The sequence below is a fragment of the Nicotiana sylvestris genome, chromosome 2, assembly GCF_000393655.2.
Source record: "Nicotiana sylvestris chromosome 2, ASM39365v2, whole genome shotgun sequence".
NCBI classification, from domain to species: Eukaryota; Viridiplantae; Streptophyta; class Magnoliopsida; order Solanales; family Solanaceae; genus Nicotiana; species Nicotiana sylvestris.
The window spans coordinates 64,696,883-64,841,061 of record NC_091058.1 but is presented as its reverse complement, the minus strand read 5'-3'; the positions used below and the strand labels follow the sequence as shown (position 1 = coordinate 64,841,061).

The window sequence follows — 144,179 nt, the reverse complement described above, 5'->3', positions numbered from 1 at the left end:
GGGACTGCATGAGATAAAGGATGGAGCCATCAACGTGAAAGCCTTTGACGGTTCCCAGAGGTCCACTATTGGGGAAATTAGGATGTGTTTGCAAATGGGGCCAACTTGGTTCGATGTCGATTACAAAGTGATAGACGTGCCGGCATATTACAATCTACCGTTGGGACGGCCATGGATCCATGCCGCTGGGGCTGTAGCATCAACACTACATCAGGCAGTAAAGTTTGAATGGAACCACCAGGAAGTGATCATTCACGGTGACGGTAGCAACCCCATATACAGTCGCCAAACCATTCCATCAATCGAAGGGAGAAAGAAGCTAGGTGGAGAGACTTACCATCACATTGAACGAGTGAATACTGTTGACAAAGATAAATGGTGGGATAACAAGATCGAGAGTATACTGGATTGGTATGGGTATAAACATGGCAAAGAGCTCGGCAAGAATTTCCAAGGAATCACTAAGCCTATAAAACTCAAGAAACATGGCACCACTTTCGGTTTGGGATATGAGTACACCTGGGAGGAATTCAACAGCTGGTCGCCACCATGGAGTGGTCCTTACTATCCGCTGGAGCAGCCTATACCACATTTGGAGCGGACTTTCCAACTGGCTGATATTATTTATGGGCTAGAGGAAGAGGAAGCATTGGCAGCGGTGAAGAATTTGTTCTTAGAAGACGTGATATGGACTGTTGTGTCATTCTCGAGGAGGAGGGGGAGGAAGGACCTTCTATACAAGCCGTAAGCAGAGGGGCCCTCCTCAATAACTAGACCATCAGGACAACCAGAGCCCGACGAGCCTCGGGGTAGCAAGGCTAAAACAAGCATTGTTTTGATTTACTAAAAGATTGTTATTTTTTCTCTCGCATGTTTTTAATTCCCACAATAAGATCTTCAATGTTCAAAACAATTATGCAATTTATCAAAGCATTCTGACTTTTCTTATGAATCAATACTTATTACTATTGTTTTATCTCATTACTTTACTTATACAACATTACTATTACTTATCTTGATAAACCAATGACTGTGTCATGCAATGAGACAACGCAACAAACAGACACAGATTTAGAGAAAGATGAAATACCAGAAGAGGTTGTTAAGGAAGTTGAGAATTTTGAGAACAGGCCTAAGTCCAATCTGGCAAGACCAAGATTGTTAACCTGGGAGATGCAGAGAACGTCAAAGAAACAAGAATCAGTGTCCACTTATTGCCAGCAGAAAAGAAGGAATACACAGAATTTCAAAGGGAATATGAAGACATATTCGCTTGATCATATAATGACATGACTGGTCTGAGTACATCTATTGTGGCTCATAAACTGCCAACCGATACAACATGTCCGCTGATAAAGCAAAAGCTCAAAAAGTTTAAGCATGACATGAGTCTGAAAATCAAGGAAGAAGTCACTAAGCAAGTCAAAGCCAGGGTTCTCAGGGTAGTAGAATACCTAACATGGTTAGCCAACATTGTGCCAATACCAAAGAAGGATGGAAAGGTCAGAGTCTGTGTCGACTACCGGGATCTCAATCGGGCCAGTCCGAAAGACAACTTCCCCTTGCCAAACATACACATCTTGATCGATAATTTCGCCAAGCATGAATTGCAGTCATTTGTGGATTGTTTTGTTGGGTATCATCAGATCTGGATGGATGAAGAAGATGCTGAAAAAACAGCCTTCATTACGCCGCATTGTTACAAGATGATGACGTTCGGCCTGAAGAATGCAGGGGCCACCTACATGAGGGCCATGACTACCATTTTCCATGATATGATACACAAGGAGATAGAGGTATACATAGATGATGTTATTATCAAGTCCAAGAAAGCCACTAAACACATGGAAGATTTGAGGAAGTTCTTCAATAGATTACGGAGGTACAACCTGAAACTGAATCCCACAAAGTATGCATTTGGGGTTCGTGCCGGAAAACTACTTGGGTTTATTGTGAGTCGCCAGGAAATAGAACTATATCCATCAAAGGTCAAAGCTATTCAAGAATTGCCACCGCCAAACTGGCAAGATAGCCAAGTGGAAAATCCTGTTGAGTGAATTCGGCATTGTCTACGTGACTTAGAAAGCAATCAAGGGTCAGGCATTGGCAGATCACCTTGCTGAAAATCCCGTAGATGGAGAATATGAACCCCTGAAAACATATTTTCCTGATGAAAAGGTGTCATTCATAGGAAAAGACATTGCGGAATCCTATGATGGTTGGAGATTATTTTTTGATGGAGCAGCAAATTTCAAAGGAGTTGGCATAGGAGCAGTCCTGGTATCAGAAACCGATCAGTATTATTTGGTGTCTGCCAAACTCAGGTTCCTGTGCACCAACAATATGGACGAGTATGAAGCCTGCATCTTAGGGATCAAAATGGCTATTGACATGAACATTCCTAGTGATCGGAGATTCAGACCTACTTATACATCAGGTCCGAGAAGAATGGGCAACCAAGAACTCCAAGATACTCCCGTATCGGCATTATGTATAGGAATTGAGAAAGAAGTTCATAAAGACAGAATTCCAACATGTTCCCAGGGTCCAGAATGAATTCGCCGATGCATTGGCTACCCTATCATCCATGATACAACATTCAGACAAGAACTTCATTGATCCTATTCCGGTAAAGATCCATGATCATCCAGCTTATTGTGCTCATGTTGAGGAAGAAGCAGACGGAAAACCTTGGTTTCATGATATTAAGGAATATTTGACAAAAGGAGAATACCCAGAACTTGCAAATCCTACTCAGAAATGCACCCTTCGGAGGTTGTCCAACAATTTCTTTCACAACGGAGGGATCTTGTATAGGAGGACTCCTGATTTGGGGTTACTAAGGTATGTCGATGCAAAGGAAGCATCCAGGCTACTAGAGGAAATTCATGCAGGGACCTGCGGTCCTATATGAATGGCTTCGTCGTAGCAAAGATGATACTCTGAGCTGGTTACTTTTGGATGACTATGGAAATGGACTACATCCAGTATGTCTGGTAATGCCACCGCTGCCAAATACATGCAGACATGATAAAGGTACCTCCAAATGAGCTTAATGCAACGAGCTCACCATGGCCCTTCGCCGCTTGGGGAATGAATGTTATCGGACCAATCAAACCTGCCGCTTCCAACAAGCACATGTTTATCCTAGTAGCAATTGACTATTTTACCAAATGGGTTGAGGCAGCATCTTACAGAGCAGTAACTAAGAAAGTCATGGCAGACTTTGTTTGCGACCACATCGTTTGTCGACTCGGGATTCCAGAGTCAATCATCACTGATAATAGTTCCAACCTCAATAGTGACTTGATGAAAGCCATGTGTGAAACCTTCAAAATCAGACACAAGAATTCTACAGCCGTCAGACCTCAAATGAACGGAGTAGTAGAAGCCGCCAATAAGAATATCAAGAAGATATTAAGGAAAATGATAGAGAAGCATAAACAATACATTTGCTTTACTGGGATATCGCACCACAGTCCGCACATCAACTAGGGCAACCCCCTATATGCTGGTTATAGTACAGAGACAGTCATTCCCGCCGAAGTGGAAATTCCCTCCCTAAGGATCATACAGGAAGCTGAGCTCGATGATGCAGAGTGGGTGAAGAGTCGTTACGAGCAACTAGCTCTTATAGATGGAAAGAGAATGAATGTAGTTTGCCATGGTCAACTTTATCAAAACAGAATATCCAGAGCCTTCAACAAAAGAGTCAAGCTGAGATAGTTCACACCGGGGCAACTAGTTTAAAGAAAAAATTTCTGCATCAAGATGAAGCCAAGGGGAAATTCTCTCCCAACTGGCAGGGTCCATACATGGTTCATCGGGTTCTGACAGAAGGAGCCCTCATACTCGCAAAAATGGACGGAGAAGTCTGGCTGAAGTCGATCAATTCAGATGTAGTCAAGTGTTACTATGTGTAATCTTTATGCTTTCCTCATATGATGTAATTTGAACTATGCCTGACCCGATTCCCTTTTAAGAGGGGATATGTAGGCAGCCCCATGGGTTCGGTCACAATTCAATAAAACTTTTATTTCCCTCGCAATTGGAAACTGGGGCATAATTTTGAGGAGGGCCCTCAAAATTCCGAAGTTAATTTTAGCCAATCATCGCTAGCAGCAGTCGAAAATATCAATCCATTAAACTGGGGTAGAATTTTGAGGAGGACCCTCAAAATTCCATAACAAGAAGAGTTGCAATGTCTTGAACCACGTCGCAGTCGTTGGTTCATCTAAATAAAACTATTCTTAATTATGTATTTATGTATTCCTTTACTAAATCATGCATGTTTATTGCCAAAATTGTCTTGTTTAGCAACGCTACCCCAATGATACGTGCAGTATCACCAGATCAAAGCCAAGCAGGTCAAGCAGAGCCAGTGGGGATACGGACTAACCTCCCCCCCTTTACAAAACTGACGATTTTTCTTTGGATGCAGGCACTTGAGTTGCAAAATCATCAAATATACTATACACTTATGAGACTCACATTGCTCAGAAATGTAACTCTTAGAGCCGTTGCACTTACTCACAGCTGCTATCCGCACGCAGTGTCCCCCACAGATACAGTATCCTTAGCAGTCGCAATATCACCATCCGCTATCAGCTAAGAAAATTCTATTATCATTTGTCCTTTTACTTCTTGCATAAGGCTATCATTCTGCCTTTCGAGGTTAAGCTCTACCTCCATCTACATTTTTGCATTGCATAAGGCTACCATTATGCCTTCCAAGGTTAAGCTCTACCTCCATCCGTATTTCTTGCATTGTATAAGGCTACCATTCTGCCTTCCAAGACTAAGCTCTGTCTCCATCTACATTCTTACATTGCATAAGGCTACCATTCTGCCTTCCGAGACTAAGCTCTATCTCCATATGCATTCTTGCATTGCATAAGGCTACCATTCTGCCTTTCGAGGTTAAGCTTTACTTCCATCTGCATTTCTTGCATTGCATAAGGCTACCATTCTGCCTTCTGAGGTTAAGCTCTACCTCCATCTGCATTTCTGCATTGCATAAGGCTACCATTCTGCCTTCCGAGGTTAAGCTCTACCTCCATTTGCATTGGCTGAAAGATCGCCACCTTATTTACATCCACATCGGCTGAAAGATCGCCACTTTATTTAATTTGCATCAGCTAAAAGATCGCCACCTTATTTACATTTGCATTGGCTGAAAGATCGCCACCTTATTTACGTTTGCATCGGCTGAAAGATCGCCACCTTATTTACATGTGCACGGCTGAAAGATCGCCACCTTATTTACATTTGCATTGGCTGAAAGATCGCTACCTACTATATTGCATAGGATGAAAGATCGCCAGACACTACATCTCATGGGCTAAAAGATCGCTAAATTATCCGAAGGCATCATTGTTCGGAGGCACAATTCTCATAGCCCGAGAACACCATTTCATGGCCTGAGGACCCCTTTTATCTTTTGCATATCATTATTTAAAGGCATCATAGTTCGGAGGCATCATTCTCATAGCCCGAGAGCATCATTTCATGGCCTGCGAATCCTTTATTATACGCATCATGGCCCAGGACGTCATGGTCTAAGGACGTCATCCTAACCGTCCAAAGATAACTTTCATGGTCCAATGGGAATTTGCATCATGTTTAAATTTACGCACAATATATGTTTGTATCTCTTACTTGCAGGTAAACCAGCGAGCAATGGCCGTCTCATCAGGAGCGATCCCGCTCCAGTTCTTGTAGCCCTGTCAGGTTTCAAACCATTCACCCCAACCTGAGTATTGCGTCCGTTCTTGAAAAGTCTCCATCGGCAATTCCGCCGACGGATACCGAACTACATACGGCCTGATTCCTGTAAAATCAGGGATATGTAGGTAGATCAAAAACCAAAATATGGCCTAAGTCTCCTCGAAACATTTCGTTCGGTCAAAATTGGCCATCATATCTTTACCCGACAACTCTTTTATCCTTCCCGGGTAAAGAAGATCAGTTGTTGATACCTAATTTTTCCCTGTATATTTTTAATATGCAATATACTCTCAAAACAGCATGTATGTGCATATATAAGTACGTACCAAGGTTTTCTTATTTTTCTCTTAATTTTTAAAGATTTTTAAATCAATTTATTGCCCTATTTTATCAAGAAAAACCCAGTAATTATCCCCAAAATTATCATTTTGGGTGATTCATTTATTGGATTCTCATATTTATACTAAAATATAGTAGCATAATATTTTCATATTTTTACAAATTTATTTAGTATTTTTAAAGCTAAATTGCATATAATTGCAATATTGGCCTCTTTCAAGATTTAATTGTAATTATATTTATAAAATCGACTCCATTATTTTTAATTTGATAATTATGTACTATTAATCATTTTAGTACCTTTAATTTATTTTCAAAAATTATTTTACTATTTTTTATAAAATAAATAAAGGAAAAAATGGCTATTTAAATGTTAGCCCATTCGCATTTCAATTTTAGCCAGATTTGACAGCCCAATTAAACCCAATTTCAAATCCAATTACCCAGCCCAAATCCTAAATCTACCCGACCCACCACCCTTTAAAATAACCCGCCCGGATTCCCCTTCAATCTAGGCCGTTGATCAAAATGATCAACGGCCACCCTTAAGCCCTTCCTTTTTTAAACCGACCTAACCCCTAAACCTAATCATTTCCCTTCTGTACCCGCCCTTGAATCCCCCCTTTCTCTTAGTTCTCTCTCAAGTTCCCCTCAAACCCTAGCCGTCTCCCTCTACTTCCACCCTAAAATCGCCGGAATCCATGGCTTCCAAGGCCATTGAAGTCCTATACCGGCCTCTTATAACTCTTACATGCCTGGTTACTATAGTTTCAAGGCCTGACCCTGAAGAATCTTGGCCCAGACTTTGTTCGATTCGAGTTCTATGGCCGTCTGCGACTTTGCTCCGGCCAGCCATGGCTATTCGAGCCTGATCTCAACTTCTCCTACTTAGATCAATGACTTTCCAAGCCTTTTTTACCATCAGGGTTCTTCTAAAACCCTAACTTTTGAGGTTCTTCTGATTTTTTTAGATCTGTTCTAGATCCGTGTTTTCCCTAAACTTTCAAACGTTTTCTCAAAGTTTCTTTCAAAACTCTACTTTCAAAACCTTTATCTTTTCCGATTTAGGGTTTTGGCAAGATATTTAGAAGTCTCTCTAATCTTTAGCATGTTCTACTATGTTTCTTGTGTTACTCTTCTACTATGTTTCTTATGTTGATTCTTCTACTGTGTTTCTTTATGTTAAAGTCTAAGTTCTTTCTTAGGGTTTCTGATTTTATTTTCTTTGTTGATATTTTTGCTTGATTCTCTTGTCTTTCACCTCTATACTCGATTGATGGAAAAAACCCTAAGATTTGGGGTTCATTCGAGTTCTGATATTATTTGCTATATGATTTGTTTGTTCCTCATCTCCGAACTTGTTTGGTTTCAAAACTCTAATTGCTTTGGACCTATTTGAGTTTCTGAAGTTGTTTCATCTGTTGCTCGACTAAATTTCAAAATCTTTTATTTCTTTATATGCTTCTGAATCCCTACTAAACTCTTCTAAGGTTTTTCTACTGGACCCTCTGCGTGCTATTTGATACTCTCTCCCTTCTCCATTACTGAGTTACTGAAACTGACCTATGTGACTATCATGTTCCTATAGTCCACTACTTACTGATTTTGCAATTGCATGACACTTTTCTTTGTCCTAAATTCAGCCTTGCATGCCTAATACTTGTGTGCTCTTTATATATGCTGATCTTTCCCTCTAAAATGACTTTCAATTTTTGACTGATTTCAGACCTCCTTGTGTAAGTCTGATTGATTCTTTCCTTGTTTTACTAATTTCCCTGTTTCTTGGTTTGATTTGAAAACTTTCCTTAGCCTTTCTGACTTGGTTTATTCATGAACCAGTAATTTTGAATCTCTGACTCCTTAATTTACTATGTACTGATTGATTCTTACCTTATTTGTTTAACCGTGTATTTCAAAGATCCTTCCCTTAATTAAAATCCTATGTATTTACTCCTAATTGTCTACTTTGCACAAGATTCTTATTTGATCTCTTTCCTTAAATGATTTATGTTCATTACTGTTTAAGTTTGAACTCCTTAATTAAAGGAAGTTCTTGTACTGATTGATTTTAATTGGTACATGGTTATTTTCTTGCCTTATTCTCTGCATGTTTTCAAACTATAAATACCATGCTCTTTCATTGACACAAACACTCTTAGTTTTCTGAACTCACACTCACATTCAAAAAGCACTCTCTCTTGTTACTTGTACTGTGGCCTGTTTTCTTTTAAGTACTGCTGCTGTTGTATTTCGCTCCTTTGAAACTGGTATGTCCTAATTAAGGATTTCAGCAACCACAACAATCTGTTTATTTAATACCTTCACTTGCATGTCTGTCTATTGCTTATGTTTAGTTCGGAATTTACTTTAGCATGCTGTAATTTCCTTCCTATTATGAATCCAAAACCCCCTACCCTAATGTGTTTGATGTTAATGGTTTGTTTGAGGCATGACAGTATTAAGTATTATTGTCTATGGCTCAAACTTGATCCCCCTAGAATCATAACCTCCATGTCACTATCATATGTTGTGTATTCTTGTTGATTTGCAAGCATAACATCACTCTCTATTGTTGTGCATGCCCAGAATTAGCTAAATGTCTAAGCACATGGACTCTTTGCAATTTCCCTATTCCCCTAAACCCTTTTTGTGTACTTGTTTGTAGTTGTTTCCCTCTCCTACACCCCTTTAGAACTCTGTTCCTCACTTGCACTCTCTCTTAGACTTTAAGTTTCCCCCCCCCCCTCTTGTGAGCCTTGCCTTGGGACCCCTTGAGCTCCCTCTGAACTTGGACACTTGAGGGCTGGCCCTTCCACACTGCACTTATCCCCATTTTGATAATGCAATTTGGGTGTGAGCATTGGCCAGAGTCCCATTGAGGCTCTTAGGGAACTTTGACACACTCAGATTGGAGAAATGCTTTGGATCAATGGTCTTTGAGTTGGGTCTATCATGTAACTCAGAGAGGAAGTCAGAATCAGGCTTCCTCTAGTTGTACTTTTTTTACTTTTCCTGATGTAATTTTATTTATTCTGGTTTGTAATAATTTGTAATAAGCATTTGGGGCTGGTTAGTGAAAAAGGATGGGTAACTATGTATGCAAAGGGTAGAAATCATAACTATAGGACTACTATATTCCTGCATATTCAACCTCATATAGAAACCATGTCTATAGGATTCTGCATATTCAAACTTCACTTAGAAAGCATGTCTATAGGATTCTGCATATTTAACTTCACTTAGAAATCATGTCTATAGGATTCTGCATATTTAACTTCACTTAGAAATCATGTTCCAGCATTTTGCATATTCAAACTTCACTTAAAAATCATCTTTATAAAGCTTCTACATTTCGATGCTACGTCTACAAGGTCTTAAAATCAGTAACGCCTAGAAAACATGCCTATAGGAGTTTCTAATAAAAAATCTGATTCGCCTCACTTAGTGTTAGTTATAAAACTAGTAGTAATGGTTGCTATCGTTTGCAGAACTTGTAATCAATTCGTTTAAATTTTGACTCTCTCTTTCAATAATCTGAGTCTCTCACTTAGCAAGTTTAATGAGTATGCATTCAAACAGTTCATTTCGAGCCTTACTGTTTCATTGCTTTCTGAATCCAGTAGATACCATGCTTATAGGATCCTTGTCCAACACTTAGGAAAGCCCTAGGGTAATAAATATAAACTGAATCTGCTTCTGTTAATAATTACAACCAGCAGGCAGGCCTGATTTGGACTTCTTATCTGAGTTATGTGAAAACCTGAAACTGTCTCAACAATCTCCTCTCACTCATCTTTAATACCTTTTAAATTAGACCTAAAACAGTATGTGTAAGTCATGCTAATTACGTGTTTCTTTATTTAAGGAGGTATATCTGAGCCTCTGCTTGTTATATGCTTTCCTTAATTTGCAATACGTGTTTTATATGTCGTCTTAGAGTTTTTTCCTTTGAAACTACAAATAAGCCTAATATCCCTCCCTTTTAGGATTAGTAGTCTTAAATGCCTCTGGGACTGATAGGATTGGGACTGGTAATAGCATGCAATAAGTAAATGAGACCCATCCGAACTTTAAATACCTTAACGGGGTGAGAAGGGTAGATATGGATATGATGACCACACGATAATGTCACGTATAGCCCCTCATTGAGGAGTGATTATCGGGCATTGTGTGGGGTGATCCATATTGTTAATAAACCTAGGACCCCCTTTCCCTTATTTCTTTATTTCTTTTATCATTTCAACTCCTTCTTTAAAAAATTAGCTTTCTTTGCTCTTCCAAACATTGTTTGTTTGCAAGCCATTATATGAAAACCCCTCTTATTTGAGCCTTATTTGTCTACATGTTAATTGCACCCCAAATTCACAATAATTGTCTGGCCGGGTACCACACTAGTGGATTCTGAGGGGTGCCTAACACCTTCCCCTTGGAATAATTTCAAGCCCTTACCCTACTCTCTGGTTATTCAAAATCAAACTCTTTTGGTGTCCTAATGCACCCTAATCATTAGGTAGCGACTCTTTAAACGCAAACCCAATTCCCAAAAGGAATGAGTTGTCCCTCCAAATGTCATAAACCCAATTTCGCTCTAGAAAAAGGGGTGCAACACACTCCACTCGGCCTTCATCCTCATTGACATCAAGATTCAACAATATGGCCTCTAGAGGGTCCTCCACATTGATCATTGCACTGGTATCATCAACTATCACTGCTGTGACAAGGTCCACAAAAGAGCACACCTCGGGACCGTTGGGCTACTTCATTGACTCGCACACATGAAAGACCACTTTTTTATCACTCACCCGGAAGGTGAGTTCTCTTGCTTCCACATCAACTAAGGCCTTTCCAGTAGCAAGGAAAGGTCTCCCCAATATGATTGGAACTTCGTAATCCACCTCACAATCCAAGATCACAAAATTAGCTGGCAAGATAAATTTGTCCACCCGGACAAGCACATCATCAATAATATCTAACGGTCTCTTCATCGTTTTATCCACCATTTGCAATCTCATGGAAGTCAGCCTCGGTTTCCCAATACACAAAGTCTTGAAAATTGGGTAAAGCATCAAATTGATACTTGCCCCCAAATCACATAGAGCCTTGGCAAAGTCGGCACTCCCAAAGGTGCAAGGAATGGTGAAAGCACCGGGATCTTCAAGCTTCGGTGCAATTGAATGCACTATTGCACTAACTTGGTGGGTCATCTTTATAGTTTCACAATCCATGGATTGTTTCTTTGTCACTCAGTCCTTCATAAATTTAGCATAGCCCGGTATTTGTTCAAGAGCCTCCACCAAAGGCACATTAATGGATAGACTCTTCATCATGTCAATGAACTTTTTAAACTGATTCTCATTTTTCTGCTTCATGAGCCTTTGAGGATAAGGTGGAGGTGGCCTTGGCAAAGGAGCATTGGCTTTAGGCACAACTGGCTTCGGCATGTCTATTACGTGTTCCCTAGACGGGTTCACGCTATTTTGAGTTTCCACCTCGGCATCTTGAATATCAATCTTTACTTCTTCATTCATATTCTCATCAATCACATTTTCAACCACCAACGAAACTGCATCTTCTTGCAACTCAACATCATCACCCAAAATTTACTTTTTTTTGGAGGCATGCACATCACCGCCTCTTCCACTTCTTGTAGTTACCGCCATAACATGATTGTTTCCACCCTTCGGGTTTACTGCCGTATCACTTGGTAGAGCCCTTTTAGGGCGAGTATTCAAGGACTGTGAGATTTGGCCTAACTGAACCTCCAAATTTCTAATTGAAGTATTGTGGGAAGACAACTGAGCATCAGAATCCGCATTCTTCTTCATCATCTGTTCGAACATCATTTCAATTCTCCCCATATCATTGTTAGAAGAACTAGGACCTTGGGATGGAAATGGGGGCAGATTGTTCGGTTGTTGGTACATTGGGGGCCATTGAAAGCCTTGCCCCCGGTTTCCTTGATTGATATTGTTCCACCCACCTTGATTGTTGTTACCACCCCAGTTGTTGTTGTTATTACCATTCCAATTACTCTGATTGTTCTGATTGCCCCAATTACTATTGCCTTGTTGTTGTTGATTGCCCCAATTACCTTGGGGTCTCCATTGTTGTTGGCTGGAAGAATTGCCCATTTGGCCTTGATAATTGTTCACGTATTGTACCTCTTCATTCTGCCCATCATAACTATCATCTTGGAATCCACCACAATCATTGTCAAATTGCTCTGAATTCCCTTGGTTCTGTTGACCTCTCTGTCTTCTTTTGTTGACTAGCATGTTGACACCCTCCATAGCATTCACTTGGTGAGGATTTTGAACTTGTTGCAACTGTGCCTTTGCTAGTTGGTTCATTGTAGTTGTCAACGCAGCTATAGCCTGCCCATGATCATGTAACTCCTTGTGCAAATGAGTGACCGTGGGGTCATCCTGGGGCACATTGGCTCTACTTTTCCAAGCAGAAGAAGTGTCAGCCATCTCATCAAGAATGTCACAAGCCTCATCATAAGACAACTTCATGAAGTTGCCCCCAGCAAGTTGGTTCACTATGCACTGGTTTGTTATGTTAATGCCCTGGTAGAAAGTCAATTGGATCATTGCCTCAGTCATATCATTGTTGGGGCATTCCTTTACCATTGTTCTTTAGTGCTCTCAAATCTCATGCAATGGTTCAGTGGGCTCTTGCTTGAAAGCCAAGATCTCATCTCTCAATGCTGTCATATGCCTCGGTGAGAAAAATTTTGCAATGAACTTGTCCGCCAACTCATCCCAGGTAGTGATGGAATGGTTGGGAAGTCGCTCGAGCCAATCCAATACTTTCCCTCTAAGTGAGAATGGGAAAAGTCTCAACGAAAGTGCATCCTCAGACACATTAGTTTGCTTGCTCCCCCAACAGGTATCCACAAAACCCTTGAGATGTTTGTAAGCATTCTGATTGACAGCGCTCGTCAAATACCTTCACTGCTCCAGCAATGTCAGCATCACATTGGTAATTTAAAAATTGCCCACCCGGATTCGGGGTATGACAATTGCACTTGCATAACCTTGGTTGGGAAGCATTCGAGGAGCCACTCTTGGAGGTGGCGAGGGAGGGTCTGGAATATTATCATTGGCCTGGCGGCCTCTCCTTTGTCCTTGAGGCACAATAGGGACCTCATCATCAACATTGTCATCTACCTCCTCCCCCAACGGAAGATCTCCAAGAGGTGCGTTGTTTAAGTTTGTTGTCATTTTGTACCTGAAGTTGTGACACACACAAATTAGTAACATAGAAGGAAAGAAGAACAATACACAAAACTATTTAGATAGATAGCCAAAACCGTTAGCTCCCTGGTAACAGCGCCAAGAAGTGATCGAGGCCAATCCTGTACTACTATGAAGTAGCAAGAGAGGTTGAAGTAGCTTTTACCCGAGAAGGTCGGGATCGATTTCCACAGGGAGCTAGATATTGGAGTTGAGTTTCTATCTAAATTGGTGTTGTGTAATTGTTCCTAATTGCACTTCTAAACATTGTTGGTTTTGATTTTACTTTTAATTTTATGCTACTACGATGCTAAATTAAGCTAAGTAAAGCTAAGATTAAACTATTGAGAGTTGTTCAAATAGATAAAAGGCACTAGGGTAGTGACTTTCTCCTAGGTGGCTAATTGACGGATTCTTGAGTTTAAGGCTAGATTGTCACATTTGGGGAGTATGATATAACCATTGCACGATTCTACTCACTCTATACCTCTCGGTAGTTTGAGTGATTTTGCCCGAATTGACTTTCTCAAGACCAATTGGGTATGACAATTTGTGCAAGCAAATGAGGTTCAAGTCAGATATTACTATCTCTAGATTTAACCCTTTAATTGGGGCTATCAATCTCTTGAGTACACCCCAATTCCTTGTTGGACCAATTTCATGGACTTAGGCTCTCTTTCTCAAGAAGAGCCAAAGTCTACTAGGCATAAACTAGTGTTTGCAACCACTAATTCAACATTAAAACCGTAAATTAGCCCAAATATCAAACATACATAGACAATCAAGCATCAAAACACAAGACCCATCAATTATCCACACTAGGGTTGAGCCACAACCCTAGATAATGGGTCTAGCTACTCATGATTATAGAAGAAAACAAAGAAATAATTGAAGAAAATCCCATAATAATTAATTACTAGATAAAACTTGAAGATTCAATGATGAAACTAAGCTGAAATTACTCAAAATGGTAAAAGAGAAGTGTTCATGAGCGCAGCTCTATCCCAAAATCTATCTGATGACCTAAAAATGGGGAAAAAAATTATTTATACTAGGCTAAAAATTCTGGACAAAAATACCCCTGCGGGGATAGTACGGACCGCACAAAATCGAGTGTGGCCACACTAAGGCTCTTGGCTGAGATAATGTGCTTTCTGAAGTTGGCCACCGCGGACCGCACAAAATGTACCGCGGCCGCGGTGGCTTCTATTGTGGTATGCACAAAATGGACCGCGGACCACATTGGGCATAATCCTCCAATTGGCAACTCTCTGATCTTGGGCTCTGCGGGCAGTGAAATCAATGCAATCCACACAAAATCCTTTGCGGCCGCATTGCTTGGTTGCCTGAAATGCCTGCTCTCTGAACTTCGTCTTTGCGGACCGCACAAAATGGTGTGTGGTCGCATTGGCTCTATTTGACTGAGCTTGGCCTTGGTCTTGGTACTTGTGCATGTTTCACTCCTTTTTGAGCTAGTTTTTAACAAATTGTCACCTTGTTGATCAAACCCTGCAATCAAGTACAACATGTGAGCCTTTGGGACTATTTTGTACACATTTCTAATCAAAACTTAAGCAAGAAGGAGAGTAAAATGCATCATAATCCCTAGTTATTAAGTCACCGGCCCATGAGCATATTGTAGAGGCTGCAGGACCATCTGGGCATGTTCGGGTCACCCGGTTCACAGCTTTAGAGCAGGAGATGGCTGGATTGCGTACCTCTATCGCTGACTTAGGTACACGGATTGATGTGGTGGCTGCCCAGCAGGTAAAATCGGAGAAGAAAATATTGGGTTGGCTAAGAGCTCTAGGTCGTGCATGCAATCTGAACCCTGCTACGGTCTCCGATCAAGAGTGATCACTTATGGAAGTTCCTTTACCTCACTGTTCTTTATTGTATATGCCATGAGGATATGTCTTCCTTTTAAGTGTGGGGTGGGGGATACTTCAATGTATGTGCGTATATGTAACAACTTGACTGTTTGATGTTTTCTTTGTTTTTCTTGATTATTTTCGGTAGTTTTGAGTAATAGTCAAATTAGGTAAGTTGACTTGTCCCGATGATGGATCTCTTTCGATGGGGTTCTTAAGGGTCTAAGTCGACGTGAAAATCTGGAAAAAGAATATTAAAAAAAAACAAAAATATGTTGGACTCTTCCTGATAACAAACTTTCTAGACAGTTTTCTTGAGGGAAGTAAGTCTAAAGAAAATACCAAAAAGATTTTTTTTTATTTTAGGTAGTGTAGTAACTCCCCCTTGATTTTTCTTTGGGCCATGGTTCTTTTCCAAGGGTTTTGCTTGAACCGGGTGTAGTTAGTTTTTATTTATTTTGTTTCTAATTTTTAGTTAGTACTGATGGGTTATGAGCTAAAACAGAAAGAGAAGCCCTTGACGTTGATACGCCTGAACACAGTAGACACTAGAGTGTAACGCTTAGCCTCAGTGGTTGATTCTTGTTAGAGTGCCTTAAATTGTATGTTTGTAACTGACTTGAGTACTCAAACAAGAGTGTCTTGATAAGCCAATCTGGAGTGAGTCATGTGCCATGTGTGTGTGAGTTGTACTGTATTCTATGCTCTGCATTTGATGCCTAAAACTTGCCCCGTGTGTTTGCAAAGCGAAATAGCGGCTTTATTCAGTCTTAAAAGTGATATAGGTATTTCTTTGTTACGCCAGATATATAAAGTAGACCCACCTAAATGCGATACATCGTAGTTAACCTTGTTGAGCCTATAAGCCTGTTTCTTTGGCAACCACATTACAATCCTTATCCAGTTATTTGAATGGCCAATCTGTTTGAACCCTTTTACCTCCCATGAGCACTTGAATGGTTAAGAAATATGCAAAAGTAAAGTGTGGGGGTGGTGGTTTGGTTTTTGAATGGAACCGATAAAATAGAGAAAAAGGTACAGTATTTGAAAAAGTAAAAGAATAAGCCCCACTTAAAAAGAAAAAAAAGAGAATGAGTAAATGTAGTACTTGATAAGTGATGATTTGATACAATTGCACCTAATGGAGTTTGGGGTATTATAAATAGAAGTGCGGTGAAATGTTTGGCCTGACATGAGTATGGTTTTGGAATGTGAATGGTATTGTATTAAAAGTGCTTAGGGAGGTTAGTCACTATATCCAAATATATCCTACATGTCCCTTAGCCTACATTACAACCAAATGAAGACCTACTTGATCTTAGACTGAATGGGCTCGATTAGTAGAGTAGTACACTACGAGCAAGCTTATGGTGCATATGTGTAGCATGTGAATGTTCTTTTTTAGAGTGAGCGAAGTTTGTCTATCTAAGTTCCTAATTGTTCTTAATATTATTATTTGTGGAACTACTCTCTTGTATGAGGTGAGGGCATGTGATTCAAGAAGGAAAGGTAAGTCTTGACCTTTGTATAGAGTAATTTGAGTAAGTATGAATATTTCATGGCACGTGAGAGTCAACTCTTGAGGCCAAGATTGTACACTACTAGACGTAACTTTGATGATTTGTTCTTGGTGTGACACGTTAGGGAAAAAGCTTAGTGAAGGAACCTTTATAGAGTGTGGTGGATTGCTCGAGGACTAGCAATGATTTAAGTGTTGGGATGTTGATAATAGGCTAGATTCATGTAGTTTAGCGACTGTTTATGCCCCAACTTGACTATGCTTCATTGTTCTAGGCTTGTTAAATGACGATAAATTGGCTCTAATTGTGAATTTCATGTTTTGCAGCAGCGAGTTGCGCTTATGAGGATTTAGGACAGTATTTGGAGCTTAATTAAAGCAAGGGAAGCCCTTCGGAGCTGAGTACATGTGAAAGAAGAGAGAAAAGAAGAGATAAAGTGTTGTACCAGCTAAGCGCGGCCATTAGCACGACCGCGCTATCCCAGGAAATCGAGGCAGAATACTATGCTATATGCGCGGCCATTAGCGCGGGCACGAGCATGGCCACGCTAGTCCAGTTCGGAGCATATAATTTCAGGGGTAAACTTGGAAGTTCGGGGGTAATTCTACTTAACCTATAAGAGATCCAGCTCGCCCAAAGGGATATTATTAAGGTTTTTACAGCTTAGTTGAAGGCAAGAAGAGGCAAGGAGGATAATTCGACATCGAGTTCTACCTTTCTTCCTTTTGTATTTATCAATTATGATGAATTTTACTATTGATAGTATGAATATGATTATGAGTAGCTAATTATTTAGTCTAGGGTTTTGATGGAACATGTTGAAGGATGAACTTCGTGTTATGTTAATATAGTTTGCTCAGTTTAATCTCTATTTTTTAAACTACGTTCTTGTTGTAGTTAATTGATAGGATGAGAGAGAGTGCATATTTAGGTAATTGTTGAACAACACCACTCCCAAAGTATATGAGGAATCAATAACCGAGGGTTTAAAGGTGGGATTAGAGATAACGAAACCTTGGGTGCGATCTAAAGTGAGTTGTAATAAAAGTCAGCTAGCGTAACTCGGGAGAGTGCGTCTAGTAAATTATCGTAATTACTAGGGAGAGATTTACGGTAGTAGTAAGAGTGCTCATGATCGATAGAGACGATTAGGCAATTCTATGTGAAACAATAACAGGAAGGGATTCCATCAATAGGAAAAATTACAAACTTAGATCCTTCTCTTATTTGTTTACAACCCAGTCATAGTTAGCTTTTAGTTTACTTACTTTCATTCAGTTATAGTTAGTAAAAATATCACCAATTGTTATTCAAAATATCTGGAAAGTTGATTACGAAGAATTCAGTGAGTCTGACAAAAATAATTGGTAGGTTAATTCCCTGTGAGATTCGACTCTGGGCTAAATACCCGGATTATATTTATAACGGCCGTTTGTCCTTTTTATAAGGCATAGTTGGGCGAGATCAGATACCTCAAGGATCAACAACGTCAGTGAGCTAAACATTTTGCCTCAGAAGTATTATGAATGATAATTGTAGATGTATAATGAAACATCATATGATTTAGGACATAAAAGAAAAATAAGCTATCAATATTAAAAGTCATACCATTTAAGGAATGCTATATAAACACAACAATCACATAGCTGGTATATATATAACAAAATTCAATTAAATATCTTCAACAATATATTGGATGAATTAAAAGATATGTGAGAACGAACATAGGCAAATAATTGTAATATTTTTTTTCTAGAAGGCTCTATTCAATTGACCTACAAAAAAAAAACACAGAAAAAAAAAAAAATATATATATATATATATCATTACTCTCGTGAAGCCAAAGACAGAACTCATGGACCACTCACAATACTAAGAAGCTTTCGGAATAGTGGAAGAAAAATCTAAATTTGTCAATGCAAAAGCATTTCTAGCTTTCTTGAATATCATCCTCTTCTACTCATCCTTTCTCTTTAATTTTTTTAAAAAAAGTTAAATTGTTTCCTCTACTCAAAGTAGTCATTTTAGTCTGTTATGTTCTTTTTATTTTTATTTTTACTTAATAGAATTTGAGTGAATTATTTAAAATATCATTTTACTATTTTCTTTTTAAATTTTTAATTAATAGAATTTGAGTTAAAATAATAGATCGAACTTAATCGAATTTATTTTGATTTAATGATAGTTTGGTTCATAAAAATTTTTTTGTAAAATAACTTAATTAATCCAAAACGGGTTGAACAGGTGAATGCAACCCTATTTGATCTTTGGCGCTATTGATAGGTTTGTAATAAACAAAGTGATATTTCGCGCTCTTCAAATCTTAAATTAGACTCACTTTTTTGGTTAGAGGTGGATCCAAAGAATTTTGGTACAACTGTAAGGAGAATAAGCACTAATAGGGTACTTAGCACTAGTTAGCAACTAAGGTCTCGTTTGGTACGATGGATAAGGGATAATTAGTCTCGGGATTAAATATGAGATGAATTTATCCACATTTGATTGGGATAAAATCATGGTATAACTAATCTCGGAATTAGTTATCCTGGAATTGTAGTGTTTTTTTATCCCTATGGGAGGGTGGGATAACTAATCCCGAAATAATTAATCATGGGATAATTTGTTTCTCAACCAGACGACCCCTAAGCATCTAGGATAACACTATTTACATCTAATTTTGACAAAATCACAGGCATCCTCACTTGTAGTTGTAGAAGACATTGATGAAAATTAAATGAGCCATTTCAAACACACTGTACTGTCTTCACATTCTTGTGCATTGATCTAATTACAGTTGTAACTTGTTCAATCTGATCTTCACTCGAACAAGAGGAAAGGAGTACTTTTGCTGTTCCACCATCTGGATAGCAACCTTCATCGATCATTTCCTCGAATATTTCTAAGCATCTTTGGTACTGTTTCTTTTTAGAGTATGCTCCAAGTCTGGAAGTCCAAGTAACCACATCTGGCTTCAAGTTCTTAGCAGCAAGCGAATGGAAAATCTCTTCCATTTTTGCGATAAATCCTGATCGTCCATATGCATTGATCAAGATATTGTAGGTGCTGATATCGGCTACATAAGGTCCAGCTTCGATGACAGTCAAGAGTTCTTCCATTTTTGCAAACTGGCCAAGACGACCATACAAGTTAAGCATGTTGTTAAGAAGATAAGTATCTAGTTTCACCCCTTCTTTCTGCATCTGCTTTACGATTTCTTCACATTTTGAGACGTTACTGTTTCTTGAGTAAGCCGATATGAGTAACATGTAAGATTTCATTGTAGGAGTTATTCCCAGCCGCTTCATCTCATCAAATACGGTTTGTGCATCTAATAGTATATATTTTTCAGAAGAATGAAAAGATAGCGTCAGTCAGCAACAAAAGCAACTTTCATAAGATGCATATAGATCCAACAAGACTAAGGGCACTAAACTTGTTATCTACAGAAACAGATTGAGAACTTTTCTTTTCACTTGGCACCAATTTCATTTTTCATGTAGAAAACTTCTCTTTTTCTTTTACACCATTTTATTTTACCTCATTCCAAGATGTTACATGAATATGCGTTTAACATTGCAATTATTACGTTTTGCAGAAGAGCTTAGACTAAATGCGAGAAACACCTCTTTAAAATAGAGAAAGGATACCTTCATGAAGACCAGCTCTTCCATAGGCATCCACCATAATATTATATGAAGCTCTGTCTGGTTCACAGCCCATATGCTGCATGAGAGAAAAGATCTCCGCAGCACCTTGAGGATAGCCTGCACGACTGTTAGACTAAAACATCAATTCAGTTCCTCTGGATAAGCAAATATTTAAGAGAAGAACTGGTGGAAGGGGAACCATAACTCTGCATACAGAAGAACGTACATGTTTGAAAAAAGCAAGTGTTCTTGTTAATATTCAGCTAAATGAAACCCCTTGCTAGAAATTAGAGGACAATCCTTATTTTACCTGTTGATGTTTCAATTAATCAACACTAAGACCGAGCATTCTGAAGGGAGTCTTGACTGAGTACTATAGTGTAGGCCATTGCAAGCCCGGCTCTTCTATTATTGCCTAAAGCTTATACTGGAAATGGAAGATGGGCTTGATGTGATTATTTTAAAATTATTTCAGTCAAAAAGGGTCCAACAGTGAAAACATTAGTGGTGTTCACCTGTAAGCTTCCATCAAGGCATTATAGGTGTAAACGTCAGGCTCAAACCCAGCTTCTTGTAGCTCTTCGAAGACCTCTTCTGCTTTTTCACACAGACCACCCCTTGCAAATGCATTCACAAGAGCTGTATAGGTGCAGATGTTAGGCTTACATTTCTGAGTTTTCATCTCATTGAACACCTTTAGAGCCATGTAGGACTTATTCTCCTGCATAGTATGAAGAAGTCATTCATTCAATTGAGACACGAGGACAGAAAGATAGAGCAACATAAGCTGAGAACTATTTAATTAGCAAATGAACTAGAGCTGCAGAACTGGTATATAAATCAAAATATTCAGCTTGATTTCCACCAGGAAATTTTTTCAAGTACCAGAAGAAAAAAGGGTCAAATGTTTTAGTGTTTTACCTTCCCATATAAGTTGATCAGCATTGTATAAGTATCGGTAGATGGTTGGCAGCTTTCTCGCTTCATCCTATCGAAGATCACCAATGCTTTTTGTGAATTCCGTCCCTTCATTAACCCATCAATATAAGCATTATATACAAGAGCACCTGCAGATGGCTGAAAGATCATATTATGATGAGTCTTAAAATTACTTGGACTGCATGTAAGGCCGATCAAAATAACTTTTTTTTAATAATCTGTTTCCCTTTATGAGGGCGGTTGTGTGAAGCTTTCTTTCTTTACCTAAGAGATGCCAGAGGAAATTACAAGTTGAGCTAAAAAGAATAACTACAGTGACCATCAATCAAGTGATTGGGAATATAATTGTTCATATCTTTTAGCTTTCTTGTGCAATTTGTATGTATACAACTTATACATGTTATACTGATATTCTTCCAGAGCAATAGGCTTGTTGTTTTTGTACAGTACATAGTTTGCACCCAATTGGTGCTGCTTTTGAGGAACTCATAAAAGTCCGATAAAAAAAAATAAAAAAAAATAAAAAAACAAGGAGGATGAGTTGTCATTTGAAGAAAGAGGAAGTAGCTATAAGTTTTCACTAGCATAGTATTGTGATTATGATGCCATTTGATTCTGTAGTATGTACAATAGCAATTAGAAAACCAAGAAAACATACTTGGAGGTAGCCCATTCTTCCGCATCTCGGAGAAGACAGCTTCAGCCTTCTCTAGCATCCCACATTTGGAATAAGATTTCAGAAGAAGTGCATAAGTATCTTCAGTCGGGACACATCGAGCTTCAAGAAGTGCCAGATAAGTAGATTCGGCCTTCTTAACAAGTGAACTTTGCCCATAAGCTTCTATAAGCAAATTATAGCAAATCACGTCAGCCTGAAAGGAACTCCTACACAGTATCCACTCACACACCTGCAAAGTTATTTCTGGTGTTAGTAAATTTTTAGTCATTTAAATTAGGCTCCATCTCGTAGGCTTGACTAGAAATGATGAGGAGGCTATTTAGAACCAGGTTAGACTTAGATTGTATTGTATCTTGCCAAGTCTAAAGTAACTTCCTAGAAAAGAATGACCTGCCTACAGATATACATGCTTTTCCGCTTAATTGTTCAAACACGAGGTGTCTCGAAATTCTATGGAAGATATTTATACAAGATACATAATAGAAAAAGGATTATAAACAATGTCAATATGTGATTCTACTGTCTCTCAGCGTCAGATTGAAAAAGGATTATTAGCAATGTGATTCTACTGTCTTTCAGCGTCAGATTGCCTTGCACATTTTAGTAGGGGTGTTACGCCTAAAGTGTAATGGAAAATTCAAAGAACAGAGAAAATGCCAAGGATGAGAAATGTCACTTAATGATTCCATTACTCTTTTATTAATCAGCATATGTCGAAAATAATTCACTTCATGGAAAATTAATTCAAAATTTTTGGCTCTCAAGTGAAACTTGGAGTTGTTCATAAAAAGAACTATCAGACACATCACATATCAACAGCTTTGCTCAGAATCCAAACACCCCTTCTTGAAAAGATACATGGACACACGGATAATTGAACGAAGCCAAAATATGAATAAATGGAGCAACAGACACAAGATGATCTTTACCAGTATGATCAGATCCCATTGTTTGTTGATCCGAAGTTGAACTGCTACATTTATGATATCATCCCAAGTGTCATTGGTTGGACGTAGAGTATCCAAGGAAGACCAAATCCTCTCTGGATCTGTTTCCTTCTTTACAAAAGTTAGAATCTGCTGAGCAATTGGGCTTAGCACTGGGAAAATACCATCAACAAAACCAGATCCATATTTCCATCCTCTACCCCTTAAAGAACCACCTGCACAATAGTCATGAATTTGGCATCGGAGGAAGAAACACAGATATGAAACTACTGCCATTATACATCAACCTACATCTTTTCCTTGAAACTTTTTTGTGATCAAAGTGTCTAAATCTGCCACGTCTATCAATGAAAATGCTATCTTGCTTCCACTTCTCAATGGGGACATTACTGGAGTCCATTGCTTTCCATCTGAATCCACCTTTACTGATTCTTGGTTCAAAAAGGATATGATTTAATGGACATCTGGAGACCAACCTACAATAGCTCAGATGATGAAAAACTACTTAGTATCCTACACTCCTGATGCATCACTACCAAGACACAATCCAATTAACATTTCCTAAACATGTGGCTATAGTACTTGAAGCAAAACTAACCACACATTTTTTAGGTGTCTTTTTGACAAGCAAAAAAGATCTGACTACTAATAGAATAGGCATGATTCGTGAAGAAATAATCTGGTCAAATAGGCCATTGAGAGGTCTTACTGAATATGAAAAAGGAAAGAAAATGGCTACAAGTATCCGTGTTGATGGAGGTAGCAGGTACCCAGTGGAATAGTCCAGGTACATACAAGCTGGTCCGGACTCCACCGACATAAAAAATAATTTTTTGTCTTGCTGCAAGATGGAAATTCTTGTAGTCGGGCAGAGTGAGAGAGAAGAGTTTCTGCCCTTTTCAACACTAAAGTTGCATTATAAGAGTTCATTTCACAAACACATACAGCACATGAAGTAAAAATAGAACAGGCAAATGATTACAACCATTATTTCTCTAACTTGACTACTAAAAGGGTAGCACGGTGTGCTAAGTTACTGCTACGCAGCAGCGTGGTCTGGGGAAGGGCGGGACCCCAGGGCCTATTGTATGCAGCCTGCATTTTAAGGCTATTTCCACGGCTGGATTACGTCAAGACTTTCCTTCTCTAGCTTGACTACTCGAGCTAATTTCTTTTTTTTCAAATGTAAATTTATTTTAAAATAATATCAATCAAGATAAGAGAGCTGATACACTTAAGATGTAATCCCAAGCTGCCTTACCTTATCTTTTTGATTTTATTTTTTTAGTTGAAATCACATCTTTATTACCAAATGGAGCACATGCACTCATCCAGAATATCTAACATCTGTCTAGTGCAGAGCTCAAGAAACTATCAAAGAATGAAAGACAAACAAAGTACAGCTCAAAATTCAAGAAAAGATAATTTGCCTACGTAAGTGGAAGATTGAATGCAGAAGTATGAAATGCGCCACAAGAGATTAGCAGGGAGAATAGAAGTTAGAAGAGTTACATGAATGCATATGAAGATAAAGCTCTGTGTTTTCAGTTCTTCTGTAAAACCAGCACTCTGTTTTTGGTATACTAGAAGATAATTGGGTACCTCGTAAAATATCTACAGTTCTACGCATGCAGACAAATATATCTTGATTCTTGGCCAACCATCATCTTAAACGGTTCCCCAATGCCACCCATAAAGAATACACATAGGTAAAATAAATTAATGGCCTATATACTCCTATCTCACCAAGTCTAGTAAAAGTGTACTCGGGTGAAATTGAATAGTGGAAGTGTGCATAAATTAGCCGGAATACCACCATATATCATAGGAATAGGTAAAAAGCGTGTTATAACACAAAACCTTAAATATCAGCGACAAGTCGACAACTCTCTTTAATTACTTGTGCAGTACAAGTTGTGCTTAAACGGTTCATAAAGTCGACCACAACACAACGCTCTACTAGACTAGTGAGGGTTAGCCGGGGCTAAGCCCCGCCCAATAGCTATTTAGGGTTGTGTTAATATTTTTTATGGAAAAGGTCCAAAAATATTCTTGAACTATTCGAAATAGCTCAAAAATATTCTTCGTTTGTTTTTTGTGCCAAAAATATCGCTTTCGTCTATGTTTTGGCCCAAAAATGCCCCTAAACCGTTAGTTTTGCCATTGAAGCTGACATGGCAGTCCAACTATGTTAGAATTGCTTACGTGATCGTCCAGCTAAGCAATCCATATGTGAAAATTATTTTTTCGGAAATTTAATTATTTTTCAGAATTTTTTAATAAAATACAAAATCAACATTTATTCTGAAAAGTAAAAATTTCGAAAAAAAATATTTATTTTGGAATTTTTTAATTAAAATACAAAATCAACACTTATTCCGAAAAAAAAAGTAAAAAATTTACGAAAAAATTATTCTTGATTCGGGTTTATGATTTGATTAGAAAACTCCATTGCTCTCTTTTTGAATTTATGATTATAGATATCGAGAATTCATATAACCGACCCCAACTTGTTTGGGATTAAGAAACCAGTGTCTTTGTTGTTGTACAAATAAAGTTTTAATTTTTTTTCTTGTAAACGTTGTGTGTTAATTTTTTTTTGGAGCTAAAGAATGGGGTTGAAATTATACAGGGATAATGTTCCAAGACATAACTACGCTATTACTGGATTCAAACGCGTTCAAAGACATAACTCCGAAATTCACAAATTAATCATAAATTCACAGAAGAGAACAATGGAGTTTTTTAATCAAATCATAAACCCCAATCAAGAATAATTTTTCGTAATTTTTTTACTTTTTTCGGAATAAGTGTTGATTTAAAAATTCCAAAATAAATATTTTTTCGATTTTTTTTTTTACTTTTTTCAGAATAAATGTTGATTTTATATTTTATTAAAAAAATCTGGAAAAATAAAATTGTCCGAAAAAATAATTTTCACATATGGATTGCTTAGGTGGACGACCACGTAAGCAATTCTAACCCAGTTGGACTGTCATGTCAGTTTCAATGGCAAAACTAACGGTCTAGGGGCATTTTTGGGCCAAAACATAGACGGCAGGGATATTTTTGGCACCAAAAACAAATGGAGGATATTTTTGAGCTATTTCGAATAGTTCAAGGATATTTTTGGACCTTTTCCGTATTTTTTAAAGAGAAATTTTCATAAAGCACTATCTTTTAGTAGTAATTAGTCATCTATAGATATCATTTGCTATATTACGGATTATAAATACCTTTTGTGTGGCTATAAGATGCATTTGATATATTTAAGATGTTGTATTCATGAATACAGTAGCAAAAATAAGCGCGAATCAGGGAAGTCCAGCTAATTAGTTGTTGTATTCAAGTGTATTCATGGGGTGAAACATGGGATTATAGCTGGACAGATTATTGTATTTGACTGTATTCACGGCGTGAAATAGGCCTAGGGGTGTGCATTCGATTTATCGATTCGATTTTGACCCTTACCGATAATTACTTATCGATTATCGATTTGTACATATGCTTATCACTATCGTTTCAATAAGGTTTCGATTTTTTCGATTAATCGATTTTTGGGGCTTATCGATTCGGTTATCGATTACACCAATAAGAAAATTTGCGAGATTCCACGGAAAGTATATTGTTATAAACATGCATAACTAATATGGACAAAAAGAAGGTAAAATAAGACGAACACCGTTTATAACATAAAAATTATGTCAACAAGCACATGCAACGAAACTAAAGTAAGGGATCAAATGTATGCCACCAACACTCCAACGGTATAAAAAAATAAAAATACATCATCATGGCTAATTCTATTTTCCATTAATTTGAACTTCATTCCCTTGAGCTTTAAATATGATCATTCCTTAAATGTGGTAGATGAAATAATAGGGTTAGGGACTTAGGGTAAAGAAAAATGTATTATAGAATAAGGGTAAAAAAAAATTTTAGTATATCACCGATAACCGAAGAGGACAAAATCGAAATCGATAATTCGATAACTCGATAAGGAAAATTTCGAAATCGAAATCAATAAACCGATAACAAATAATCGATTCGATTTATCGATAAACCGATTCGAATGCATAACCCTAAAATAGGGGATTATACTGTTTTTAAAACGAAAAGTAAATCAATTAACATAATAGACTCCTAATATAACTCAACAAACTCAATTATAACACAAAAATTTTATATTTTCAGTTATAAAAAAGATTCTCAACCGAAAAATACCCCAAAAACATAGCAATCTTCAGAGAAATTATATAATACATCTAAATATATAAATTATATTAATTAAGAAAAACATATGAATACATTCATTGCATATAGCGAGACAGTGAATACAATGAAATACATAGAATACAACGGGATACATTGAAATACAATGGGGGAAAAAAGACAGTGAATACAATGAAATACGTGGAATACAACGAGATACATTGAATTACAATGAAAAAAATACAATGAAATACATGAAAATACATTGAAATATATTAACAGAAAATCAAGTTGCTCAGCCCCAAACTCCGTCGTCTTTGTTCAAGAACAAACCCTAATTTCTGGTGAATCCACCATAGCAACGTTTGAAGGTACAACACGCAACACCTTTGAGATTTGAAGGTACAACAGGCGACACCTTTTTTCATTACCTGCTACCCAAAAGATTCAATATCGGTCGTCCACTTTCCGTTGTTCCGTCACCGCTGCTCCATCGGCCACTGTATCCAAAGCCTCCGCTAAGGTGAAATCTGTCAAATTTCAAATGTTGGTTAACTCCCTTTCCCAAATCAGTTAGTTTTGGTTAGGGATTTGATTTGCTTTTAAATCACAATTCAATATTTGGTACAAGAATTGATCGGAATGAAAAGAAAATAGTGTGGGTGAGAGGAATTTTGAGATTGAGCATCGTGCTTCAAGGAATGAGGGAAGAGAATGAGATGTATCAAAGTAGAGAGAGAAACAAAATAGTGTAACTGAATAGCGTATTTAGTGGCTTAGAGCTAGGAGGTAACAAAAAAATTAAATATTTTGCCATAAACCTTAAAAGGTATCTATAGAATATAATTTTTTTTAAATGGTATTATTTAAAATATATAAGGTGTTAACCTTTGCTATAGGAGGTAAAAATTCTTTTTTTAAATGTCACTCACTTTTAAATTTAAATTCGCCTTGTTGGTTTTGCATAAAAAAATAGTTAAGGCACAGTTATATGTAATATATTACAAAAGAGGTTTGGAACTTGGAAGTTAACTGATTTATTAGCAACACATTTTTTTTGGCAATCCGCTAGGCAAGCGCCCAGGGCTAGTTTTTTATTAATAAAAAATAAAAGAAAATACAACAATTAAGAAAAGTACAAATAAGGTGGACAATAGCATCGGTTTTGTTACCCATATGCCTTGGCTATATAATCACTCCTCTGCGCCTCACATTGCCTTATGACGGCAGCTTCATGTAGAGGATTCATGGTGTAGCTGCCGGCAAAGTCTCACGATGGCATATAATCTCATAGCCGTGTTGGTATTTTCCCAAAGACCAGGACCAAGGCAACACAAACCGGGCTAAACCTTACCTTACTAATCCTATTGGGGCCAAGAAAAAGCCTCACCTACTAGTACGCATGTAAAAAATAAGAACTGGAGAGTACCAAATATTCAATGATTATCACAGAGTTTATAACATACTCTGTGATGATATTACAAATGAGAATACTAATAAAGTGGTATAATAGAATGAAGTACCAATTTGGTTCCTGTCCCTTCTTTTCCAAACATGTAAAATCTTCAATTTGTAATTCTTTGTTGTTTTCCTCAACCGTGTTCAAAAAGTATTCAAAAATCATCATTTCTTTTTTGAACGGTTGGACCTCGTTGAGGTTGTTGGGGCAGCCTTCTTTTGTTTGAAAACTCTCATTGGAGGTCGCCTAACATTTAAAAAATCACTGACCTTGTCGTCCCAATTATTTTTTCTTGTATGTGCCTTCTTTATTTTTCCACTATGCATAGGTGATAGGTCACCTTTTCTTGATGCCTCTGCCCGGCATTGTTGCAAAATTGCATCTTCTTCTCCTTCCTCATACATATCTATTCCCACATTCACTGGATGCGGTCGATTGTCGTGGAGGTCAAGTGTTATCAATTCATTTCCTTCTTGTGTATTTGCTAAGGCTGTAGTGTTTTGAAGTTGTTGTATGGCTTGCATGTTATTCCTGTACTTAGTCACATTTCCAGTGCTTGCAGCTTGCATTGGACTTATGTAGTTTAGGAGTTTAGGTCTTACCAAGCGTCAAGTAACTCTCTATCCTCCAAAGAAATAAGTGTTGTCTGCTGCAAAGCATCATGTTGTTGTGCAGAATTTGGAGACATTACTGCAGCCCCTGCGATACTTTGATTTTGCTGCTGCTGTCGGAGTGGACTGCTTGCAAGCTGCACTTGCTGTCCATGCGCAAAATTTATTTGCTGCTGCCCAGAAACATAGCATGGAGGACATTAGTAGGTGTAAAATTGTATTTTACAGCCGTTGTATTATTATTTCCAGTAACTACTGCTTTGTGCATCGACGAAATTTCGATCTCCTTCAAAACTGCTGCATTACTAAGCTTTTGTTGCTGTCCGACAAGTACAAAAACAGCAGCATTAGGACTCAAACCTTTCTTGATTTGCACTCTTTGATAATAGCTTGAAACTTGATCCCTGTGCACCTCCACTGCCCCTTCATTTGAAGTATATGAACAATGATCTGCTTCCTCCTCAGAAACACTCAGGTTGTCAAAATTAGTGTCTTCCTCGTGTTCACGTTGATCAGCCCATGTTTTGCGAGTAAGGAAAAATTCACTCGTCACATCTTGTTGTTCTTTGGAATCAAGCATTTTATTTGCATAGTTTGATTGAGATATTGCAGCCATACTTTTCTCTACCTATTGGTTATTTCCAGTAGATAAAAGTTGCTGCCCAGAATTGCCATCTCTCTCACCAAACGATTCCATTGACTGGGATGGAATGTCATGAACGGTGGTATTCAATGTAACCAATGGAGCATGGATCTTTGGAGTTGTGTTTATGAACATCGCTGCCTGAGCATCCTTTACCATCTTGGCCAGATCTGGATTGGATATCTTTAAAGTTGGTGAGGCTGCATTAGGTACTGCCCCTGCCTTTTGCTCGTCAACAGGAACAAGAGCAAGATCCGGACTGCTGTTGCTTTCCACTGCCTAGTGAATTGGACAGCCTAATTGTTGAAACTAAATCATGATCAACCTGTTGTATGTTCATCTCAACATCCCCCAATGTAGGTTCATTTAGCAAAACATCAAAAGAGTTAGAACACCTGAGGTTGTTTGCGTCTATAACCTGATTTGTGAGACCTGGAGAATTCTTTTTGTTAGGTGACATGTTTGATCGATTTACTACTGTGAAGTCACCACCCTTAGATTGTTGCACCCCTTTAGCACCTGACGTAAAAGCATCAGTTACTTGTGTACGAGCAGCAGCAGATTTCACTGTAGACGTGAGTACCTGCATAGAAGCTTCAACTGTCTCAGTTCCCTTCTTCATTGCACCTGTTATCTGCTGGTTATTAGTCGTCTCCTGTCCACAATTAATGAGCCCAGCACCTTCCTTAAAACCTGTTGCAGCTGCACTTCCCAAAACAACATCTTCAAGTTCCTGCTCCTCATTTTGCACTGCAGTAGCTATTAACTCAGCTGGTTTTTCAGTTAGATCAACTTGTGCAGCATTAGCTTTAATAACCCCAGCAGTACATCGATTACCAGTAGCATTCAATGCAACTTTAGCCTCCAATTGTGAACCTACAGAAACTGGTTGTTTTACAGCATTGTCAACTTGTCCTACTACTGCTGCTGCTGCATTATTCTTGGCAAAAATTGCTCGAACAGCTGCAGCTAAAGCACTGTCATCCATCAGACCATGTTCAAAAGCTGAACCCTTAGAACTTCCAGCTAAATCTCGATCAACCACAGTATTTTTTGCAGCTTTCAAGTCCTGAGCAACTCTAGTAAGGGCTTCAGCAACTGGGACAATTGCACTAGAAACAGGATTAAGCCCTGCATCATCAGAATCAACATTATCTCGATGTGTTGCTGCTATATGCCCTGCTGCATTAATTGCTTCTTTTGCTTATTCATGAGCCTTTTGATGTGTTCTGTCTTTTCCCACATCAACCAAGCTCCCTGACGATTTAGATAGCTGTAATGCATTTAAGAAATCCTTGGCATCCCCTTTCAATTTTTCAACCTTGCTCATCTCCTCAGCCAAGGCCAAAACTTCAGCAGACATTATACGTTCAGTAGCAATAGTCGTCTCAATCAAGTTTTCTTCCTGTTGCATATCATAATTCGACCTATTCCTTGTCATCAATGAACGACAATCTTCACCAACATGTCCTTGTCGTTTGCACACATTACAATATGATGGAAGATTGTCAAACACAAACTCCTGTAAATGCTCAATAACCTTACCAGATTTCTCATCAATGAATTGTAACATAATATTCTTGGGATGCTTATCAAAGAGATCAATAATTACCTTGACCCTCGCTGTGCTAGGTCTTGTCCTAGTTTGTGTGGCTTTATCTATAGCAATAGGTTTTTCCACGGCTGATGCAATTGATAGTAAAAACTTCTTTGCAAAAAGGTTCGTCGGCAAATCTGGAAACGACACCCATGCCACTGTTTTGATGTCTCCGCCTTAGGATCGTAATCTTGAGTCCATGGGAATGTACGATATTGATGTTGTTGACCTTTGTATTGTAGATAACCAACCTATTTTGAGACAATCGCTACAAAATCCTCATAAGCATCACATCGAATCAACAGTTGCCTAACTGCGAGCAAGCCAATCAAGCATCGACCCTTAATCCCAATTTGTGCTGGAATTATTTTACGAAGTTCCAATAATTCTGGTGCACCATATGACAGCTTCATCACCACAGCTTGGTTGAGACCTTCTTCGACTGCATATTCCTCCAATTCCTTAACAGAAAATTGTATCATAAGTTGTCCATGAACATTTTGGACAGGTTTAAGGATCGTTTTAGTTACTGCCTGCAATTTTGCCGAGAATAGTGAAGCATAAGAATTTGTTTTAGAGCTGGGATCCATCTCTCCCACAGCATGAAGCTGGGGAGAGGCCTGCACATCCATGACTGAAGCTAACTCACCATTTCTGTACAAGAAAATAGAAGAAGCAGCGCTGAAATTCTGGAAAAACTTGGCGCTACAGTGACTCTCGATCTAAAATCAAGATTTGTTACAGATGGCTATGGATTTGAGGATGAAACCAACTGGGGATTGTTCGCAAAGAGAAGGGGGTTCTTTTGAGACCAATCTTGCGAACTTACCTTGCCGGACACCGGAGTTATGGGCCGTGAATAGTGACAACGGTACTATTCACAGAAAATCCTAGAGAGATGTTAGTGTCCCCCAATTATAGTGGACTTTTCTTACCTCACTAGTTGTACCTTCCCAACCTTCCTTTTTTTTTTTAGCAACACATTTGAGTAGCGGTAGGAACAAAATAAAAATATCGGGAAAGCATGCTAACGAAACGTTTTGATTGATTTTTCAAATAAAATATGGAAAAGGTCCAAATACCTCTTGAACTTTACGATAAGGTCTACAAATAACCCTAGTTAAAAGTTTGGCCCATTACCCACATTGTTATTACACTCTTGGCTCGGATACCCTTTTAATTCTAAATGGCTGTCACATTGGATAAGTTATCCACTCATAATTTGACATGTGGAATTTTAATTTACACCCAAATATTATAATTCACACCCAACCGGATCTAATTAACCTACTCATTACCCGTGACCCGACCCGTAAATTGGAAACCCCTTTCTTAAAAACACCCAAATTTTACTTCACTTATCAACTAGGGATAGCTCGAGTAATACAGTTGTAGTCTAGGAGGTAGTTGAGTCTTACGTTACTTTGTGTCATTGTGAGCCTAGTCCGGTAGGGTTTTGACTAAGATAGCTAGGGGTAATGTCGTTTCTTACTATTTTCTATTTTCGACGCAGGTTCCACTTACTAGTCATCGTTTTTGCTTTGCATTTTTTTTTCTATATTTTATGTTCCTATTTTTCCTATGATCTCCGTGATGAATCTAATATTCTCTTCTTTTGTTTTTTATTATCTTGAGCCGAGTGTCTTTTGGAAACAGCCTCTCAACCCCTTCGAGGTAGGGGTAAGGTCTACGTACACACTACCCTCCCCAGACCCCACTTGTAGGATTCTACTGGGCTGTTGTTATTGTTGTTGCTGTTGTTGTTGTTGTTGTTGTTGTTGTTGTTGTTGTTGTTGTTGTTGTTATCAACTAGGGATAACTCTTCGTTGATAAGTGAAGTAAAATTCGGGTGTTTTTAAGAAAGGAGTTTTTAATTTACGGGTCGGGTCACGAGTAATGGGTAGGTTAATTAGATCCGGTTGGGTGTGAATTAAAATATTTGGGTGTAAATTAAAATTCCACATGTCAAATTATGAGTGGATAACTTATTTACTGTGGCAGCCGTTTAGAATTAAGGGGGTATCCGAGCCAAGAGTATAACGGCAAGGTGGTTAATGGGCTAAACTTTTAACAAGGGTTATTTGTAAACCTTATCGTAAAGTTCATGGGGTATTTGGACCTTTTCCGAATAAAATAAGTTATCTGTTATCTCTAAATTGTATAGTTAATATGGCAGTTATGCTTTATGCACAAGAACGCTTATGCTCAAGCTTGTTGTTTGACAAATAAAAGTACTGTATTATCATATCTAATCCATGTTTACTAATCTTAATTTTTTACTCCATTTTGCTAAGAAACTAATGAAGTTCCTTACATATAGAGAGAAAATTTAACAAAATGACAAATTATTTTATTACTTCAAAATAATGTTTATACATGTTTATCCAAATTAAACATACAAAATATATTGAAAAATATGAAGAATTAACTTGTCCAACTGAAAATTTCGTTGTTCCTTCCTAAAATGCATGTTAGGAAATTACATTTATTTTTAGTTTGCGCAGTTTAATTGGAACTTTACTTTACAAAATTCACATCACAAGAACTTTTTTAAACACTAATAAATCTTCAATAACCGAATAAACATTGCCTAACCTTTTTTTTGAGAAAGAACAAGTTCAAGTAAATTATTAGCATGTTTGGCCAAGCTTCTAAAATCAGTTATTTTGAGAAGTGTTTTTTTTCTCAAAAGTACTTTTCAAAAAGTATTTTTGGTGATAAGCAGTTTGTGTTTGACTAATTAATTTGAAAAATACTTTTGAGCAGTAATTAGTGTTAGGCCAAGCTTTTAAAAACTGCTTCTACGTATATTTTTCTCAAAAGTGATTTTCCGAAAAAGTGATTTTGGAGAGAAGCTACTTTTTTCTGTTTGTGGTTTTTCTCAAAAAACACTTTTTCCCTTTTAAAAGCTTGGCCAAACACTTCATTTTTTGGGAAAAAATACTTTTAGCAAAAAAAATACTTTTGACCCAAAAAATAAGCTTGGCCAAACAAGCTATATATCTGTTCAAAAAGAATTTTTTCACAGAATAATTAACGAAATTATTTTTTAATATTTAATCAGCCCCAAATTCAAAAATTGGGTTGCCCAATAAATATTAAGCAAGCAAAGAGCAACCAAAAAGAGTCAAACAAAAACCTGTGAAGCTTGGAAGGCGGCAACATGGAGAGTCGACTTTCATCAAATGGGGCCCACCATTGTAGAGAATAACACGTATGTCCAAGGGTAAGAAAGATGGACCGGAAATTCCCAAGATACCCCTGATGACCCCAAGCTCCTCACTTCGTGGCTTCTATAATAGTAGTGATACTTCAACAACGTATATGTAATATATATATATATATATATATATATATATATATATATATATATATATCAAACATATTAAAATTTTAATTCTTTCTATGTACATCAAGAGAGTAGGTTATGTTTAAATTAAAAATTTGGAATTGCATAAAATTAGGGGTGATTTGCACAAATAGGACATTTCGGTACCATTCTTGATTTTTTGACATAGAACTTTAAGTTTAACAAGTGTTGCCCCTAGTCCCTACCTTGCCCATAGACAACACTTTTGACTTTTGACCTTAAATGTATGTTCATTCATAAAGTGGGGGCATAAAAATCAAGACCAAAGTAATTGGGTGTAATTTCCTAAATTAGGTTACAGGAGTCCTAGTTCAGCCTGGGTCAAGATTCCTAACTTGACCAAAAAAGGGACAAGTTACATATTTGGCCGATCAATTAAAAATAATTATATTTGCTAATGCACCGATTATTATTTTTGGGAGTAACTATAATATGACACTAGTTTTACCAAAAAGGGTAACAAGATTTTTTTTGTTTCTTTCAATCCACAGAAGTTCTAAATTCTAACCCATTAATAATTGCAGCCCAATCCACAGCTTTTCTTTAAAAAAAAAAGAGCACAGCATAGGGCAAAGGCAAGTGTCTCAAACTCGGAAAACCTCAGCTCAGCCCATTGCTGGAAAAAAACCCCAGAGGAGCGGACTTCAGAGAGAGCATTCCGCACAGTAAGTTCTCAACTTTGATCTTCAACAAATTCTTGCTCGTATCATTGCCATTCCCTTTTTAGTACGAGAGCTTGAAAAATCTCTTTTTTCTTTTCTAAGTCCATTTCCAAAGTTCAATTGCATCTACTGATAATAATCTGTGTCTATGTCTATTTGTGCATCTTGTAATAGAATTTCTGTTTATGGTATTGGCAGGGGCGGATTTAGGGGGGGGCGAACACCCTTCGCCGAAAAATTACACTGTATATATAAGGCAAAATCTATTTTTTATCTCTATATATTAAGTTTTGAACACCCTTAACATAATCCAAAAGTGTAGTTTAGTGGTCAAGAGGGTTCAAAATCTACATAAGGTCTCATGGGTTCAATTCCCACTAGCTACAAAAAAAAAAAATTTGAACCCCCTTCGTGGAGATCCTGACTCCGCCACTGGGTATTGGGTATCTCTAAAATGGCTTATTTTGACAATTTTTGGACTGTAATTAGAATGGAAACCTATAATTCGTTAATGGATTTGTTCACCCTAAAAAACGGATAACAATTAAATTTATTAGTAGTTTTAAGGATACGCAGATTAATTCGATACAAACGATAAATTGCGTTAGATTAAACAGATAAAGGAGGTACTAAATTATCAAACTACTCGAGGAGGGTGATTCCGGACTTAGCAATAGCCTTAATGAAATATCCGCCCTCACAATGACCAAGCACTGATGAACAAGAATAAGAACTTTGAATAACATATAAAATAATAGTATGTTGCCTTGGTATGCGTGTTACAATGTCCTCCATGAATAATCAGACTCCCCTATATATAGTAGAGGAGTTTTACCCAAAGTACAATTCTATAAAAGGTAAAAATCTTTTGTTTAACTAATCACCGGTTCTCTGTCGATACGTGCCGAGATTCACGCCGTGATATCCGGCCGGTTGCGGATATCACGGCTTGCTGTTGGTCGTGCTCGATCGTCTGGTAATGCTCTCCAAGGCCTTTGGGGTTCGAACCGGACGGGGGGCTATGGCCCCGATATCCCCAAGGGTAAGCATTTCACCCGGACCCTGGATCGAGGGGCTCCTTGCCTCGATTCCGGTTCCTTGCCTTCACGTTTCTTGCTCTGTTTACTTCATCGGAAACCGAGGCATACCGTGAGCTTGGTTTTACCCGTGTACAGGGTTCCGTGCTGAATTTGATTTTCAGCTGCTTTCTAGATTTCATGTAAACGATGAACTATTTTACAAGAATAGAAAAAGTTCCTTTTGGGTAGAAAAAAGGCCCAACCCCATCCATTAGAGTCTTCAACTCACCTATACAGGATATGTGGAAGCAGGGAAAGTAAGAGAAGAGTTAATGAAGAATCTAAGGTTCTAAGGTAAGGAAATCAATAAGTTTATCATCTTCAAAAGTTGATTTTGGTTACGATTGGAAGTTGTTATTGATGTTTTTGAGTTGATGCTATTGTTTGGGTATGTACTCGTGTTGGACAGTAGTAATTTCGACGTGAGCTTACTTTCTGATTTACTTAGACAAGGTCTAACTGAACCAGAAAAAATAAAAGTGAGCTGGAGGAAAGGGACACCTAGATTGAGTGGGAATATTGGTTTAAAGTGATATTGGTTTGAAATAGTGGGAATATTGGTTTGAAATGAGCACATAGCAGAGCTTGACATTGTTCTACTTATAGCAAACTGTTTCTTCGAGATTATTGTTACATCTTCATTGAGTAATGTTAAGTTTTTTTTTCTTATGCGGTAATAGAGGAAAGAACATCTTATAGTTGTTTGCATTATTTAGATGCATTAAACTTGTGTCAAGCGATAACTTACTAGCCAACCATTTTTGTATTGAGAGAAACTTTTGCACACTTTCGAGAGAACTTCTTTTCTCCATTCTCTATTTGGTTAGTCGGTGTCCTCATGGGGGTTTTGGGGGGGGGGGGGCGCTAGGAGTTGCTGAAGCTAAGGTAGGACTTCCTCACTCATAAGGTTCATACTTTTACTTTCCTGAAAGGCCCCAGTTTTGTTGAGTCTCAAGTGGTTACAAAGTTTGAACTCATTCAATTGACCTTGAAAGAGTGCCAACATATATGCTCATGTAGAGATAGATGGTATGCATAAATTTCTCAATATTGACTATTCTCTTTGCTGTTAGGGAAGCAATTTATTTGATTTGACTAGAGTAGATAGTCAGCATTTTTGAACTGTCATAGAAATGCCACAATAACTACTCTTCTCACAATAATATAAAGGACCGGAGTAAAAGCGTTTTGGGAAATGTGAGAAATCATCATTTGATGTGTCATGAAGTAAAGCTGAGATGGGTATTATCTTAGTGGATGAGAGGCAACTAAAAAGTGAAATCTGTGTCTGTACTTGAGAAAATGATGTTTACAACGACTTGTTCTTGAACATTTTTTAGTCAGATGAGAAAACTATTTATTACTAAGTCTATATTGTTTTTAAAAAACTTAAACAATCACTGTGTAAATCTCAAATAAAGAGGAGCAGAATTAAGTTTGTTATTGCCCTTCCGTGAGGCATTTAAATCTGAGATGGGGGAGTATAAAACATTGGCTTTTTTCAGAGTCGAAGTTCGAAAACCACCTTCACATATCTTAAATAAATGATATAAGAGTTAAAGTAATGCATCAGCATTTCTGAATAAAGAACCAATGCAGGATGAGAAAATATTATTCTCATAGAGATTAAAAAATTCGACAAATCCCAATGGTTTACACTTGATTATCCCATCATTGGTTCATAGCTCCAAAAGGCTCAGTGTTGGTGCATTATTTTATGCTTTCACATCTTTTATCTTGCCTTTGAATTTTCAAGTATGTGGTGATTATTATAAAATCTGGGTTTCAAAGTCAAATATTCTAGTTCAAGGGTCTCAAAGGTGCTCGTTTAGAATCCAGTTTTACGTCTCTCCACTTGGAACTTGCTGCATTTTTTTTTACAGATTCGTCCAAGTTATTTAACTATTTTGAGTTAGTCTACAATAGTCTAGATTTGGCTCGACTGGTTCATGTTTAAGAACTAGCAGCAGTTTTTCAAACCATGAATGCAGATTTCCTCTCATCTACTGCTGTAAGCATCCCTTCTACTTCTATCCAAAACACACAAAAAAACATTGAGTTCTCTTGTTTCCACAGTTTTCTTCTTTATTTGTTGTACATTGTTCAGGAAAGAGTAGTTTTGACTCTTTGAGTTGTCCAGTTCCCTGTTTCCTTTCACAATGAGTGTGTTGAGTTGTGTGAATCACTTCATATAAAAGACCAGCTAGTAAAGAATGGATACTTAATTTTAATATGTCTGCAATATGTTCCTCACGGACGGACTTGATTTTTTTCTTGGGTCAAGTATGTGCAATAATTTTGGGTAGTGGTGACACTCGAATCCAGCAGTTCTGCTTGCTCTGATGACATGTTGAACAGTGTGAATTGCCCAATCTAAAAGTTTTAAGTTGTTAGGGAGAGGATTCTTTTGATTACTATCTGTTTCCAATCATGGGGTGACCTCTTAGGGCTACTATACGGAAGGTCTTTTCAGAGGGGCAGAATTTCACCTAAGTACCATGCAATTCACATACTTCAATCTCCAAGCTATGAGTTTACTTGTGTTGATTGTGATGCAGTTTTCTCCCAATACGGAGAATTTTATTTCTCTGAGTGCCTCACTCTTTTTATAATATGCTGATTGTAAATTATATTACCAGTTTTTTTTCCTTTTCGTTTTCAGAATCATGCAATCTGATACATTTCCAATTTCCAGCTAACCTGTATCTTCCTGCTAAGATGCTCGTCGTCTTTTTTCTTTTAGGAACTCATCCCTGCAAATCTTACTCTTTTTAATTGACGTGCTTCTTTTGAATGAGAAGTTTCTTGTCTGTTCTGCTACAGGAAAGCAAGCGGTAAAGCAGGAAGAGATGAGTGCTTACAATGCTTTTAAAGCTTGTGCTCCAATCTCATGGAGCCCTAATCTATACATAACCCTTGTAAGGGGTATTCCAGGCACTAGGAGGCTCCATAGGCGTACCCTAGAAGCATTGCGTCTGCGGAAATGCAATCGGACTGTAATGCGGTGGAACACGCCTACTGTTAGGGGAATGCTTCAGCAGGTTTTGATAGTGTTTTGCTATCAATATGGACTAGTTTAATGATTTCTCTTGCCTTCAAATATCTAGTCTGGTACACACAACTTTCGTAGTTACCATGTGAAGATTAATATATTTGTATCTCTCCTTTTGATCTTAGGTGAAAAGGTTGGTTGTCATTGAGACAGAAGAGATGTACAAGGCACGTAAGGAGAAACTTTCTGATCACAAAGCTCTACGTCCTCCGTTGGTTGTAAACCATCATGCAGCCCCTGCAGCTGATTCAGTTCAGTAATTGTTGAAACTCTTTCCTGGTCAGTTTTAGTCAACTAAGATGATGTAGTGCACCCAAGTAATATGTTAGGAAATAGCATTTCACCTTTGTATACAGGATGTGATACAGTATTTGTGTGGTGGTTATTACTGTTTCGGCTATAACAGAATGCATGATGTCTCCGGAGTCTGAGCAATCTGCGGAATTGGTTAGGTTGTTACTGTCAAATGCAGAACTTGAAGAAAGATACTGGCTCTAGCCCGTTGATATGGGATCATGTAGCTTGCCTTATGTCTTGTTAGTTATAACAAAGTAAATCTATGATAGTGGATTTACTTTGTGTTTATGTCAACTTAGGAGCAACCTAAGATTTTTGGGGTTTCTGCGAGAATGCTAGCTTGATTTCTCTGCTTTCTTCCGCCATTTCCTTCCTTTTATCTTCTTCTTCCTCGTCTTCTCTTTTTACTTTGCTGCTATTTTAAACTGGTTGTCAGCGCGATTTCTTTGTCTTGGTTACAAAATTTGAGAGCTAATATTTGAAGTCTAATAAGCATTCTAGTTCTCATTTACAAAGCTTTGAGTGATGTATTCCTTCACAGTGATTTGGTTATTGCATCTTTTTGCTCTTCTATTTCCTTTTGTTCCTTTTGAAGTGGCTTGCATTTTACAGCTTGTTTGGATGGTTGTTACCATTGTGTCGTATCGTATTGTTACTTTAAATACAATGTTTGTTTTGATTGTTACTTAAATTTTATTGTATCGTATCGTTAAATCCGTCGTTACATAACGACGAAACGTGCCACTTTATGTAACGACTGATTTGGTGTGGTCACGTCGTTACATTGTCTTTTTCTCTCAATCTCACCCTTTATTATTATTAAATTATTTTATTTTATCATTTACCCTACTTTTTTATATAGTAATTTTACCTTGTATCATAATTTTTCTTTATAATATTGTAAGTTTATTCTTCATATTGCTGGTGCGTGATATCATAAAATGATGGCAAACGACACAATCTATCCAAACATTGTATTTATCAAACGATACAGTACGATATGATACATTATGAAACGATGCGTAACAACCATCCAAACAAGCTGTTCGTCGGCTGCTTTAAAAGAACATTAAATTTTAAAAGCTATACTGATACTGGTGTTTCTATTTTAAAAAATCAACCGATATCATAATAATTTCTTTGATTAAAAAGAAAGAAGACGTAATAGTTAATTTGGCTTAAAATATCTTTAGTCCGAAATTATGGGTGGCCAATACCGCTTCTGGACAAGTTGGTGCTTTGATTATTAAGGATTTTCTTAGAGAAGAAAAATGGGGTGAGGAATTGGAGGCTGAATTTTCCAGATGGTCATCTTAATTGTTTATCTTTGACCTATTGGTAAATAAAAATTATGAAATTGAAAAATAACATATTATTAAGAGTGTGTGGTAGCTCACTGATTACTTTTTTTTCTTCCCCATGGCACATTTTCAAAAGCCATTTTTCCACTACAAGGACATCTACAGAAGCTGTTTAATGAACATGGGTCTATTATTCTCAGATTTATTCTGTTTTTTTGTGTGACCCGATATTTACATATTAAATAGGGCTAACTGGGCAGATCTCAGAGCTTGCAAAGTTAAAATATGGCATTTTCTGTATCAGTAAGAAATATTAAGCTTCCTCTATAAATATTCTTTTCTTCATCTCCTAGATAATTAAGCAAGTGAAAATAATCAATAAGATTCAAGAATTCGATAGCGTTTCCTAATGTAGATACAGTTGTCACACAAGTTTGAAAAGTTAACTCCAAAATTCAAGGTTCGGAACTTACCACTTTAAGTTTTTCATTTTTGACACTTCTCTTCAAGAAGACATAATTTTCCTGAAGAGTTAAAAAATAAAAAATATCTTTAATCTGTGCAAGTTCCTGCTACTTGCTACGCATTCTGAACATATTTCCAAATTGGTTCTAGTAGTTTTGGAGTATTTGGCTCTATCGCTGTCAAAGTTGCGGTGAAGTAATAAATACTAGTACTATATCTTTAACCAAAGGTATTTATTTTGAGTCTTGAGAATAGAGTTGCCTTTGGTAGAAATTCCTTTAATCCCATGCTGAAACTTCGAAAATGGATTTTGCACACTGAATGAGAAATTTTAAAAAAGGAGTATTTGGTTCTATTAAAGCATCATTTGTGCTGCCTAAAGTTGTATACGGTAAAAATCATATCTCAGAAGACGACGGGTGAATTAGAAAGTAACGCGTGTCAATCACCAGTGATTCAACCATGTTCACACCGGAACAAACATGTGGTTGGATAAGATATTGACACCGGATACAAACTTGTAGCCGAATAAGAAGCAATTCAACATTGGTAGACCACACTCTCATAGCTCTAGTATAAATAGAGGCTTTTATTCTATTGTATAGAAAAGAAATATTGATAGCAAAAGACTAGTATTCTCTGTCTCATTCTTTTAAGCTTTATACAAGTGTACTTGAGGTTTTCCAAGTATAATTGATTCCGGTGGGAAAATTATGAAGCTCAGACTTTTCTTTTCCTTATATATTCTTATTTTATTTGCTTCTGTTCTTCATTATTTTATTTTATCAGATCAATTTAATCCACATATCTATAAATTACATTATAAATTTAACTATATTGTTTTTTCGGTAAACAAAAATTTCATGGAAGGGACATACAAGGAATAACGAACATGAGAAAGCGAGTAAAGATGGTTGGGACTTTAAAGAGAAAAAGAAGCTTCGTTGCTTGTGTCAGAATATTTGTCAAAAAAGTATGGTGAACGGTGAACGGCGGCGGAAGATTTTAGATCAAATTTGAAGGTAAAAAATGATTTTCACTCTAAATTATGTCATGTAAAGAGAGAATTTGTACCCGAAAAAACAAAACACGAGAAACCATGTACCAAGAATTAGTGATGACTTTCAACAAAGAACTACATAAGAAAGCATTCAAATTGTACCCTTAAAATTCAATAAATATAAGAGAAAACATTCAACTTAATCTTGTACTCTTTTGTTTTTATACTATTTACTGTACCTTTTAAAGTTTCAAGAAAAAATGATAATTTTTATATTTAAAAATAATTTAATTTTAATTTTCTTATATAATTTTAATAACATAGTTTTATAATCATAGAAATATCACAACATATTTTAATACAAGCTCCAAAAGTCTATTTAAAATAAAACGAAAGGAGTACATATTTATTTGAAAATTTCGGGTTCTAAAACCGCAAATTATGTCATGCATGTAAATAGAAAGAAAAAAAAAACAGAAAATTTCAAAGGTGTAACCACGCACTCCACCCACTTTGCCATGACCCATAACTTATCCACTACGCCACTTCTCAATCTTCCGTTTAACTGCTATTTCCCTACAATTTTGTATTTCCTTTTTTCACTTTTTCCCTCATTTAATTTTGAGAAATTTTTTTAAAGCACTATCTTTTAGTGGTAATTAGCTATCTATAGATATCAATTGCTATATTACGGATTGTAGATATGTTTTCTGTTGTTATAAGATATATTAGATGTATTTAAGCTAATGTATTCATGAATACAATAGCAAAAATAGGTGTGAATCAGGGAAGTCCAGCTAATCAGTTGTTGTATTCGAGTGTATTCGACTGTATTCATGACGTGAAACATGGGATTACAGCTGGACAAATTATTGTATTCAACTGTATTCACGTCGTGAAACAAGGGATTACACTGTTTTTAAACGGAAAGTGAATCAATTAACATAATAGACTCCTAATATAACTCAACAAACTCAATTACAATAGTTATAAAAAGATTCTCAACCGAAAAATACATCAGAAACATAGCAATCTTCAGAGAAATTATATAATACATCTGAATACATAAATTATATTAATTAAAAAAAACATATGAATACATTCATGGCATATAGCGAGACAGTAAATACAATAAAATACATAGAATATAGCGGGATACATTGAAATACAATGGAAAAAAATAGTGAATACAATGAAATACATGGAAATTGAATTATAATGAAAAAATAGACAATGAATACAATGAAATACATGAAAATACAGTGTGATACATTGAAATATATTAATAGAAAATCAAGTTGCTCAGCCCCAATAGGTCCCTGAATCCGATCCAATAAATTACCAATTGCCGCCTCAGAACCAATCCGATCAAATCAGAAACAATTTGGTCAAGGTATATTTGAAAGTAAGAGGCATTATCTAATCATGTTGTTGTGAGGTCTGCTGAAACCGATATTAAGGTATTGGGTAAATTCTATTTCATCCAATGTTTGGTGGCCAAAAGAGGACCGAATCCGAGAAGACATTGGATGGTAAATACTTTGTAACAATTCAAGATAGGGATTGGTACTGGAGAGCTTATCTACCAGAAGGGGAAGATAGGGATCATCCTACTTGTAATATATTTGGCCCGAGGGGTAGAAGCCTCGAAGGACTTAACTTTACAAAGAGTTTAGTCGTTGAACCATCAACGTTGTTTGTTTTTCTGATTTTAGAAGCAGAAAATGGTGGTGTGGCGGTGAGCATAATTGCGTCGGCGGGGAGGAGAAGAGAATAAAGAGAGAGGAAAGAGCGTGGGGAAGAGAATGACATATATCAAAGTAGAGAGAAAAAGAAAATAATTTAACTGAATAGCGTATTTAGTGGCTTAGATGTAGGAGGTAACCAAAATTAGATATATTGCTATAAACATTAAAAGGTATCTATAGAATATAATTTTTAAAATAATATTTATTTAAAATAAATAAGTTGTTTTTTTTTGCAGTTGTTAACCTTTGCTATAGGAGGTAAAAATCTCTTTAATTTTTTCCTTCAATAATCATCAAGGTGGGGGTGTGTGCACAAATAGCCACTTAGAGCACCTATTTTATTTTAAAGCCAGTGTTTTAAATGTCTTTAGTTTTTAGCCACTGGTTTAATAAACTTATACCTGACTGGACGAAAATACCCTTCTGCTATAACTTATACCTACGCTTTTATTAACGATCAGCAGCAGCAGCAGCGCACGTAACTAACTTCACTGTGATCGTCGAATTTCAAAGTATAGAATTACAGAAGCTTCCCTTCCGATTTCAAACTATAGAATTCAACTTTCTCATCCAAAAATCGACATAAATTTACAGTAAGTTATATTTTTGTGTGTTTCCATTGATTTTTATTTCGTTACTAGTAATTTGATGCTAGAAATTTGATTTTTTTTTTGAATTTATGGATTGATAAGGTTAAGGACATCGCGTCCTGTGATAATTCTATAAAAATTGAGCACATAATATTAAGGACATAGTGTCCTGATTTTTGCAAATTGAATTGAAAATGTTAAGGACACAATGTCCTTAACTTATTTGATGTTCTTTTGTATATTAAAGACATATTGTCATAGTTTTGCAAATTGTTTTGAAAAAGTTAAAGATACTTGGTCCTGAAGTTTGAGTTTCAAGTTGAAAAGTTAAGGACACTTGGTCCAGAAGTTTGAGTTTCAAGTTGAAAAGTTAAGGACACTTCGTCCTGAACTTTGACTTGCATGTTCAATAGTTAAGGACACTTGGTCCTTAACTTAGAGTTCCAAGGTAAAAAGTTAAGGACAGACAGTCCTTAACTTCAAGTTTCAAGTTCAAAAGTTAAGGACACTTGATCCTGAAGTTTGAGTTTCAAGTTGAAAAATTAAGGACAGTTGGTCCTGAACTTTAACTTACATGTTCAATAGTTAAGGACACTTGGTCCTTAACTTAGAGTTACAAATTAAAAAGTTAAGGACACTTCGTCCTGAACTTTGACTTGCATGTTCAATAGTTAAGGACACTTGGTCCTTAACTTAGAGTTCCAAGGTAAAAAGTTAAGGATAGACAGTCTTTAACTTCAAGTTTCAAGTTCAAAAGTTAAGGACACTTGGTCCTTAACTTTGAATTCCAAGTTCAAAAGTTAAGGACACTTGGTCCTGAACTTTTATTTCTAAGTTCAAAAGTTAAGGACACTTGTTCCTTTACTTACAGTTCCAAGTTAATAAGTTAAGGACACCTAGTCCTGAACTTTAAGTTCCAAGTTCAAAAGTTAAAGACACTTGGTCTTGAACTTTGAGTTCTAAGTTAAAAAGTTAAGGACACTTGGTCCTGAAGTTTGAATTCCAAGTTCAAAAGTTAAGGACACTTGGTCCTTAACTTGGTCTTGAACTTACAGTACTTGTTCTTAATTATACAAGGATTGATCTATAAAATATGTCCTGAGTTTCTGTCATGACCCTAAACCCGAACCCGGTCGTGATGGCGCCTCTCGTGAAGACAAGGCCAGCCAATTAAACCCAATTCACTTTTTAAACAGTTAAATATCATAAAAGCAGTCTAAAACATGACATAGCAACACTAAGTAGCGGATAATGTTAATAAATTGCGGAAGTACAACCCAACACAGCCCTAACCGGGGTGTCACTAGTCATGAGCATCTATAATTCATAATACAAGTCTGTTAAGCTATTACAGATGTCTGAAAAGAGATAGAGATGATAAGGGAGTATAGACACGGGGCTGCGGACGTCAACAACTACCTCGTAATCTCTGAAAGCCCGCCTGAAGCTGGAGGTATCAGCACTCGGGAGCAGTACCAACAATGCCTGAATCTGCACACAGGGGTGCAGGGAGTAAAGTAAGTACTCCAACTCAGTGAGTAACTAATGTAAATAATGACTGAAGGTAAGAAATCACATAAGGCATAAAGCATTCTATAATGAAGCAGTAAAACCATTTAAAATCAATAAATCAGTGAAGGATAGATAGAATCCTTTAACTCAAATGTAATTTTCATGAAAAGCCTTTTTAAATGTTTAAGCAGGAAACTGACAGTCAATTATGAAAAGTAAACACATAAAGGCTCGCCCCTTGGGCATAGTATCAACAATCCGCCCATCGGGCAACATCTCGGAACAGTACCAGCCCCTCGGGCTATCACATAGAACAATACCAGCCCCTCGGGCTCAATCACATAGAACAGTACCAGCCCCTCGGGCTCAATCACATAGAACAATACCACCCCCTCGGGCTCAATCACATAGAATAGTACTAGCCCTTCGGGCTCAATCATAGAGAACAATACCAGCCCCTCGGGCTCAATCTCACATCACAATGGGTACCCGCGCTCACTGGGGGTGTACAGACTCCGGGAGGATCCCCTTACGGCCCAAGTGCAATATCAAGCCATCTTATGGCATCAAATCTAGGCCCTCGACCTCATATCAATCAAGCCACCTCGTGGCATATTTATGTATCTCAGGCCCTTGGCCTCATATCAGTATTAATGTATCCTCACAACTAGGCCCTCGGACTTACTTAGTCCAAAAATCATCACAAGCCCCTTGGGCAATAGTAAAACAGTATTTCTCAGCCCAAAACATCATTTAAAAATATCATTTAAGTCTCAAAACTGAGTAAAATGGCTGAGTAGTAAAATAGTGAAAAATAACATGACTGAGTTCAAGTAGTAAGTCAAAACAGTGAGGAAATAGTAATAAAAATCCTCGAAGGATTCAAATAGTTGGCACAAAGCCCAAATATGGTAATCAGCCCAAATCATGATGATAGCAAATAAGTTTCAATCAAATACGCGGTAAAATCATCAATCGGGATGGACCAAGTCACAATCCCCAATAGTGCACGACCCTACGCTCATCATCAAGCGTGTGTCTCACCTCAATATAACACTACAATGTGCAAATTCGGGGTTTCAAACCCTCAGAGCATCATTTACAATCATTACTCATCTCGAACCGGCTAAATCTCTAGCTCACGACGCCTTTGCCCCTCAAAGTGGCCTCCACGCGCGTCAAATCTATCCAAAATCAGAATGAATATGTCACAATATGCTAAGGGAACAAAGCCCAAGCGAAAACAATCAACAAAGGGCACGATTCCCGAAATTACCAAAACCCGAGCCTTGGGCCCACGTCTCGAAATCGGGTAAAATTTACATTTTTAGAATTCTCATACCCTCACGAGTCTAAACATACCAAAATTATCCAATTCTGGTACCATTTGGTCCTTCAAATCATCATTTTATATTTTTGGAAGATTCCACAACTTTTCTTCCCAAATTCCATCCCAAATCACGAATTAAATGATGAATTCAATGATAGATTCATGTATTCTAGCCAAATCTGAGTTAGAATTACTTACCCTGATGAATTTCTTGAAAAACCTTCGAAAAATCGCCAAAATCCGAACTCTCTAGGTCAAAATATTAAATAAAACCCAAAATCTCGTATTTATAGGGTACCCCACAGATTTCCACCTCTACGGACCACACAAAAAATGACCGTGGTCCGCACAAAAATGACTGCGGCCGCATAGGTTTTAATCTGTAGTGATAGGATTTAGTATTTTGGCCATACCTTTTTCTACAGATGTCCAAATTGCGATATCTTTATGTTTCTGAAAACTAGACACGAAGCGCTACATTTTTCGCTTTTGAATCATCTCAAAATTCCTTGTAGATCAAAAGACATGAGCTTCCGAAGTAGGACCAGTGAAACGTTCCCCACCGCGGCCGCACAGCATTTTGTGCGGTCCGCACAGCACCTACCGCGGCCGCACTTCTTTTTTTGCGGACCGCGCTGGTGGGTTCCGAGGCCTACAACCCTTCTGGACCGGCTACAGCTATGATTTTCGGCCTAAAACATCCCGGAACCCCCCGGAACTTCAAACCAATTGTACCAACACATTCCATGACATCGTTCAAACTTGTTCAAAACTTCGGAATGCTCACAACAACATCAAATTACCAATTTAATATAGGATTCAAGCCTAAGAACTCCAAGAATTCTTAAATTATGCTTTCGATCAAAAAGTCTATCAAATCTCGTCCGAATGACCTAAAATTTTGCACACACATCCCAAATGACACAACAAAACTACTGCAACTCTCGAAATTCCATTCTGACCCTTATATCAAAATCTCACCTATCAACCGGAAAGCGCCGAAATCTCAATATCGCCAATCCAAGCCTAAACCTTCCACGGACTTCCAAAACGCATTTCGATCACGCTCCTAAGTCCCAAATCACCTAACGTAGCTAACCAAATCATAAAAATTCCAATCCGAGATCATATACAAATAAGTCAAATATTGGTCAAACCTTTCAAGTTTCAAGCTTTAAACTGGGAATTGTTCTTCCAAGTTTATTCCGATTATCCTGAAAACTAAAACCAATGATTTACATAAGTCATATTACATTACACGGGGCAAGTCATGCCCGAGAACTAGCGAGCGAACTACAAAAGCTCAAAACGACCGGTCGGATTGTTACAGTTTCCCATTCTCTTGACTTGTAGGATGGAAATAATATGCATTATAGTTGCTTTTAATGGTAGATGAACTGAAGACTATAAGTATCTTTATCATCAAACAAAGCTCTTTCTAGTACCCGAGGCAATTCGGATTGAAGATTTCATTAAACAGATCTTTGAAGTTATTGAATTGGATAGAGACAAGTTTGAAGCAGTGATATGGTTTGATATCAACATTGGAACAAGCAAGGGAATGCTTGTATCCAAAGATTTAGATCTTCACACATGTATAGAGTTACTAAAAACTCATTCACTCTTCAAGGGCTGTCGTTTCATTGTTGATATTTCGGAAAGAGTTTTTAGATCAACAAGCACCTTTGAACATGTCAATAGAGAAACTCAACATGACAATCAAAACAAATGGCAACAGATAATGGAAATAGATATGGTTGAAGCTCAACCAATAACTGAAGAGGTGCTTCAAACATTTGATTCTATTTCAAGTAGAAGGACAAAGCATTATAGAGATTGACAAGGAACAAGCTTTGGGTATTCAAGTCTTAGAGAGTGCACCGGTAATCAAAGAAGTTGCTGAAAAAACCTCTACTCAACTAACTAGATGAAAGTCAAATTTGAAACAAAAAAAAATCCACAACTACGATATTTAAAGAAAATGCTTCGTTGGATGAAATAAAAGTGGGATCAATATTTGACAAAAAAGAAGAGTATAATTAACTGTTTTTCGAATTAGCAATTAAAGGACATTTTGAATTCAAGGTTGTTAGATCAATCTCAGCAAGATATTCGTTGAAATGCAATGATGATAGGTGTGGGTGGTGTGTGCGTGCTTTTAGAATTAAAGATTCAATATTGTTCAAGATAGTAAAGATTGAGAAAAATCATGGCTGCTTTGTTAACACAATGAAAGCTGATCAAAGGCATGCAACTTCAAAGTTGATTAGTGGTTACATTATCGACAATCTTCGAGACCCAAGGTTTGAAGTTACACCAGCTTTTGTCATGGAAGAAATGCAAAAATTGCATGGACTAGACATTGGGTATCACAAGGCGTGGCGTGCTATTCAACTTGCTTCCGTTTTAATAAGAGGAACTCCTGAAGAGAATTATAAATTATTGTCTTCATACTTGTATATGACGAGAAGTAAAAACCCGGGAACATATACTAACATAAAGATAGACAACAACAACAGGTAAATAATCAAAAAAAAAGTTCATTAGTCCGTTTTATAAAATTTAGGACATGCTGTCTTTAACCAGTTAACTTTTGAGCTTGTAACCTGAAGTTCAGGACTTGCTGTTCTTAATTTTTGAACTTGAATGTCAAAGTTAAGGACTCCCCATCCTTAACTTTTAAACTTTGAACTCAATGTTAAGGACTACATATCCTTAACTTTATAACTTGTAACTCTAAGTTAAGGACTGCATGTCCTTACCTTTTGACCTTGTTAGTCTAACTTCAGAACTGCTTGTCCTTAACTTTTGGCCTTGTAACCTGAAGTTTAAGACTACCTGTCCTTAACTTCTTTTAACCTTGTTTTATATTGTATTTTCAGGTTTCTTTATATGTTTTTATGTATATGGATCATCAATATCTGGTTGGAACCATTGTAGACCAGTGATTGCTGTTGATGCAACTTTTTTGAAGTCAAAATTTCGTGGTGTTTTAATGATTTCAGTTTCAAAGGATGCAAATAACCAAATTTTCCCACTAGCCTTTGGAATAGCAGAATATGAAAATAATAATTTCCTATGAGTGGTACTTTAGTCAGCTTCGCAATGTAATTGGGAGCCGTGAGAATTTAATTTTTTTATCAGACAGGCATCAAGCTATTGCATATGGCATTGCAAAGGTATATCCTGAAAGCCATCATGGGATTTGTATCTATCATTTGGAGCAAAACCTAAAGCGAAGGAAAGTGAAAATTGAGGTCATAAAACTTTTTCAAAGTGCTGCAAGAGTATACACGCTCAAAGAATTTGATCTATACATGTCATATATAGCAAAAGTAGATAAGAAAACTTATGACTACTTGATAGAAGAACCACTGGAAAGGTGTGTACGTTCTTGTAGTCCACGACGAAGATATGACATGCTCACAACAAACATAGTTGAGTCAATGAATTCTGTCCTATTAGAAGCAAGGGAGCTGCCTATATTAAGAATGATGGATTTTATTCAAGTGAAGCTACAACATTGGTTTTATGAAAGAAGAAATGAAGCAGTAGGAACTTTTTATGATGTTTCTTGTTGGGTAGAGGAGGAATTGAAGAAAAAGATAGATTTAGCATTTACTTTGAATGTAAGTATTATGTTCTATGCTTAGTTTATGATTTTAATATAATTTAACATAATGTACTAACTTATAATTTTTCAACATTGAAGGTCTTCCCTGTTGATTCATGGTGTTCTAGAGTTGAAGAAGAAGGAATAACTTTCTTGGTGGACTTAAACAAAAGAACATGTGATTGTTTTCAGTAAGTTTCAATTTGATGAATTACCATGCATATATGCTATTGCAACTATCAAGAAGAGAAACATCAAGAAGTCTAACTTTTGCTCGCACTGGTATTTAAAGGAATCTTGGCTGAAAACATATGAAAGACAAATACATCCTGTAGAACATACTGATTCTTAGATTATACCAGAGAGTGTTAAGTCACAAATTGTTAACCTCCAGATTTCAAAGTGCCACCAGGTAGAAGGCTAAAGAAAATGCATATTCCAGCTACCGAGTCATCAAAAATAATATTCAAATGTGGTCGTTGCAGAAGAATTGGTCATAATAGAATAACTTGTATATATTCTCCAGCAGTCCATCCATTTTCAAGAAAACATAGAAAATAGTAGATATATCCACTTATGTTTATCGACTCTTTTAAGTTTTTGCTATAAATTGGATTCATTTAGATTATTCTTATTTGAGCAGATGTCTGAATTTTCAAAATTTCTTTCTGCTTACGTTCTTTTTGTTTCTTTTGAGTTCAAAGTTCAAAAGTTAAGGACAGACAGTCCTTAAGTTTGACTTACATGATCAAAAGTTAAGGACAGACAGTCCTTAAGTTTGACTTACAGGTTCAAAAGTTAAGGACAGACAGTCCTTAACTTTGAGTTCAAAGTTCAAAAGTTAAGGACTGTCTGTCCTTAACTTTGACTTACAATTTCAAAACTTAAAGATAGACAGTCCTTAACTTTGAGTTTCAAGTTCAAAAGTTAAGGACAGACAACCCTTAACTTTGACGTACAAGTTGAAAAGTTAAGGACACTTGGTCCTTAACTTACAGTTCCAAGTACAAAAAATAAGGACACTTAGTCCTGAAGTTTGAGTTCCAAGTTCAAAAGATAAGGATTCAATTTCAAAAGTTGAGGACACATGGTCTTGAACTTAGACTTTCAAGTTCAAAAGTTAATGACACTTGGTCCTGAAGTTTGAGTTTCAAGTTCAAAAGTTAAGGACACTTGGTCCTAAACTTTGACTTACAAGTTCAAAAGTTAAGGACACTTGATCCTTAACTTTGAATTTGAAGTTCAATTACACTTGTTCTTGAACTAATACTAACAAGTTCAATGGACAAATCAATACTTGACAGAAATAAAGAAATTAATAACATGATGCCTTCATATTACTTCTGAAATTGTAATTTTGCATAGCTATGACAAAAAGTTATGCTATGCAAACAAAATAAAAGTGCATTTTGAGGAATTTACAGGATATTTCAGAATTCATATGGATTCTTTACATCAATTTTATACAAAAAATCAACCACAACTAACTTTCTTTACAACTAAACTATAGCTCTTTCGGACAGCAAGTTTCATTTTCACTATCATAATCATCGCCAACATTTTCTGGTGGTGTATCATAACCAGAATTTCTTTTCCACTCTCAAAGTGCCCAAAGTTCTTTTCTAAAGTCTTTTATGTTTTCAGGTTGGAATTTCTCCACATCCTTTCCCATCATCAACAACTCCACATACTTGATTAGGAATGCACCACAATCAGTCCTAAGAAAAATGTAAGATATGGAGTCAATTAAACAATAAATCTAAAGTATATATAAATTATATAACAAATAACAACACGTACGATCCAGTTTGGTGTGGTGATCTTTGCCACTGAATATCAAATTTGTTGAATGCATTTCCAAAAGACTTGTGATGTTTGTCAAACTGTGAGAACTTTAGCAAGTGGGGGATCATGCGTGCATACATTTTAATGTGATTCATTCATGCCTCATATGGCTCACTATATATGGAATCGTACACATCAATCTTTTTCTCATTCAAGTCCAATACCCCCAAAAGAAAATGTATCACAACATTATCATCTTCTAAAGGAAGCCGACATGGAAAAAAGATCTTATCAACCTCTGTCCAAGAAATTCCACATCTACGACTGTTACCCCACACATATGGTGTCAGAAACAATTGATTATCACCACACCAAAACTTATCTGCATCATCTTCATTGAAATCCTTACACACAAGCACCATATAGTTATCAAAAAGTATATCTGTAGTTGTGCAACGAAAAGGATGGTCGCGAGGGTGGTAGCATTTCTTCTTTCTCAGATAATATAGGGCAATGCCAATATGCTTCATAAAAAGGCAAAAAATAAAACAAATCCATCAGTCATAAAATAATTAAAAAATGATAATTAAGAATAAAGAAAATAAACGCCTTGCGAATTATCAAACCTTATCATCAAGTACAAAGCTACTATCTGAAAGCTCAAAGAAGAACATTTTGCTACTGATTTTTTGATGATACAATTTGTATGGATTCTTTCTCACACCATTATCATCAGCATATATATCAGTTTGTCCCCTGAAAATTTTGAAAATATCAAAGTTAGAAGTTAGTCCTGAACTTAGACTTTCAAGTTGAAAAGTTAAGGACACTTGGTCCTGAAGTTTGAGTTTCAAGTTGAAAAGTTAAGGACACTTGGTCCTGAAGTTTGAGTTTCAAGTTTAAAAGTTAAGGACACATGGTCCTGAACTTAGACTTACAAGTTCAAAAGTTTAGGAAACTTTGTCCTTAACTTAGACTAACAAGTATAAAAGTTAAGGACAGGGAGTCCTTAACTTATAGTTCCAACTTCAAAAGTTTAGGACACTTGATCCTGAACTTCAAGTTTCAAGTTCACACATGGTCTTGAACTTAGACTTTCAACTTTAAAAGTTGAGGACACTTGGTCCTGAACTTAGACATACAAGTTCAAAAGTTCAGGACATTTGGTTCTGAACTTTGAATTCCAAGATGAAAAGTTAAGGACACTTGGTCCGTAACTTTGATTTCCAAATCAAATGTTAAGGACACTTAATTTTAGGAATTTAAATATCAATATACTTAGTCCTAAATTTAAAATTACAAGTTAAGAACACAAATTTAAGTAATTAACAAATAATGAAATACATTTAGGGGCTTACGCTTTTTTGCGACCTTTCCTTTTCTCCTTGCCCAACCACACAATGAATTTCTTCAATTACTTTGCATCATCTTTGGCATAATGAAAAATACATGTACGAGTATATTTTGATTTTATCCAGTCCGTTTTCTTGGGAGTATTTTCATTGTGTGCCATTGATGCTCCTGTTTTTCTTTCCTGTTCAAAAGAAGATTTCAACTACCAACTAAGCTTCTTACTTCTTTTACCTCGACCAAGCTCTTCTTCAACATTTCCTTCAACCTCCATAGACAAACCCTCATCAATGCTCATTTGTTTACTTGTAGGAGTAGGAGTAAGAATAGAAAATGATGGACCATCATTAGGAGTAGGAGTAAGAATAGAAAATGATGGACCATCATTAGGAGTAGGAGTAAGAACAGAAAATAATGGACCATCATAACCAATACTATCTATCTTCCTTTTCCTAGTATATTGGTTAAGATCTTCATCTTTGTTTTGCTCTACAGACAACACTATATATATATATATATATATATATATATATATATATATATATATATATATATATATATATATATAAGTTTGCTGCAAGTCATCAAATGAAGAGACAAAAACTAAGAACATTATTTTTGAAATGTACTAGCATTTTCAATTCTGAATATAATATTTAGGACACAATCAATACCTATCTTGTTCACACTGCCTTCTTGTATTTTTTCAATAGACAATTGAGCTGATATATTGGTTGCATTTTCTTTATCTTCCAACTGCACATTTTCTTTATCTTGCAACTGTTCTCCATGTTCTTCAATTGTAAGTTCACAAGATTCTGCAAAATATTTACAAGAGCTAACACAATTAGTACTTGTTACTAATATTTTATTAAAATAAACATGTATAAAATTAATAAAAATACTGTCTAACCGTTTGCAACTGTCAAGATCATCGCAGTTAAATCATTATCTTTACTAGCATTTTCTTGGCTTCCAATATTGTCGGTAAGAGAGTGAGGTGTAGAGAGATCACATGTTCCATCTATGCATTTGGAAACAATCTCACTTATGCTTGTTCCTTGGGTATTTTCTAAGTCTTGAGATTGTACTCCACTTTTGTCTTGATACTCAACTCCATCTTCTTCCCTTGCAGCTTCAAAAGATTGTGTAACATTTACAATTAATACCCATTCTAATAGTTCACTAAAACTAACATTCAACATATCATGAAAATTTTATCTAACCTCGATTGACATAATTTTGAACTCCAAATTTCTCTTAATATGAGAGAGGTGTAGACATATCATATGTTACTTCTAAACATTTGTATACAATCTCACTGACACTTGTTCCCAATGAGTTTTCTAAATCTTGAGATTGCACTCCACATTTACAAATTTTTTCTGTTACTCCTGTCTCTTTTGGATTTTCCTAGTTTTGATATTCTACTACATCTTGAACTTCCACTCCATCAACAGATTCTACATATATTTGTAATCACAAAAAAGTTTATATGTATTACACTATTGAATATAAATTTCAATGACAAAAAATTCAAAATCTATATCTGACCTTTCCCAATTTCAGTGCCAATATCAGTTTCATCATCTAGATGTGCATCTCTATAATCGCTTTCATACTGAACTTCTGCATGCACATCTGTATCATCACATTCACCACCACCTGCATCTTTGTTAATTGTAACAGTAGGTTCTGTACCATCACAATGATCATCAACTCCATCTTTAGTAATTGGAACACTAGATTCTCTCTCTATGTTCCTTTCATCAGGTTTCACAAAAATCTTCAACAAAGTATCCATCTTTGATCCTAGGCTTTTCTTTAAATCCTGTGAAAGAAACTAAGTTAGAAAGTTAAGGACATGTAGTCCTAAACTTCAAGTTACAAGTAAAAAAGTTAAGGACAGACAGTCCTTAACTTAGAGTAACAAGTTCAAAAGTTAAGGACACTTGGTCCTGAACTTCAAGTTTCAAATTCAAAAGTTAAGGAAATGCAATCCTTAACTTTGACTTACAAGTTAAAAAGTTAAGGACAATAGATCCTAAACTTAAAGTTTCAAATTGAAAAGTTAAGGACACTTGGTCCTGGACTTAAAGTTTCAAGTTCAAAAGTTCAGGACAGATGGTCTTGAACTTAGACTTACAAGTGCAAAAGTTAAGGATAGTTGGTCCAATTATTCAAGTTTCAAGTTTAAAAGTAAAGACATGCAGTCCTTAACTTATAATTACAAGATCAAAAGTTAAGGACAATAGGTCCTTAACTTCAAGTTTCAAGCTCAAAAGTTAATGACAGGCAGTCCTTAACTTTGAATTCCAAGTTCAAAAGTTAAGGACCATAATCCTGAACTTCAAGTTTCAAGTTCAAAAGTTCAGGACATATGGTCCTTAACTTAGACTTAAAAGTAAAAAAGTTTAGGACACAAGGTCCTGAACTTAGACTAACTGAAATTAATGATATTACCTTGATATCATTTTGAATCTTTTTTTCTGATACAACTATTTTCTAATTTATTCTAGTAACTTCAGCATGCATATCCTTTTTAAACTTCTCAGATAATTTTTGAATCAAAAACCATAAAAACAAAAAAGTCTCTTAAGCAAAAAACAATCAAATAAAAAACTAATGCTATTCAAAGACAGAAAACCTACTTTAATAATTTCCTTAAGCATAACTTCATCAAATTGTGTGGAAGAAGGTATTGAGCTTTGATCTTGAGAAATTTGCTCATGCACACTAACATGATCTGTATCTTCTTCAATAGGAATAAATGGTGCCACCTCGATCAACTTATACACTCATTATATAACCAAAAAACATAAGTTTTCAGAACTAAAACAAATAAACAAAAAAAATAGCTAGTAATTAGATTAACTTATATTTTCATTATGGAAGTATTTTTTTACACAGAGAATCATATTGTGGAGACTTCATTTCTGAATAACATAACATCCGAGGAAAACCACATTCTCGGAAGTTCACAAATTATTTTTCCTGAAAAATAGGCAATACTTCCATATTCCAAACACAAAAAGCAAAAGAAAAGTCAAGTATAGTGTAGCTATCCTTGTCTTTATCTTTGTGTTTGCCTTTCTCATTCTCATTTGCATTGGGCTTCAAACAACTCTTCAATGATTTTAATAACGTTTCATAACAAAGAGAGACCTAGTTGAAAGATGAGCAGAGTTCATCATCATCTACAATTTTCATTATCTGCTCGGACACATTACTATTCTTCCGCTTCCCCATCAAAACAGATTCAACAAAATAAATTGTTGCCAACTTCACAACATCATCATCGCTGCCTACAAATGATGTAGCTGTACCATTTGGTGACTAGTAATAAAATTAAATAAATCACCCAACTCAACTCTATCCTTTCCAGAAAATAGGCTTTCGAAAGCCTATTCTCTTTTTCATGCAAACCTTTGATGTCTAGTGAAGAATAACACTTCAAACTAGTAATTATATGAAATGCTTCACGTGTAAACTTAATTTCATGGTCAAAAACCTTGAATGTCATCGAATCAGGGTCATTATCTACAATTTTTGAAAGCAATACACAGTGAATAAGTTTACCACAGAACTTCACACTTTGTAATTGGAAAAAGCTTTCGAAAATGCCATCCCTCAACTTCTTCCACTGCCTGTTCGACAATTTTTTTTGATTGTTTCCTTATACTGTAAATCTCCTTTCCAATAGATCATTAAATTATGCCAAACATCAAAGTCAAACACACGATCTCCTTCTATTAGCACACTACAAAGAAGGAAAAAGATCATAAAAGATTAGGACTAAAAGATTACAAGTTGAAAAGTTCAGGGCACTTGGTCCTGAACTTCAAGTTTCAAGTTAAAAAGTTAAGGACAAGTCCTTAACTTAAAGTTTTAAGTTCAAAAGTTAAGGACAATAGGTCCTGAACTTCAACTTTCAAGTTCAAAAGTTAAGGACACTTGGTCCTTAACTTCAAGTTACAAGTTAAAAAGTTAAGGACATGTAGTCCTTAACTTATAGTTTTAAGTTGAAAAGTTAAGGACACTTGGTCCAGAACTTCAAGTTTCAAATTCAAAAGTAAAGGACACTTGGTCCTGAACTTTGACTTACAAGTTCAAAAGTTAAGAACAGACAGTCCTTAACTTATAGTTTCAAGTTGAAAAGTTAAGGACACTTGGTCCTGAACTTCAAGTTTCAAGTTCCAAAGTTAAGGACACTTGGTCCTGAACTTCAAGTTCAAAAGTTAAGGACACTCAGTCCTTAACTTTGAGTTCCAAGTTCAAAAGTTAATGATACTTGGTCCTTAACTTTTGTGAACACAGTTAACTAAAAATTCATAAATACAGGTAGCTTATGAATTCATACGACTATTTTTATGAAATGTCCTTACATAATCAAATATATTGATTGAACCACAAACACGTTTCAATACCAAAAATTTCTGAATAACTTCCTCACAAAAATCCGCTACTTATTCGACACTGAATCAACTTATAATCATTATTTTTAAAATTTCACACATACTTGACACAACATTGATCGCGATTAAACATATACAAAAACAAAATGCATAAAAGCAAAAAAAAAAAATACCAGTTCGATCGTTCAATGCAGAGAAGATGACAGAGAATATGGCGAAGGAGAAAGATTAAGTGTAGCTGGTTTGCATGTGAGGACGATACAGATACTGAGGAGCACGCGAAGCTTGCCTCTGAAATTTTCGCTCTCAAATTTTCCCTCTGAAGGTCTGAACGAATAAAACAAGGGTTTGAGAATATAAAAATTGAAGAAAGGGTAAAACTATCTTTTCAAAATAATTTTAATGGAGTATTAACTATTTTTGCTCAGCATTAAAATTAGTGGATAAAAAATAAGACCACCTTACTTAATGGCTACCACACGCTATTTTTACTAAAAAAAATATCTAAGTAGTATTCCAACTTGAGAAGGCAAAAGTAAATAGTACTTGCATGTTTCCTCAATTAACACATAGTAATAAAATAAATCAATATTTTAAAATTTAGGAGAATATTTTGTTGTTTTGCGAGTCACAACTAAACTATTTTGAACTTTATCGTATCGTTTGTTTCATCTCCAACTTAATTTTTCTTTAAAACGGTGCTATCTTTTTCCTATCAAATATCATTAGAGAAAAACTTTAAGTTTTTACAAAAATTGAAAAAGTACTCTATTAGCTGATTTTTTCCCCGAAAATTTTGAAGTAGTTTTCAAGTAATATTTCAACACTTTTTCGGAAACTAATTCCACCTAAAAGATCAATCAAATTGGTTATGTACGACTCTTGAATTAATCAAATCTGAAAAAGAGTATATGTTTGCAAAATAAATTTGTGCAGAAAAATAAAATTGCAATTACAAACAACTATAAATAATTTTTTTTATTGATAAATATTGCGGATTACAACTTTGTTTATACCTTAATTGTCCCCTCTGAATTTTTATCCGTAATTCGAGGGTCATAGCGGCATGTTTATCCCTTATGATCACTAAGTGTTTTTCCCACATATTTATGTATTTTGAGTCCAAAAAGGCAATATTTTAGTTCCGGACTCTGTAGCAGCACTCCATTTGGATCTTAAATGTTGCTAGAAGTTTGAGCTAGATATATTTGATATGACTTTGATGTCTTAATGAATATTCCAAGAGTTTTATGGAATTTCGGAGATCGTATATTTGATCTCTTTCTGCATATTCCGGGAGTTTATGGAATTATTGAAACCGTCTTTGAAGAACATATGTATAGGAATGAATTAGGGTTTGGGTAGAGTAACCACCAAGTAACCCTAATAGAGTCCTAATATTTCAAGAATCGTCTTGAATTTAGGATTTATTAAAATTTCAGTGATTAAAGTTATAATTAATATAAAATGAAATTATTTGAAAGAGTATTAGAAATTTTGAATCCTATTTTGGTAATTTTTTTTTAACTAGAAATATTTTAGCTAAGCTTTCCCACAAGGCAATAATCAATTGAGATAAATTTTACACCATCAAATTACTTAAGTAATTGTAAATAATTTTCTGTTACACATATGAATTAATAATCTTTAAAAAATAAGAACCAATCCGATCAAACTTCATTAATTTCATTAATGCATATACTTTTAAATCCTAATTTTCTAGTCCATATTCTATTCTATTCAAAGAGTCGCAGCTCCCTATATATTTTCTTGTTCCACTCCAACTCAGAAACCCCAAATTACCGGTTTCTCTTCTTCATTGGTAAATTCTCTTTCTCTCTCTAGAACTAGAATTTTCTGTTCTCTTATACTTAAATAGTTAAATATTTGTCTATTGCTGATTAATCGATTTCCTATAAGTAAAAAGTGTTAATCGGTTTCCGATTGCTGATTTGGGTTTTACGGTAAGGGGTTTGGAAAATCTTAGTAGTAGTTTTTTAATGGGTATTTTTCGATTTTTGATATCTGTTGATTTTGTTGAGTTTTTAGTGATAATAGTACTGTGTTAGAATCGACGAAATCTGTTGCAGTCATCAATTTGGCGGCAAAACAGTTGGATAAAGACGAGCAATTTACAGGTTGAGATTTTAAGTTTTTTATTTTCTTTTTTAGTTTTATTCTGTCATGTATTTTAGGTTTGTGAGTATCTGATTGCGAATTTCAGTAGCTTCTTTTCCCTCTGCCCCTTAAAGAAGATACCTTTTCTTTATCTTCCGTCAAACTCCATACTGGTTTGACATATCACAGTTTGTTGTTTTACTATTATGTTCCTTTAATTGAAGTGACAGGATATAGTTTGCCAATGGAGTTTGACAAAGAAGATAATGGTTTTATTAGTGTTCCTGCTCCTGAGTTTGGTGCAATTTTCATGTCAAACATTGCAACAAAGAGAGACTGCTTTAAACATAAGGTCTTTGGCCTTCCATCGTCCATGGCTAATTTTGTAAAGGAGGTCAAAAAAGGAATGATCCTGTTCCTATTTGAATATGAAAGGAGACAACTTTTTGGAGTGTATCGGGCTATCTCAGATGGGGAAATGAACATTGCACCCAATGCATTTATTTCTTCAGGGAAGCAGTTTTCCGCACAGGTATCATATGTCAAATGACGGTTCTTAACATTCAACAAGAACTATTGTTAGGTTGAATAATACAAGGATAATTTCGGTCTCCTTTTCTTTATTTTTGCTTTCATGTTCTCTTCCCTAGGTCCGATTTGTGCCGATTTGGTACTGTAGTCCACTATCTGAAAATGAGTTCCGCGATGCCATTAGGGAGAACTACTTTTCGGCAAGGAAGTTCCACTTTGGTCTGTCTGATGAGCAGGTCTGATGATTATTCTCTGTATTTGGGCTTTCAATCATCATATATTTTAGCTGAATATTTCTGTTACTAACTGTTCCTTCTCAACAAGCAGGTTCATAGGCTTCTTAGGTTGTTTAGTTCAAGAAAGTTAAAGAATAAGTTACCCCCAAGAAAGCTCACAACTGGAGCGAGCAATGGAGTTGACGAAGACCATATAGTGGTCAATAACAATTCATATGCAACAAGTGGTGCTTTTGATATCAAACGTTCTGATGTTGATTTAGAGCCTTCCCTTTCAAGAGGATATCCAAGGTCATTCCGTGGAGTAAAGAGAGGCAACGATGACATGTTTCTAATTGAGCATAGAGTGAAGGACGGAGATAAAATTGATTCTGCTGAACATCTCTACTATAATGATAAGAGGAGAAGATTAGGTAATGATGGAAGGTTATTGAGGGATAATGCTGCTGAAGATAAGCTTCATATTCTCTCCCTCACTGAACATGAAGCAAATTTAGTGGTAAGAGATCAGATAGTAAATGAAAATAACATGGACGCTAATTTTGGTCCGGGCAGATCAAATCAGCAAAGAAAGCCTTCAGATGGTGATAGAACTAGAATTGGTACTCATTATGCAGGTTTTCTAAGGAACAATAGTGTGGATAAAGCACATAGCATGGATGACTCTCATGAGCCTGCCCTTTCTAGAAGGAATAAAAGTGACCCCTTTTGCAATATTGGAACAGTAAGTGATGACTGGCAGAGTTCCTTGGATAGAGTAGGACAAAAGAGCCAGTTGGACTCTGATATTTATTCTACAATTGTGTCTGAACGCTTTGTGAACTCACCATACAATCAGAAAGGAAAAGATGGTAGATTATTCACGAGAGAAATAAGCAGAAATGAATCTAAGTTTCATACAGGTCTCGGAAGAGGATTTGATCATCAAGCGGCCACTGATGATGATGAATGCTTCCTTTCTAGGCGTAATGGAGCAAATAAAAAATGTGTTGATAGCTTTCTTATCCCGGCTGCTTCAGATGGGAACTCCGCTTATGCTGGAGATGTAGGTAGACAAGTGGCTGAAGTTCGTAGTTATCCAATGAATGATTTTGATAGGCTGGTCCCTGGTACAGAAGACTTTCAGAGGCCTCTCACCGTAGCTGGTCGCACTGGTTACTCTCCAATGAACAAAAGAACCTCAGGGTGCTCTACCATGTTTCTTGCTGAAACAGAATTTCCTCAGTCAACAGAAGCACAAAATCTTGGTCCCTCTTGCTCTAAATTCCATGATGCAACAATACCGAGAGTCATGCCACGTAAGCATGAACTCCCCAGTTCTTGCTATGAACTTACCGAGACTTATGAAGTTGAACAAGGCTCAAACTTTGTGCAAAAACGACCTTCTTCCGATGTTTATAGAAAGAATAACTACGCATCGTTTAAAGGAATATCTTCTCCATATTCCTATCCAGAATTTACAAAGAGGGGCCTGGAATCAGCTTCTGAAGATGGACACACGGTTCTGCTTCAGTCACACGATGGGTTCAACACTCCACCCATAAATGTTGGAATTTCTGAGGCAATGGAACCAAATAGGTCTTGTTCTTTTAGTTATAGAACTGCTTTCCTTCCAAGGGAATCTATTGGTCAACAATTTAGGGATGATATTAACGAGGGCGAGAATTGGAGATTTTCATCTCAAGCTGTCCTCAGTTCAACTGCTCATTTGTATTCTGGTAACTATCAGTGTGCTGATGAGGAACTAGGTGATGGGCATGTTATATGGCAAGGGAGTGATATAATTCATGTTGGAAGAAGATCCCGCTCTCCTAATTCAAGTTGGTTGCTCCGTCAAGGAAATGTTTTGACAAATCTTGACCACGCCAACAGTCCAGGAGCAGATATCATTAATAATGAATACGAGGATAACATATTAACTGATGTTGTACATTCTGATTCCAGAAATTCCAGAAGAAGTGTTTTTAATCGCTTATCTTTGGCTCCTAAAGTATGCAAGTTGAGAGAACAAGTAGCTGATCACAGTATGAGCTATGATGAATATTACATGGATACGTCAGTTGATGAAATTATGGACTTGTTATACGAGGATCAGAATATTGTACCAAAAAAGCCATTGAATCGGAAACCATATATTCGAAAAGTTGGATATGGTGAAACTAATAGGTCGGGAAAACATGCTGCAGTTGTCAAGAATGACACAGAGCAACCTGGTGATTCAATGATGAGAGTTCTCAGAGAAAGTGCAAATGAAGTTCTTGAAGAAACTCTGAACCATGTCCTAGCAGAGACCAGAGTGGTGGACTTCAAGCGCAGGAGAGAGACGAATCGAGCTTCAGAACAGACTAACGCGGAATTCAACGAAGAAGTAAAGACAAATGCTAGTGAACACACAGTCCTTCAGAATGCACAAGAAAACAGTTGTAAAACTGCTGTGGCTAAGGATTCAGCTGATAAGCCATCAAAGCGTAGAAAACTTGTGCGACCAGTATTTGATGAAAACAACTCCAGGAGTGATTTGAATCACCAACTTCCTTGTCATACAGGTGACAAGGTTAACACAGGGAATTCAGATTCGAGCGAATTTCAATCCGCTCTCTAATAATTAACAATCTTGGTGAACAAAAAGATTACTCCATTGGTCATCAAGTTCTCCAACATGCTAACTCAAGGGGCGGTTTGCATTGTCTGAAGCTTGACATATGATGATGACGAAACTGAAGGAGGTAGTGCCATGATTGTATGCTAAATCATGTAGGTTTTCCCTCCAGCGTATCACTGTTTTGAGATCTTATGTAGATCTGCACATCAAGTTTTGTTTGAAAGGTCGTATTTTGATATGCAAATGAACAAATTTGCCCCTTGTGTAAATTTGCTATTTGCTTCCTTCATTTGTACCGCATAACAATATGTTGTTATTTTAGTTGATCTCGTATTTTATCCTACTAAAGCCATTATTATCATCCAAAACAGTGTACTCACGATTGAAGAAGACTAGCTAATGAAGTATAAGTAAATGTAAAATGAAGGAAGCAAAGTGGTGGAATTTCATGGGTAAATCATCTTTATATTTCTTAAGAATCGGTGAGACTCAAACATTTGCAAATGAAAATGAACAGAGAATAATTCAACGAGAATAGAGGGGTTAAAGTCATAGGGCGGGGTGGGTGTGGGGCGGGTTTTGCAAAACCTACAAAAATTTCAACTCGCCACGTCCCGCCCCGCATAGTTAGTTTTTCAGTTTTCAACCCGCCCTGCTCCGCTTGGACCTGCTCCGTCCCGCATAGTTATTTTTTCATTTTTTTTTATTTTTTTTCTAAGACAAACTAATTTGACATATTATTATCTATATCTATCTGTATTATATCATCATCATCTATACCTATACCATATTAAAAGCACGAAGACCCTTAGCGAAATGTCATTCGTGTTTTCTACCCTTTGAAAATAGAATTCACATTGGATAAAATTGTAATTTAAATTATTTTCCTAATATTTAGGAATTCAAAATCAACTAAAATCTTTATCATTAAATCATTACTTATTTGAATTAAGTAAGAAGTCCTAATATTTAGGACACTAAAATTAATTAAAATTTTACTTTATGTAAATAATCTACTTATATACTATTATAAGAAGTAGAAGGAAAGTTTCTTTTTCAAGGAAACTCTACAATAATATTTGTGGTTCTTGTCATTGAATTTTAATCTACGAGGTTAAATTGGCCTCTATATTTACTTTCACACCAAACTATTTGTTATTCTTAAGTTTTCAATCCATAAATATTTATTTAATAACTTTGGTTATTAAATTATAGGGATAATTTTATAGATACTTTCGTGTTTCGCTCTATCACACTGACCTTTCCCGTGGCATATAATGTTATGCTTATCTTTTTTTTTTTGTAATAATTTTTTTAACCTATTTTTGGTTAAAAGGTAGAGCAGTGGTTAGGCCTGCCATGTTCTATGGGACTGAGTGTTGGCCGGTTAAGAACTCACACATCCAGAAGATGAAAGTAACAGAGATGAAGATGTTGAGGTGGAGGTGCGGGCATACAAGGATGGATAAGATTAGGAATGAAGATATTCGAGAGAAGGTGGGCGTGACCCCCATGGAGGACAAGATGCGAGAAACAAGACTCAGATGGTTCGGGCACATTCAGAGGAGGAGCACTGATGCACCGGTGAGGAGATGTGAGTGACTGGCTGTGGTGGGCACGAGGAGAGATAGAGTGCGACCTAAAAAGTATTGGGGAGAGGTGATCAGACATGACATGACGCGACTTAGGATTACTAAGGACATGACCCTTGACAGGGAATTGTGGAGGTTGAGCATTAAGGTTATAGGTTAGAGGAAAGTTGTGAATATTTCAACAGCACAATAGAGTGAGACTAGCCAGTTAGGAGTTAGTCTGAGGATACTATTGGTCGTCTACTGATGCAGGACTTTATCTGCTGGTTTTTACTATACCATCCATCTATTTCGTATTTCGTATTTCGTATCTCTTATATTGGTGTTATTTTATTATGAGTCTATTGGTGGTACTAATATATCGTCTCTTGTTGCTTTCTTGAGCAGAGGGTCTCGTAGAAACAGCCTCTCTGCCCCTCGGGGTAGGGGTAAGGTCTGCGTACATATTACCCTCCCCAGACCCCACTTGTGGGATTATACTTGACCGTCGTTGTTGTTGTAAATAAAATATAATTTAAAAAATATGCCCTTTCAGTATTAGCTCTTATAATTAATTGATTTTATGAATATTTTCTTTAACAAATAAGCCAATATTTCTACAAATGGTATTTTCCATTAGCGTTAGAAACAATAGCCATTGTTGGAAAAAGATAGTAATCACATATTTGTGATAATACTTTAATAGTCATTTGTTGGAAAGGGAACAGAAAGCTAAAATTATCAATGGAAAAAAAAAAAGATTTCTTTTATTTGAATGGTTTCAGGCGAACTCAAAGCATACATAAAAGAAAAACTAGGAAACTAAAAATAGCTTATGGTATTTCTTTATATTACCAAGCAAAACTGTAAATATGTCGAAGGCTGCAAAAGTTGTAATAAGGTAATTAAACAAGTCACTAACCCTGGTTCTAGAGACAAAGAACTAATATATTAATCATGACCAAGAAGAAGGAAAAAAAATATATATCAAGAATATCTCTATAAAAAAATTGGTGATACAAATATATATATATATATTTGAAGAAAAATCCCATCATATTATTCAAGAAATTTTGAGTTTCATGGAAATTTTTTATGTTTCTTTCTTAATGTATTCAACAAAAGAATTAAAAGTAGAAATATCCAAAGGAAAAACATTAATATGTCAAAACGCCATTTAGAATTGGACAACTTTTTCACCCTTTAGTCATATAATAATAATATGTGTAAAAATATAAATACACATTCCAGCAGATATTATCAGATATAATTTCTCAATTTACCCCCATCATAATTATAGTCTTTAATTCAACATCAAATTATAGAAATACTCGCAACAGAATACTTATCAATAATATATGAAGTTCGAACAATCTAATTTTAGAGCAGATGAAGAAATTATTGTTATAACATTCTATAAATTAATCTCTTTATATTAAATATATTATGTTAACTAGTCCTTATATATCAAATTAAAAAAAAATAACCACATAACTTCGGTAATTGGAGGTAAACTTAGAAATCATAAGGAAGTAAATTCTCTTGCACTCGATTTAATGTTACTTTTCGATACCATGCTTAATTAAAATTATAATGAGAACAATAAATATTTATCAAGCTTTTATCAAACCCTACTTTGTAAAGGACTCTTTCATAATCATCCATCATGAATTGGACAAGCTTAAATTATTTTCAAATTGAAGAATTTCTTTTTGAGGCTTGCAATATTCAAGTTTACCTTTTCAAATTATTTTCTAAAAGAAGCGTAACGATTATAAAGTGACTAAAATATTACTATAAGCAATGTGAATACATATTAATACATCGTACTTCTCTCTATAGGTTTCTACAGCAAATATACAACCACATGACAAAATTAGTAATAATTAAGACATTTGATGACTTCAGTAGGACATAATTTCTTTCTTTATTGAGCTAGATAAAATCGACATACATTATTTTTAAGAACGTACTATCTTTTTGTTTATATTAATACTCAAAAATATTGTTTAGTATATTAGTATAATTTAAAAAATCATACTTAATAACATAGGGTTCACGCGCAACGCGCGTACTCTGAGACTAGTATCATACTAAAAGTGGGAAGCTCCTACCTTCTAAGTTGGATTATGATTTTGCCCCTGTTGTAAATTAATTTTAGGTAAAATAATAAAACATTAAACATTTTATATAATAAATATGAAATAGTAGTATTACATTAATTACATGAAGGTTAATCACATTCAGGAGTATTTAAGTTATTTACTGCATTGTGTAATCCTAATCTATCTATATAGAATAACACAAGCAAAACAATATTAGGCTGCCAAGTGGAACACCCATCATGGTAACACATGTAACAAATTAAGACAACTCTCCAAAAAAGTTTGGAGTTTTTTTCTTTTACCTACAAATCAGCTAAATCAGCAAAAAAATCGAAATAACCAGCCAATACTCACATCTTTGCCAATCCTTCCACGATTTTAGCTTTCCGGTATTTCCTCCCCTTAATTAACGTGGTTGTTATTAAAAACAAAACAACATGCATCTCTACAAATTAGCAAAATCAGAACAGTTAATACTCCCACATTCATCCCACGATTTTTGGTTTCCAGAATTTGTTCCCTTTAATTAAACTTGCTGTTATTAAAATCAAGGAAAAGATTCCACCACTTTGTAAGTTCCCGTGTTTTACTCTGTAACTACCATCCACAATTTGCAATTACTTTTTTTAAATTTTTAATCCCTACGTTTTAAAAAAAAAGGAGGAATAATATCAGTTATTCCAACAAAACAGTCGGCATCTCAAACGCAAAACAATCTCCATTATCCCACGACTGCTCGTGGTCTCAAACGTGCTCTTCCAACTGAAAAATCTCAAATTTATATACACATCTATAACTCCATGATTTATGTGCTTTATATTTTCAAAACCTTTTCAACTTCATATTTCATCTACTACAGTCTGATTGCAATTACTTTGCAAGTATGGCCACACAAATTCATGATATCAAACAAATATCATCCAACTCGATGCAATGGAATCTCAAAGTCAGAGTGGTTCGAATGTGGATAATGCCGGATCGCTTTAACCCGCAGATACCGTTTTCAATTGAATTGGTTTTACAGGATTCTAAGGTAACATATTCAACTTTCTCATAGTTTTAAACTTACTAATGTAGTCGCATTCCATATGAAAATTCTTTCTGATGCATTACTTAAATAATTCGACTTCCATATCAACAGATCTTTAACTGATCTGGAATCCATTGTGTCATTTCGTTTTTCACTTCGAATGTTGAGTATACCTTTACACAGTGATTGTCCTTGTATTAACAATCAGGTAAATTGCATCTTTGTACATAATAATAGATTTATTGTTCAAAATAACACAGGAATTATTCTGCTATTAAAGAAGTATTGTTCAAAATATATAAGTTCGGCAAATATTAGCTACTGCTTACCTTGGTTACACGATCATCGGATGAACATATACAAACTACGTTTATATATGCAATTTTCAGCTTTGTTTCTGCTAATGTTGCCTTCATAATTGATATACAACAACTGTATCATTCTGGTTTTTGACATTACATCTTTTAACAACTTTACACAGTGATGAAAGTATATACGCGCTTACATTTGTTGGCTTCATAATTGTGCACTAATAATGAATATGAATTTGCAGGGTGATCGTATACATGCTACAATCGGAAAGTATGTTCTTAAGTTTTTTAGGAACAAGATACATGAACTTCGCTTATATCGTATGAACTACTTTGTAGTCGGACCAAATAATTTGAAGTTGAGGACTACGACACACAAGCTGAAGCTGACATTTACTCAAAAGACATTTGTCGAGGAAACAAATGATCCTTCATTTCATATGAACATCTTTAACTTGCGCCCTTTTCACCAACTAACAAATGAACATGATGTCGATGAGACAGAATTACTCGGTAATATTATTTAAAATTTTAAATGAAGTTAAAAATGTTATTTCTTAAAGTATGTCACTAACTTTTATATTTATAGATGTTGTTGGTCAGATTGTGACCTATGAAGATGTTAAGACCTACAATCAGGGAGATGATCAAAGTTTCCTTATTAATGTTGTACTCGAAGATGATCAGTAAGTACTTTTAAAATAGAAAAAATACTTTATTGATAGATTACATATATATGTGTCTATTAACCTTACCATGAAACGTATAGGAGGAACATGATTATGGCTATATTATGGAGCGAACTTGTGGATCAAATTCAACATCACTTGAATGAATCTGCCGATGAGCCTTTGATTGTTGTTTTCCAGCATATGAAACCTCAAAAATATCGAGGTTTACCATAAATTACATGTATTTTTTTATTTTATTGTATAAATAATTTTAAATTTCAAATTTTTATTCATATTTCATTTGACACACAGGTAATTACTCAGTGCGTAGCTGCTGGTATCAGACAAAGATATGGATAAATTCTACGTTGCCGCATTCTATTGAATTTAAATCCAGGTTTGTGAAGTGTATAATCCTTTTCTATATGTACAGAAAATATAACAATAGTATTTATAAATTACAATTTTTGACTTATGCAGATTACTTGCAGCACGTTAATCAAACATTGAGCGAATCACTCGAACAAGTTCTCAACAAAGTTACTCTGTTAGAGATGAGTTAGACAAAGGAATTGTACTGTTTAAAACTATTAGGGATTTAGTTCAGTGCACGCAAGTGAGTTTAATTTACTTTCTCAATTATGTTTACCTTATGTTATCTGTTTTGCATTTACAATAATTGTTTATTTTTTACTCAATAGGAATCCAGCTATTGGATTGCGGCAAAATTGGTTAATTTGGAACTTGACCGGGGATGATCATACTTGGCATGCAACAAGTGTAGTCGAAATGTGAAAAAAGTTGGAAATAATTACTTTTGTGCCAAATGCAATGAAGAAGAGTCTTCTGTTACTCACAGGTTAGTACTATTTAGTGAAAATTTTAAAATCTTATATCTATAAAAAATATGCATAAGGTTAATAAAAATTGAGTTGCAGGTATAGGCTTCAAGTTCGTGTTATGGATGGAACCGCTTTTATCTCATTGTTGCTTTGGAATCGCGAAGCTATGCAACTTATAGGGAAGTCCGCAAAAGAACTTAAGGAAAGATTAGTTGAGGTATACTACTAAATTTAGTTTGATTAACCATAAAAATATTTCTAACTTATGAAATTTGGTGCAGACTTCACTTGCGGATGCTGACTGTTCTTATCCAAGTGAAATGGACGATATTCTTTATAAAAAATTCATGTTCAAGGTTATTGTTAAGCAAGAGAATATTGAGTCGCAGGTCTAAGTCTACAAAGTTCTTAAATTTACTGATGATGATGACCTTCTAAAGGAATACAACCATACTTTATTCGAAGACAATATGAATGTAAATTTTTTGACAAAATAGATGGGACCTCAAATGTTAGACTTAGATTGATTGGGAAAAGAGGCTCTGATGGAAGAAGATACAATTTACCAACAGTTTTAGAGGTAGCTGCTTTGATAGTTGGAGATTTTGAACAAACAAGGTCTGACAGAGATATCATAGTTGAAAGCCAATCTGGACAACTACAAAGGATAAATGAATTAAATGCAGCATACTTAGGTTTGCAATATCCATTATTATTTCCGTATGGTGAAGACGGATACCGAGAAGATATTCCTTTAAATGATATTGATGTTTCAGCCGGTGGAAGGAAATGTGTTAGCACGCGTGAGTACTTATCATATAAAATTCAAGAAAGGAAGGATGAAGTTCCTTCAATTGTGTCAGCTAGAATATTATTTCAACAATTCTTGGTAGATGGTTATACAATGATGGAATCTTCTCGATTGAAGTTCATTAGGCTTCATCAAAAACAATTGAGAGCACACTTTTATAATAGGTTACAAGATGTTGTTTTACATGGGGACATAGAACCTTCTTCTCAAGGACAAAGAGTTATACTCTCTTCTAGCTTTACGGGAGGTGCACGTTACATGTTGCAAAATTATCAAGATGCCATGGCAATTTGCAAATGGGCGGGGTACCCTGATTTGTTCATCACATTTACTTGCAACCCAAAATGGCCTGAGATTACTAGATTTGTGGAGAGTAGGGGCTTATCTCCAGAAGATCGTCCCGACGTTTTAACAAGGGTTTTCAAAATCAAGCTCGATCGCATGATAAAGGATATACGCGACAATAAGGTTTTTGGAGAAGTAAAAGCAGGTAAAAATTTTATGTTCTACAAAATTATTATGTTTGCACATTCATTTTCTTATATGCTAATATTAAAAATAACTAATATATAAACTTAACAATCTAATTACATCTTTATTCTTCAGTGATATATACAGTTGAATTTCAAAAGCGGGGCTTGCCTCATGCACACATCTTACTTTTTCTTGTGAATAAATACCCAACTGTCGGAGATATTGATGGAATAATTTCAGCAGAATTACCAGATAAAAAAGTAGATCCTTATTATTATAATGCGGTTACAAATTTCATGATGCATGGTCCTTGTGGTACTGCTAGAAAATCTTCTCCTTGCATGCAAAATGGTAGATGCACAAAGCACTTTCCAAAAAAATTTGTGTCATCAACCACAATTGATGAAGATGGGTATCCAATTTATAGAAGAAGGGATGATGGTAGAACTGCAAATAGAGTAGGTATTGCGTTGGATAATAGGTATGTTGTACCACACAATCGATTTTTATTATTGAAGTATGGTGCACACATTAATGTGGAGTGGTGTAATCAATCACGATCCATTAAGTACTTATTTAAGTTTGTTAATAAAGGTAATGATCGTGTCACATCAGCTTTTTCTCAAAGTGTAAATAATGAAGACTCGGGGGTGGTTGATGAAATAAATATGTATTGTGATTGCCGATACATATCACCTTGTGAAGCTGCTTGGAGAAGTTTTAAATTCCCAATACACCATAGAGAACCATCTGTAGAAAGACTATCTTTTCACCTACCAAATAATCAGACGGTCATATTTTCGGATGATGATCCAATTGATGCAGTTGTCAATACACCAACCGTTAAGGAATCTATATTTTTAAGCTGGTTTGAAGCTAATAAGACTTTTGCTGAAGCAAGAGAATTGACTTATGTAGAATTTTCTCTAAAGTTTGTGTGGAAACAAAACCTAAAAAGATGGGAAAAAAGAAGAACTTCTGCATTTTCTATTGGGAGAATATTCTTTGTTCCACCTTCCTCTGGCGAGCAATATTACCTTAGATTGTTGTTGAATGTAGTTAAAGGTCCAAAAAGCTATGAGGATTTAAAAAAAATCAACGGTTCTGATCATGAGACATTTAGAGATGCATGTTATGCTTTGGGTTTATTAGATGATTATGATAAGGAATACGTGGATGCTATCATGGAAGCAAGTAATTGGGGAATGACATCATATCTTAGGCAAATATTTGCTATGCTACTTTTATCAAATTCAATGTCACGTTCAGAAAGTGTTTGGCAAGCAACATGGCATTTACTATCAGAAGATATCCTTTATGAAGAAAGAAGAATATTGGATCACCCGGGTATGTATTTAATGGTTAAAGTTTCCAGTTATGATATGACAATTCTGAATAATGGCTGATTTGCTTAACTTTGTTAGTTAGCTTTATTTTTAATTACTTAATTCATATTAACCTGATTGTTCATTTATTTCTTTTTTTTTTTGTTTTTTCAACTTCATACAAAATTCACTCCACAACTTAAGGTTCGTTAAGCAATATTTTCTTATTTTCATATCTTTTTAATATAACATTGTGTTTACATCATAGGAATAATATTGGTACTAATTAATGCATTTTTCAGACATAAAAAGTAATAGAAAATTAATGCATTGTGTTTAATGCTCTAAAACTTTGGGAAAGGCTATAATCGCTTTTATGCATTCTCTACTTTATTTGGAAAAATTTCAATTCATTTTTTTGGGATAGCAAATACTGCTTTTTATTTATAGGTTATGAATAATAATATGCATAAAATTAATAATAATTTTTACAAATTAAAAAACCACATGGTTTGAACTATATTATTCGTTCAAATTCTATGTATGTTAAATGTGTTTAAAATTAATGTACACTACTATTGAACAATATATTTTTTCGTTAATTTTATTTTTAATTTCATGTTGCTAAAGTAAACTTTACCATTTAATTGTATTTAATTATTTTACATTATAATGTTATTTCAGAAGCTTACCTAACAGATGAAGAATTGAAAAATCGTTGTTTGCAAAAGCTTGAAACTTTTTTGAAAGGTTGTCGAAGTATTTTTCTAGATTTTCCAACAATGTCAAGGCCTGTTTATAATACAGATTAATTGTATTTAATTATTTTACATTCTAATGTTATTTCAGAAGCTCACCTAACAGATGAAGAATTGAAAAATCGTTGTTTGCAAAAGCTTGAAACTTTTTTGAAAGGTTGTGGAAGAAGTTTTCTAAATTTTCGAACAATGCCAAGGCCTGTTTATAATACGGAAGAAGTTGATAACAATAATATATTAATACGGGATGAATTGCGTTATAATAAACGCGCTTTGGCAGAGGAACATCAACAATTAGTAAAGAATTTGACAGATGAGCAAAAGTCAGTTTATGAAAAAATAATAAGAGATGTGAATGAAGACAAAGGTGAGTTTTTCTTTTTATATGGTTTTGGAGGAACGGACAAGACTTTTATTTGGAGAACTCTATCTTCTGCCATAATATCTAGAGGAGATATTGTCTTAACTGTTGCATCTAGCGAGATTGCATCTTTGTTGTTACCAGGTGGTCGAAAAGCTCATTCAAGATTTGTGATTCCTCTAAATGTAACTGAAGATTCAACATGTAATATAAAGCAAGGTACTCCTTTAGCAAATTTAATTATTAAGGCAAAGTTGATTATCTGGGATGAGGCACCCATGATGCATAGATATTGTTTTGAAGCTCTTGATAAAACTTTAAGAGATATTCTTAGGTTTAAAGATGCATCCAATTTACACCGACCATTTGGAGGTAAAACAATTGTTCTTGGTGCTGACTTCAGACAAATATTACCTGTTATTCCAAAAGGTAGTAGGCAAGATATTGTTAATGCTTCTCTCAATTCTTCTTATTTGTGGCCTCACTGTCAACTGTTAAAGTTAACAAAGAACATGAGATTGCAAGATAATGAAATAGGGACACATCTAGATGAGTTGAGAGTTTTTTCAGATTGGATTTTGGCAATTGGCGATGGTATAGTTGGTACTTCTGTTGATGGCAATGAAAAAGTCCAAATACCAGATGATCTTTTGATAAAACAATCCGTTGATCCAACATCTGCAATTGTAGAAAGTACGTATCCGAATTTCAACAGTCGTTGCAATGATATAGGATACCTACAACAAAGAGCCATTCTTACTCAAACTCTTGATATGGTGGAATCAATCAACGAATATATGATTTCCCTTAATGAAAGTTCTGAGAAATCATATTTGAGTTCCGATACAATCTGCAACTCTGATAGTACTTATTCAGCACTGGAACATGTACACACTCCTGAATTCTTAAATACAATTAAATGTTCTGGAGTTCCAAATCATGCTCTTACGCTAAAGGTTGGTATTCCACTAATGTTATTAAGAAATATTGGTCAGTCAGCAGGATTATGTAATGGAACAAGGTTGATCATAACTAAACTTGGAAATCAAGTTATTGAAGCAAAGGTTTTAGCGGGACAGATGGCTGGACAGAAAGTGTTTATTCCAAGAATGACATTGACGCCATCTGATGCTAGAATTCCATTCAAGTTCCAGCGAAGACAATTTTCAATCATTGTATCTTTTGCCATGACAATCAACAAAAGCCAAAGACAGTCATTGTCTCACGTGGGATTATTTTTAAAAAAACCAGTTTTTACACATGGACAACTATATGTTGCTCTTTCTCGAGTGACGAGTAGAAAGGGATTAAAAATATTGGTTTGTGATGACGATGGGAATATAACTACTGAAGCTACAAATGTTGTATTTAAAGAAGTTTTTCGAAATTTAGTCTAACACTCGAAAGATAATCAATATCTTTTTTGAGCTTTAAGTACAACTTTTGTTACTGAGATTCATTAACCAAGTGTGACAATAGATGTTGACAACATATCTGAAGCATGTAATAGGTACGCTTTACTTTTCTGCTCTTTTCTTATATATTTCTCTATTTCTCTATTCTGTATATAAATTAACTTTTTTAAAAATATTACAAATATATATATGTCATGATTTGCCATAATATGGATTAACAGACTTCTTACATCGCATTTTTGAATAGGCAATGAATTTCATATACGAATTTGGTTTTAATATGCTAATTCATCAATCGGACATTGTAAAATTTCATCAAATGTAATTGGATTAAATAAACTTATGGATGTTTCAGTGTACTGGTAATCGGTCTACTAATTTTTTGGTTTGAAATATAGTTAGTGTGATAAGCATCCACTTTTTTACAAATTAATCAGCCTTATTGTTGGTTCTCATAGCAGATGCATTGGAACGAAGGGAGTAACTTGGCGTCCAGTTGACTATCATGTTACTTGCAGTTCCAGAAGTGAATTTCTTTTGTGTTTCTCTGTGTGTGTGAGAGAGGAGAATAACTGGAAACATATTCAAGTTTTACGCCTTTGAACTGATTCACATAAATGAGAGTGAGTTGTGCAGATACCAATTAAATGGTTTTTGCAAACAGGTCGTTACAGGGATTGCTTTTCCATCAGGCTCGGATAAGCTTTATTGAGGGAGTACGGACAAGATAGTAAGAGTGTGGGATTGCCAATCTGGACAGGTTCTCCTCATTCATTTCCATTTCAGTTTTTGAAGTTATGAAACACGAAAACTGGTATAGGAAAAATGTCTTTGTCGCTTGAAATCTTGATACTGTATAAAATTCTCTGGGAAAACTAGGAAAGAATTTTACTTGCACGTCTCTGCTTCTTTCCCTGCTAGCTGAACTAAGCACTTTTCTCTATTAATTCCTGTTAAAAAGCATGGGAGTCAAGGCTTTGCTTTTTATTGCTGAATTCATGGTGAAAATAAAAAAGGAAAGAGATTAGTGCAGAATAGTAATGTTATCTTTTGGTTGCATCAGATCTTAATAGCACACACTGCCTCAAAGATAAGGAGTTCCAGTTTAGCATGTTACAAACATATAAATTTAAGCTACTTCTGTGAGGACCCAAATCTCGGTCGTGATGGCGCCCAACATACTACTAGGCAAACCCGACCATTATTCAATACTTAACCCAATTTATCAAAAATAGCGGATGGAAATATCAATTAATTCAAGATCAAAGTACTGAAGAGTTTAACAAAATACACAACATAATCTCACTAGGACCCGGTGTCACGAATCTGAGCCTCTAGAATACAGAATATCATCCTAATACATGATATATCCAAAGTATGATAATGCGGAAATAAAGAGATAGGATAGGAGGGAGAAGATCAATGGTTGCGAACGCCGTGCAGCTACCTCGATACTCCCAGAGGCTGGATCTGCTGATCAACTGGATCTACTGAGCTTGAGACTGCCCTGGATCTGCACACAAGGTGCAGGGAGTAAAGTGAGTACTCCGACCCAGTGAGTAATAAAAGTAACTACAGTCCGAAGATAAGAAAATCCAGTAAATACACAAAGTAAGCTAAAATCCAAATATACAGCAACATATGGAACTGAGCAGCTAAACACCAGTATAAATACAAATACATGAATGCAATGCAATGCATATGATGGTACATTCCAGTACCCACTGCGGCGTGCAGCCCGAGCCATCCATATTTATTTATCGTCGACGGCGCTCACTGGGGGTGTGTACAGACTCCGGAGGGGCTCCTACAGCCCAAGCACAATATCTTGGTCAGCCATTGTTACCTGACCGGTCAGCCATTGTTACCTGACCAATTTATATCATACAGTGCCATTGTTACCACTGTTCAAGTATATCATCCAGTGTCATTGTTAGCACTATTTCAAGTATATCACACAGTGTCATTGTTACCACTGTGTCAAGTATATCACACAGTGTCATTGTTACCACTGTTTCAAGTCACTTTATAATCAGTCCAGAAAATAATATAATAAGCCCCTTGGGCATTTACAAAACAGAAGTTCCCAGCCCAGAATACATTTAAAAATATCATTTAAGTTTTCAACACTTAGAATTATGGCTGAGTTTGCAAAACAACATTTAAAACCTTGGACTGAAATTAAATGATATGCAAATCATGCTAAGCAGTAATATCAATCCTCGAAGGATTTTACAAATCGGCACAAGGCCCCAAACATGGCATCAAGCCCAGTAATATCAATGAAGTATGTGTATCAATCACCAGTATAGTATAAACATCACACGGGGTGGACCAAGTCACAATCCCCAGTAGTATCCGACCCCGCACTTGTCACACCTCCTTTTTGCGCGCCCGCCCCGAAGGGTAAAATGCGCGAGGGAGTTTTTCCAATTTAAGTGACAATATTCGAAATGGGATTATTTATTTAATTTAGAATCGCCACTTGGGAAAGGTTTGGCTTTTGGTGTCCCAAGTCACCGGTTTATCTTGAATCCCAAATCGAGGAAAATATTCGACTTTCCAAATGAAGTTTGTGAACCAGAAATTCTAAGTAAGGAATTCTGTTGACCCGAGGGAAGGTGTTAGGCACCCTCGAATCCCGTGGTTCTAGCACAGTCGCTTAAATTGTTATAATGGCTAGATATCTGATTTAATACATGTTATTACTTATGTGCTTCATTAAGTTTAAACCGCTTTTATTATTATCATCATTTTTATAGAATTGCAACGTTGTGAAAATACGTCTCGAACCACGTCACAGTCAATGCACCCATGGTTGTTAATACATTCCGACTCCGTTGAGATTTGAATTTGGGTCACATAAATGTGCACCCGAGTTTAAGAATGTAATTTAATTAAGTCGCGCCTAAAGAGTCTAACGCGTTTATTGTCTTTGGGGAAGACAGTGAAATTCACTAAACAATCCATCCTAAATTCTAAATATTTTATTGTGACCAGTTATTGAGGGCTCCGCAATTTGCATTGTTTTATTTGGTGAGGCTCGTCTCATTTTATGAAAGGATAAACCTACAATGACTACATTTTTCTATTATGTCTCTATAAAATGAAAGAGAAAAGGTCTTAATTTATTTACATGCTTGAGTTGTTATAGTTGGGTTTCGAATATGATTCATAAATTCTGAAAATGATGCAAGCAGGGCAGTCCGTTGCCAATGCGGGCCCAGGCCCAACGTGTATGACATAAAACTAGACCTAGGCCGTCTTATTCACATGTTACTACCTAGTTACATTATACTAGGCATGTTCTCAGTTTGTCAAATTAAAAAAAAACTTAGCAATCTAATTTTAATCCTAAACCATTTACATGCTGAAATTAACCAATATTATTTAACTAAACAATATTCCTACAAGTTCCGAAATGGCCTATTCGTTTGATTTTTAACTAGACGGAGTTGCTACACCATTCATTTATTTTTAGGCAATATATATAGATAGTTCATCGTTAAGCTATCGTCAGATGTTCCACTATATATATTAAATAGCTACATGATTCTGATTTTTGTAAGCTAAATAATTTATATATACAAATAAAATTCAGAATATAATTAAAATAAATTTAGAACTTCAACTCTTCATTTTTTCGTATTCATGCTTCCTGTTTCAGTTTACAATAATCAGCGTGTCAGTTGTGTACTTGATATTGGAAGCAAAAGAAAAGGGAGATCAGCAGAAATTCAGTAGCATACAACAACAGCAACCCAGCAACCAGTAACAACCAGCAACGAGAAACTTAGTGACACATTTTAAAATCAAGACAAAAATCCAGAAACAACAACAACAATCAACGGATAGAAGCAAAGGGATTTCAGATTTTGAAAGACTAGTTAGTGTTTAACCCTTAATTTCTGAATCCGTATATCAGAATATTTGGATTGTATATCAGGTGTATACTTTTCTTCTTTTGAATTTCCAGAATGTTTTTCTTTTTATTTTCTAAAGTCTTAGTATTTTTCGGAATTTCCTCTCTCTTCAAATTTTCTTCTGTATTCTGTCTTCTTTCTATTCTCTCTAAAAATCTGATCAAGTTCTTTTATTTATATCCCATCCCAAACCCTTTAATCAATTAATAAAATCACACTTTATCCTACCAAACCCATTATCTTCCCACTCATCCCCCACTACATTAAACAAATATATCAACCCCATCCCATTGCATCTTGTCCCCCATGCCTAACATAAACAAATACAATATTCCCATCCACTACATTATGTCTTGTCCCCCATTATATTAAACAATTATATCACCCACACCCCATTACATTTTGTCCCCCATGCTTAACATAAAGAGTTACAAAATGTACAATTCCTAGACTACCCCTCCGACCTTATTGCAATTACCATTTTACCCCTGAACGTACTGCAATTTACCAAACTACCCCCATCAGCTATAACCAATCAATTAATCAAACTCAACCAAAATATAGCCAATATGACCAATTTCTACACAAATTCAAACAACAAACCACATGAACACGATTTCTGAACCAATTCAACAACAAATCACATGAACACAAATTGAACAACATCAAATTAATGTGCATAAATTAACCATATTGGGAACCAATCCTGGTTATCTTAGACCAAAAATTGATGAGCAAGGAAACAACAATATTAACAACACAATACATGATTCAAACTAAATCAATAAATCAAAAACCAAAACATAAACTCACATTAAATTACTGGATGAACTTCAAACAAAGAATAAACATGCATTAGATCCATATTAAATAACAAACATGACGGATTCAAATGATTTAAACTAAATCTAACAATATTAAAATTAAACTAACAATTTCTTCTACAAAAATACAAAATAAAAGCACATGAAATAAACTGAAAAACTAATTAATCAAAGTTCCATTTGAATCTGAAAATTAAATCAACAAAACATATGAACAAACTAGAAAATTATTTCAACGATGAACAAACAAAACAAGAATTGAATCATTTATCGATTTCAGATCCGAAAAATATCAAACAAAAATATAGACAAAATGAAACTTAAAAAAATCCACTAACCAGATCGAAACGACGAACAATGACTGACCAACGATGAACTCGTATGGACTGTTTTGACGACCCCAACCAAAGCTCGAACAAACGAGATGGTTTGAGTCTCGTTTTCGGACCGTACTGAAGCGACGAACCCATTTCTGTATGGGGTCTGTTTGGATGCGACGAAGCAGAAATAGTAGGGTCAGCCATGGATGACGCAGCAGGTCATTTGGTTGCTTGGATGGAGAAGATGAAAGCAAAGCCCCCACGTCCATGGCTGGAGCTCGGGAACTCGACCACTCAACTTGAGCTCAGACGAAACGAAGAAGATGAAGCAGACAACGCAGCAGTGGAGGTTTGTTTTAAACTCAGCTGCTCGACGACGCACAGTAGGGTAAGCCATGGACGTCCTTGAAGGAGTAGAAGAAGCAGACGATGCATAGTAGCACAGCTGAAGCAGCAGCGACAGCCATGGGAGCTCGAGTTCGAGCTCGATGAAGCTCGTCCATGGCTGGTCGTTTGAAGACGAAGCCACAGCAGTGGCAGCGATGGGGTCACTGGAAACGCAGCAGCATGAAGTGAGGAAGAAGAAGAAGCAACGATCAACGTGAACTTGAAGAAGAAGAAACCCTCGCGATCTTGAATAAAAAGAAGAAACACGGGCAGCGGGTGTGTGTGTGTTGCGTTGCCGTGGTTGTGTGTGTGTGTGTGTATGTGAAGGAGAAGAGGCGGGGGAAGGGCAGCCATTGATGGGTTTGTTTGGAGCTTTTTTGGAGAAGAAGATAGAGAGGGGGGGTAGGTAGTGTTTTTTTAGGGTTTTGTTTTGTTTTGTTTTTTTGAAATGCAAGATAGGGGGGTGTTGGGTCTTTTGGGTTATGGACCGGGTCGACCCGGTGGATATGGACCGGGCCATGGGGAAGGTTGGGCAATTATTTGGGCTTGTGGTTTGAAATTGAAGAAGAGGCCTAATTCCGATTTTCTTTATTTTTTTGCTCTCTTTTTTTCTTTTATTTTTCTAAAACTAAATTCTTAAAATCCTTAAACTATCATATAGAACTAAATTAATTTATAAAAGCGCAAATTAACTCCCAATAATAATTAACACACAATTAAGTCATAATTAAGCATGAAATTGTACAATTGGACATTAAATGCTAATAATGCAAAAGATGCCTATTTTTGTAATTTTCAATTTTTGTAAAACAAACTTAATTACTAATAATTGTAGAATTAAATCCTAATGCAAAATGCGACATATTTTTGTATTTTTATTAATTTAACAAATAAACATGCACAGACAAATATACAAATAATTACACAAAAATACCACAAAAATTCAATAAAATTGCACACCAAGGAAAAATCATTTTATTTTGAATTTTTGGGAGTAATTCTTTCATAGGGCAAAAATCACGTGCTTACAGCTGCCCCTCTTTGCCCGAAGACACGAAGGGTTTTCGTGCAAAGATAAAGTGAACGATTTTTGCCCATCCGAGTACTCCGTATGAAGCATTTTTTTGAAAAAGATTTGACCGAACCTTTGCTTCAGAGGTTTCCTACATATCTTGGGCTAAACAGGAATCAGGTCAATGTAGTTCGGAAAACTTTGTTAGCTGGGACTACCCTGGGATTGCGATGCTTGCTGTTACTGCTGTTGTTGTTGCCACTGTTGCTTTACTGATCGCCTTATTACAACCAAAGGAAAATTGAAATTGAACTAACTACTTATGCGTGTCAATTGCTAGTTACAAGATCCCTATCTATAATTCCTTTGCAACTTGATCTTGGGTCTTAGCTGATTCTGCTTGTAGACTTCGATCCGAATCTTGATGCTCGCAAGTTGTAGGCGCCTGTTTATTTCTGCGGTATTGAGTGAGACGGGATTGGCGGAACTCGGGACTTTGATCAAATTTTGGAGCGACCCACCGTTTGTTTGTTCCAGTATTTGGGGACATCTTCTCCTTTTGTCCTTTTCTTCTTTTCTTTATTCAAGATTGAGACTCATCCCGTAGGTCATCTCGATCAATGCGCCTCGAGGTCAAACCTGCTAAGACAAACAAAACAAACGAACGAAATTTTTCTGCCCCAGTTTCACTAGGAAAATTCCGTGAGTTAATTGCCATAATAATCTACAGCACTGATGCGGGGATTGGAAAAAACCCTAGTCTACGAAGTGCAACTCAGGGATTGGAGCCCTAATGTCGCAAAAGGTAAAAATGCACAACTTAGGGATTGGAGCCCTAATGTCGGCTTAACAGAAAAATGCTCAGTTCAGGGATTGGAGCCCTAAGGCTGGCTAAACAGAAGAACGCTCAGTTCAGGGAGTGGAGCTCTAATGCTGGCTAAATGGAAACTTGCTCAACTTAGGGATCAGAGCCCTAAATTGGGAGGATTGCCAGGTTATGCTGGAAAGTGTCCACGGGTTATGCCGGGAAGATTCATCGGGTTATGCCGGAAAAGGTCCACGGGTTATGCCGGGAAGATTCATCGGGTTATGCTGGGAAGATTCATCGGGTTATGCCAGAAAAAGTCCACGGGTTATGCCTGGAAAATTTATCGAGTTATGCCGGGGAAGTCATCGGGTTATGCCGGAAAAAGTCCACGGGTTATGCCGGGAAGATTCATCGGGTTATGCCGGGGAAGTCATCGGGTTATGCCGGGAAGATTCACCGGGTTATGCCGGAGAAGTCATCGGGTTATGCCGGAAAAGGGAAAGTGGTCCCTGGGTTATGCCAGGGAGGTCCACAGGTTATGCCGGGAAAGGAAAAGAGTCCTCGGGTTATGCCGGGGAAGTCATCGGGTTATGCCGGGGAAGTCATCGGGTTATATCGGGGAAGTCATCGGGTTATGCCGGAAAAGGGAAAGAGTCCTCGGGTTATGCCGGAAAGGGAAAGGGGTCCCTGGGTTATGCCAGAGAGGTCCACGGGTTATGCCGAGAAAGTCATCGGGTTATGACGAAAAAGGAAAAGAGTCCTCGGGTTATGCTGGGGAAGTCATCGGATTATGCCGGAAAAGGGAAAGAGGTCCTCGGGTTATGCCGGGGAAGTCATCGGGTTATGCCGGAAAAGGGAAAGAGGTCCCTGGGTTATGCCAGGGAGGTCCACGGGTTATGCCGGGAAAGGGAAAGAGTCCTCGGGTTATGCCGGGGAGGTCCACGGGTTATGCTGGAAAAAGGAGAGAGTCCTCGGGTTATGACGGAAAGGGAAAGAGGTCCCTGGGTTATGCCAGGGAGGTCCATGGGTTATGCTGGGGAAGTCATCGGGTTATGCCGAAAAAGGAAAAGAGTCCTCGGGTTATGCCGGGGAAGTCATCGGGTTATGCCGGAAAAGGGAAAGAGGTCCTCGGGTTATGTCGGGAAGTCATCGGGTTATGCCGGAAAAGGGAAAGAGGTCCCTGGGTTATGCTAGGGAGGTCCACGGGTTATGCCGGGAAAGGGAAAGAGTCCTCGGGTTATGCCGGGGAGATCCACGGGTTATGCCGAAAAAGGGAGAGAGTCCTCGGGTTATGCCGGAAAGGGAAAGAGGTCCCTGGGTTATGCTAGGGAGGTCCACGGGTTATGCCGGGGAAGTCATCGGGTTATGCCGGAAAAGGGAAAGAGGTCCTCGGGTTATGCCGGAGAAGTCATCGGGTTATGCTGGAAAATGGAAAGAGGTCCCTGGGTTATGCCAGGGAGGTCCACGGGTTATGCCGGGAAAGGGAAAGAGTCCTCAGGTTATGCCGGAAAAGGGAGAGAGTCCTCGGGTTATGCCGGGGAAATCATCGGGTTAGAAAAAATGCAGGAAAGAATCGGGAGGAGACTTCCCTTTTGGGTTGATTATTGCAGCATAGCTATTTCTAACCCTTGCGCATTTCCTTTTGGCTGCACCTACCTCTCGCAGGGTTGTACCTGCTTCCTGCTTAGTTCGTTTTGTATCGCAACTACTTCAACTTCAAACAAACGAAAATTGTTAGTTTGAAATTGTGGTCGGTTTTGTGGACTTCATTGTTTTTCTTGGTCCCAAGCCTCATTTCTGTTGAGAAAATTCGCCATTGATTGGCTTCCAAGGCGACCTCCTTTCAAACTGATAAGACTCAATATTTCAGGATTTCACGATGATTTGCGCGTGTACGGCTCTGTTTCTTCCGTCTCACTCTGCTTGGGGATTTTGAGGTAATCAAACGTCACGATCAGTCGGGATTGGACTGACGCATCATTGAGGCCGGGTATGTTCTCCACCTCTTGCCAGACAGAGCCCTGTGAAACCGGTCCTGCCACCTTTTCTTTCTAGCATGTTTTGGGTCTTAGGGTTAAACCGAAAAGGAATCCAAAGAAAGGTAAAAAAAGAGCGAGGAAATGAATTTAAAAAGAGAAGCGTCCTTTTCGGGGAAAAGAAAGACTTATCTGAGGTGCATGCTGGCTTTAAATTGACATAACCTGCTTTTGGACTAGATGCCCGACTCTCACGAACCTACATTTTCTCACGAACCAAACGGATCTATGTTTCCAAACCAGGGAACCTTGCCAGAACCTTCTGTGGTGAAATCCTCTTTTCGGCCGACAGCGCCCTTTGCGAGTTTTCGCTAGCCGACCTCTCTCATTTCTCTTCTTACCGTCGCCTTATAGTGCTCGTCATGAGTTTTCACTAACAAGACTCTCTCATTTTGATTTCTCTGCTCGCCATCGCCTTATGGTGCCTGTAGGTTTTCACCAATAAGACTCTCTCATTTTATTTCTCTCATCCTGACTGCGTCGGATCCGAGCAACTGCGTCCTTTGATTTTGAAGAAACTTTTACCGATTGATCGGAAGGACTTGCAACAGGTTTGGGGTCAAAAGAACTTGGATCGAATTACAACTCTGGAACCGTCCAGGCGGCATTATCGCCGAATTATTATAATGTCTGCCCCAGTTTAACTTTTGGGGAAAAAACTGGATTTTTGTTTTGGTGTGACTGAACCCCATAGAGAGGCTGCCTACGTATCCTTTCGAAATCAAGTCAAACATAGTTCAGGAACAGTTTCATTTTTTTTAACTAGCACTTCCAGGTTCCAAAGAGGGTAATGAAAGAAAGGTAAACGACTCAAAGGGTTAGCAAAGGATTTGAGTGTTTGGGTAGCGGGAATGAAAGCCTTTGTCCTCTCAATTGTGCAAAAACATCGTCAGAGCAAGTTCAGACATAGTATCTTTTTACTGTATCCGCATTCACGGCTGTGTCGAGATCTTTTCCTTCAATATCACCTAGATATAATGCTCCCCTGGGCAATATCTTCCTGATGATGTATGGACCTTTCAAATTAGGAGCAAATTTTCCTTTCGCTTCCTGGTGATGTGGAAGAATGTGCCTTAACACCAGTTGACCTACTTCAAAATTCCTGGGTCGCACTTTCTTGTTGTAAGCACGGGCCATTCTTTGTTGGTACAACTGCCCCTGACAGACCGCAGCCATTCGCTTTTCATCGATCAGCGTTAACTATTCCAAACGGGTTTTGACCCACTCACTTTCTTCAATTTCAGCTTCAACAATGATCCGGAGAGAAGGGATTTATACCTCTGCCGGTATCACAGCCTCGGTCCCGTAAACCAACAAGTATGGGGTTGCCCCTACTGATGTGCGTATTGTAGTGCGATATCCCAGCAGGGCGAAAAGTAACTGCTCATGCCATTGTCTGGAACTCTGGGTTGTCTTCCTCAAAATCTTCTTGATGTTTTTGTTCGTCGCTTCAACAGCGCCGTTGGCCTTGGGCCGATAAGGAGTGGAATTCCTATGCGTTATTTTGAACTGTTCGCACACATCCTCCATCAAATGACTATTCAGGTTTGCCGCATTATCTGTGATTATAGTTGTAGGAATACCGAAACGACAGATAAGATTTGAATGTACGAAATCCACCACGGCTTTCTTAGTGACCAATTTGAGAGTGACAGCCTCGACCCATTTTGTGAAGTAGTCGATAGCGACCAATATGAATCTGTGCCCATTTGAAGCTTTGGGCTCAATCGGACCAATGACATCCATACCCCAAGCAACAAATGGCCAAGGTGCAGACATGTGATGCAGTTCTGTGGGAGGTGCGTGAATTAGATCTCCATGCACCTGACACTGATGACATTTCCGAACGAAGCTGAAGCAATCTTTCTCCATAGTTATCCAATAATACCCGTCCCGAAAGATTTTCTTTGCCAGAACATACCCGTTCATATGAGGTCCACACACTCCTACGTGTACTTCATGCATGATTCTGCCTGCTTCTTCGGCGTCAACACATCTTAATAAGTTGAGATCAGGGGTTCTTTTATACAATATCTCACCGCTAAAAAAGAATCCACTTGCCTGCCGCCTAATAGTTCTCTTCTGATCTCCAGTAGCATGTTCAGGGTATTCTTGTGTTTTCAAGAACCTCTTAACATCCTGGTACCATGGCTGGATACTTGGTCCTGCCTCGATGGCATTGCAGTAACCATGCCTTTCCCTGATTTGGATTTCCAAGGGATCGATGTGGGCGTTGCCTGGATAAGGTAACATTGAAGCTAAAGTGGCAAGTGCATCGGCTAATTCATTGTGACATCGCGGGATATACCTGAACTCTACTGATCTGAACCGCTTGCTGAGATCCTCTACGTGCTGCCGGTAAGGAATAAGCTTGACATCTCGAGTTTCCATTCACCCTGGGCTTGCCGGATAATCAAATCAGAATCCCCCATAATCAACAAATCCCCAACATCTTGATCGATCGCCATATTCATGCCCATGATGCAGGCTTTATATTCAGCTGTATTGTTCGTGCAAAAGAAACGAAGCCTAGCTGTAGCCGGATAATGTTAACCAGCATGTGAGATCAAGATTGCCCCTATTCCTACACCTTTGGCGTTTACGGCCCCATCAAAGAACATCTTCCAAATATGAGTGTTTTCCGAGACCACTTCTATGGTATTTATTTCTTCATCTGGAAAATAAGTACTCAATGGCTGGTATTCCTCATCAACCGGATTTTCGGCCAAATGATCTGCTAATGCCTGGGCTTTCATTGCCGTGCGGGTGACATAGACTATGTCAAATTCAGTAAGCAAGATTTGCCACTTGGCCAGTCTTCCAGTAGGCATTGGTTTCTGAAATATATACTTCAAAGGATCCAGCCTGCTTATGAGGTAAGTAGTGTGAGCTTGGAGATAATGTCTCAATTTTTGAGCAACCCACGTCAAAGCACAACACGTTCTTTCCAGCAGAGTGTACTTGGCCTCTTAGCCGGTGAATTTCTTGCTCAAGTAGTAGATCGCCTGCTCCTTCTTTCCGGTTATGTCATGTTGCCCGAGGACGCAACCGAAAGAATTTTCCAAGACCGTCAGATACAAGAACATGGGTCTCTCTGGCTCTGGCGGGACCAAAACTGGGGGATTTAAAAGATATTCTTTGATCTTGTCAAAAGCTTCTTGACACTCAGCCGTCCATTTGATCGCTGCATCCTTCCTTAATAGCTTAAATATGGGCTCACACGTGCTAGTCAGCTGGGCAATGAATCGACTGATATAGTTTAACCTGCCCACCAGACTCATTATGTCTTTCTTCGTTCTTGGGGGAGGTAGATCTCTGATAGATTTTATCTTTGTTGGATATAACTCTATAACTCTCCTGCTTACTATGAAACCCAAAAGCTTGCCTGATGGGACTCCGAAGGCACATTTGGCCGGGTTCAGCTTCAAGTCGTACTTTCTCAGTCTCTCGAAGAATTTCCTCAAGTCTTGGATATGATTGTCCCGAGTCCTGGACTTGACTATCACGTCGTCCACATACACCTCTATTTCTTGATGCATCATGTCATGAAAAATGACAGTCATGGCTCTCATGTAAGTTGCCCCAGCATTCTTCAGACCGAATGGCATAACCCGGTAACAGTAAGTGCCTCATGGTATAGTGAAGGCAGTCTTCTCGGTGTCTTCTTCATCCATCAACACCTGATGATATCCAGCGTAACAATCTACGAAAGAATGGATCTCATGTTTGGCGCAATTATCAACAAGGATGTGGATGTTGGGCAATGGGAAATTGTCTTTGGGACTCGCTCTGTTCAAATCTCGATAATCCACACATACCCGAGTCTTCCCATCTTTTTCGGCACTGGAACTACATTCGCCAACCACGTGGTGTACTGGACTACCCGAATTACTCCCTTTTTAAGCTGCTTGGTGATTTCTTCTTTAATCTTGTCACTGACATCAGTTTTGAACTTTCTTTGCTTTTGTTGAACTGGAGGATAATCAGGGTGAATTGGCAATTTATGCACCACTAGATCAACACCTAATCCTGGCATGTCATCGTATGACCAAGCAAACACATCTTTAAATTCAAAAAGGAGTTGAACTATCGCGTCTCGCGTTCTCTCGTCCGTGTGAATGCTTATTTTGGTCTCTCGGATTTCCTCAGGAGTTCCCAAATTAACCGGTTCGGTGTCATTCAGATTCGGCTTAGGTTTGTTCTCAAAGTGTTCCAATTCTCGATTTATTTCCTTAAAAGCCTCTTCTTCATCGTATTCCATTTCTTGGTTCATTATTTCGCAGCTAGACTGCATGTTTGGATCTGGGCATGAAGTCCGCAAGCATGTCATGTTATTTAAAACCGCATTATTAGAACTGAAAGAAAAAACAAACAAAAAAATAAAAAAAATCAGAGAGAATAAATAAGATGAAAGATGAAATATTAATTTCATTTCATTGAATTTTGAAGATAATAGGGTTTACATCAGAATTTAAGGACAGGAAACTAAAATGAAATCATTCGAGTTACACCCCAAAATAACCCGTGATGCAGAAAAGGTGGCAAGACTGGTCTACCAGGATTCCCGCTTGATCGGAAATGGAGTAGCCTTCCAGTTTTGCAATTTGGCACTAGGCCCCATGTAAAGCACCTCAGCGGTGCTCGAGCCTTCTCCCGGCTGAACCATATGGGTTTCATACAGCATTTGCCTCATAACCCCACAGATTTCTTCAATTTCCTTGGTCGTGAAGGTCTCATCCTCTCTTTCTTCAATGTACTTGGGTCTGACGAATGTTCTGTAAAGATGCGGAATTGGCTGAGATAAACCCAACCATTGCTCTTCCGTTGGTTTGCCCACATTACGTCAGCTTCTTCGGCGTAAAAACCAACACCGAAGAACTTTTCGGCGGCAAGTAAGGTGATAGGTTCGGTGATACCTTGCAATGATGCCCCGAGTCCCTTCTCCGGTTTATAACCATGCCTGATCATTTCCTTGGCAACCATAACTGACGCTTTTGAGAGAAAAGGTTGAGGGTAAGGGCTTCCTTCTTCGCATTGGTCTGCGACCACAACCTCGAAAACTTGATAGACTATGTGTTCACTACCCTCCTTAGCTTCGAGGCATGGAACCGACGGGTCTCGATAAATTGAATGCTCATCCTCTCCGTGGACTATAATCTCTTGATTTTCATATACAAATTTTACCATCTGGTGGAGAGTAGAAGGTATGGCTTCCGCCGCATGAATCCAAGGCCTTCCTAGAAGGAAATTGTAAGAAGTATCCATATCTAGGACCTGAAAGGTCACCTCAAAATCCACAGGTCCAATAGTCAAAATCAAATTGATCTCGCCTAGGGTGTCCCTTTTGATTCCGTCAAAGGGACGAACACATACGCTGTTGGGCCTGATTCTCCCTGTCTCGATCTCTATTCTTTGCAGAGTCGAAAGGGGACATATATCTACTCCAGACCCGCCATCCAGCATGACCCTCTTCACATAGTACCCTTCACATTTAACTGTTAGGTGGAGGGCCTTGTTGTGAGCAGCCCCTTCCGGGGGCATATCATTTTTGCTGAAGGAAATCTGATTGATCATGAAGAATCTTTCTGCCATCCTCTCTAGCTGTTCCACGGTAGTTTCAATTGGGACGTAAGCTTCGTTGAGGGTCTTAATCAACACTTTCTGATGCTCAGTTGAATTCATTAATAGAGACAATAACGAGACCTGAGCGAGAGACTTTCAGAGTTGGTCAATTATCTCGTAGTCCGCAGTTTTCATTTTCCTGAAAAACTCTTCCGCTTCCTCGACACTAACTGGTTTCTTAAGTGGGAAACGCCTCTTTGTAGAATCATTCAACTCCTCCAGGTTGAGGTATTTCTCAGTTGGGTTAGTTTCATTTACTTCTCCCAGGATTTCTTTTCCTTTGTAGGTTACTACCGCCTTGTTATAATTCCACGGGACGGTAGTAGGATCTGTCATGGGCCTCTGCGGCGCGCGTCCAATAATCACGGGCTCATTCAGCCTTGGTGAAATTATTGGCCCCCGTTCCGCATAGGTCCCTTTGGGCACATACATTTTAGATCCTTTGTTCAGCTCAAACCTTCTTGGAGGGATCAATGTCACTTGTCCTTTCTTCTAACCTCGGGGGACATAAAGGACGACATCTTTCGAGGGTACTACCTCAGTTTTGGTTTCCACTGCTTTTTCTGTGTTTTGAGGGGGGGATTTACTCTTCTTGTCCCCCTTTTCTTGCTTTGCATACGTCTTGGGCTTTTTATCAATGTCGGCGATTGCAATGATGGCTTTCAAGATAGGATCAAACTCTTTATCTTCGCAGATCATCCCAATAATTGGTCCATTGTTGTGAGCCGGTAACAGGTTGTTGGTCACATTAGGAATGTCTTCGTCCTTTAACACTATCCACTTTTGTTCTATGAGGTTTTAAACAACCCTTTTCAAAGTCCAACAGCTCTCAGTGTCATGCCCTTCTACTCCAGAATGATAGGCACATTGGGCACCAGGTTGGTAAGAGGGTGACTCTGGGTTTTACCTATTTGGGGGTATGGGTTGTAACAACCCCATTTGGACCAATTTAGGGAAAAGGTTGGAATATGACTCACCAATAGGTGTGAAGTCCGTTTTCCTGGGCGGCTCTCGAGTGCGGGCGTTGTAGGGTGTAGAGGTCGGGGATTATACTAAGCTTGGTGAGGAGGTTGATTTCTTGGAAATTGAGCTCGCTTTTGGTGAAATTGTTGTTGTGGCCTAATATATGGTTGTGCATTCATTACTGTGTAGGGCTGAAGGTTCATAGCATAGGCCGCATCTTGATGGGGGTAGTAGTGTTGCGGGGCTCTTTCAGAGAAATGAAATCTGGACAGATGGGGTTTTCTTACACTCGAAGTTGCCATTGTTGCTTCTTCCTTCTTCTTTCGATTTTCTCCTCCTCCAGACCCGCATTGGATTGCTTGGGAGGTGGCCCTTATAGTAGACTGACTCAAGATTCGCCCTGTTTTTAACCCATTCTCCACCATTTCACCGATTTTGATGGCTTTAGCAAACGACTTTCCCAATGCAGACATCATGTTTTGATAATAATCAGCCTCTTGGGCTTGAAGGAAAACACTTACCATTTCTGTTTCATCCATCGGAGGTTTGACTCTGGCCGCTTGTTCGCGCCATTTGACAGCATATTCTCGGAAGCTCTCCGAAGGCTTCTTCTTTAGATTCGACAATGAATTCCTGTCGGGGGCAATGTCGATGTTATATTGAAACTGCCTGACAAAATCCCGAGCCAAGTCGTCCCAAATGTGCCAACGAGATACTTCCTGATCCGTATACCATTCAGAAGCAATGCCGATCAAAGTTTCTCCAAAGTAAGCCATAAGAAGCTCTTCGTTTCCGCCCGCTCCCCACAACTGGTTGCAGTACCTTTTGAGGTGGGCTATGGGGTCCCCATGCCCGTCATATTTCTCAAACTTTGGGGTTTTGAAACCCAAGGGCAGATGTACGTGCGGGAACATGCACAGGTCAGCGTAAGATACGCTCTATTGCCCGCTCAGACCCTGTATATTTTTGAAAGTTTGCTCCATGCTTCTCATTTTTCTGGTCATTTCCTCTTGTTCAGGTGTTTTCTCGGCTTTCTCCTGCCCTACGATAAACTCGTACCGAGACGGCTGAGGGTAATCGTTGGTAGTGAACTGGCTAGGTTCCAATGGAAGAGGTGGTGCTTGAAATGTGAAGGATGATGAATCGAAGTTAGGCCTGGGTAAAACAGGTTGTGCCGTAGCTGAACAAGGTGGAGCAGTGAATATGTTTGAAGCCGTACCGGAAGCTAACACCTGGGGGCCAGACTCAGAAGGTGTTCCAGTAAAGTAGGCTGAGATGGTAGGAAATCCCAGTGGGGTATTTGGATAACTTATGGGGATGTTGGAGGTCCCACTTGCCCTAGGAAAAAACTCAGGGAATCCAGGGATCGCACTTGGTGGATCTTTTCCATTGGCCCAGGCGTCCCACATTTCCATCATGCGGAGACGTAGAATTATATTTTCCTCGACCGTTGCTGACTCAAAAGTTGGGATGGCTGAGATTGAACTTTCCTCCGAAATAGGAATCGTTGGCAGAGGAACTTCTGAAGACATTTCGACACTTCCTTTCGACCTTGTGAAGTATGTATGAACACTTCCTCTTGATTTAGCGACGGGTGGCTGAACGCTTCCTTTTGATCTCGTGAAGTATGAATGTGAGGCCAGATTACCACAAAACCAAACCACTTTTCTAGGAACCTGGACTTATCAGCAAACAAACGGTTAGTTTGAAACAAATAACAGACAGGTAATCTCACATTGGGGTGTGATGCACCTATACAGTTAGGTGAGTTTCTACATGCTTGCAACAAAGACATGCGTCATTCCGGCTTCTCCTTAGGCTTTCCTTTTATTTATCACCACTTTTCTTTCTTTGTTTTTTTTCTATTATTATTGTTTTCATTATTTGCAGTTAAAAATGTGACCGGATCCGATGAGGATTGCCTACGTATCACGATACCGCGTGAATCAGATCTTGCGTAGTTCGGGATAGAGTGTAAAAGAAGCACACATTTTATTACTGAAGCAATCCATTACATCCAACATTTGAAAAAGGGAAAATAAAAATACCTTGAAAATAAGTATAGACTCAAACAGACTAATGCACCCTGATGCGAAAAGACGGACAGAAGATGCTAAGATACAGACTCGACCTATGAATACATAAAGGTTTCGAGAATTGGTGCCCGCGGGGCATCGTTCGGCCTCGCCGCAGTCTTAGGTGTGAGATCCCTTTCAAGTTGTTCCAAGTCTTGCATGGTCTGCTCGACATAAACCATTACTGCCGAGAGAACGGTAATGCTGGTCATGTTTTCACACCGTAGACACCTTCTGATGATGGCATGGGCAATGGTCCTAATCTTATCTCTGGTTCGCCTCTTTTCTATAAGCAAGCGTTTTATCTGATCACTGCATGTTTTTAACGCCTGAGAATCCTGCATATGCTGATTCTTCAGTTGCCGCACTTCTACCTCCATTTGGGCCAACAAGTCGTAACAGTGTCCGCTTTCAATTTGGAAATCCTCGGCCTGCTTAACTGCTTTAACCTCAAGTGTAGCCATCTTTCTCTTCATGTTGGCAACAGTTTTCTCGTGGTCGCGTTTCAATTGATTCAAGTATCGGCGATGCTTATCTGCTTTTGTACCCCACTGTACCTTGAGCTCTACCATGACGTTTTCAGACTCTTCTAAACCATCTCGCCATTCCCTGACTTCATTTTTCAGCCCTTTTATTAACTGCTCGTCTGATCGACTCCTTGGTTGTTTATCAGGAGCCATTCTCAATTTCTGGATTTGGGCCCTAAGTTCTTCATTTTCTTGGGCCAATCTATTCTTTTTGCCTCGATCCGCGGCGATTTGCATATTGTTATTGAATTTCAGACTTTCAACCTATTGCTTCAACTGACCGATCTCCGTCCGATACCCCTTTTCCTTTGCTAACCAGTTCCATTGCTCTTGGGATGACTCAACGAAATCTTTGAGATGAGGTCTTTTAGCTGGTCTCTCGCAGGACATGTCACCTCTAAACCAAGGGTGATACCCTGGGGTAACTTCTCCTTTAGCCGTATCCAATACACAAGTGTTTGTCGTCAGATGTTGACACTCACTCCAGATCTGGCGAACTTCTTCTTCGGGGAACCGACCGTCCGGACTGATTTCAACCACTTGGGTACTCAAGTCTTCATCTTTCGGCACTACTTGATACCTCCCAAGTTGCCTCAAAACCCGATACGGTGCATAGGGTTGGATGCTTTTAAGTCCCATCAATAGAAAGTGGGGCCTGGTTGCCGGCATGTATATGATTTCCTCAACAGGCAACTATCCGAGCGTCCACTGGATTTGGTTGGCAGTGAGAGTTCGGAAAAATGACGTCCATGCTGTGACTCCCTCGGGTAGACTAAACCCTTTGATTCTTGTGTAGAATTCTCCAATACAAGTCTTCTCGGACGAACCGTAACCCAAGAACGGGGAGCGGTGGCATAAATGATCGGTCATCCACATTTGCAACAATAGGTTACATCCTTCGAAAAAGTCGCCCCCGGCTCGGCAAGCAGTGAGAGCCCGGAAGATGTCAGCCATAATCATAGGCGCCAGAGTACTTTTATCTTGGGTAAGCAAGGTACTGACGACCCCAACTACTTTTAGATCGATGTTTCCGTCTTTCCTTGGGAACACTATAAGACCCAAAAAAGCTGTCATAAAAGCTACCAGCCTGTGTTCGTCCCACTTTTGTCGGTTACCTCTGCTGCATAGTTTGAAGTCTGTCTTATTGAACCCGCCCACGTGGCCGTATCTAGCATATATGAGGCGGAGACTGCAGAAACCTTTTGCAAGATCTGGGTGGTGAAATGTTCGGGGTATTTTTAGGAAATCCAGAAACCGGTGTACAGTGACGGCCCTAGGTGCAATCAAGTATTTGAACCTTAACGGAACTTCATCACTTCCGATGTATCCCGCTATTTCTTCCAATGTCGGGGTGAGCTCAAAGTTTGAGAAATGAAATACATTGTGTGCTGAATCCCAACAAGTGACCAATGATCTGATAACATCACCCCGAGGCTGGATGTCTAGTAAATCCGGGAGATCTTTCAGATACTTCTTTACTTTGTCTTGCCCTTCCTTGCCTAGGTCATTCCACCATAATCGCAACTCAAAAGGGATCTTGGTCATTATTGAAAAGAGTTTGTTTTGTATTGTGCTCATCCTGCACATTTATTAAGGTGATTATGCCAACGAAAAACGTTTATTAGACTCAAAAAATAAAACTATCTATGTTTTTTTTCAAGATTTTGTTTTCGAAATGATGGACTCGGTTTTCAAATGCGGCCTTTTAGCACTTCGGGAACGAAGATTTTAAGGCTGCGAGGATCAACCTGTCAAAAATCAAAAACGATGACCAAAGATGACCGTTTATGCAATGTCAGCCTTCCGCCGTCCCTTTCGGAAATATTCGGCTGTTTTTGACAAAAAAAACATCACTTGATTTTTTTTTTTTTAGAATGGTGACCCGATATTGGGAACATGGCCTCGCAGATCCTCGGGGACGAGGATCCTAAGGCCATTGGGCAACTTGGTCAAATTTTTTAAACAATGACCAAAAATGGCTGTTTATGCAAAGTCAGCCTTCCGGCGTCCCTTTTGGGAACATTTGGCTATTCTTGACAAAACGGCATCACCCGACTCATAAATTAAAATTCTGATATTTTGGCTATTTCTGAAAAAGGGGAGGTTGGACCCGATGAGGGTTGCCTACATATCTCGCACCCTGTGAGAATCAAACCGGCGTAGTTCGGGCTTGATCAAACGTAGAGTAAATAAACTAAACCCCTTCTGAATACAATCTTTTTAAAAAAAGGAAAAAATATTTTTTTCTGGATTTTTATATTATTTTTATTTATTTTTTGAAAAGAGATAAAGACTAAGGAAAAATCATTTTAAGGAAGTATTTGGACTACTAGTCTGAATTTATAAAAGAGATACTACAAAAGAAATAACACATTTTTTGAATTTTGAATTTTTCCTTTTTTTTTTTACTTTTAAATATATATTTTTTGATTTTGAAAGTGATTAAAAGAATTTTTTTTATATATGTTTTTTTTAATAAATCAAACTAAAAGACGAACTTTGTTTTCATTTTCTTTTTTTTTCTTTTTTTTTTAAGAAAATTCTGGCGAGATTTTGACATTACTCGGACATTGGTTTTATTTTTTCCCAGAATAAGTAATTATCTCCCTACGCTGCTATTTTTTTTTTATATATTTTTTTAGAAACCGGTCAGCATGCAAAACTGAAGCAAATAAATGCGCAAAACAAACGGGATGCAGCAGGATGGTCTTTTCATTTCAGGTTGCCTGTCCTAGACGGACCCAACCCCTGTGTTGAGTCCCCTATGTCAAATGTAACATGATGCAAATAAGCGTTCCTACTAGGGATCCGGCATGAGGTTTCGTTATACTAGGTTTATAACCTGGGTATATGTTCTAGGCTGTATACCCGAGCGGACAACTCGAGTCGAGGAGGGGGCAACTTACCGGGAACCAAAAGGCCATCCGGCTTCGTAACTTGTCCGAGCCTCTTTTTTATTTCAGGGTATTGACACTAACAGAATAGGGAGTCTCAACCAGTAAGCACATCCCCGGAGGTGAAGAGAGAAGGGTTTCGGCACAGTTTATATACAGTTCAGCTAATATCAAGGCGGTAAAAGACAACATTTAGCACGTTATGCCAACATGTAATAAAGATCAGATAATAAAGCCAAATATAACAATTATTCTAAGCTCGAATTCTTGAACCCTGAACCAGTGGTTCTGGGTTAAATATTCCCCAGCAGAGTCGCCAGAGCTGTCACACCTCCTTTTTGCGCGCCCGCCCCGAAGGGTTAAATGCGCGAGGGAGTTTTTCCAATTTAAGTGACAATATTCGAAATGGGATTATTTATTTAATTCAGAGTCGCCACTTGGGAAAGGTTTGGCTTTTGGTGTCCCAAGTCACCGGTTTATCTTGAATCCCAAATCGAGGAAAATATTCGACTTTCCAAATGAAGTCTGCGAACCAGAAATTCTAAGTAAGGAATTCTGTTGACCCGAGGGAAGGTGTTAGGCACCCTCGAATCCCGTGGTTCTAGCACGGTCGCTTAAATTGTTATAATGGCTAGATATCTGATTTAATACATGTTATTACTTATGTGCTTTCATTAAGTTTAAACCGCTTTTATTATTATCATTTTTATAGAATTGCAACGTCGTGAAAATGCGTCTCGAACCACGTCACAGTCAATGCATCCACGGTTGTTAATACATTCCGACTCCGTTGAGATTTGAATTTGGGTCACATAAATGCGCACCCGAGTTTAAGAATGTAATTTAATTAAGTCGCGCCTAAAGAGTCTAACGCGTTTATTGTCTTTGGGGAAGGCAGTGAAATTCACTAAACATTCCATCCCAAATTCTAAATATTTTATTGTGACCAGTTATTGAGGGCCCCGCAATTTGCATTGTTTTATCTGGTGAGGCTCGTCTCATTTTATGAAAGGATAAACCTACAATGACTACATTTTTCTATTATGTCTCTATAAAATGAAAGAGAAAAGGTCTTAATTTATTTACATGCTTGAGTTATTATAGTTGGGTTTCGAATATGATTCATAATTCTGAAAATGATGCAAGCAGGGCAGTCCGTTGCCAATGCGGGCCCATGCCCAACGTGTATGACATAAAACTAGACCTGGGCCGTCTTATTCACATGTTACTACCTAGTTACATTATACTAGACATGTTCTCAGTTTGTCAAATTTAAAAAAAACTTAGCAATCTAATTTTAATCCTAAACCATTTACATGCTGAAATTAACCAATATTATTTAACTAAACAATATTCCTACAAGTTCCGAAATTGCCTATTCGTTTGATTTTTAACTAGACGGAGTTGCTACACCATTCATTTATTTTTAGGCAATATATATAGACAGTTCATCCGTTAAGCTATCGTCAGATGTTCCACTATATATATTAAATAGCTACATGATTCTGATTTTTGTAAGCTAAATAATTTATATATACAAATAAAATTCAGAATATAATTAAAATAAATTTAGAACTTCAACTCTTCATTTTTTCGTATTCATGCTTCCTGTTTCAGTTTACAATAATCAGCGTGTCAGTTGTGTACCTGATATTGGAAGCAAAAGAAAAGGGAGATCAGCAGAAATTCAGTAGCATACAACAACAGCAACCCCAGCAACCAGTAACAACCAGCAACGAGAAACTTAGTGACAGATTTTAAAATCAAGACAAAAATCCAGAAACAACAACAACAATCAACGGACAGAAGCAAAGGGAATCTTTTCAGATTTTGAAAGACTAGTTAGTGTTTAACCCTTAATTTCTGAATCCGTATATCAGAATATTTGGATTGTATATCAGGTGTATACTCTTCTTCTTTTGAATTTCCAGAATGTTTTTCTTTTTATTTTCTAAAGTCTTAGTATTTTTCGGAATTTCCTCTCTTCAAATTTTCTTCTGTATTCTGTCTTCTTTCTATTCTCTCTAAAAATCTGATCAAGTTCTTTTATTTATATCCCATCCCAAACCCTTTAATCAATTAATAAAATCACACTTTCTCCTACCAAACCCATTATCTTCCCACTCATCCCCCACTACATTAAACAAATATATCAACCCCATCCCATTGCATCTTGTCCCCCATGCCTAACATAAACAAATACAATATTCCCCTCCACTACATTATGTCTTGTCCCCCATTATATTAAACAATTATATCACCCACACCCCATTACATTTTGTCCCCCATGCTTAACATAAAGAGTTACAAAATGTACAATTCCTAGACTACCCCTCCGACCTTATTGCAATTACCATTTTACCCCTGAACGTACTGCAATTTACCAAACTACCCCCATCAGCTATAACCAATCAATTAATCAAACTCAACCAAAATATAGCCAATATGACCAATTTCTACACAAATTCAAACAACAAACCACATGAACACGATTTCTGAACCAATTCAACAACAAATCACATGAACACAAATTGAACAACATCAAATTAATGTGCATAAATTAACCATATTGGGAACCAATCCTGGTTAACTTAGACCAAAAATTGATGAGCAAGGAAACAACAATATTAACAACACAATACATGATTCAAACTAAATCAACAAATCAAAAACCAAAACATAAACTCACATTAAATTACTGGATGAACTTCAAACAAAGAATAAACATGCATTAGATCCATATTAAATAACAAACATGACGGATTCAAATGATTTAAACTAAATCTAACAATATTAAAATTAAACTAACAATTTCTTCTACAAAATACAAAATAAGAGCACATGAAATAAACTGAAAAACTGATTAATCAAAGTTCCATTTGAATCTGAAAATTAAATCAACAAAACATATGAACAAACTAGAAAATTATTTCAACGATGAACGAACAAAACAAGAATTGAATCATTTATCGATTTCGGATCCGAAAAATATCAAACAAAAATATAGACAAAATGAAACTTAAAAAAATCCACTAACCGGATAGAAACGACGAACAATGACTGACCAACGATGAACTCGTATGGACTATTTTGACGACCCAACCAAAGCTCGAACAAACGAGATGGTTTGAGTCTCGTTTTCGGACCGTACTGAAGCGACGAACCCATTTATGTATGGGGTCTGTTTGGACGCGACGAAGCAGAAACAGTAGGGTCAGCCATGGATGACGCAACAGGTCGTTTGGTTGCTTGGATGGAGAAGATGAAAGCAAAGCCCCCACGTCCATGGCTGGAGCTCGGGAACTCGACCACTCAACTTGAGCTCAGACGAAACGAAGAAGATGAAGCAGACGACGCAGCAGTGGAGGTTTGTTTTAAACTCAGCTGCTCGATGACACACAGTAGGGTAAGCCATGGACGTCCTTGAAGGAGCAGAAGAAGCACAGTAGCACAGCTGAAGCAGCAACGGCAGCCATGGAAGCTCGAGTTCGAGCTCGATGAAGCTCGTCCATGGCTGGTCGTTTGAAGACGAAGCCGCAGTAGTGGCAGCGATGGGGTCACTAGAAACGCAGCAGCATGAAGTGAGGAGGCAGAAGAAGCAACGATCAACGTGAACTTGAAGAAGAAGAAACCCTCGCGATCTTGAAGAAAAAGAAGAAACACGGGCAGCGGGTGTGTGTGTGTTGCGTTGCCGTGGTTGTGTGTATGTGTGTGTATGTGAAGGAAAAGAGGCGGGGGAAGGGCAGCCATTGATGGGTTTGTTTGGAGCTTTTTTGGAGAAGAAGATAGAGAGGGGGGGGTGGGTAGGTAGTGTTTTTTTTAGGGTTTTGTTTTGTTTTGTTTTTTTGAAATGCAAGATAGAGGGGTGTTGGGTCTTTTGGGTTATGGACCGGGTCGACCCGGTGGAGATGGACCGGGTCATGGGGAAGGTTGGGCAATTATTTGGGCTTGTGGTTTGAAATTGAAGAAGAGGCCTAATTCCGATTTTCTTTATTCTTTTGCTCTCTTTTTCTTCTTTTATTTTTCTAAAACTAAATTCTAAAAATCCTTAAACTATCATATAGAACTAAATTAATTTATAAAAGCGCAAATTAACTCCCAATAACAATTAACACACAATTAAGTAATAATTAAGCATGAAATTGTACAATTGGACATTAAATGCTAAAAATGCAAAAGATGCCTATTTTTGTAATTTTCAATTTTTGTAAAACAAACTTAATTACTAACAATTGTAGAATTAAATCCTAATGCAAAATGCGACATATTTTTGTATTTTTTATTAATTTAACAAATAAACATGCACAGACAAATATACAAATAATTACACAAAAACACCACAAAAATTCAAAAAAATTGCACACCAAGGAAAAATTATTTTATTTTGAATTTTTTTGGGAGTAATTCTTTCATAGGGCAAAAATCACGTGCTTACAACACTCACCATGGAGTGCGTGTCACGCCTCAATATAGCATTACAATGTGAAAGTCCGAGGTTTCAAACCCTCAGAAATAGCATTTACATCTATTACTCACCTCAAACCGGCCGTAGACTAGTCCGCAATGCCCTTTCCTCTTGAATCGACCTCTTCGCACATCGAATCTAGTCAAAACCACAACGAATACGTTACAATAGGCTAAGGGAATATAACCCAATCGAAAAGACTCGAAAAATGTAGAAAATCCCGAAATTAGCAAAACCCGAGCCCCGGGCCCACGTCTCGAAATTCAGAAATTTTTACATCAATACGACCCTTATCTCGCCACGAGTCTATACATACCAAATTCACAAAAATCGGAGTTCATTTGACCCCTCAAATCACCATTTAATTCTCTTAAGTTTCAAGCCCTAAACCACCATTTTTGTCCATAAATTACTTGAGTTTTCAGCTCTAATCCATGTATTTAACTTGGAAATAAGTAGAAACAACTCACCTTTGATGCTTGATGAAATCCCCCTTGAAATTCTCTCCAAAATAATCCAAGCCAAATGAAAGAAATGAAAGAAATAAGCCAAATCCGTGTTTAAAAGAATCTGCCCGTGCTTCGTCGAGTTGTACCTTGCACTTGTGCTATACAAGTTGTACATCCTATTAAAATTGTTCCTTGTCGGACACCTTCTGTTTAAACACCCATAACGTCTTGTATAAATATCCAAATGACAAACGGTTTGAAGATTTAGAAACTAGACTCAAAGATCTTTAATTTGATAGGTTGTACACCATATAACTCTTTATATATCCCGAGATATGAGCTTCTAAATCGGCTCCATGAAATCAGAAATTTCTGGAGAAACTGCTCCACTAGTCATTTTCAATCAATCATAAATTTCTCTACAAATGTCCAAATTACAATTTATTTAGCTTTTTGGAAACTAGATACGAAGGGCTACAACTTGCATTTTTGAATTATCTCAAAATTCTTTGTAGATCAAAAGATATAGGTCTCCGAAGTACGCTCCACGACTGTACATTGCTGTCCAAAGACAGCTTAGCAGCAGAAATTGCAGCAGCTTTTATTTTCACTAAAAAGGCTCTAACTCCATCATACGAGCTCGGAATTAGACGATTCTTGTTTCTATGAGTCACAAATAATAATACGAACACAACCTTCAATCGAAACTCGAAGCTCGTTTGCCCAGTTCAATATCCATTTCGCTCGTTAAACAATTAACTCACATTTCACGTCAAAAACTCAATCGCGACTTGATGAAATTAAACCAAAATTTCCAGATCAGTCCTATAATTCATGATTTAAATTCTGGAAGTCTCGAAATCAAATTTGGATCTCTAGAACTAAAAATGGACCCTTGGATCATTACATGCTTATGCTCAAAACGGCAAAAATCTTCCAAAAACTCTTCCAAAACTTATCCGAGCCTCATGGGACCCCGACCAAAAATGCCAACATAATTCATAACATCATTAAAACCTGCTCAAATCATCAAAACACCTCAAACAACATCAAATTACCCAAAACTCATCGAATTCAAGCCTAAGTTTCCAAAAACTTCCGAAAATACACTTTCGATAAAAAACCCGACCAAACGATGTTCAAATGACCTGAAATTTTGCACACACATCAAAAATGACATAACAAAGCTACATAAATTCTCGGAATTCCATTCTGACTCCCGGATCAAAATCTCACCTATCAACCGGAATTCGCCAAAATACTAACTTCGCCAATTCAAGCCTAATTCTACACCGGACCTCCAAATTACTTCTGATCACACTCCTAAGTCACAAATCATCCCCCGAAGATAACCGAATCATCGGAATTCAAATCCGAGCCCTCTAACACATAAGTCAACGTTCGGTTGACTTTTCCAACTTAAACCTCCTTAAAAGAGACTAAGTATCTCAAACCTTACCAAAATCATTCCGGAATGACTTCAAATTTTGCACACAAGTCACATTCAACATTACGGACTTGCCCCATCTTTCGGAACCGCATTCCGACCCCGATATCAAAATTTCCACTTCCGGTCGAATTTTCTCAAAAACCTTCAAATTTCTATATTTAGTCAAATGACTTCAAAATGACCTCCGGACATCCGAATTCACTTCCGATCGCGCTCCCAACTCCATAATCACCATACGGATCTATTTCCAGACTCGAAATCCCAAACGGACATCTGTAACACTAAAATGCCTTCCAACCCAAATTTATGAAATTCTTCTAAAGTACTAACTTTCACAATATACGCCGAAATGCTCATGGGTTACCCAAAACCAAATCCGGACATACGCCCAAGTCTGAAATCATCATACGAACATGCTGGAACTTTCAGATCCCAATTCCGAGATCGTTTACTCAAAATTCTAATCCTAGTTCATTTCTTCAATTTTAAGCTTTCAAAATGAGAATTTCCATTTAGATTTGACTCCAAACTTCCTGAATTTTAATTCTGACCATACACACAAGTCAATATACCTGAGATGAAGCCGCTCATGGCCTCAAACTGCTGAATGACGCGCCGGAGCTCAAAACGACCGATCGGGTCGTTACAATCTCCTCCACTTAAACATACGTTCGTCCTCGAACGTGCTGAGAACTACACTAAAGTAGTCTGAAATCACTTGTTTAACACCTCATGCACCTTCCCGTTCTACCACCACTCAGTTGATCACATTAGCTCGACAACTCTGTAGGTATACTCCCTTATTCAAGCAAATAAGCAATTAGGTCCAATTCCAACATCCTGAATTTCCTGCCCATCATACGACCACCATATCAATCTCCACACGCTGTACCCAACATGGCCGCATAACTTTGCTGAATTCACACTTTGCATCACTTTACTCATAGGACCATAATAACATTCTTTAAACATAATAGTCGAAATTCCACAAATCTGATGCTCCCATTGCATCTCATGACCTACATAGTTCTTGCTCTAATTTTTACAACACCGATACGACTGAAGAGATGTGCCGAAATTCATAATCAACTGTTGAATCAACAATTCATTGGATCTATACTCCTGACAAGTTCCATTACCTTGTCTCAAACCAAAGAATGATCTTTGCTCTATAATATACTTCACATAATCAGTTTGCACTGACCCCAAATCTAGTAACCTCGTCTCACCCAGTACGAACTGCTCAGGCAATAAGTCACCTCGGACATAATCAAAAATCCCACAAGATGCCACAATGTGCCAGTGGGCTACAAATTCGAACGCGATACAAAAGGAAGGCGAACTCTGGGAGGAACTACTCAACTCGCACACTAACATGGACTTCCTCAGAAAATAGGGAAACAGAACACATAAAAGCAAATATGGGCAATGAACTAAACATCACACTATTGCGGTGCGCATCCCGATCCAAACAACATACCCATGGCGGCGTGCCACCCGATCCACAGATAGAACTCACATAAGGAGATATACGTTGAGCTGAAAAGCTCATCACATCAAAACACTGGATATCGGTCATAAACACACTAAGGTGCATAATACCATTCCCAAGGAAACATATAGCTCTATAGGCTACAAACTCAAGCACAACTGAGGTGCGATACATGATCTAAGTCTCAAAAGCCATCCTACTCATATAATATCACCGCTGAGCGGAACCTCAACGCAAAAGGAATTTACCAAGCCGTATCACAACTCATACGGCGCAATATATCTTTACATAAATTAGCTAACCACGAAATAAAACCGTGACTATCCTTTCATAAAGAGAGCATTGCTGAAATAAACACAACTGGCCTGACGTAAGGCTCACTTCCATATTTAAATCTATCCACCGACCTCTAGTCGATCCTGATCGTGCCAAGCTAGGCCAATAATATTTCACAGGTCCATAACCCAATAAGCAGAGTGTCCTCCAAGCATAAATTCTCAAATGGATGATATTACCAAAATCCTCATACTTGGTTTAAATTTCTATTTAATCAAGTGACTACATGTCACACTTATAAAATATTCCTGTGGGACAAGCTCCCACCATCTTCCGAAATAATTAACGGGTCTGCACATTCAAACCACCGACTGCACTAACGCTGAAAAGCGATCAAGAATCCCTAACCAAGATGCAAAGCCTTTCTCACAGAACACCGACCTCAGGTGATACTGATGTCAATACCCATCTTACTCAAAACACTGAAACTCATATACTGCTCATCCGAGATCGTGACATCACAGTCATTGACCAAACTGCAACTTTGGTCCTTACTTCAAATTCCATACCACTCACTGCACCTCACGTGCCAATATACGATAGACGTGATTTCCATCACAACTCTGGAACCGCCGATAGGCTAATACTTCATCACATAAGACTTTCCATTTAACTCACTTCAGGAGAACTATAGCAGCATACAGGCGAATCCTCATAATCGTCGAATATGCCAATCTCTAAGTAGTTGTCCAAGCCACCATAACACTTTCTGGGATCCGCCTACTCATAATAGGCCCTAACAAAAGAATGCTTCAGAATAACATCAATCACTGCGGCCGACAAGCCTCACATGCATAACTCGATCACGCTGAACGAACCGATCACTGACACCAGTATACCAACTCAACTATGGCTAATCAATCTACTTCCTTCCAATTTATCCTTGATTGCCTTAGAAATAATAATATCTCCCTTTAACACCTAACTTATTTCAACCAAACTCACCCCGAGTGACCTTAAATCACGAGACCATGCTGTCTCAAATACCATGACCATTTCATGTCTCTCAAATGCTACACCGCAAGTCAAAACATCATAGAACATTCTGTGCCTTTCTTCATAAGCTGCTTCAAAAGCTTGACTCTTAACCGTACTTATAGACTCAAAATCATTAGGCACCACACTTTACCTCTTGAATTAACTAGGACCGCTATTGAGAGCCACCCAGCTCTGACTTGGCCCCGAATGCAACCAACTTTACTGAATTTTATAACATATGAATACCCTCTCGATAAAGCACCCAGAGGGATCACTTCCCTCGAAGCCTGCACCTATACGAGGCATAAATCATGAATCTTCCCTCAAATCTGAATATGAGCCAATAAGGCTAACCATAGCATGCATCCAACAATTCATTTACTCAAATTACCACTCATGGTCCTTTTCCGTAGCTGCAATAACCCACCAATACACCAATAACCAGAATTCACGCAGGTAATAAACCGTGCAATCAGCTAATCAACAGCAAGCTCCCCAACTTGGCTCGAAGCCATAGATCACAACACATATACTCTATTGCTGTCGTAATATCATGGTGAGATTAAACTCACTCCATCATAAGCTCGTGGAAACACGAATCATCTGGAATTTTAACTCTTCTGCAATTCTTGCATTTACTCACACAACAACTAAGCCCACTTACTAAGTCCTAAATTTTTCAAAAATTTCGGCAGAGCCTCCTTTGTAATTGGTCCTATCCACCTTCCAGAGACTCAAATGAACTCCAATTTTGGTAAATTTTATATGTATGGACTCGTGGCGAGACGAGAAATCCGGTGATGTGACTTTCGTAATTTTTCGAGAAGTGGGCTCGGGGCTCGGGTTTTGCAAATTTCGTGATTTTCGATATTTTTTCGAGTCTTTTCGATTGGGTTATATTACCTTAGCCTATTGTAATATATTCCTTGTGGTTTTGGCAAGATTCGACGCGCGAGGAGGTCGATTCGAAAGGAAAGGGCATCGCGGAGTAGACTTTTGGCCGTCTTGAGGTGAGTAATAGATGTAAATGCTGTTCTGAGGGTTTGAAACCCCGGACTTTCACATCGTAACGCTATATTGAGGCGTGACACGCACTCCATGGTGAGTGCGGGGTCGGATACTATTGGGGATTGTGACTTGGTCCATCCCGTGTGATGTTTATACTATACTGGTGATTGATACACATACTTCATTGATATTACGGGGCTTGATGCCATGTTTGGGGCCTTGTGCCGATTTGTAAAATCCTTCGAGGATTGATATTACTGCTTAGCATGATTTGCATATCATTTAATTTCAGTCCAAGGTTTTAAATGCTGTTTTGCAAACTCAGCCATAATTCTAAGTGTTGAAAACTTAAATGATATTTTTAAATGTATTCCGGGCTGGGAACTTCTGTTTTGTAAATGCCCAAGGGGCTTATTATATTATTTTCTGGACTGATTATAAAGTGACTTGAAACAGTGGTAACAATGACACTGTGTGATATACTTGAAACAGTGGTAACAATGACACTGTGTGATATACTTGAAATAGTGGTAACAATGACACTGGATGATATACTTGAACAGTGGTAACAATGGCACTGTATGATATAAATTGGTCAGGTAACAATGGCTGACCGGTCAGGTAACAATGACTGACCAAGATATTGCGCTTGGGCTGTAGGAGCCCCTCCGGAGTCTGTACACACCCCCAGTGAGCGCCGTCGACGATAAATAAATATGGATGGCTCGGGCTGCACGCCGCAGTGGGTACTGGAATGTACCATTATATGCATTGCATTGCATTCATGTATTTCTATTTATACTGTTGTTTAGATGCTCAGTTCCATATGTTGTTGTATATTTGGATTTTAGCTTACTTTGTGTATTTACTGGATTTTCTTATCTTCGGACTGTAGTTACTTTTATTACTCACTGGGTCGGAGTACTCACTTTACTCTCTGCACCTTGTGTGCAGATCCAGGGCAGTCTCAGGCTCAGTAGATCCAGTTGATCAGCAGATCCAGCCTCTGGGAGTATCGAGGTAGTTGCACGGCGTTCGCAACCATTGATCCTCTCCCTGCTATCCTATCTCTTTATTTCCGCATTATCAGACTTTGGATATACCATATATTAGGATAATATTCTGTATTCTAGAGGCTCAGATTCGTGACACCGTGTCCTAGTGAGATTATATTGTGTATTTTGTTAAATTCTTCAGTACTTTAATCTTGCTTAATTGATATTTCTTTCCGCTATTTTTGATAAATTGGGTTAAGTATTGAATAATGGTCGGGCTTGCCTAGTAGTGTGTTGGGCGCCATCACGATTGGGATTTGGGTCGTGACAAGTTGGTATCAGAGCCTAGGTTACTTGGTCTCGCGAGTCATGAGCCGGTTTAGTAGAGTCTCGCGGATCGGTACAGAGACGTCTGTACTTATCCTCGAGAGGCTGCCGAACCTTTAGGAAACTTCACATTCTTGAATTCTTATCGTGCGTCCTTGATTCAGCTTGAAAAGAAACTTTTGAAATTCCTTCCGCATGATCGTATGCACCAACGGGCACTCAGTTTCAGATGTGTCTCGATGGCTTTGATTCCCCGATCGAGGGGCGAGGTGTAATCTCTGTGAGTTTGAAGTTAGACCAGTCTGGAGGACTTGAGGCCAAATCTTTGCCAATGGCTTGAGCACCGAGGTGCTGATTTTGTGAGCAAGTGTTTTGAACTCATATGTTCATTATTGTCCTTGTTAGCCGGAATGGCGGTTGGATATCCACGTGATGAGTATGTTAGTGTTGCGAGGTGTATTTGTACGACTTGGTAGTGGCGAAGAAGCCTACTGGATAGTAGATGAACTGTTAAGTGATTCGTTTCTTATTGTGATTTGTTGAGTAGCCCGAGTTATGGGCGCGTGAAGAATATTTTTCGTGTCTCCTAGTTAGATAAGTCTGGGAGCTGAGATCGCTTCCGTAAATGTATTATGACGAAATCGTTGAGTCAAGGAGACCACCTTGAAGGTCGAAAATATTAAAGGAAGAATATGTTCCTACTTGGTTGAATAGCCCAATAATGGAGGGTTGAAGGGTATTTTCTATGTGTTATGATTCAAATAGGTGCAACACATGTCCATGTATCAATTTAGATTTATATAATTGATATGCATTGTGATGCTTTGTCAAGTTGTGGATGTGTTGTTAGGATGGTTTTGGTAATTCTCTGGCAGGTGGATAGGACCAATTACAAAGGAGGCTCTGCCGAAATTTTTGAAAAATTTAAGACTTAAAAAAAAAATTGGTCGCCTAGAGAGTGGGCTTAACTGTTGTGTGAGTAAATGCAAGAATTGCAGAAGAGTTAAAATTCCAGATGATTCGTGTTTCCACGAGCTTATGATGGAGTGAGTTTAATCTCACCATGATATTACGACATCAATAGAGTATATGTGTTGTGATCTATGGCTTCGAGCCAAGTTGGGGAGCTTGCTGTTGATTAGCTGATTGCACGGTTTATTACCTGCATGAATTCTGGTTATTGGCGTATTGGTGGGTTATTGCAGCTACGGAAAAGTACCATGAGTGGTAATTTGAATAAATGAATTGTTGGATGCATGTTATGGTTAGCCTTATTGGCTCATGTTCAGACTTGAGGGAAGATTCATGATTTATGCCTCGTATAGGTGCAGGCTTCGAGGGAAGTGATCCCTCTAGGTGCTTTATCGAGAGGGTATTCATATGTTATAAAATTCAGTAGAGTTGGTTGCATTCGGGGCCAAGTCAGAGCTGGGTGGCTCTCAATAGCGGTCCTAGTTAATTCAAGAGGTAAAGTGTGGTGCCTAATGATTTTGAGTCTATAAGTACGGTTAAGAGTCAAGCTTTTGAAGCAGCTTATGAAGAAAGGCACAGAATGTTCTATGATGTTTTGACTTGCGGTGTAGCATTTGAGAGACATGAAATGGTCATGGTATTTGAGACAGCATGGTCTCGTGATTTAAGGTCACTCGGGGTGAGTTTGGTTGAAATAAGTTAGGTGTTAAAGGGAGATATTATTATTTCTAAGGCAATCAAGGATAAATTGGAAGGAAGTAGATTGATTAGCCATAGTTGAGTTGGTATACTGGTGTCAGTGATCGGTTCGTTCAGCGTGATCGAGTTATGCATGTGAGGCTTGTCGGCCGCAGTGATTGATGTTATTCTGAAGCATTCTTTTGTTAGGGCCTATTATGAGTAGGCGGATCCCAGAAAGTGTTATGGTGGCTTGGACAACTACTTAGAGATTGGCATATTCGACGATTATGAGGATTCGCCTGTATGCTGCTATAGTTCTCCTGAAGTGAGTTAAATGGAAAGTCTTATGTGATGAAGTATTAGCCTATCGGCGGTTCCAGAGTTGTGATGGAAATCGCGTCTATCGTATATTGGCACGTGAGGTGCAGTGAGTGGTATGGAATTTGAAGTAAGGACCAAGGTTGCAGTTTGGTCAATGACTGTGATGTCACGATCTCGGATGAGCAGTATATGAGTTTCAGTGTTTTGAGTAAGATGGGTATTGACGTCAGTATCACCTGAGGTCGGTGTTCTGTGAGAAAGGCTTTGCATCCTGGTTAGGGATTCTTGATCGCTTTTCAGCGTTAGTGCAGCCGGTGGTTTGGATGTGCAGACCCGTTAATTATTTCGGAAGATGGTGGGAGCTTGTCCCACAGGAATATTGTATAAGTGTGACATGTAGTCACTTGATTAATTAGAAATTTAAACCAAGTATGAGGATTTTGGTAATATCATCCATTTGAGAATTTATGCCTGGAGGGCACTCTGTTTATTGGGTTATGGACCTGTGAAAGATTATTGGCCTAGCTTGGCACGATCAGGATCGACTTGAGGTTGGTGGATAGATTTAAATGTGGAAGTGAGCCTTACGTCAGGCCAGTTGTGTTTATTTCAGCAATGCGCTCTTTATGGAAGGATAGTCGCAGTCTTATTTCGTGGTCAGTTAATTCATGTAAAGATATATTGCACCGTATGAGTTGTGAGACGGCTTGGTAAATTCCTTATGTGTTGAGGTTCCGCTCAGCGGTGATGTTATATGAGCAGGATGAGACTTAGATCATGTATCGCACCTCAGTTGTGCTTGAGTTTGTAGCCTATAGCGCTATATGTTTCCTTGGGAATGATATTATGCACCTTAGTGTGTTTATGACCGATGTTCGGTATTTTGATGTGATGAGCTATTCAGCTCGACGTATATCTCCTTATGTGAGTTCTATATGTGGATCGGGTGGCACACTGCCATGGGTATGTTGTTTGGATCGGGTTGCACGCCGCAACAATGTGATGTTAAGTTCAGTGCCCATATTTGCTTTTGTGTGTTTTGTTTCCCTGTTTTCTGAGGAAGTCTATGTTAGTGTGCGAGTTGAGTAGTTCCTTCTAGAGTTCACCTTCCTTTTGTATCGCGTTCGAATTGATAGCATACTGGCACATTGTGGCGTCTTGTGGGATTTTTGATTATGTCTGAGGTGGCTTATTGCCTGAGCAGTTCGTACTGGGTGAGACGAGGTTACTAGATTTGGGGTCAGTGCAAACTGATTATATGAAGTATATTATAGAGCAAAGATCATTCTTTGGTTTGGGACAAGGTAATGGAACTTGTCAGGAGTGTAGATCCAATGAATTGTTGATTCAGCAGTTGGTTGTGAATTTCGGCACATCTCTTCAGTCGTATCGGTGTTAAAAAAAATATATAAAAAAAACTAGAGCAAGACCTGTGTAGATCATGAGATGCAATGGGAGCATCAGATTCGTGGAATTTCGACTATTATGTTTAAAGAATGTTATTGTGGTTCTATGAGTAAAGTGATGCAAAGTGTGAATTCAGCAAAGTTATGCAGTCATGTTTGGGTACAGCGTGTGGAGATTGATATGGTGGTCGTATGATGGAAACAGGCTTGGCAGGGAAATTCAGGATGTTGGAATTGGGCCTAATGGCTTATTTGCTTGAATAAATAAGTATATCTACAGAATTATCGAGCTAATGTGCTCAACGGAGTAGTGGTAGCATGGGAAGGTGCATGATGTGTTAAACAAGTGATTTTGGACTACTTTAGTGTAGTTCTCAGCATGTTCGAGGACGAACGTATGTTTAAGTGGGGGAGATTGTAACGACCCGACCGGTCGTTTTGAGCTCCGGCACGTCATTCAGCAGTTTGAGGCCATGAGCGGCTTCATCTCAGGTATATTGACTTGTGTGTATGGTCAGAATTAAAATTCAGGAAGTTTGGAGTCAAATCTAAATGGAAATTCTCATTTTGAAAGCTTAAAATTGAAGAAATGAACTAGGATTAGAATTTTGAGTAAACGACCTCGGAATTGGGATCTGAAAGTTCCAGCATGTTCATATGATGATTTCGGACTTGGGCGTATGTCCGGATTTGGTTTTGGGTAACCCGTGAGCATTTCAGCGTATATTGTGAAAGTTAGTACTTTAGAAGAATTTCATAAATTTGGGTTGGAAGGCATTTCAGTGTTATAGATGTCCGTTTGGGATTCCGATTCTGGGAATAGATCCGTATAGTGATTCTGGAGTTGGGAGCGCGATCGGAAGCGAATTCGAATGTCCGGAGGTCATTTTGAAGTCATTTGGCTAAACATAGAAATTTGAAGGTTTTTGAGAAAATTCGACCGGAAGTGGAAATTTTGATATCGGGGTCGGAATGCGGTTACAAAAGATGGGGCAAGTCCATAATGTCGAATGTGACTTGTGTGCAAAATTTGAAGTCATTCCGGAATGATTTTGGTAAGGTTTGAGACACTTAATCTCTTTTAAGGAGGTTTAAGTTGGAAAAGTCAACCGAACGTTGACTTATGTGTTAGAGGGCTCAGATTTGAATTCCGATGATTCGGTTAGCTTCGGGGGATGATTTGTGACTTAGGAGTGTGATCAGAAGTAATTTTGGAGGTCCGGTGTAGAATTGGGCTTGAATTGGCGAAGTTAGTATTTTGGCGAATTCCGGTTGATAGGTGATATTTTGATCCGGGAGTCGGAATGGAATTCCAAGAATTGTTGTAGCTTTGTTATGTCATTTGTGATGTGTTTGCAAAATTTCAGGTCATTCGGACATCGTTTGGTCGGGTTTTTGATCGAAAGTGTATTTTCGGAAGTTTTTGGAAATTTAGGCTTGAATTCGATGAGTTTTGGGTAATTTGATGCTGTTTGAGTTGTTTTGATGATTTGAACAGGTTTTAAGGATGTTATGAATTATGTTGGCATTTTTGGTCGGGGTCCCACGAGGCTCGGATAAGTTTTGGAAGTGTTTTTTTGAAGATTTTTGCCGTTTTGAGCATAAGCATGTAATGATCCAAGGGTCCATTTTTAGTTCTAGAGATCCAAATTTGATTTCGAGACTTGACTTCCAGAATTTAAATCATGAATTATAGGACTGATCTAGAAATTTTGGTTTAATTTCATTAAGTCGCGATTGGGTTTTGACGTGAAATGTGAGTTAATTGTTTAACGAGCGAAATGGGTATTGAACTGGGAAAATGAGCTCTGAATTGAGTTTCGATTGAAGGGTTGTGTTCGTACTATTATTTGTGACTCATAGGAACAAGAATCATCTAATTCCGAGTTTGTATGATGGAGTTAGAGCCTTTTTAGTGAAAATAAAAGCTGCTGCAATTTCTGCTGCTAAGTTGTCTTTGGACAGCAATGTGCAGTCGTGGAGCGTACTTCGGAGATCTATATCGTTTGATCTACAAGGAATTTTGAGATGATTCAAAAACTAAAGTTGTAGCCCATACATTCTAGTTTTTGGAAAGTTAAACCATTTGCGATTTGGATATTATCTCAGAAAGTTACGATGGATCGAATAGGGTTGCTGGAGCAATTTCAGCAGAATTTACGATGCACTTTAGAAGCTCATATCTCGGGATATATAAAGAGTTATATGGTGTACAGCCTATCAAATTAAATATCTTTGAGTCTAGTTTCTAAATCTTCAAACCGTTTGTCATTTGGATATTTATACAAGACGTTATGGGTGTTTAAACAGAAGGTGTCCGATAAAGAACAATTTTAATAGGATGTACAACTTGTATAGCACAAGTGCAAGGTACAACTCGACGAAGCACAGACAGATTCTTTTATACACGGATTTAGCTCACTTTTCTTCATTTCTTCAAAGTATGGACGATTTTTGGGGAGCTTCAAGAGGGGATTTTCATCATCAATGTGAAGGTAAGTTATCCCCACCTATTTTGAGTTAAGTACATCAATTATGTATGGATTTTAGCATGAAAATTGTAGAAAAATTGAGGATTTAGGCCTAGGGATTTGAAAATAAGATTTGGTGATTTGAGGGGTCAAATGAACTCAAATTTTGGTAAATTTTATATGTACGGACTCGTGGCGAGACGAGAAATCCGGTGATGTGACTTTCGTAATTTTTTGAGAAGTGGGCTCGGGGCTCGGGTTTTGCAAATTTCGTGATTTTCGATATTTTTTCGAGTCTTTTCGATTGGGTTATATTACCTTAGCCTATTGTAATATATTCCTTGTGGTTTTGGCAAGATTCGACGCGCGAGGAGGTCGATTCGAAAGGAAAGGGCATCGCGGAGTAGACTTTTGGCCGTCTTGAGGTGAGTAATAGATGTAAATGCTGTTCTGAGGGTTTGAAACCCCGGACTTTCACATCGTAACGCTATATTGAGGCGTGACACGCACTCCATGGCGAGTGCGGGGTCGGATACTATTGGAGATTGTGACTTGGTCCATCCCGTGTGATGTTTATACTATACTGGTGATTGATACACATACTTCATTGATATTACGGGGCTTGATGCCATGTTTGGGGCCTTGTGCCGATTTGTAAAATCCTTCGAGGATTGATATTACTGCTTAGCATGATTTGCATATCATTTAATTTCAGTCCAAGGTTTTAAATGCTGTTTTGCAAACTCAGCCATAATTCTAAGTGTTGAAAACTTAAATGATATTTTTAAATGTATTCCGGGCTGGGAACTTCTGTTTTGTAAATGCCCAAGGGGCTTATTATATTATTTTCTGGACTGATTATAAAGTGACTTGAAACAGTGGTAACAATGACACTGTGTGATATACTTGAAATAGTGGTAACAATGACACTGGATGATATACTTGAACAGTGGTAACAATGGCACTGTATGATATAAATTGGTCAGGTAACAATGGCTGACCGGTCAGGTAACAATGACTGACCAAGATATTGCGCTTGGGCTGTAGGAGCCCCTCCGGAGTCTGTACACACCCCCAGTGAGCGCCGTCGATGATAAATAAATATGGATGGCTCGGGCTGCACGCCGCAGTGGGTACTGGAATGTACCATTATATGCATTGCATTGCATTCATGTATTTATATTTATACTGTTGTTTAGATGCTCAGTTCCATATGTTGCTGTATATTTGGATTTTAGCTTACTTTGTGTATTTACTGGATTTTCTTATCTTCGGACTGTAGTTACTTTTATTACTCACTGGGTCGGAGTACTCACTTTACTCCCTGCACCCTGTGTGCAGATCCAGGGCAGTCTCAGGCTCAGTAGATCCAGTTGATCAGCATATCCAGCCTATGGAGTATCGAGGTAGCTGCACGACGTTCGCAACCATTGATCTTCTCCCTGCTATCCTATCTCTTTATTTCCGCATTATCAGACTTTGGATATACCATATATTAGGATGATATTCTGTATTCTAGAGGCTCAGATTCGTGACACCGTGTCCTAGTGAGATTATATTGTGTATTTTGTTAAATTCTTCAGTACTTTAATCTTGCTTAATTGATATTTATTTCCGCTATTTTTGATAAATTGGGTTAAGTATTGAATAATGGTCGGGCTTGCCTAGTAGTGTGTTGGCCGCCATCACGACTGGGATTTGGGTCGTGACAAAGACATTCCTCAAATTGTATGAGATATTAAGAACACTTTCGTTAATCAAACACTGTGTTGTGTTTGACAGTGTTGGATCAATAATGTTATAATATGTTTTACTCCCTTCCTGTTGCTCATTTTCGTCTAAATGATCTATAACCCCCTTTAGTTATTAAAGCTTAATGGCATTATAGTGCTATCATTTCCTGTTTGTTAAGAAAGTTTTGCTTCTTCAACAGTAAAAATTGTCATAACAGGCTGCTGTACTATTTTGGATATTAATCAAAATGACATTATCACTTTTGTTTCACCTGTAGCATACAGTTCAAGGAACTCTTTGTTACATTTTTTCCATTTTACGTTATGCGCAATCTGACAAAATCTGCTTTGCTCAAAAATAGCATTTGGCAAGCTTGGGTGTAACAAGATACACGACAACTAACGGACCATATAGCAGACAACTAACGGACCATATTCACGCTTTGTTGCATGGAAGAAAGCATCGAAATCTCCAGTTGGTATAATATCCAGTAGCGAATCTGAGAAATTCTTCAACAGTGGATTTAAGGAATAAACACAGTCCATGTTTTCCGAAAATTCTGTCTCACGCATATCCCCCATGATCTCCCACTCCCACACAACACTCCTCACATCCCAACCATATCCTTCACGTCCCCTTCCTAATCATCCCCACTTTCCCACTATAATAATCCCATCATTTATCTTCTATCTATATAAAGAACACAAATATAGAGGGGTCAGACGAAGAAAACATTAGAGAATAACGAAAAAGAGAGCTTTGTCCCATAATATTAGGTAACAATTATCTTTGCAAAGCCTTATCAATTTGACTACACCATACTTCTCTATTTTACTACAGTATAGTGTATACAAATACTTTTTTAACAAGACTCTATCATCAACAAAATTCTGTTCAATAGACGGCTGTACAACTTGTGACAACTACACCAGTTACGACTGAATTTAACATGGAAGAAGAGAAGAAACAAGGCAGAAAAAGTCGAATGGATATACAAAAGCAGAAACAGTCTAAATTTTCTCCCGAAAACAACGGTATGAACTTTAATCCACTGTTTACAGATTTGCGATTTGCATAATTGTTGCTTACAGAGGGTCACTTTGTTCAATGCTTTCAAATACTCCATATTTCCTACTTTGTTTATTTTTCTCTGATTTTCCTTGGGCTAATTAACAAACCTCATTCTTTATTACAAGTGGAATGACCATAGAGTGGAAGGAAAAGTTAGAATTAGCAGAAGAGTAATGGCAGTTGTAAATGCAGCTTCGACGTCAATATTATAAAATTTAAAACAATCAAGTTTTTAACAGAATTCTCTTTTTTTATGTAGTGGTGAAGCAGCCTAGGAATGTACTTTTTTTACGCAGTTGAATATAGTTTATAACGGTTCAGTTGCTGTGATATTTGCTATGCAGTTGCTCTATCAATTTGCACTCTTTAACCTGAATTAGGCTGCTATTGGAATTGCATTTGGCGTATACATAATTACTGGACTTTTGGGTATTACTCTTTCTTTTCACATAAACTTGTCTCATACAAGTTTCAAATTTCCAAAATAGTTACAACGGCTCCAACAATCAAAGCTGTGCAATTTCTCTTAATGTTCAGTTTTTTTACTTTCTTTTTTGATTATCATGGATATTGGATGGCTTAAAAGCTCTATCAATGTTCAACGTAGACTTCCATAAGTTATTAGTTAAGTAATTTTATGTAATCTATTGGAATTATTGTTTTTTTTACAATATGGAGTCATATCCTTTTACAATTAATTGTGATATATGTTGTCACATTTATTGATTTTAGCCATTCTTATTGTTTCCTTTGTCCTATTTCAGATAATAAACAAGGAGAACTTCCAATTACTACAATTGCGACTTCTCGAAGTCAAGGAACGGGACAACGTAGAAGGGCACGTCGTCGCAACATTTATTCATATAATGATTCTGACTCTAAGGCTGAAGTCATTAGGAATCTCCCAAGGCCAATACAAAATAAGTTAAGGGATCGAAGGGCTGAACGAAGGGAAAGAGAAAAGAAATTTAGAGAGCTTAGGGCTTCACTAGCTAAATATATTGAAAATTATAAGTTTACCCGAGATGCACTAATTGATGCTATTGACCAAAATAAACTATCTGATTGGAAAGCCTTAGCAATATTACTAGATTCACTTGGACAACCTTTAGGTAGTATTTTAACTGATGTTTATCACGAGGTTTGGCCAAGTGAACCTTTTTGGGTTTATGTTCTTAAATTTGAAGCTGAGTGGGAGAACCGTTTGTACAACTATTTGTAATTTTTTTAATTAATGAAACTTTGTTATTTGTTTGCAACATTACCTGTCATTTTACTCTTCATTTTTTCTTAAGAGTATTACATAAAGAACATAAAGGAATAATAGTAACTTATTCCTTCAACTAATGCAATTTTAACGACACATCCAATGTGTTAAAAAGAGGATTAACATGAAGAGACAGATTAGTTTACGCTGTTTACTTGATTATATATACTCCTCATGTCAAGTAATAATTTACAATCTGTTTTGCTTATTTTCAAATCAAAATTTAATGAGGAATCTAGCTATATTTAGGTAGTTACAAATATTAATTCATCCAAAGTATACTTGCCGTAGAGTATTACTGTACAATTAAGTGTTAAAATAAACGATGAATATTTTTGTTAGTACTGTAACTTTAAAACCTTTGTTAGAAGGATATGAAACTTATGCTAGAAGGAAAGTGTTGAAAATATATTTGCACTTATCTGAGCTCTATAATTTGCTCCTCATAAAATCGAAGTGTTTATATATGAATCGCATTTATTTTGCTAAGCCAAAAGTTTAAGCTTCAATAGTGCTCAATTGTCATAGTAAGTGCAGTACTTTGAAGCTTTGAATAATTTTGGAAAATATGAAAAATGAGGCAAAAAACTTTTTATTTATACTTTAGTTTTAGTGGTTTAACATTTCCATATTTTAGAGAAGTGCTTCTATCGAGGATAACGAAAAATTGTCGGTAGGGGTAAAGCTTATTTTTCTTTAAAAAAGTTGTTTGGAGTATTTTTTAGTAGTTACAGTTTTTTTTTTGGTTATACATTATTTTATACATATTTTTTCTGCTGACTGTTTCTCATTGGTATTAGTACTACTTGATGTTATTCTGTGAGAGATTGTCATTGGGTGGGACTAGCATGGTAAGTTCGAGTGCAATAAGAGGATGATGGAGTTGAGCTGCGGTTTTATTGATTCTCTCAAGACTTGGTTGATGATTTGTCCACAAGAAAATCGAGAAATTATGCAATATTTTTTGGTTGATTGTTACTTCATTTCTTAAGAAAATGGGAATACCCTATTTTGGATCTCAAGCATACTTTCAAGGATGACTTTTTCAAGATATTTTTCGGTCATTATATTTGTCATTGCACATGTTTTATTTGGTACATGTAGGACAGTCCTGCTTTGAAGGATGAAAAATGATCAAGATTAAAAAAACTTTGCGGTTTGTGTTGGAAATGCTTAAAATAGAATTTTGTTCGAGTTGGGCGCCTTGATAAAGCTTCGTTTGGGACTGGAACTGAAATTAGATTTAACTGAAATTTTGTTGTTGCCCATTCTAAGTCATGTACCTATCGTGCTTAAAGACCTATTTTTACCCTTTTAAGGCCTTAGTAAGGTTTTGTTGTTTTTTGGATTGAGACTCTTTATGGGGAACATAGGAATGCTCTTTTTTATTTTTATTTTTTTTATATATATTATTTATATTGAATTTCTTCTAAATTTCAGACAAGTTTTATACTTCACTTTTACATGAGTACATAAGATGAAAGTTCATCTATTTATTTTTTTAATTAATTCTTTTGAATGCGATCAGTAAATTTAGTCTATAATATACATCGGTTTCTATTATGCCTCATTGCACTATTTTTATTTGCAATGAGCTCCATATTCACTTCTTCCTAAACATGTGCAACTGATTCCTAATTAAATATTTAATTTAGCCCCTGTTACATCTTTGGTTTAACGTAAATTGAATCTGAACACACAATCTTACAATTCCAAGTATTCAAAACCGTAAAGATCAGTTATTATTTCGGTTTCATTAAATTAAATTAAATGACGCAATAAAACCAAAAAAGAAAAAGAAAAAAACTCATTGATCCCTTAGCTTTCATCTGTTACGAATTTAGACAGCTAATTCCTTTACATATATATTGTGGATTGGTAATCATTTCTTTACCTCCTGTCCTTTTGTAGTTCTCTTTCTTGCATTTGCTTTGCTCTAATATATGAAATTTTCTTGAGTTTTCTTTACTAACTGATTCTTATGTGTTTCTTTTTATTTCAGATTTTACTTTGCAGTGGTGCAATTTTCACTTCTCAATCACATCATCAGGTACATAATAATATGATGTTTACAGTACTCCTTTTCTTTAAAAAAAAAAATTCATAGAAATATATAATGAATTTGTAGGGGAGACAGTGGTATATTAATATGTATGAAATTTTTGAGAGATATAAAAGATATAAACTTAAAACGCAATACATAATTATTAGTTCTTTGAGAAATCAATTGGATACTTTTTTTTTTTTTTAGATATTTACATCCATTATTTTTAAACAACTTTTACATATTTGAATAGTTTATATTAAGTTCTTGTAAGCGCGAGAAAATATCCAATCATTTTAACCTTAACAAGCACGTTACTATATGACGACATCATTAATCATGGATTAATAGAAACTTGTATTTTATTTTCTCATGTGTAATAATTTATTTAACGTTTTGTTTTAATAACATTGATAATTTTACAATGTTGTACACTATAAGTTTTGACATACACGTGCAACACACGTGCCGAAAAAAAAATAGTATAATTTTAATGTGTCCTTACTATTTCCTACTTATGACAAACTTTATATGGGAGGAACACCTACAATACATCAACTATTCAAGTTGTTTGCTATTTGTCCTGAAATTTCATTATCTAGCAAGGCGACACACAAATCTAGGATTTAAGTTAGTGAGTGTGATTGTCACCTCAATCACTGTTACTTTGTGTTTAAACAATTCAATTCATATTCTTCTATCAAAATCTAACAAAATTATTCATATCAAATCAAACAATGGATACTTGTACATGCAATTTATTATTTTTATAGATCGGTTAAGTTTTCTAATATCAGTAATATAATTATTAACTATCTCTATCACGAATAACTACTATTTTTTCCAAAGTGAATACCATGAAACTAATAATGATATGCTAAACATCTTAAAGAAGACGTATGTTGGTTAAATTTTTGTACAACTTTTACAAAATATTAAGTATGTGATCGTAAAAAGAAGGAAGCTACAGTTTCTTAAAGACAAGATGCAAACTTAAGACATGAAACATTTATAAACATAGAAGACGTTACTCATATTCACATCTATACTATGTGTTGTTGAAATATCAAAAAAGAAAATGTCACACATAATTTTTGATAATTAAAACTACATAAGAAAAAGGTTATACCAATTCAATTGATCGTGTGTAACTACATACTATTGTACTTTTCTTTCAAATTTCTGTTACTCTTTACTTACATATGTTTTGATATTATCTATATAGTTTAAAAGTTTATACTAATTCATATGGGACACTCGTGCAACGCACGTGTCCATAGACTAGTATTATACTAAAAGTGGGAAGCTCCCAAGTCTAAAGTTAATTTACCAAAATATCCACAAAATTTTGAATGATCATTTTTACCCTTTATTTGAAAGCTGTTCAGATGATATTTTTGTACTAAAATGTAAACTTACCATTCAATAAAGATAAATCATATTGCATCACTCCCTTTTATGTTCAAAAAAAAAAAAGAAAGATAAATCTTATGCAGACATTTTTATTACCAATCATCAAAACATTAGATCGTAGATGTGGAGACACGTTCCAAAAATTAATGCTATTTATCATGTTGCAACCTATTCAATTTCTTAAAATTGACTCATCTTCCAGTGATCTGCAAAAACGAATAGTTCGTTAGCAACCTTTAGAGTATCTTTTTCTATTACTAATTCGATATTTTGACTTATGTAATATGATTTTGGTGAGACTTATGCAAATTAATTAGTTATAAATCAAAATAGTATTCGTGCTAGTGAAGAAGAGTATAAAATTGTAGTTGAAATGATTGCTTTGTTTCAAAAAAGATAAAACTCAAAGTTGCTCCGCCGCAACCCACCCCGCTATAAAAATTTAAAAATTATTTTAACCCGCCCCGCACCAGCATAGGAGTAAACCCGCCCCGCCCCATTGCCATCCCTAGTTAAGTGGGTAAAAGGTGAAGGCAAAATATATGTTTTCCGAAAAAAATAATTTAATAATTAATAAAACGGTTCTATTATATGAAGACCTATATATCCTTAAAACCCGATCCATTTTAGCACACAACTCCATTTTTCATTTTACCGTTATAACATTTTATAACAGAATCTCAGTTACACTCCACCCTCCACCCCTTCCCCCCTCCACCCAAAAAAAGATCCGGTGACCACTGGATCGCCACCGACCGCTGCCGTAACACATGCTTCGGAACCTACACACGTTTTGAGGTTGTTTGTTTGAATTATTTGAAGTTTCCATGTTTGCCTCAGGAAGACTGTACTAATTATGGTGTTTCCGAGAAGTCTTAAGTTCTTCTTAAAGCAACAGAAGAAAAAGAAAAAGAAGATTGTCTTAAGATCTTGTTTGTGCATATATGCACGTCACGTGTGCATGTTTATCGTGTTGTATTCTTCTATTAGCAAGTTTAATGGGTCTGGATTTGATGATGGCTTATTTTCCGCAGCTTCAAAGTGGCTGTTGTGATGCCCAATCTTGATGAGCTCCTAAAAGATACACCAACACATGTATTTGCTTCTGTCTGGTACGAGTGGAAGCAGACAAAACATGCATTGTCCTTTACATTACAGTGAATTTGTCAGGCTGGCAGCTCTATACAAGTAAGGAATATGTGAAGTATATACTTGGCGTATTTGTATTTTATGTACAGTGCAATTACTTGAAGTGCCATTTCTACGATGATGCATTGTAGTTACAATTCAAATATATTACTGTTCGCCTAGAGTGGCATAACAGAGTTCAAAAGCTCTAGTGTTTCTTGTGTATAACATTTTGACTCGACCAAGGCAAAGTAGATAAATAACCAGTACATAAGATCCGGATGGCCATATTTGAATCAGTAGAATTACTTGTTATATAAAAAAGATGACCTAAAAATGACCCAAACTTCTGAAGCTACGTGGGGCTAACCAAGGGCAATTTTGTCCACTTTTGGGACACAAGGCTTCACGTAGGCTATGTGAGTTTCAGCTTCTTGCCTAGGCCCTCACGCGTTACTAGGGTCTAAGGCTTGTTAACTTATATACTCAGCATCCCTCTTGTGTTTTGCCGATGTGGGAATCTGTCTAAAGTCTGGGATGTTACATAGAGCATGTAGGACAAGTGCTTCATAGGCAAAACCAGAACATCCCAGTCTTCAGCTTAATCCCATTTTCCAGGTGTGTAGGCTACGTACGTGCTTCGCATCGTAGTCTATGTAAATTTTTGGCCTTCAGTTACAACTTCAATTCTTCCAATTGTTCACTTGGACTTGGTCTTTTCTTGCTATTTTTCCATGTTTATCATTCTCAAAGCATCCACACAATTCCATAATCCTGAAAATACACCATTCAGAGCATAATTACTCAACTTATTCCAACAAATGGGGCATAAAACTCTATAGGAACACAAGAGAAGTTGGCTAAAAAGCTAACTTATCAAAAACCTTGGCTGTCTAATATCTCATTCAGTGAGCTTCAGCAGCATCCGAACATGTTTTCCTTTGGCAGACATTTCTCAGCACCAACAACGGAGAGTGAGAAAGCTGAACAAGATATGCTATTTAAAACTATCCTCAAAGAAGCAGTCACATTTCACTTTTGGAATGGCTTAACTTCAGCTATGGTTCCAGAGACTGAGAGCCTTGCATACCGGGTCATTAATTACAATTGCTCTGAAGAATTGCAAAACCATTAAAGCAGATGGTCTTGTAAAACATTTTATTTTCATGCCATTAGATACCTCACAGCTTTTAACGAGATTCGAAAGAGTGTCAGTTATGAAGATGCACATTTGAAATTCCGGTGCTGCTGTTTTCCATACAAATTGTTGTTGTAGGAAACATGAATCTATAGTTGGTTGAAGGCTTCTGGACTTCGTGTTGTTAGTCTATTAGTTGGCGTAGATTCTCTCAAGGGAGGATTAAGAGATCCCATTTTTTTATAGCTGAGATCTTTTTGTATATTTTTTTCCCTTTGATTTTTGTAGTTCTCACTTCATCATCGATGATTCACTTGGTTTAATCCAAAGTTTTGTAGAACTATTTGTAGTCATTGACAACGCAACAATCATATATTTTAGTGATGTTTCTTTGAAATTGTTTCTACGTCTGCAGCCTCACATCATTTCTTCTCTTTTCTCTCATCTCATACATTTTCACTCTCATGCCAGTAGATACCACACAACTTTAAAGAGATTCAAAAGAGAGCTCAAAGTTGTGTGGTATCTCTTTAAAGAGATTCAAATGAAGTTGCACATGAATTTTACTTTTTTGATTTTTTATTTGAACATTATATATTAGAAATACCAGGTTTTTACGATATAACAAAATTTAATCTCATTATTTGGAAAATACAGGAATCCAGAGCCGATGGTCTGATTCCACTAGTGTTGACTACTGACTAATAATAAGACAATAAAATAATAATAAAAGGAACACCAGAATTTACGAGGTTCGATCAATTTTGCCTACTTCCTCGGACACAACCAATATTTTATTCCACTCCAAAAATACAAGTGAATAATACTAAAGAGAGAAGATACAAATACCTTAAGAAGATAAGAAGGCAAATGAGAGGTGTGTTTAAATCCTAAACATTATGCCTCCTTTTATAGGGTGAAATTCCCACCCAATTTTCTCCCCAACCGATGTGGGATGTTTTGACATATTCAACAAATTTCTACCTTGACAAAATTCCGCATCTTCAATTTTCTCTCAGTAACAAATTTTGGTTGTGTCTTCATCTTCAATCTTCAGTGTTCAACAATGTTGAAACTTGACCGCAGTCACCACTTTTGTCAGCATATCAGCAGGATTTTCTGTAGTATGAATTTTCTTCACCTTGACTCCACCTTCTTCTATGATTTCTCGTACGAAATGATATCGAACATCAATGTGCTTCGTCCTTGCGTGATAAACTTGGTTCTTCGCTAATTGAATAGCACTTTGACTATCACAAAAAATTGTGATACTTTTTTGTCCAATGCCAAGCGCTTTTAGCAACCCCTGAAGCCAAATTGCCTCCTTCACAGCCTCTGTAATAGCCATGTACTCTTCTTCTGTTGTAGACAAAGCAACTGTTGACTGCAAAGTAGACTTCCAACTAACTGGTGCCTTTGCAAAAGTAAACACATAACCAGTAGTTGATCTTTATTTGTCCAGATCACCCGTAAAATCTGAGTCACAATATCCAACTACAGACTGATTGCATTACTGCTCAAAAACTAACCCAACTTCTACAGTATTATGAATATACCGTAGAATCCACTTCACAGCTTGCCAATGCTCCTTTCCTGGATTATGCATATATCTGCTAATAACTCCAACAACTTGTGAATGTCAGGTCTCGTACAGACCATTGCATACATCAAGCTACCAACAACATTTGCATATGGTACCCTTGACATATACTCCCGTTCAGCTTCATTTTTTGGCGACATAATAGTACTTAGCTTAAAATGGGGAGCAAGTGGAGTACTAACTGGCTTAGTCTTCTCATCTATGCCAAAGCGCTATAGTACTCTCTTCAAATATTCTTTCTGAGATAAACAAAGTTTCTTTGAACGTCTATCTCTTATTATCTCCATGCCAAGAATTTTCTTTGCCTCACTCAAATCTTTCATCTCGAACTCCTTCTTCAGTTGAATCTTCAACTTATCAATTTCTTCCGAATTCTTGGAAGCTATCAACATATCATCAACATATAGGAGAAGATATACAAAGGGACCATTTTCAAGTTTGCGCAAATACACACAATGATCGTATTTGCTTCTCTTGTACCCTTGCCGCAACATAAACTTGTCAAATCGCTTGTACCATTGTCTAGAAGATTGTTTCAATCCGCACAATGATTTTTCAAGTTTGCACATCATATTTTCTTTTACAGCAACTTTGAATCCTTCTACCTGAGTTATGTAGATTTCCTCCTCCAAGTTTCCATGTAAAAACACAGTTTTTACATCCATATGAACTAGTTCCAAATCCAATCGTGCTACCAAAGCCAACATAATTCTAATGGAGGAATGTTTTACAACTGGAGAAAACACTTCATTGTAATCAATTCCCTCCTTTCGAGCATATTCTTTGGCTATCAATCTTGCTTTGTAGCGAACATCTTCTTGGTTAGGAAATTCTTCTTTCTTTGCAAATACCCATTTGCACCCAATTGCTTTCTTCCCTTCGGGAGATTGGCCAATCTCCATGTATGATTCTGATGAAGGGACTCTATTTCATCATTCATGGCAATCCTTCACTTATCTTCTTCTGAACTTTGGACTGCGTCTTTATAAGTGGTAGGAACATCATCAGCTACAATTGAGGCGGCACAAGCAACCGTCTCTATAAGACGAACAAGTTTTGTAATTGTCCTTTTTGGACTGCTGGTTGCTATTGATTCAAGTTGTTGAGGTTACTGAGCTAAAATCTCCCTCTCTACTGGCTCTTCTCTTAGAAGATAATCTTCATTTGTTTCCTCCTCTGCTTCTTGTGTAGAAAAAATAAATTTTTCCTCAAACTCCACCTGCTTAGAAACACTCTCATTTTGTTTGGTATCTTCTGTTACCTTATTTACTTTAGCAGATTCATCAAAGGTAACATCTCTGCTGAATATTACTTTCTTTGTCATAGGACACCATAAGCGATATCCTTTGACTCCAAAAGTAATCCCCATAAAATAGCCTTCTTTGCTCTTGAATCCAATTTTGACTCTGTCACATGATAATATGCAATTGAGCCAAATACGTGCAAAGAGTCATAATTTACAACAGGCTTTTCATACCATTTTTCAAATGGTGTCTTGCCATCAATAGCAGCAGATGGTAAGCGATTAATGAGGTGGCATGCATATGTAATTGCCTTAGTCCAAAATTCTTTGTCCAAGCCAGCATTGGACAACATACACCATACCTTCTCCAGCAAGGTCCGGTTCATACGTTCTGCCATTTCATTCTATTGTGGTGTATGTCTGACAGTGAAGTGTCTGAAGATGCCATCATTTTTACAGACCTTATTGAAATGATCATTTTTGTATTCACCTCCATTGTCTGTGCGAATACACTTGATCCTCGTGCCTGTTTGATTCTTCACCATCGTCTTCCATTTGAGAAAAATTCCCAACACTTTATCTTTGCTCTTCATTGTATACGCCCACACTATTCGGAAAAAATCATCAACAAAGGTTACAAAATAGTGCTTCCCACCCAGTAAAGGTGTTTTGGAAGGACCCAAACATCAGAGTATACTTAATCCAAAATGCCTTTAGTATTATGGATCGCTGTACCAAATTTAATCCTTGTCTGTTCCCCTTTGACATAATGCTCGCAAAACTCGAAGTTGCAAGCCTTTACTCCTTTTAACAATCCTTGATCTGATAGAGTTTTCAAGGATTTTCCTCCAGTATGTCCCAAGCGCATGTGCCATAACTTGGTTGCTTCTGCCTCTTTGTCGTCACTGAATGTCACTGTTGTTGTCCTACTAACTATACTTCCACGATAGCGGTACAATATTATTGTTCTTCCGATTAGCCTTCATTACTACTAGTGGACCGGAGCATTCTCTCATCACTCCATTTTCTGCAATGATTTTGAACCCTTTTGGTTCTATGGCTCCCACAGAGATGAGATTTTTCTTCAAATCCGGTACATATCGAACATCTGTTAATGTTCTGATCATTCCATCATGGTTCCTTAATCGTATTGAACTAATGCCATATGAGGTAAGAGGGCTGTTATCCGCTGTGTGGATGACTCCATATTCTCCTTCTTGAAAATCCACAAACTAGTCCCTGTTGGGACACATATGATAGCTACAAGCTGAGTCCATCAACCATATGTCTGATGATGTTGATGGTTCTGTTGTAACTAATGAGAAGTCTGAATCATCACAATCAACTACATTTGAATCCATAATGGCCTTTCCATTGTTATGTTTGGTCTTATTCTTCAACTTCGGACAGTCTTTCTTCCAGTGCCCCTTTTCTCGACAAAAAGGCACATTCATCTTTGCTGGGTCTAGATCTTGACTTGGATCTTCCCTTCTTTGTCCTCGTTTGATTTTGAGGAGGACCCCTCACAACCAGTGCTTCTCCTTCTCCGCCCTTCTGTTTTTCTCCCTTTCTTTGTTCATAGCTGTACAAAGCCGAACAAACTTCTCTGAGAGAAATTTCGTTAAATAAAAAATTGTGTGGTATTCCTTCCATCCTATATCGTAAAAAAAGAAGGGCTTGATGGCACAATATCTCTCACAGAAATTTCTCTCACAATCTTGACGACACAAATCAAGATTATTTCCTTTCTGGTGTGGAAGATCAGACTAAGCTGCAACCACAGAGCATACTCAGACAGAACCTTGACTCAGTTACCAAGATAAATCTTTTCTGATGTGGAAGATCAGACTATGGTGCAACCACAGAGTATACTTAGACAGTACCTTGGCTCTGATAACAATTGTTGCGAAAACCAAATGTATATATTGTGAATGAGTCACAATTACTACACCAAAAAAATATGGCAGTCACCAAATAATAAATAAGACAATAAAACAACAATAAAAGGAACACCGGAATTTACAAGGTTTGGCCAATTTTGCCTACTTCCTCGGATACAACCAATATTTTATTCCACTCAAAAAATACAAGTGAAATAATACTAAAGAGAGAAGATACAAATACCTTAAGAAGATAAAAAGACAAATGAGAGGTGTGTTTAAATCCTAAATATTAGGCCTCCTTTTATAGGGTGAAATTCCTACCCAATTTTCTCCCCAACCGATGTGGGATGTTTTGACATATTCAACAGTACCAAATTAGCATCCACCGCCCTATGAATCTAACTTGGAAAAGAATCACTAACCCAACGTCGTATGCTAAGTCTCCAGTAAATATTTCATCACTTGGTCTCATTCGTGTAAACGTCTCCACCATCAAGATGCCAAAACTATAAACATCACAACTCGTGGATACTATTCCATCTTGTCCATACTCTGCGATTATGGTCAAAATAATTAGAAAAACTTACCAATCTATATCCAGCTGGGCAAAGAATTAGTGTTTTGGGTACTCTAAGGATATGATGAAGTTTTGAAGTTATAATACCTGGAGCAATGTATCCAATGGTTGCAATTGTCCTAGTTTGCATAAAAGCCTCCCCTGCACCTAACAATTTTGCAATGCCAAAATCACTCACATGGCCAACCATGTCTTGATCTAGCAACACATTGCTTGACTTCAAGTCGCAATGCACCACTGGTGTTGAATAGCCATTGTGGAGATAGTCCATCGCAAATGCAATGTTTATCATTATATCTAATCTCTGCAACATGTCTAAGAATAAGTTATGACTGTATAACAATTTTTCAAATGTTCCATTCGGCATGTATTCCAATACTAAGGCTTTGAAATCGGGGGTGGAGCAACTAGTGATGACTTTAGTAAGATTTCGATGGCAGAGGTTGCGCAACATCTCATATTCTGTATCAAAACTTTTGAATGCACCTTCCAATTGCACATTGAATGCCTTTGCTGCCAAAAGAGTACCATCCTTTAGTATCCCTTTATAGACCATGCTGAAACTCCCATTACCAAGCAAGTTGCTTTCATTGAATCCTTCTGTTGCTTGTTCAAATTCATGATAGGAAATTCTTTCATGTCTTATTAGAAGGGACGGATCTGCTTGACCTGCATTCTTCTTTATCTTTTGCAATCTTAAAAATACATACGCGAGGGCTAATGCAAGAAATAACAGACCCACTCCCAAAGGGACGTACAAAATCAAGATGGTACTAAAAGGTTGCATGCTTGAATGTCTAAAGCTGCGACTCTATGGTGGCGAGAGCTTCAAGTGATTCTAATCTAGTTGCACACTGGGCTGGAAGAAGACCAGTTGCTTGCTAAGATGTAGTTAGGATCTGAAGAAGAAATGTGAGATTTCAAGGCAAGAAGAGCTGCTTCATCAGTGCTAATATTTGGAACAGTAGTGAAGTATTGACATGAAGCAGAAGGAAAACTGCAAGAGCGAAGAGAAGATTGCAACTTCTGTCCATAACAATAACATGAAGGTTTTGCCCTTTTCCTAATACAAGGATGAACAATGCAAGATCTTGGATGATCAATGTAACACTCCTTAAATTTATAAAAGTTTCGAGACACGCTAACTATAGAACTAAATTATTACTATTTTTATTATTTCTATCTTGCCTATAGTGAAATATATATATAAAATTGGATATAAAATTAGGAAAATATTAATAGTTTTAATATTGTTAATTATTAAAATTGGGTAATTATTAAATACTAGTTAAGTAAAAAAAAAGGAAAAACAAATAAAATAACAAACAAAACAAATGGCTTAAAGCCTTGCATTTAATAGTACGTAATTCATTTTAGAAGGAGGCAAAAGGCAAAAGCCCTGTTCAGAAAAGCAACAAAAAGGTAGAAGCCCTATTTGAATAAACAAAACAAAAGCGGAAAGGAAAAAAAAAAGTAAATACAAGCCTACGAAACAAAGGCAGCCCTGCTTACTCAGGAGGCCACGAAAATATTCTAGGGTTCCTTACAAACCACTAATCCTTGAACTCAGGTATATAAAATTTCTTATTGTCAATTACCCTACAGTAGTATTAGCTAAGAATTGAGTAGTTAATTCCCTTCTTCCTCTATATCATCAATAAATTTCATATTTAGGTGTAGTACTTTAAAACTGATTAAAATATACCGATTGTTGTAGAATCGATTGTTTGACTGGTATCAATTGGACTGGGACCTACGTATTGGCTCAAGAAATTTTGAGGTGAGTTGATATAACCCTTTACTAAAGTGGTTTAACTCACAAAAGCACGCATACAAGGTGTTTGATGAATTGCTTAAAAGAGTTTATCTTTATTTAATTAGAGCGAGTGAGTACCCATTAATTTAGAATTGTTCTAGCAAAAGTTTAGATGATCTATTATGCTATATGTGCTTAAATTTTCAGATTTTTGTGTTGTTCTTATATGCTATTTTCATGTTGAAAATTATGAAGAAGAGAGAATCTTTAGAAATATCTTTATATGTTTATTTCATTCTTATGTCATGCTTTACATTTAAGGACACCAATATGAGCATGTACATAATGTTCTATAAAGAAAAGATTTAGACTTGAAAAGTCACAAGAAGAAGTTTTAGAAAGAAAAGATTTAGACTTGAAAAGTCACAAGAAGAAGTTTTAGAAAGAAAAGATTTTTGGGGAGTATCCTTTATTCTGAGAAGGGGTAATCGTCCAGGCCGAGGGTCCTGACCAAAGCGTTGACTTCCTGAAACTACTTGTGCCAAAGTAGGGAGCATAAGAGCCGAGGGTCTCTCTGCTGAGAATTTACTTAGCCATGCTAAGGTATGATACATGAGCGCTGAGAACCATGAAGCGAGTAGCACCTCGTGGATTGGGCCTATTCGATCAGGTTGGGATCGAACCCATGCCGATCACACGGTGACTGAGACAGAGTTAAGTCAGGATAGTTGGAACTCCCAAAGTATAAAGTGAAGTATTTTTTTTAAAGAAAGAAAAAGAGAAGAATTTCTTTTAGAATATTCATAAATTGCTATTATGCAATTATTTTAGAATTATTCTTATAAGCTTTATGTTTTACATGCATTTAGAACTTTTGCTCGTAATGTATATGTTATTAAAGTTTCTCCCCCTGTTGTTGAGACTCACTGAGTACAGTGGATGGTACTGACGTTCTCTTTTGGGAACCTACGTTGGTCTGCGGTACAACGTAGGAACCGGATTTGCAGGCGAACAGGTTACGAGTTAGGACTTCCTTCCCTTCCAGTGATATTGGTGAGCTCCGCTTTTGTTCGTGGAGTATTCGTAGAGTCATTTTCATTTAATTATTTCTTTGTTTATCTAGAGAACTGACCAGGAAATCTCATGTCCTGAGCAGTGCGTCAGTTTATCAGTAGAGGCTTCATAGACATAGTAATTGGGTTGAGATTCATATGTTATTTTATAATAACTTAGCAATAATTCAGTAGTTACAATGAATAAAGTTTTGGAGTTGGGTTTATTTAAATATTTCAATTAATCAAGAGTATTTGGTTAGAGTATTGCTTTGTTGCATATAAAGTGTGGAGCTATAATAGATTGAATAAGCAGAGATGGTTCGCTCGATCAGGTTCAGTGATCGAGTGCCGATCTCGGCTTGTTTAGAAAATGAGTCGTGACAAACTTGGTATCAGAGCCTCAGGTTTTTGGAGTGCAAGGGGTCTATGAAGCCATGTTAGTAGAGTCTTGTTTATGTGTATGAAGCGTGCCATACTTATAAACAGGAGGCTACAAGCATTTAGGAAAAGTCTTTTTTTTCATACTTTAGATCGTGCAGTAGAGCCTACCTCTAAGAAATTATCTAATGTATTCTTTTCTCCAAAACTCGCAGAAATGGCTCGTACTCGCAACTCTGACACCGACACTCAGGATGCTGCTCAAGAAACTATTGCTACTATTGTGGCTCGAGGCATAACTAAAAAGGCTCGAACTTAGAAAAGGAAGGGTAAATCCACAAGGGGGGTTCAAGTACCCCAGGTTGAACATGAAGAAGGGGTGGAGCATGATGAGCAAGTACCTCAGGATCCAACGCCAACCCCAACAGCAGCTCCGACTCAAACAACTATATCCCCAGAGGTGGGTCAGATGTTCAATGCAGTCAACAGTGCTATGGAGATGTTTAAGGACTTTATGGCCAACCAGAACGAGAAAAGAGATAAGATTCCACCTCAAACAAATAGGCAGAACAATTCTGAGTCCTCAAGAGTGAATGAATTTCTGAAGTTGAGTCCTCAAGTGTTCCATGGTTCTATAGTTGATGAATATCTAATGTTATGGATGGAGGGTGTTAAGAAAGCCCTCCGAGTGATGAAAGTATTTGATGACAAAGCTGTGGAGCTGGTTGCTTACCAGCTTAGAGATGTGGCTGGCGCTTGGTTTGAGATGTGGGAAAAGAGAGAGATGAAGATGATGGTCCACCTACTTGGGAAGAATTTGAAGAGGCCTTCATGGCTAACTTTATCCCAGAAGAGGATATGGCAGCTAAGGCTACAGAGTTCGAACAGCTCAAGCAAGGGAATAAAAGTGTGCAAGAGTACTACATGGAATTCATAAGGTTAGCTAAGCATGCTCCTCACATGGTTAAGACAGAAAAAGCAAAGATTCGCAGGTTTGTTGGCAGTTTGGCTTACCACATTAAGGATACGACATCAGCTGCAGCGGTAGGAATGACAGCTTTCTCATCTGTTGTGGGGTTCGCCAAACACTTAGAAAAAGACAGACAACAAAGGAGAGAAGAGAAAGAGCATAACAAGAAATCCCGGACAACGGGCAGGTTTAATGGTACATCCAACAGAGGCGGAAGGGATTCCTCTAATAAAGAGTCATTAGCACCAGCTCAGTTCAGTCATCAGTCAGGTGGTGGGTCTTCCTTCAGACGTACTCAGAGTAATGGAAATCAGTCTCGCCAGAATCAGAATTTTAGGACATCATCCTCACATAGCTAGAGTCATGCTGAGCAACATTCACACCAGCAAAGTCTTTGTGGAATATGTAAGCGGCAACATTCAGGTCAGTGCAAGCTCGGGTTTCATGGTTGCTACCATTGTGGAGACATTGGTCATATAAAGGCCAACTGCCCAAAGTTGCAACGTAATTTCAGTGGTGGATCAGCTCGTCCTTCTAGTTCCTCAGCTACTGCAGTTGCACCACCTCAGGCTCGTGGTTCTCATAATCAGTCCGGGCATGGAGCAGGAAGAGGTGCAGACCGAGTTACTCAGGGAGGGGGACAACCCCGTTTATTTGCTACACTTGATCGTCAGAGTGCAGAGGCATCTGCAGAAGTTATTACAGGTATACTTTTAGTCTACTCACATAATGTTTATGCCATAATGGATCCAGGTTCAACATTTTCATATGTGACTCCATACTTTGCAATTAACCTCGGACTAGAACCTGAACAACTTAGTGAGCCATTCCTAGTATCTACTCAAGTTGGCGAGTCAGTGAAAGTCACCAGAGTCTATAGAGGCTGTACAGTTTCAGTCCAAGGTCGCAACACCAAAGCTGATCTCATAAAGTTAGAAATGGTGGATTTTGATGTGATCATGGGTATGGATTGGTTGTCTTCCTGCTATGCCATGTTAGATTGTCATGCCAAGATAGTCAGGTTCCAATTTCCAAATGAAGAAGTCTTAGAGTGGAAGGGTAGTTCAGCATCGCTTGTAGGTAAGTTTATTTCTTATCTTAAGGCACAACGAATGATCGGTAAGGGGTGTCTCGCCTATTTGGCTCACATTATTAATCCAGAATCAGAACCACCAGCTCTTCAGTCAGTGCCAATTGTTAGAGAATTTCCAGAAGTTTTCCCAGATGACCTTCCCGGACTTCCTCCCGAAAGAATCATAGACTTCGGCATTGATCTCATGCCAGACACTCAGCCCATATCTATACCTCCCTATAGGATGGCTCCAGCAGAACTTAATGAGTTGAGAGAACAGTTGAAAGACCTTCTTGACAAGGGCTTCATCAGGCCGAGTGTTTCACTATGTGGTGCCCCGGTCCTGTTTGTCAAAAAGAAAGATGGGTCTCTCAGAATGTGTGTCGACTATCGACAGTTGAATAAAGTTACCATTAAGAACAAGTACCCACTGCCAAGAGTTGATGATTTATTTGATCAACTTCAGGGTGCAAAGTACTTTTCAAAAATAGACTTGAGGTCGGGATACCATTAGTTGAGAATCAGAAAGGAGGATATATCTAAAACAGCCTTTAGAACTCGCTACGGGCACTATGAATTTCTAGTAATGTCCTTCAGGTTACCAAATGCTCCAGCTGCATTCATGGACCTCATGAACAGAGTTTTCAAGCCATTCTTGGATACCTTTATTATCGTGTTTATAGACGATATTTTGGTATACTCTAAGAGCAAGGAAGAACATGCAGAACACCTTAGAATAGCCTTGAAGACCTTGAAGGAGAATGAGCTTTATGCCAAGTTTTCAAAATGTGAGTTCTGGTTGCAGTCAGTAGCATTCTTAGGCCACGTGGTATCTAGTGAAGGAATAAAAGTAGACCCTCAGAAGACAGAAGCAGTCAAGAACTGGCCCAGGCCGACAACGCCAACCAAAATCAGGAGTTTCTTGGGGTTAGCTGGCTACTATAGAAGGCTTGTAGAGGGGTTTTCCTCACTTGCAGCTCCATTAACTAAGTTGACTCAGAAAGCAGTTAAGTTCCAATGGTCAGACGCTTGTGAGCAGAGTTTTCAAGAGTTAAAGAAGAGGTTGACCACTGCACCTGTGCTAACCTTGCCAACAGGTTCGGGTGGGTTCACAGTGTATTGTGATGCCTCCAGAGTGGGCCTTGGTTGTGTTCTTATGCAAAATGGAAAAGTTATTGCTTATGCTTCCAGGCAGTTAAAGAATCATAAAAAGAACTACCCCACACACGACTTGGAGCTTGCAGTAGTGGTGTTTGCATTAAAAATATGGCGGCACTACCTTTATGGCGAGCATTCTAAAGTGTTTACAGATCACAAAAGCCTCCAGTACATTTTCAAGCAAAAAGAACTAAATTTGAGACAGAGAAGGTGGCTCGAGCTATTGAAGGATTATGACATCAATATCCTTTATCACCCGTGCAAAGCTAATGTGGTAGCAGATGCACTTAGTAGGAAGTCAATGGGTGTCTTGGCCCATCTTGCAGTACAAAGGCGATCTTTGGGTCGAGAAATTCAAAAACTAGCAAATGATGGAATTAGATTAGATGAGACCGAAGAAGGAGACATAACTGCTTATGCCTTAGCGCAATCCTCCCTTGTTGCGCATGTTAAGGCTAAGCAAGACGAAGATCCGTACTTAGTGAAATTAAAAGAAGGAGTCAGAAGCAAAGAAATCACTGCTTTCACTATAGGAAATGACGGAGTTTTGAAGTTGAATGATAGGTTATGTGTGGCTGATGTAGATGGTCTTAGGAAGGCCATAATGGAGGAGGCTCACAGTTCGAGATACTCTATCCACCCAGGTGATACCGAAATGTATCTAGATTTGAAAGAGTTGTATTGGTGGAAAGGCATGAAGAAACAAGTAGCAGATCATGTGGCTAAATGTTTAAATTGTCAGCAAGTCAAAGCCGAGCATCAGAGGCCTGGTGGCCTAGCTCAAGATATAGAGATACCACAGTGGAAGTGGGAGATGATTAATATGGATTTCGTAGTAGGTCTACCTCGCACATACCGTAAACATGATTCAATTTGGGTTATTGTAGACCGACTGACAAAGTCCGCGTATTTCCTACCAGTAAAGACGACAGACTCCGCAGAGCAGTATGCACGATTGTACATAAAAGAAATAGTCCGATTGCATGGTACTCCAGTTTCAATCATATCTGACGGAGGCCCTCAGTTCACAGCAAATTTTTGGCAGGCATTTCAGAAAAGATTAGGTACCAAGGTCAATTTAAGCACCGCTTTTCATCCACAGACCAATGGCCAGGCAGAAAGGACCATTCAGACTCTCGAAGATATGATGCGTGCGTGTGTTATAGATTTTGGAGGTAATTGGGATGATCACTTGCCACTTATAGAATTTGCTTACAATAACAGCTACCAGGCCAACATTGGTATGTCTCCTTATGAAGCATTGTATGGGCGGAGATATAGGTCTCTGGTGGGTTGGTTTGAACCAGCAGAGGTGTCGTTGATTGGTCCAGAGTTTGTTTGTGAGGCCTTGGAGAAAGTTCAGCTAATTAGAGAAAGACTTAAAGCGGCACAGAGTCGTCAAAAGTCTTATTCTGACAAGAGGCATCGTGAGTTAGAGTTCGTGGTTGGTGATAAGGTATTTCTGAAAGTTTCACCAATGAAAGGAGTTATGAGGTTTGGTAAGAAAGGGAAACTTAGCCCTAGATTTATCGGACCTTATGAAATTCTAGAAAAGAAAGGAAATGTGGCTTATAAGCTAGCGCTACCCGTTGAGTTGTCCTCTGTTCATCCTGTGTTTCATGTGTCTATGCTTAGAAAGTACATCCATGATGAGTCGCATATAATACCTGTCGATACCGTAGAAATTAAGGAAGGCCTGACTTATGAAGAGGTACCTATAGAAATTCTCGATAGGCAAGTAAGAAAGTTAAGAACAAAAGAATTAGCATCGGTAAAAGTTTTGTGGAGTAATCATGATTCAAAAGAAGCTACGTGGGAGGTCGAGGAAGATATGAGGAAGAAGTATCCTTATTTATTTGAGTAACAAGGTATGTGAACCTAGGTTTGACTTGACATTTATATTTCATTTATATATACAAGTTAGCAAGTGTTTATGTCCTTCTTAGATTATACCTAGTTGTTGTAGTAATTTAGTTTATGCCATAGTATATTTAATTTATTAAAGTGATTTACTTGTGCTAGAGTTGTTGTGCTTTAGATTCTTGTTAGTTATTGTGGTACCTCCTTGCCGGAGTGTGAGTAATTAATTTATGAGCTGTGTATGGTGCCTATGAATGGCATGTTATGGTATATTTGGTTGTTGTTGGTGTAGTTGTGGTATTTATGACAGGGATATTCTTTTGGATAGTCCAATTTACAAGGGAAACTCTGCCGAAATTTTTGAAAATTTAGGGAGTTAGCCAAAATTTTGAGTCCCTTGGAAGAATGAATAGTGCTAAGAAAACTTAAGAGGTTCAAATACCTAAGGGATTATTGTTAGCTTAAGAATAAGGTCCTAGCAACATTCGAGGACGAATGTTTTTAAGGAGGGAAGATTGTAACACTCCTTAAATTTATAAAAGTTTCGAGACACGCTAACTATAGAACTAAATTATTACTATTTTTATTATTTTTATCTTGCCTATAGTGAAATATATATATAAAATTGGATATACAATTAGGAAAATATTAATAATTTTAATATTGTTAATTGTTAAAATTGGGTAATTATTAAATACTAGTTAAGTAAAAAAAAAAGGAAAAACAAATAAAATAACAAAACAAAACAAATGGCTTAAAGCCTTGCATTTAATAGTACGTAATTCATTTTAAAAGGAGGCAGAAGGCAAAAGCCCTGTTCAGAAAAGCAACAAAAAGGTAGAAGCCCTATTTGAATAAACAAAACAAAAGCGGAAAGGAAAAAAAAAACAAAGCAAATACAAGCCTACGAAACAAAGGCAGCCCTGCTTACTCAGGAGGCCACAAAAATATTCTAGGGTTCCTTACAAACCACTAATCCTTGAACTCAGGTATATAAAATTTCTTATTGTCAATTACCCTACAGTAGTATTAGCTAAGAATTGAGTAGTTAATTCCCTTCTTCCTCTATATCATCAATAAATTTCATATTTAGGTGTAGTACTTTAAAACTGATTAAAATATACCGGTTGTTGTAGAATCGATTGTTTGACTGGTATCAATTGGATTGGGACCTACGTATTGGCTCAAGAAATTTTGAGGTGAGTTGATATAACCCTTTACTAAAGTGGTTTAACTCATAAAAGCACGCATACAAGGTATTTGATGAATTGCTTAAAAGAGTTTATCTTTATTTAATTAGAGCGAGTGAGTACCCATTAATTTAGAATTGTTCTAGCAAAAGTTTAGATGATCTATTATGCTATATGTGCTTAAATTTTCAGATTTTTGTGTTGTTCTTATATGCTATTTTCATGTTGAAAATTATGAAGAAGAGAGAATCTTTAGAAATATCATTATATGTTTATTTCATTCTTATGTCATGCTTTACTTTTAAGGACACCAATATGAGCATGTACATAATGTTCTATAAAGAAAAGATTTAGACTTGAAAAGTCACAAGAAGAAGTTTTAGAAAGAAAAGATTTTTGGGGAGTATCCTTTATTCTGAGAAGGGGTCATCGTCCAGGCCGAGGGTCCTGACCAAAGCGTTGACTTCCTGAAACTACTTGTGCCAAAGTAGGGAGCATAAGAGCCGAGGGTCTCGTTGCTGAGAATTTACTTAGCCATGCTAAGGTATGATACATGAGCGCTGAGAACCATGAAGTGAGTGACACCTCGTGGATTGGGCCTATTCGATCAGGTTGGGATCGAACCCGTGCCGATCACACGGTGACTGAGACAGAGTTAAGTCAGGATAGTTGGAACTCCCAAAGTATAAAGTGAAGTATTTTTTTTAAAGAAAGAAAAAGAGAAGAATTTCTTTTAGAATATTCATAAATTGCTATTATGCAATTATTTTAGAATTATTCTTATAAGCTTTATGTTTTACATGCATTTAGAACTTTTGCTCGTAATGTATATGTTATTAAAGTTTCTCCCTCTGTTGTTGAGACTCACTGAGTACAGTGGATGGTACTGACGTTCTCTTTTGGAAAGCTACGTTGGTCTGCGGTACAACGTAGGAACCGGATTTGCAGGCGAACAGGTTACGAGTTAGGACTTCCTTCCCTTCCAGTGATATTGGTGAGCTCCGCTTTTGTTCGTGGAGTATTCTTAGAGTCATTTTCATTTAGCTATTTCTTTGTTTATCTAGAGAACTGACCAGGAAATCTCATGTCCTGAGCAGTGCGTCAGTTTATCAGTAGAGGCTTCATAGACATAGTAATTGGGTTGAGATTCATATGTTATTTTATAATAACTTAGCAATAATTCAGTAGTTACAATGAATAAAGTTTTGGAGTTGGTTTATTTAAATATTTCAATTAATCAAGAGTATTTGGTTAGAGTATTGCTTTGTTGCATATAAAGTGTGGAGCTATAATAGATTGAATAAACAGAGATGGTTCGCTCGATCAGGTTCAGTGATCGAGTGCCGGTCTCGGCTTGTTTAGAAAATGGGTCGTGACAATCAATTTAGTGATATCAAATTAATTGAATAGATTATTTACTGGCGTTGGTCATTGAAGTGCAATATTGAGTGGAAGTCAGTCAACCACTGACGGATATAAAAACTAATCACAGTCGAACTTATTCTCAATTTTCTCTTATTATTTGTCCCAAAGGAAAGGAGGAAATAGATGATAGCTGGGATTTGGTGTGTTTCCATGTCAAATTCACTTTCCAGTAGGATGGGAATGCCACAGAGTATGTTACAAGATTAGCGCCAAAGCTCTTAGGAATAATTTTAGAAGGTTAACTACCTCTAATTAAGCACTGTTTATCATCATTTATACTCCTACAGTTATTAGCCATATCTATAAGCCAGGAGTGGAAACTAGAAAATGGCATTAGCAAAACCCTACAGGCAACAAGTCTCATTTACCATGATGAAATGTGCTGAAAACATCAACCTGAATTTCCTATTCTTGACTATATATATATATATATATATATGATATATGCACAAAATGTCAACCTGGTGCTAATCTTTCTGGTCAGTCGTGGCGGCGTTGAATTTTTTATTTGTAAGTTGACTATATGATGAACATGGTACGTAGTCTGAGAAGAGCCCAAAATTTCTAAACATGCTTTCAGGGTTGCTGCAGTATTGAGGTAAATGTCTCTTTTGCTAAAAAACTGAAAATCCTAATCTTTCTAGTTAGTTGTGGTGTTGCATTCATAGTTTGAACTGATTCTCCAAAAAGTAATTTTAAATGTCCTTTGTTTATTGCTTATGCTTTTTAATTGTTGATTTGATTAAAATATACTATTGCTTTAGCTAATGCATAATGGTGACATCATAGAACTTTGTTCAGTTTTATTCTTAAAGAGAGGACAAAATAATGGATTATAATTAGACTAATGTAAACTCTAACAGTAGGAAGAAAATTTGAAGAACCATTCCAACTGGCATATGCTGGGTCATTCGGAAAGAAAGAAATCTGAGATGTTTTAGAGGAAAAAGAGATCATTTACAGAAGCTGAAGTACAGTACTGTGTTCATCTTAATTAACGCAGCAGACATAGGTAATCAAACATCAATCATGAGCCACTGGTCTAATTCCACCTAGTGGCGACTATTGACAAACTGGAGCTTGATCTTTTTGAGGGTTGAAAGAGCATCTTTCATACTAATTCTTGCATCAGGTGTCACCGAAGTGCAGCTCAAAGCTAATTCCATGACAGATAACATACACTGCATCTTTGCGTCGGTTTGTTCATCCCCTGGTTGTACCAGATTTGCATCCACCACCTTATGAATCTCACTTAGAAAAGAATCACTAACCCACTGTCGTATGTTCAAGTCTCCAGTAAATATTTCATCACTTGGTCTCATTCTTGTAAATGTCTCCATCATCATGATGCCAAAACTATATACATCGCAGCTCATGGATACTAAACCATCTTGTCCATACTCTGCAGTCATGGTAGAAAATGATTATAAAGGCTTCCTATCTGACGAGGAACTAAAATTGGGATTATCAATAAAATCTACGGGAAAGAATTGTTTTGGGAATTCTAAGTATATAAGGAAGCTTTAAAAAGTTCTAATACCTGGAGCAATATATCCAATGGTTGCAATTGTCCTAGTTTGTACAAAAGCCTCCCCTGCACCTAACAATTTTGCGATGCCAAAATCAGTGACATGGCCAACCATATCTTGATCTAGCAAGACATTGCTTGGCTTCAAATCACAATGCACCACAGGTGTTGAATAGCCATTGTGGAGATAGTCCATTGCAGATGCAACATCTATCATTATATTTAATCTCTGCAATAAATCCAAGAACAAGTTGTGAGAGTATAGCCATTTATCAAGTGTCCCATTAGGCATGTATTCCAATACTAAGGCTTTGAAGTTAGGGTTGGAGCAACTAGTGATGACTTTGGTAAGATTTCGATGGCGGAGGTTTCTTAGCATCTCACATTCTGTGTCAAAACTTTTGAATGCACCCTCTAATTGCACATTGAATACCTTTGCTGCTAAAAGAGTACCATCCTTAAGTATCCCTTTATAGACCATGCTGAAACTCCCATTAGCAATCAAGTTGCTTTCACCGAATCCTTCTGTTGCTTGTTCAAGTTCATAATAGGAAATTCTTTCATGCCCCTTTACCAATGACACATCTGCTTGACCTGCATTCTTCTTTTTCTTTCGCAATCTTAAAAATACATATGCAAGGGCTAATGCAAGAAAAAGCAGGCCCACTCCCAAAGGGACGTACAAAACCAAGATTGTCTTTTTCCTCTTTGACCTCTTGGTAGATTTGATGACACATGGTGACACATGAAACTTAGAATCACCACAGAGAGCATTATTGGACAAGAAAGACTGACTTGTGAATTTTGCAAAAGGACCTCCAGTGGGAATCTCTCCACTGAGTTTATTAAATGAGAAATTCAAGTATTTCAGATACACAAGAGCTTCTAATGACTTTGGAATTTCACCACTAAGATTGTTATTGCACAAATCCAAGTATTCCAAGGCCAGCATTTTGCCAAATGAATCCGGGATAGGCCCGTCTAATCTATTATGTGCTAGAGAAAGTTTGATCAATTTATCAAGGTACCCTAAGATGTTGGGGATCTCACCAGAAAAATCATTTTTTGACAGATCAATGAGTGTTGCAGCCTTTAAATTTCCAATCTCTAAAGGTATTTGCCCACTGAATAAATTGGACGAAACATTGAATTCTATGAGATCTTGAAGGCTCCCTAAGCTTGCAGGTAATCTTGAATACAACCTGTTGTTAGCTAGATAAAGTTTCCTCAAACTGGTAACACTTCCTAAGCATGGTGGCACTGAACCAGAAAAATGATTTCCTGATAAGTCTAATGCACCAAGACTCTTTAAATTGCAGATAATATCTGGTATCAGTCCTTCTATCTTGTTGCTTTGCAGGTAAAGTTCTTGAAGGTTCAACATTCTTTGGATAGTTTTTGGAATATGTCCAGCCAACTCATTGTTTTGCAGACTCATCATTGTCATTCCAGTAAGATTACCAATTTCTTCAGGAATGACGCCCTTCAGTTTACAACCCTGTCCTTCAAAAATTTGCATAGCAGAAAAATTTCCAACCGATGCAGGAAAAACACCGTCCAACGGATTCCGATCAAATTTGAGTATTCTTAGTTTCCTACAGTTTGTGAGTGATGTAAGGAAGCTCAATGCTGAATCACTGAAAAAATTATTACTCCCCAAGTGTAAAATCTCAAGATATTCTAAGTTACCAAGTGATTCAGGAATTGGATCTGTGAAACTATTCCATGAGAGATCAAGTCCTGTGAGTCTTGAAGAATTTGAGATTGAAGACGAGATAAAACCGCTCA

At 37.3% G+C, this 144,179-nt stretch overlaps 7 protein-coding genes and 1 long non-coding RNA gene across 14 annotated transcripts in view; 4 read left to right on the top strand and 4 right to left on the bottom strand.

Annotated features, from left to right (window-relative positions):
• Positions 1–19,419: 19,419 nt before the first annotated feature.
• On the bottom strand, positions 19,420–24,535 carry LOC104239889 (pentatricopeptide repeat-containing protein At2g35130). Of its 4 annotated transcripts, none has more exons than XM_070167937.1 (8): positions 24,420–24,535; positions 23,199–23,383; positions 22,890–23,109; positions 21,940–22,189; positions 21,264–21,409; positions 20,858–21,063; positions 20,343–20,467; positions 19,420–20,023 (listed from the first exon to the last, which is right to left on the bottom strand). In XM_070167937.1, coding segments are annotated over exons 2-8 (1,533 nt in total). In that variant the 5' UTR covers positions 23,201–23,383; positions 24,420–24,535; the 3' UTR covers positions 19,420–19,439. The 4 variants fall into 4 exon arrangements, with proteins under 4 accessions (XP_070024038.1, XP_009792923.1, XP_009792924.1 ...); XM_009794621.2 differs by having other exon boundaries at positions 22,890–23,122; positions 24,420–24,534; XM_009794622.2 differs by having other exon boundaries at positions 22,890–23,122; positions 24,342–24,426.
• A 10,820-nt stretch (positions 24,536–35,355) lies between these two features.
• LOC104239888 (uncharacterized) lies at positions 35,356–40,254 on the top strand. The gene is made up of 3 exons (XM_009794620.2): positions 35,356–35,464; positions 39,364–39,581; positions 39,718–40,254. Exons 2-3 carry the CDS (start codon positions 39,390–39,392, stop codon positions 39,850–39,852), a joined length of 327 nt encoding a protein of 108 aa, XP_009792922.1. The 5' UTR covers positions 35,356–35,464; positions 39,364–39,389; the 3' UTR covers positions 39,853–40,254.
• Positions 40,255–46,547: 6,293 nt separating this feature from the next.
• Positions 46,548–51,643, top strand: LOC138885003 (uncharacterized). Its single transcript, XM_070165886.1, has 5 exons — positions 46,548–46,557; positions 49,239–49,618; positions 49,921–50,354; positions 50,984–51,464; positions 51,548–51,643. The coding sequence occupies exons 1-5, from the start codon at positions 46,548–46,550 to the stop codon at positions 51,641–51,643; spliced, it is 1,401 nt and encodes a 466-aa protein (XP_070021987.1).
• A 9,137-nt stretch (positions 51,644–60,780) lies between these two features.
• On the top strand, positions 60,781–64,828 carry LOC104239887 (uncharacterized). Of its 3 annotated transcripts, none has more exons than XM_070167936.1 (4): positions 60,781–61,136; positions 61,347–61,648; positions 61,767–61,883; positions 61,975–64,828. In XM_070167936.1, exons 2-4 carry the CDS (start codon positions 61,361–61,363, stop codon positions 64,483–64,485), a joined length of 2,916 nt encoding a protein of 971 aa, XP_070024037.1. In that variant the 5' UTR covers positions 60,781–61,136; positions 61,347–61,360; the 3' UTR covers positions 64,486–64,828. The 3 variants fall into 3 exon arrangements, with proteins under 3 accessions (XP_070024037.1, XP_070024036.1, XP_070024035.1); XM_070167935.1 differs by having other exon boundaries at positions 61,341–61,648; XM_070167934.1 differs by having other exon boundaries at positions 60,781–61,648.
• A 2,100-nt stretch (positions 64,829–66,928) lies between these two features.
• On the top strand, positions 66,929–76,141 carry LOC104239886 (uncharacterized). Its single transcript, XM_070165885.1, has 10 exons — positions 66,929–66,957; positions 69,303–69,399; positions 69,745–70,015; positions 70,092–70,188; positions 70,272–70,396; positions 70,654–70,731; positions 71,513–72,316; positions 72,433–73,647; positions 74,310–74,375; positions 74,475–76,141. Exons 1-10 carry the CDS (start codon positions 66,929–66,931, stop codon positions 76,139–76,141), a joined length of 4,449 nt encoding a protein of 1,482 aa, XP_070021986.1.
• A 22,981-nt stretch (positions 76,142–99,122) lies between these two features.
• LOC138886332 (uncharacterized) lies at positions 99,123–102,533 on the bottom strand. Its single transcript, XR_011405012.1, has 3 exons — positions 102,486–102,533; positions 102,087–102,153; positions 99,123–99,197 (listed from the first exon to the last, which is right to left on the bottom strand). It is a non-coding gene; the product is annotated as an uncharacterized lncRNA (long non-coding RNA).
• A 25,935-nt stretch (positions 102,534–128,468) lies between these two features.
• Positions 128,469–130,786, bottom strand: LOC104233300 (probable LRR receptor-like serine/threonine-protein kinase At3g47570). The gene is made up of 3 exons (XM_009786688.2): positions 130,087–130,786; positions 129,845–129,974; positions 128,469–128,658 (listed from the first exon to the last, which is right to left on the bottom strand). The coding sequence occupies exons 1-3, from the start codon at positions 130,784–130,786 to the stop codon at positions 128,469–128,471; spliced, it is 1,020 nt and encodes a 339-aa protein (XP_009784990.2).
• A 10,925-nt stretch (positions 130,787–141,711) lies between these two features.
• Positions 141,712–144,179, bottom strand: part of LOC104224854 (probable LRR receptor-like serine/threonine-protein kinase At3g47570) — a 3,916-nt gene continuing 1,448 nt past the window's right edge. For both annotated transcript variants that reach the window (XM_070167417.1, XM_070167418.1), the window contains 2 exons: positions 142,404–144,179; positions 141,712–142,265 (listed from right to left, as the gene is read on the bottom strand). The exon at positions 142,404–144,179 is cut by the window's right edge. In XM_070167417.1, coding sequence (XP_070023518.1) covers positions 141,916–142,265; positions 142,404–144,179 — 2,126 coding nt within the window. In that variant the 3' untranslated portion in view covers positions 141,712–141,915. The remainder of the gene's footprint in view (positions 142,266–142,403) is intronic.

Coding starts and splice junctions, on each gene's coding strand:
- LOC104239886 (XM_070165885.1), top strand. CDS start 66,929: ATGTCGAAGGCTGCAAAAGTTGTAATAAG. Junction 70,189..70,271: donor GTTGTACTCGAAGATGATCA/GTAAGTACTTTT, acceptor TGAAACGTATAG/GAGGAACATGATTATGGCTA. Junction 73,648..74,309: donor AAGAATATTGGATCACCCGG/GTATGTATTTAA, acceptor ATGTTATTTCAG/AAGCTTACCTAACAGATGAA.
- LOC104239889 (XM_009794621.2), bottom strand. Junction 23,123..23,198: donor AAAAGTTTCAAGGAAAAGAT/GTAGGTTGATGT, acceptor ACTATTGTGCAG/GTGGTTCTTTAAGGGGTAGA. Junction 22,190..22,889: donor AATGGGATCTGATCATACTG/GTAAAGATCATC, acceptor ATAACTTTGCAG/GTGTGTGAGTGGATACTGTG.
- LOC138885003 (XM_070165886.1), top strand. Junction 49,619..49,920: donor CTCAACCAATAACTGAAGAG/GTGCTTCAAACA, acceptor TTTGAATTCAAG/GTTGTTAGATCAATCTCAGC. Junction 50,355..50,983: donor AAGATAGACAACAACAACAG/GTAAATAATCAA, acceptor TTTATCAGACAG/GCATCAAGCTATTGCATATG.
- LOC104233300 (XM_009786688.2), bottom strand. CDS start 130,786: ATGCAACCTTTTAGTACCATCTTGATTTTGTACGTCCCTTTGGGAGTG. Junction 129,975..130,086: donor CATTGGATACATTGCTCCAG/GTATTATAACTT, acceptor CCATAATCGCAG/AGTATGGACAAGATGGAATA. Junction 128,659..129,844: donor GACTTAGCATACGACGTTGG/GTTAGTGATTCT, acceptor TGGAATGATCAG/AACATTAACAGATGTTCGAT.
- LOC104239887 (XM_070167936.1), top strand. CDS start 61,361: ATGGAGTTTGACAAAGAAGATAATGGTTTTATTAGTGTTCCTGCTCCT. Junction 61,649..61,766: donor GGAAGCAGTTTTCCGCACAG/GTATCATATGTC, acceptor TCTCTTCCCTAG/GTCCGATTTGTGCCGATTTG. Junction 61,884..61,974: donor TTGGTCTGTCTGATGAGCAG/GTCTGATGATTA, acceptor CTCAACAAGCAG/GTTCATAGGCTTCTTAGGTT.
- LOC104239888 (XM_009794620.2), top strand. CDS start 39,390: ATGAGTGCTTACAATGCTTTTAAAGCTTGTGCTCCAATCTCATGGAGC. Junction 39,582..39,717: donor TTAGGGGAATGCTTCAGCAG/GTTTTGATAGTG, acceptor TTTTGATCTTAG/GTGAAAAGGTTGGTTGTCAT.